The sequence below is a fragment of the Mya arenaria genome, chromosome 7 (assembly GCF_026914265.1).
Source record: "Mya arenaria isolate MELC-2E11 chromosome 7, ASM2691426v1".
Classification (NCBI taxonomy): domain Eukaryota; kingdom Metazoa; phylum Mollusca; class Bivalvia; order Myida; family Myidae; genus Mya; species Mya arenaria.
Genome location: NC_069128.1, coordinates 54,297,441 through 54,441,619, shown reverse-complemented (window position 1 = coordinate 54,441,619; position 144,179 = coordinate 54,297,441). Strand labels below are relative to the sequence as shown.

The 144,179-nt window shown below is 35.2% G+C and overlaps 8 protein-coding genes and 1 long non-coding RNA gene across 9 annotated transcripts in view; 3 read left to right on the top strand and 6 right to left on the bottom strand.

Annotated features, from left to right (window-relative positions):
• The window catches only part of LOC128241660 (uncharacterized), a 2,681-nt gene extending 518 nt beyond the window's left edge, over positions 1-2,163 (bottom strand). The window contains exons 1-4 of the mRNA XM_052958681.1: positions 2,046-2,163; positions 1,754-1,814; positions 1,009-1,194; positions 1-255 (exon numbers count right to left, since the gene is read on the bottom strand). The exon at positions 1-255 is cut by the window's left edge and continues 518 nt beyond it. Coding sequence (XP_052814641.1) covers positions 86-255; positions 1,009-1,194; positions 1,754-1,814; positions 2,046-2,057 — 429 coding nt within the window. The 5' untranslated portion in view covers positions 2,058-2,163 and the 3' untranslated portion in view covers positions 1-85. The remainder of the gene's footprint in view (positions 256-1,008; positions 1,195-1,753; positions 1,815-2,045) is intronic.
• A 5,821-nt stretch (positions 2,164-7,984) lies between these two features.
• Positions 7,985-10,868, bottom strand: LOC128240871 (uncharacterized). The gene is made up of 4 exons (XM_052957840.1): positions 10,793-10,868; positions 10,499-10,556; positions 9,824-10,009; positions 7,985-8,808 (listed from the first exon to the last, which is right to left on the bottom strand). Exons 1-4 carry the CDS (start codon positions 10,802-10,804, stop codon positions 8,639-8,641), a joined length of 426 nt encoding a protein of 141 aa, XP_052813800.1. The 5' UTR covers positions 10,805-10,868; the 3' UTR covers positions 7,985-8,638.
• Positions 10,869-36,535: 25,667 nt separating this feature from the next.
• On the top strand, positions 36,536-55,368 carry LOC128241256 (coadhesin-like). The gene is made up of 15 exons (XM_052958201.1): positions 36,536-36,578; positions 36,718-36,756; positions 37,134-37,213; positions 38,444-38,512; positions 42,155-42,287; positions 42,714-42,839; positions 43,623-43,790; positions 43,994-44,164; positions 46,997-47,170; positions 47,712-47,885; positions 48,383-48,524; positions 48,727-48,905; positions 51,377-51,521; positions 53,227-53,399; positions 55,280-55,368. Coding segments are annotated over exons 1-15 (1,818 nt in total). The 3' UTR covers positions 55,282-55,368.
• A 4,423-nt stretch (positions 55,369-59,791) lies between these two features.
• Positions 59,792-73,013, top strand: LOC128241429 (protein quiver-like). The gene is made up of 3 exons (XM_052958348.1): positions 59,792-59,947; positions 70,267-70,410; positions 72,486-73,013. Exons 1-3 carry the CDS (start codon positions 59,896-59,898, stop codon positions 72,668-72,670), a joined length of 381 nt encoding a protein of 126 aa, XP_052814308.1. The 5' UTR covers positions 59,792-59,895; the 3' UTR covers positions 72,671-73,013.
• A 3,106-nt stretch (positions 73,014-76,119) lies between these two features.
• Positions 76,120-76,881, bottom strand: LOC128241255 (spore coat assembly protein ExsA-like). The gene has a single exon (XM_052958200.1). It carries the CDS (start codon positions 76,879-76,881, stop codon positions 76,120-76,122), a length of 762 nt encoding a protein of 253 aa, XP_052814160.1.
• Positions 76,882-83,968: 7,087 nt separating this feature from the next.
• On the bottom strand, positions 83,969-88,568 carry LOC128241254 (uncharacterized). The gene is made up of 2 exons (XM_052958199.1): positions 88,558-88,568; positions 83,969-87,620 (listed from the first exon to the last, which is right to left on the bottom strand). Exons 1-2 carry the CDS (start codon positions 88,566-88,568, stop codon positions 83,969-83,971), a joined length of 3,663 nt encoding a protein of 1,220 aa, XP_052814159.1.
• Positions 88,569-96,775: 8,207 nt separating this feature from the next.
• On the bottom strand, positions 96,776-112,119 carry LOC128241528 (protein quiver-like). Its single transcript, XM_052958499.1, has 3 exons — positions 111,997-112,119; positions 100,366-100,509; positions 96,776-97,316 (listed from the first exon to the last, which is right to left on the bottom strand). Exons 1-3 carry the CDS (start codon positions 112,046-112,048, stop codon positions 97,132-97,134), a joined length of 381 nt encoding a protein of 126 aa, XP_052814459.1. The 5' UTR covers positions 112,049-112,119; the 3' UTR covers positions 96,776-97,131.
• LOC128241529 (uncharacterized) lies at positions 109,242-110,552 on the bottom strand. Its single transcript, XR_008262383.1, has 3 exons — positions 110,486-110,552; positions 109,714-109,841; positions 109,242-109,407 (listed from the first exon to the last, which is right to left on the bottom strand). It is a non-coding gene; the product is annotated as an uncharacterized LOC128241529 (long non-coding RNA).
• Positions 112,120-135,539: 23,420 nt separating the features above from the next.
• Positions 135,540-141,975, top strand: LOC128240122 (uncharacterized). Its single transcript, XM_052956631.1, has 3 exons — positions 135,540-135,673; positions 139,815-139,958; positions 140,541-141,975. The coding sequence occupies exons 1-3, from the start codon at positions 135,619-135,621 to the stop codon at positions 140,726-140,728; spliced, it is 387 nt and encodes a 128-aa protein (XP_052812591.1). The 5' UTR covers positions 135,540-135,618; the 3' UTR covers positions 140,729-141,975.
• The last annotated feature ends 2,204 nt before the right edge of the window (positions 141,976-144,179 follow it).

Sequence of the window (144,179 nt, the reverse complement as noted above, 5' to 3'; positions counted from 1 at the left end):
AGAGCTAAATACATAAAAGGTGCATATAATCATTTAAAAGGTGGCTTCCCAGTTTATTCGCAAAGTTTGATGGATTTCCTGATCTCTAAGGCCCGTTGTGGAGGCAGTTACATAGAGTGCTTCCTAGCATGAGTCCTGAAGCCTCACATTTGGCACAGCACACGGGGATAGTGTTGATATTTCCGGCATAGGAAGCGTTGGCCCCGGCCAGGCATGTGTCACATTGGGCGCCCTTCCAGCAGTCGCCCTTGATGTCTGAAGAAGGGAAAGTCAGGTTTGTTATTACAGGGAGAACCATGTTTGTCCATGTGTTAACATCTTAGCAAAAAGAAGCTAACGAGCATTGTTAATATTCATTCATATTTTCCCTGCATTCCTACCACTTAAAGTGACACTTGTATTCAGAATCAATACATCTGCATGTATAACAAGCATACATTTTAAGTGAAATATCTTTAACTAATTACTAAATAATGCATTTATGGAAAATAATAATTACTGATAACAAGATTGTAACCGTGTATTTAATAGCTGAAAACTAAAAATATTAAATGATATTATAAAATGATTGGTAAATGCTGAAAGATTTAATGTTATCTACTACCGTCTTACAAGGAAGAAATATCGTGTGTTCGCCACCTTTCTTTCAAAATAAACTCGGTATCCGTCATAAAAACCATTGTTTTCGACATTTAATCATCCGTTTTGGTATATTCAAACAACATTAATAACATTGATTGTGAATAATTGTTTTTGAGAGTAGGAGTGCATCTTTAATCATGCGGAAGTGATTGTGTGAGCTATAAATGCTGAGCAATAAGCGAGAAGAAATGTACGTGCTTGCGGCGCTACGTAGGATCAGTACCTTTACCCCATTCACTATTTCATTGACTGTAAACGATGATAAATATTGTCATATTACATACACATGAACTATTTGCAAAAACGGGACCAACAATGGTTGCCATAGAAATGGACATTAGACAGATAAAAACTGTTTGTCCTCACCTATAGGATTGTAACATTGACACCAAGGCCTCCCGTCGCTAGCCCGGTTCCCAGCTCGGCAGTACTTGCTGCACGTGGGTGAACACACCTTCAGGTCACGTGACCGACCAAGTGCGTCATTGACCTTCACGATCCAGAATTGACCTTCAGGACACGCATTACAGGCGCTTCCCGCCCTGCAGTTGGCTGTAATTAATATTTCACATATAATTATTTTTAAGAATTGTGTTGATAGTTGAAGAGACATTTCATAATAATTATATCCGTAGAACTTTTTCTGACATAAATGAATAGAAAGTGTTGATAAAAAATCCCCTTTCAATAACTTACATAACTGATTATGTAATTATCCTTTTTGTAATTTATTTAAGAACAAAGTGACAAAGGTAATTTGCCCCTTGAAACGCTACAGACAGTATAGTACATTTTGTGTACGAAAACAAAAAAGTGGATTTTGATTGCTGTCAACCGTTATCAAAACTCATCTTAAAATAACAACCGTGATTTAAAGGTAGACACGATGTGTCTGGGTTTCTCTATAGATTCGTTTTCAGGGGCGGTCCCAGGATTCAACGTTAGAGGGGCGTTAGTGAGGGGCGTAGCCTTTTCACTTGCGCCCCTCCCTCAGAACCGAAATTTATTTGGTTTAAAGTGTTTGCAGGGGGGTTGAGGACGCCCCCTGGATCCGCTAGTGGTTTAAGACTCTTGGGGAGAATGAAGGAGAAAGAGTATAAGTAGCTTGGACTTACATGCGCTCCTTCAGCACTGGTCCAGAGGTAAAACACGCACACAAAACAGCAGTAGATCTACAACACATTATAACAAAACATTGTTGTACAAATACTATTGTCAATTAGAATGTTCATATTTATCTGAAAACTACACTCGAAGAAAATGAGATGAACGCGTGTTACAAATGTTACAACTTCACTCTGTATCAAAAGATTTTAGTTACCTTATTTCACATGTCAAATTGCTTGCGCATATAGTATAATTGTATGTGCTAAATTACATTTTACACATAAAGTGCAACTTACTGCGATGTTCATTTTGTTTAAAGATTATCCTTAAGGAGATGATAGAATCGAAGATTAAAAATTTAACTGCTAATGATAATTCTTAATGGAAAGCGAACGTATTTATACTTTATTTTACAGGATAGGGAATGTTATTTCTAAGTAATAGGAAAATCCCCATTTATATAGCAGATGACTTTGGCGATAAACAAACACAGTTGTATTTCAAAATCCTTCCTAGATTATCAAAACCTCACTCGTATGATTTTTCAAGTTAGGTGATTCATCCCAAAAGTGTTTCAAAACAAGGTGATTTTAAACTTTAACGTTTTAATAACTTAAACTCCCAGTATGTATTAGTAATGTAAACTTATCCAAATGCATGTATACCCAAATGACTTATGTGAACCTTCTCGACATTTTAAACCATTACGATGATTTTTTTTATCGCCAAAACAAACATGCACATGACCGAAAGTACATTCTAAATTTAGCTCAAACAACATCACTTCGAATTAAGCATATCACGTGACTTTCTTAATGCCAAAATACTATATTTGCTTTTTACTGCTACTTTTCATATTTCAACTAAGAAGTGATTGGTTTAAATAAATATTTAAACCAAAATATCATACTTACAATGTTATTTTTATAAATTATTTTAATTTGAAGCTAAACTTTATTAATTTGAAGAAAAGTAAGGTAATAAGACAATAAGTAGTAACATTATTAATAGGCGATTTCGTACTAAACAATATAGATAATTTTTCAGTCTAAAATGATTGCATAATATTTATTTCAGAAACATGAGCTCATTTTTTTTCATGTGAAGTTTTATTTGAAAATGTTCAGTATTTAAGCTCCACCCCCGTTTCTACCTTAAGTTATTAGCATATAGTGAGTCAGTGGTCAAGTTAGTGTTACCGTTAGACATTCCTATGCATTTCATTATAATGAAGCATACCGTGAACCTCGGGATTTTATCAGAAATTATCGTAGCTACAAGATATCATAGCTATTTAAGCACTTTTACTTTCGTTCTCTGAATAATCTGATTCTAAGACGTCCTGGGATTTTAACGTTCAATTTATTAGATTACGAGCATGCGTTGAACAAAACAATACATTTATGTTAGATTGTGTGTACTGCTTCAAAGTACCTTTTAAATAACAATCTTGTTGACCAATATTTATGCGAAAAGCCACAGTAACAAGCCCAGTAGCAAAAGGTTTAAACATACACCCGGTTTAATGGCACTGGGTAAACGCCAAAGACATAAAACATAAAATCACAAACAAGAAACATGGAAGAACAGCACAAACCTCCACAAGCAGCACAGTTCATACATACTATATATAAAAAAACTAGGAATTTCAAGGATTGTTAGGTACCCCATTGGAACGGTCAGTAAAATGTGAATTTACTGGGGGTTTAAACCTTTTTAAGTGCTCAAACCTCACTCCTATCACAACAATCCTAAATAAAGATAAAATGCAAAAGGTAAATCTTATCAAAATATGCATTAACTTGAGGAAACTTAAAAATAAAACAAATAATAATAAACTTATAGGTAAACCCCAAATACTTCTATGATTAAAGATCCAAACTCTATCTGCAGACGGAGGAATACAAATCAGAGCACCTAATGCAAAAACTTTTCTAAGATACGATGCAGCCATTGTTTGAAACTTTGGACACCACACACATCATTGTACTAAAACTGGGAACAAATAAAGAAAACATTATTAAAAATAAAAGCGACATGTAGTTGCTAATACTTAAAAGAACAAAACATAGAAAGATGCACGAAGGTAAGTTTCTTTTTTATGCATTATTATCTTTGACTCATTTGATTTCAATGATCAAAACATTTAAAACCGTTTAGTAACATGTTTGTGTATGTTGAATGATATTTTGGTGTTTTTTAACTGGAGAATTTGAGACCACTTACATTTTAATTGAAAATTATAAAAGCTAATATTTCTTATCTGTATACAAATTATACGTTGTTTTTTATCATTGAAGTCAAATAAGCTAAATATGATTATGTATTAAGTTATAACGTTTCTTTTGTACTTATAACTATATTTTGAACCTTTTACATATATAAACAAGACTCATCAAAGTTTGTCAATACATCAACACAATTTATCAGCTATGAAATTAATGCATGACCAAAAAGTGCGGGGATTATTTTGTCTGCGTCTAATTTCAAAATCAGCCGCAGCGGTGTTTGCTTTTTAGACAAACAGTACGTCAAACCGCAGAGATTAAAACACACGAGTAATGTTTATCATGGGAAACAATAGTGCATTAAGTATAGACATGAAATAAATTCTTTGAAATGTTTACTTCCCTTACGTTAACGATATAAAGGTTATTTTGTTTATGTTATTTTTTTACAGTATTCACTGAGTTATTTATTGATATGTCATCGAATATCAGCATACTTTTTGAAGGTATACTTGTAGTCGTTCACCTCGCTTATGGTATGACCTTTTATAATGAACGGTCAATATAATTTCTGTATCGAATTAGAAGAGGCAGAATGTTTCAATATTCGAAAACATTTATTTCAGTTAATAAGCAGCCAGTCGCCGTTGATTAAATACGGTGAAGTGATATATATTAACAGTGAATGACCCAGTTAGAGGGTAGTTTACACACTATCATGTAAACCACTTTTGCGTCGCAAATGACCATTAATCTACAAACAATAAAAATAAAAGCACTGAAAGCAGTGAACGGGTGTAGGCGCGACAAGCATGGTTTTAATTTTTTTACAATTCTGTTCATAGGCAATAACAATGGAATCCATAAATCTTTCAGAGGCCCATTACTGTAAACGATAAGTGCCTGTCATAACCTAAGACAGATAATGTACATTGATGAATTGTGATACAATTAGCTAGTTTCAAAACATGGAGGTAAAAACTATATTACATTCAGTTACGGTCTATGGTAACTGAGTGCAAGTTACTCAAATAGGCAAAGTGTATATTCTTTTAATGGGACCAATGAGTCAATTGTAACGCTATATCTCCTCGTAAATTTTGAAGATAACTTTAGTTTAAGCTTATTTATTTTACAACGGTTGTGAATCATGCTTTTGCAACTTACATTAATCACTCTCGTTGGCACGATTTTGCGCGAGAGTGTGGTCTTGTGATGTGGGGAAAACCGGAGTACCTGGAGGAAACCCACTTGTCCGACTTAGTGACCACAAACCAAAACACACATGCGCCCAGGCTGGGAATCAAACCCAGGTCGCCTAGGTGAGAAGCGAGTGCACTTACTACTGCGCTAACCGGGCGATAACTTTGGTAAATTGGTTAAAAAAGGGCAAGTAATTCTTAATCATCATAATGTACGAACATGCTGTAAATTTGTGTACAACAATTTGAAAAATGCACACAGTTTTTCATCACAAATGTTCTCAATTATTTTATTTTAAACATTAAAAAGGGAAGTAAATTGATAAGTCATTCTTAATCGTCAGAACATTTGTCTACCTTTGTATATATCATTATTATTTTTTATAAAACTTTAAAACTAAATTCGGTTTTTGTTACTTTGTGTTACACAATGGACCAAACTATAACATGGTGACGTAAACATATCTCGTCGTTTCGCCTGGTGATAGCTGATTATTTAGGATAACATTGAAGCGTTGGCGTATATACTTTATCAGGTTAGTGGATGCAATTATTTGTGGAAGAATAATAAGTTTTCCGCCAAAATCGTCAGCAATGTATTCTAAGCCGATAATGTAATCATCGACAGTGACGTTTGATTTAAACAATATTTATTTAGATAAACAATACAAGATAAATATCTTTCAAACATTTAGCATTATCTCTGTGAAAAGGTGTTTGTTTGTCTGATATTGGATAATCTATTATGTCGGAAAATAGCTATCAGCTAGTGTTATTTATATTTATCATAACCGACTCTAAATAAAGATTATCTTATCTTGAATAAAATCCTAAACAATTAATTGTTTTATCTTATATTATTTTCTTATATTAGTGATGTTGATGATAGTTTTAGAAATGAAAGCTTTATGTTAACTAATATTTCATTTAAATAAAGAAACTTGTTGAATGTTGGTAAAGTAAATCTATAGGAATGGGTGAGTCGGTTCATGTGCACCAACAATATATTGAATCTACGTTAATCTACGTTATTCTATCTCCAAGAGTGATTTCGTGCGAGAGTACTCTTCACCTGTACATTAAAGTATTTAGACATAAATACGATAATTATTAAGCGCTCTCTGACGTCACGCTTTTCCCAGAAATCTCAGGTGATAGGTGGCGCTGTTTTTAGCGCCAATTTCATTACTTAGCGCCCCGCCAGCCAAGCGGTTATTGTTAATAGTTTAAATTTATTGTTTTCTTGACAAGTTTTTGACCGTGTATGCCACGATGGCATATTTTATACACTTACAGATGTCGAGGTAGATAACAATACACTAGCCGTGATGAATATGTATATTGACGCCAAAAGTTATATGCGCTTTAAAATTATTTGGTCAACGAAATTTCTGGTTTTACCAGGCACCTGCCAAGGGGACAAGATGTCACCATAATGTTCCCTTCTCTATATTGATGGCCTCATTTTAGAGGGTATTTTGCATTTGCTTTCATGGAATGTATGGTAAAGCGAATCAGAAGGATCGGTACGTAAGTGTATGTGCACCAACCAGATATACCATTTAACCGCATGAATTTCGTTATCTGAAATTTACTTAATGCCCAGAAGCGTAGCTAGGGCCTAAAACTTGTAAGCCCGATGATTCCATGTGAGTTAGGGGACTTTTATGTGGACATAAAACACATTCAAGTATATTTGCAATAATTGCATGTACAATAAAATTAAGCAAGTTTAAATCGACAACACCAAACTTACTTTGTTTAGATAAAACAAACTTTTGTGTTGTTCAAAGTGTTTGAGAAGTAAGTTTTTATTGATCTTTTGTTTTTTTAAATTTTGTCATTTTTCAAAAACGTTGTAGGCCCAGGCCTACAAGGCCTATATGTAACTACGCCACTGATGCCTCAATATATGTACATTATCAAAATGTCAACAACACCTGTGTCACACCTTCACACAAGTTTAATAAGAAACATATGGCGTATCAGTCGTGGCAAATGGCGGACAAGTGATGCCCCAGTAATTTATACACTTTGGTGGCAAATACCATGGAAAATCGATTCTTATTTCTCTGTTTTAATTAGAGATCTGAATAACCTCAGTAATGCATTGGAGAGCCATTTCTCCTACATTGATATTCAGAACAAACTATAAAGTTTCCGTAAGAGTAAGTAGAATATACTTGTTTGTCAATACAACAACTTCTAAACATGGTTGATGTCATGTGAAAATTAGTTTCAAGAAACTGAAACAAAGTGCAAAAAATGTAAGAATACTTAAACAATTTCTAACACGAACTACCGATGATTAATAACATGCAGATGCACATGGTACACAATATCAAGAAGTATGACACATTTATCATTGATTGGTTTTGCGTTTAAAGTCATGATAAACATTGCACACCGTATGATTAAATATTTTATCTAATTAATACAGAGTCGGAGTCGAAACTGATTTAGGCTTCAGTATTATGTTTGTTTTTCATATTGGATGGGAGTATTATTATTCTGCCGTATTCTAATATTGGTAGATCAGAAGTCAGGTGTTGATAAGAGGCTTTTCCTGTAGAAAAAACAAAACTTTTGAGCACTAAGCAAATAAATGTTTGTAAAGATACATCAGAATTTACCACGTTTGAATTGAAAACAAATGTATATAGCCTTCATCAACCTGTACATTAATCTTATGAATCATCTTAAACGCAACGTTATATTTTTGCAAGATCTTAAACTTCAGCCCAACTGGCATTCATTTTCTATATAAGTTTGGGAGTTTTGGGGTTTAGCGTTTTTCGACAAAGCCTGTTTCAAATATCTTTTAATGCAAATGCTAAATATTCAGATCATATCATGTTAGCGATAGTGGTGAAAAAAAGAATAAATACACAGTTTTTGCATCAAATCGTTTAATCACGGAATTGCTACAAAATGTTACAAAGATAACAAAACAGCAATGCTTGAACATCGAGAAAAAGAACATTTTAACAACATGTTATTGCATATACAATTTTTATCAATAAATACCTATATAATGGGTAATTGTATCAATAAAGGGTCACCCAAAACCAACGGTATTCTTACAATACTTGTGTATTATATTGCAAACAAGTTTCATGTTTGTTAAAGTCAAAGTGTGGATGGTTCTGAATATTAAGGATGCTGGATTTCAGATGTTTACAAGATGGTAACTCTCTAAAAAGCAACGCGAAGGTGCTGTATGTGTGCTTCATAAAAACATTCAACTATTACATGAGCGCTCATTCTATCCTGAATTTATTACACGATTTTTAAAAAAAATACTTTGAAAATTAATAATTTTCGTAATGAATGACCACATTTTTTATATAATTATTATTATTTTGTTGAATTACAGAGCTAAATACATAAAAAGTTCATGGACTCATCTAAAAGGTGGCTTCCCAGTTAATTCGCAAAGTTTGATGGATTTCCTGATCTCTAAGGCCCGTTGTGAAGGCAGTTACACAGATTGCTTCCTAGCATGAGTCCTGAAGCCTCACAATTGGCACAACACACGGGAATACTGTTGATGTTTCCGCCATAGGCAGCGTTGGCCCCGGCCAGGCATGTGTCACATTGAGCCCCCTTCCAGCAGTCACCCCTGATGTCTGAAAAAGGGGAAGTCAGGCTGGTAAATTTACATTTTACTGACTGTTCCAAGGCGGTTCCTAACAATCCTCAATACACATACCTAGTTTTTTATATAGTATAAATGCACTATGTTGTTGTTAGAGTTTTTTGCTGTTGTTTCATGTTTCTTGTTTGTGTTTTTGTCTTTGTCTTTATCTTCTATACCTTTGGCGTTTACCCTGTGCCATTAAACGGGGTTTATGTTTAAACTTTTGACTACTGTGATTGTTTCTGTAGATATTCACATAAGTATTGTTATTAAAGGGAGAATCATGTTTGTCTAGATGTTAACAACTTTGCAAAGAGAAGCTAACGAGTGTTGCTAATATTCATTCATATTTTTCCTGCCTTCCTACCACTTAAAGTGACACTTTTATTCAAAATCAATACATCTGCATGTATAACAAACATACCTTTTGAGTGATAAACTACTTACTTAATAATGCATTTATGGAAACTATTATTATAAATTACTGATAACAAGATTGTAACCGTGTATTTAATAGCTTAAAACTCAAAACCATTAAATGATATTTAATGATTGTTAATTGCTAAAAGTCTTACTGTTATCTAATACCCTCTTATTAGAAAGACTGTGTGTTCGTCACCGTTCTTTCAAAATAAACTCGGTATCCTCCATATGAACCATTGTTTTCGACATTTAACAATTGTTTTTGTTATATTCATACAACATTAATTACATGCATTGTGGTTGATTGTTTTTAAGAGTATTAGTGCATCTTTAATCATGCGGAAGTGATTGTGTGAGCTATAAATGCTGAGCAATAAGCGAGAAGAAAGGTATCAAAGTACGTGTCAGCGGCGCTACGTAGGATCAGGAATCTTGACCCCCTTCACTATTTCATTGACTATAAACGAAGATAAATGTTGTCATAATACATACACAACACACATGAAGTATTTGCAAACAAGAGACCAACAATGATTGCCATAGAAATGGACATTAGACAGATAAAATATCTTTGTTTTTACCAGCAGGATCGTAACATTGACACCAAGGCCTCCCGTCGCTAGCCCGGTTCCCGGCTCGGCAGTACTTGCTACATGTAGGTGAACACACCTTCAGGTCACGTGGCCGACCAAGTGCGTCATTGACCTTCACGGTCCAGTATTGACCTTCGGGACAAGCGTTACAGGCGCTTCCCACCCTGCAGTTGGCTGGAATTAATATTTCACATATGATTATTTTTTTAAAATTGTGTTGATAGTTGAAGAGACATTGCAGAATGTTTATATCCGTATTAATTATGAAATATATTATGAATTTTCCTTTTTTCTGGTAGAAGTGAAAATGAAGTTTTGAAAAAAGTCCCCTGTCAGTAAAATGACTCGGTTATTTCACAGTTATGTAATTGATTTTAGAACATATCTGCTCCTTGCATTTTTACAGTCATGACAGTACAATTCGTGCACGAAAAAAATGGTGGAATTTGATGTGTTGTTTCAACAGTTGAAATATTTGAGGAAACATTGCTATCATAAGTTATTTAATCTTATCATTTTAACAATAGGAAATTAGTAAAAACGAATAAAAGTTTTAAAATTTGATACTTTCAATATCTTTAAATTAAAACTGTGGCTAAATTCTAGCCATAGGTTTCCTGGGTTTCGCTAAGATTTGTTAAAGAAGAAGAAGCTTGGACTTACATGGCACTCCTTCGGCACTGGCCCAGAGGTAAAACACGCACACTAAGCTGCAGTAGATCTACAAAACATTATAACAAAACATTTTTGTACAAATACTATTATCAATTAGAATGTTCATATCTATCTGAAAACTACACTCGAAGAAATAAGATGAACGCGTGTTACAAATGTTACTTAATTCTGTATCAAAAGCGTTTGGTTACTTTAATTGACATGTCAAGGTGGATGCACAACTAATGTAATATTATGTGCTAAATTACGTAAATTACATTTTACACATTAAGTTCAACTTACTGCGATGTTCATTTTGTTTAAAGTATATCCTTAAGGAGATGATAAAATCGAGTGTTAACAATTTAATTGCTACTGATAATTCTTAAGTGAAAACGAACGTATTTATACTTTATTTTACAGGATAGGGAATGTTTTTTCTTAGTAATAGGAAAGTCCCCATTATACAGTAGATGACTTTTGCGATAAACAAACACAGTTGTATTTCAAAATCATTTCCAAGATTATCAAAACCTCGCTCGATTGATCTTTTAAGTTAGGTGCAGACGCATATGGCAATCCTGTAACAGTGGGTCAGTATATTTATCACAAAAGTATTTCAAAACAATGTGTTTTTAAACTTGAACGTTTTAATAATTTTAAGTCCCAGTATGTTTTAGTAATGTAAACTTGTCGAAATGTATGTATATCCAAATGACTTAATAATTGGTGAACCTTTTCGACATTTTTTTAACCTCCTTAACGATGAAAAAAATCATTTATCGCAATAAAAACATGCATACAAAACATTATTATTATTATTATTATTATTATTATTATTATTATTATTATTATTATTATCATTATTGTTATACCTCATTTATAAATCACTCTTTTCATAAAGAAATATACGTTCAAAAGTGCTTTACAATCCATATATACAAACACACAAAAATCAAACCTTTAAATTACAAATTAAGGGTGACTACACTCAACTTTCTATAATTATTTATTAAACTTACTTTCGGACAATAATGCATTAATAAAACAATACAAATTAAATTTAATTAAAAGCTAAATGAATAGATAATCGTTTTAAAAATGAATCTAAGTGAAATTGGTAATTAATAATAAAATACATTACAATCATATTAGCAAAATTACATAAAAAATGGTACACTATACATGTTTGAAATTATAAATTATCTGCACTCAATAAATGAGCATGATTTATACCAATTTATTATCATTTCACGCATATACATCATAATGTGTTAAATTACATTATACAGTATAACATAATGTGCAACTTACTGAGATATTCATTTTTCAAGTTTTTCCTTAAAGAGATGATGGAATCGAATGTTAACAATTTAATTGCTACTGATGATTCTTAGAGGGAAACGATCATATTTATACGTTATCTAACAGGATAGGGAATGCTTTTCTTAGTAATAGGAAAGTTCCCAATTTATACAGCAGATGACTTCTGCGATAAACAAACACAGATGTATTTCAAAACCCTTTCCAAGATTTGAAATCACACTCGTATTTTCCATGAAGTTACGTGCAGACGGCAGTCCATAAACAAGGGGCTTGTAGACTCATTCCAAAAGTATTACAAAACAATGTAATTTTAAGCTGGGGTTTTAATTACTTAAAGTACCAGTATGTTTTAAAAATGTAAACTTATCGAAATGAATGTATATCCAAATGACTTCTGTTAACCTTTTTGACATTTTTAACCTCCATGAAGATAAAAAAAAAACATATGTACAATGTTATTTTTAAAAATTATTTAAATTGAAAAACTAATTTAAATTAATTCAAAGAAAAAGAAGTCAATAAGACAATTAGTATTGCCATATTTAATAATGCAATTTTGCACTAAACAACATTGATATTTGTTTCATTCTAGAATGATGGCATCATATTTATGTTAGAAACCGGAAGCCATGTACTTTTTACAAAGAGTTATGCTCCAGCCATGTTTCTACCTTATTAGCATATATACACGGTGCATATCCATACCGGTACCCTCTTTGCAAAATCTACTGATCCGGTACCCTCTTTGCAAATGCACCGGTCATTCTCTGCTGAAAACAAATCGGCGTTGGAAAACAAGCCAGTAAATGTTCATTCAACTGATGAAAGGAGGTATGTCATGTGCAAAAGAAGTATACCACGGAACACTAGAATGTTATAGCTATGTATATTTTAGTAATGTGCCCATTTTTCAATTACTGCAACACTACAATAAGCTACACAATATCGATATGTCTTGCCTCGCCCACCGCCTCTGCAGGTTCTACGGGCTTAAATGAACCACTGGATTGATTATGTACACCCCATACATATTACACGTATTCATTTTTATATCATATTCATACAAATGGCAATTAATAGTCTGAAATATGTGGTAAATTCATAAAAACACCCTACTTTCGGTTTTGCAGCGGCACGGGATACCTCTTTGCTATTGATTTTTTATATCACAGGTACCCTCTCTCTCATTTTTTAAAGCACGGGTACCCTCGTAGCACTGTATCGAGTTATTTCGAATTTGTTTTTACTTTGTTAGGCCACACCAGATTAATAACTTGTTCATCGGATTTCCCGCACCTATTTCTTTAGAAAAGCAAAACAAAATATTTTTATTTTTTATCACTTGTGCCCGCACCATCTAAAAAAATAGTTATTTTCTTTTACGAGCGCTAATTTGTTTAGTAAAATGTAGATTTTTCCCTTAAAATATTTACTTCCTTCATGTTAACGATATAAGGGCTATTTTGTTCATGTTTCGTTATACAATATTCATTGAGTTGTTTATTGGTATGTCATCGAATATTTACAAACTTTTTGAAGGTATACTTGTTGTTGTTCACATCGCTTATGGTATGACCTTCTTTTATAATAAGCGGTCAATATAATTTCTGTATCAAATGAGAAGAAGCAAAATTTTCCAATATTTCAATACATTTCGGTTAATAGGCAGCCAGCCGCCATTGATTTCATACGGTGAAGTGGTAGATACAGATAGTGAATGACCGAGTAAGGGATTGATTACAAACTATCATGTAAACCACATATGCGTGGCAATAAACCTTATAGTTTTCAAAGTACTGGTTATAAAAAGTAAAAGCACTAAAAGCGTTGAAAGGCTGTAGGCGCGACAAGCATGGTTTTACTTTTTTACCATTCTGTTTACAGGCAATAAAATCGAATCCAATATTTTTTGAGTGGCCAAACCAACAGGCGGCAGTTGGGTTGACATGACCCACATTATGGCCACACCCCTCCTTAAAAAAATAGTCAACCTTGTTTTTTCGAAGTCAAAATTAATTGAAACATGATCATCTATCACAAAACACTAAATATCAACCATCAATTCCAAGAACAAATTACCAAAATTACTTATATTCTAATTAAATGTTGACTTGTTAAGACCTTGATGGTCTTAACAAGTCAACATTTAATTAGAATACGGATGATGGTGTTTTCGTAATCTCGTTAATAACTAATGTTTTAACCAATTGTCTTAAAACAACTTTCATTCTTCTCAGAATATAATAAAGTTGAAAATGTACAATTTTAATACGTTTCCATCAACAAAATGGATATTTTAAGACCCAAACTTCGAAAAAAAACTAGGAAGGCAATTCATAATCTCCATCGGGATCTGTGTTTTCAACAATATTTCGCTCGTTTCGAATCGTATTGAAAATTGTAATGCGGTATGGATATGAGTAAATGACAGACACGTACCATGGTATGAGATAAAGTAAAAAGAAGAGTACGAGAGATTAGAAAAGTAGAGAACTGACATGGCAAGATATTAGTGGTAGATGTCAGGTCTGTTCAAATTAGGCTGATGATGAGTTAAATCTGTTGGTCTGTTTGATATATGCTTAGGAACATTTTAATAGTTTGTTTGGTCATTACCCTTTTTCGAACCGAAGAGAAGGAGTCGATGTGTGATCGGCCTAGAGGTTCTTCCGCTTGCAAGATATTGTCCCAGGCGATATCAGCGTACTCGTGTGGTAAGGGTTGCATAAAATAATATAATGACCTTCGATCGAGCAGGAATTTGCGTGACCTCATTATATGTATTCTATTACAGGTATTTTGTGTGACGTACTAAATATGTTCATGCAAGGAGCAGGAACATGAACATGATACACTTGTTTATGAGTTAATTTCCTTTTTCTGTGTTTAACTCTTGAATGAAATGGATTGTTCATCTTTCGAGAGAAAAGAAGAGCCTCTGTTTTTGTATCATCTGCAATATTGGCGAAAAGGTGATTTCTTTCCTGAACAATGTCGTTTATATATACAATTAAAAGGAGCGGACCCAGAATAGAACTCCATCTGTTACAGATACAGTGTAAGATATAGTACCCGAAAATACACAACACGTTGTTTTCTTTCGCTATTATAATCATTAAGCCCTGGAAGCAATGCTCCTGAAATGCCACTTTTGCTTTGTAGTTTAAAAAGGAAACATGCGTGCCAAAACCGGTCAAAAGCTTTAAAAATGTCACAAAAGTGCCGTTTTAAGACCTCTTTGTAAATATTTTTACACACCTTCTAACTATTATCAATTAAGGTTACTTAAAGGTCATAATATCTGTGAATTCGCTCAGCGACAAAGCGTTCTATGCAGCACGAACAGACAATTTGAATAACACTCAATTAATCGTATCTGTTTGGTTATTTTACTTAAAGATGCACTCTTACTCCCAAATAAAATTTAACACAATTAATACAAATGTTTTAATATACCAAAAAGGATTAATAATCATCGAAAACAATGGTTCTTATGAAGGATACCGAGTTTAATTTGGAAGAAAGATTCAGAAAACACGGAATTGTTAGGAGATCAGCCTCAACCTAGTTTTACGCTTGTGACATGTACTTGACACAAATGTATGCAAAATCTATAACTCTACTCCGTTTCAACCTCTTGTGAACCGTGCTAACAAGCTCAGCTTGGCTCTCAGGTGACCGACTCAACTAACCCAGGTCACTAGGTTTTCGCTGGTGCGCACGCTCCGTAAAAATCGTATTATATTATATATAATATAATTCATTATTTATATTAACCATGAACCTAGCGGTGTTATTTCTCTAGTACAACGCGTTTTAATATTGTTCTGGTAATAGCAATGTAAGCGAGATAACACACAAACGTCACCCTACTTGCTCAATACAGTTGTCTGGGCTTTATAACTTTAATACGTATGTATGTTCTGTTAATAATGTAGGCCTTTATCAGTTGTATTAAAATAGAACGTTAGTAAAAATACTCATAAATGTTTAATTTATACAAGGCCACATACGTTCACCGGGGATGATTATATTTGATAATAAAGCTGATGTATATCTTCAATACTTTTTTAGTTTTTAAAGGCTTACGACAAATACGTTAACTCCTTATTGTAAGATGCCTATGTGCGTTTGCCATTTTAGGTAGACTACGTACGTTTGCCTCATGAAAATGCCAACGTGCGTTTGCCAAATTTGAAATACTTCAGAAAAAGCATTTCTGTACAAATTGCATCGCACAAAATATTCATAAAACAAATACAAACCATTATTAAGCAATTAAATGGAATACATTTGAAAACAATGAGGCTCTTTGTCCAAAGCTTTGACATTTAACACTAGCAACGCGCGTTTGCATTCCTGGACACTATTTGTATCGAAGTATTCTTGGAAACTATGCAAACATGAATGGGGACTAATACATCGATCGAAAGACAAAACAATGCATTCTTTTTTGCGCTATGTCACATTAACGAACTCACGCGTATAATAAAACTATCGATATGAAAATTACATGGATTGACGATCGATCGAGCCAAAATACTACTTGCGTTTGCATTTGTGGTCACGTGACTTTTTTGTTCATCCCCGGTGACAAAGTCGTTACACAATGATGACGATGTTAATGTACTTATTTTGTAAGATAAAGCGTATACTTTAAAACTGAGCGTATATTTTCTGAGTGTGGCTATTATGATTAACGCGTTGTGAAATGCATTGAAGACTTATTTCTATTATTTTATTTTATTCAAACAAAAATAAATTAATAATAATAATAATAATAATAATAATAATAATAATAATAATAATAATAATAATAATTATAATAATAATAATAATAATAATAATAATAATAATAATAATAATAATAATAATAATAACACTAAGTTATGTCTATGTTGAAATCATTGAATTATTACATTTTACTTTGTTATGAATGGTAACTTATGTAATATTTTCTACATTACTCTTTATACTCCATATTTTAACCATTTAACGAGGAGCTATAATGTCTTAATCGAAAAAAAAATATGTTCTGTCCGTTCGAAACTTGATGTTTATGTATGAAATAAAAAACATTTAACTACATTGTATCTCTATTTTATTGAACCCATTTCACATGCTGATATTATAACTAAACGACTAAATGACTGAACTAAACTAGCTAAAATGATACTTTAACTTTATATAATTAATTTTTGACTTTGTTCTATGATGCTTTGACTTTATATAATGATGTTGTAGCTTTATATAATGATGTTGTAGCTTTATATAATGATGTTGTAGCTTAACATAATGATGTTGTAGCTTTATATAATGATGTTGTAGCTTTACATAATGATGTTGTAGCTTTATATAATGATGTTGTAGCTTTATATAATGATGTTGTAGCTTTACATAATGATGTTGTAGCTTTACATAATGATGTTGTAGCTTTATATAATGATGTTGTAACTTTACATAATGATGTTGTAGCTTTACATAATGATTAGCTTTACATAATGATGTTGTAGCTTTATATAATGATGTTGTAGATTTACATAATGATTTTGTAGCTTCACATAATGATGTAGCTTTACATAATGATGTTGTAGCTTTATATAAGAATGTTGTAGCTTTATACAAGGATGTTGTGGCTTAACATAATGATGTTGTAGCTTTATATAATGATGTTGTATATAATGATGTTGTAGCTTTACATAATGATGTTGTAGCTTTACATAATGATGTTGTAGCTTTATATAATGATGTTGTAACTTTACATAATGATGTTGTAGCTTTACATAATGACTAGCTTTACATAATGATGTTGTAGCTTTATATAATGATGTTGTAGCTTTATATGAAGATGCTGTAGCTTTATATAATGATGTTGTAGCTTTACATAATGATGTTGTAGCTTTACATAAGGATGTTGTAGCTTTACATAATGATGTTGTAGCTTTATATAATGATGTTGTAACTTTACATAATGATGTTGTAGCTTTACATAATGACTAGCTTTACATAATGATGTTGTAGCTTTATATAATGATGTTGTAGCTTTATATGAAGATGTTGTAGCTTTATATAATGATGTTGTAGCTTTACATAATGATGTTGTAGCTTTACATAAGGATATTGTAGCTTTACAAAATGATGTTGTAGTTTCATATAATGATGTTGTAGCTTTACATAATATTGTTGTAGCTTTGTATAAGAATGTTGTAGCTTTATATAAGGATGTTGTGGCTAATATTGTTATAGCTTTACATAATGATGTTGTAGCTAAACATAATGATGTTGTAACTTTATATAATGATGTTGTAGCTTTATATAAGGATGTTGTAGCTTTACATAATGATGTTGTAGCTTTATATAAGAATGCTGTAGCTTTATGTAAGGATGTTGTAGCTTAACATAATGATGTTGTAGCTTTATATAAGAATGTTGTAGCTTTATATAAGGATGTTGTAGCTTAACATAATGATGTTGTAGCTTTGCATAATGATGTTGTAGGTTTACATAATGATGTTGTAGCTTTACATAATGATGTTGTAGCTTTATATAATGATGTTGTAGCTTTACATAATGATGTTGTAGCTTTATATAATGATGTTGTAGCTTTACATAATGATGTTGTAGCTTTATATAATGATGAGTTTTACATAATGATGTTGTAGCTTTATATAATGATGTTGTAGCTTTATATAATGATGTTGTAGCTTTACATAATGATGTTGTAGCTTTATATAATGATGTTGTAGCTTTACATAATGATGTTGTAGCATTATATAATGATGTATCTCAATGATATTTTAGTCTTATACAATTTCGCCTCAGCTTTATATAATGAGGTTTTAACTTTATGTGATAACGTGTGTGTATATAGTGAAAATTGAATATATCAGACAGCTAAGGCGACCCATAAAATGTTATTTTGCTTAAACATTTTCGTTGACATCTCGTTGTATTTCCTTCAGGCCAGTTTGATACATTATGACTAACAAATTAAAATCCCCAACAGATACATATGGAGTCAAAGTATTGAGAAATGAATATTATATCCGTTCTTTAACTCAAATTAGATTTAAATTGAGTCGATAAATCGACTGGACTTTATTTTTACTCTGGTTTTTATTTTGGTGTTCAAGATGCTCATCAAACTAGCCGATCTTGTACAGTGAAGGCTACCCACCCTGTGTCACAACAGTCTTAACCCAGTGAATCAATGTAAACTGCGGATATGAACGAGATCTTGCCCCAGTATTACGAAAATACTTAAGTCAAATCTCAATCTCAGTCTCAAATCATTTTTCCACATTACAGTATGACATTATTAAAAATTACTAATGTTTTACTATTTTTAAAAGCACATTCTCACATGCATTGTGTTGATTAACTTTAGTGTTCAATATTTAAAAAAAAAACAATATTTCTACAGCACAAAATGTTCTTTAGTAAAACTCAAAAATAATAAATTTAACTCAAGTACATTTTTTTTGCTCTCAAATATTTTTCTATAAAATATTGACCAAATTTTTAAATCAACATAATGAATGAGAGAATGCGATTTTGAAAAGGGTAAAACATTTACAATTTTGAATGATATGATGCTGTAATTTGATACTGAGATTGAGATTTGACTACGCTCACTCCGCCCATTCTTAATCATATAGAATTCTTTTCATATCAACTAACTATTACGTAGCCGATGAGTCCTCGCGCATTTATCAATACAATATTGCCTATTATCTTTCAATTAGTTTTGTGCAAATCAGCAGAAGTTTCATTCTTGTTATTCAATGTTTTAAATTCTTTTAAACTGAAAAACACATTTAAACTTTATCATTTTGCTGGTGAAAGGAGGTAGGGAACAATACTTCAATCCAAGAAATATTTTAGTTCATCTATATAAGTACTAAATTGTTAAAATTTACTATATGTTTTAAAGTTCATCACTGGTTAAACACTCTGTGCTATTAATTGCTAGTGAAAATCAATACATGTGGTTTAACGAAGTTTCAAAATGTATTGGAAATCGACATGATTTGCCGTTGGCCATTTACAAAATATAACCACTGTATGGCAAAGACAAGAATACATACTTTCACGTGAGTGAATAATATCAAATATCAAGTGAAAATAAACACACACACACACACACGCACACGCGCACGCGCACGCGCACACCCACACGCACACGCACACCCGCGCGTACACGCACACGCACACCCCCACCCGCACACCCGCACGCACACGCACGCACACGCACACACACACCCGCAATCACACGCACTCAAACGCACGCACGCAAGCACGCACCCACTAAACACACATGTTCATAACGATCCCTCTAAAAACCTGTTGTGTCCATAAATAGCCCCTACCTTGAATTCTGTATTTATATAAGTTTCAAAATTAATGTATTTAAGGGAGTAATCTTGATAAAGGGCTATGGGTACATTGATATACCTTACATACATGTGTCCCTTCTTTCTATACATAAAGTCGATCGGTCCTTTTTTCATTGTATTTTGATAAAAGTCCAGCTTTATGACGTCAGCGGTCAATATCATAGTTTTTGCCGGTCCGGACTTCGCCAAAAAGGCTATATGGACTGCTAGCGTAATACAAATGGTCAGTGCTGCTTCCTATTTTCACAACGGCAAACATTGTCGCAAGTTAACGTTATTAACTTTGTTCAATAAGACACACCTGAAGCGCTTGTATTTTATTGAATAATATAAAATGTTCGGTATAATATAGTAGAAATATTTACATACCATTTCGGGCCATATGGCATTATAAGGACCGGCCAGTCAGCCCCCGAAGGTGAATGGACCTAACGCCTCGGTCCATATACACTTTCGGGAGTTGACTGACCAGTCCTTATAAAGTCATATGACACTCAGTGGTGTGTAATATTTCTCAAATATATTTTTTTCCAACTTCCTGGCGTAAGTACATAGTATATTTGCGAAAATTAAATTTATTAAAGTGAGTTATCTTGATAAAAAGCCAATGGGCATATTAACATATATTTATATACAATTTACCAAATTCCTGACGAATGTACATAGTATATATACGTAAACAAATTCATCAAAGTAACATATAGCCAATGGGCATATTAATATTTAAATAAAGAGAGATTTATTTGCCAACTTCCTGACGTAACGCATACCTGTAAGTGTTAGTCGAGCCTGGACGGGCTTATAGAGAGTTACAATAGCTAATAATTAAGTGGCTACACTTCTGAGGCATGTTGACTAAATTTTTATTCAATTATCTTCTAAATTTAAACATTTTAATATGTTGTCTTATTGTTATTCAAACGTTCATTCAATTTAGGCATATACATATTTTTCTTATTTCTGTTTTCCATGTCGTTTTACTCTTTGGTGTCATGATCTTTAAGCAACATAAATATAATTCATTTTAACACTTTTCTAGTGCAGGATGGCTGCCGTATGGATTCTGCTGTGCTTTGTGTCGACTGCTATGGGTCACGATAAAATTTATCAAGGACGCCCGAAAGCGCCAATGAGTGAGTATCGACGTCTTTATTGTAAATTATGTTAATTTAGCAAATTACCTTATGTTTAATGTTTGATGATGACAACGTATTATTTTTACAATGTCAAATTTGCGTGTTTTTTTTAAAAAGTGAAATAAAAATGAAAAAAAACAAACGCCATGAAACTAATTGAATTCACAGACATGTTTTAGAATTCTTTTATATCAAACATAACAAATACAAATGAATGTGATAAACAGAAGCAATTAATAAACAATTAGTTATTTACTTTTAACAGTTTTATGGAACTCGAAAATTCCACATTAAATCCAGTAATTATTCGAATCGGATACTTGCAATGATAAAAACACGAGCAAAACAATCCTGCGAAATGCAATTCTTCAAGATTTTTTTTGAAGTAAATATATGTATATCATTTAATTATTTATCAGGTTCGGTACATTAAAAAACACCTACCATCCGCAATCTTTAGTTGTCCAGTTAGCGCAATGGTTAGCTTCTCGCTTCTCACCTAGGCGACTCCGGCTCGATTCCCGGCCGCGGTGCATGTTAATTTGTTTTTGTTTTTACCAAGCCTAACATGTGAGTTTTCTTCGGGTACTCAGGTTCCCCCCACAGCACAAGACCACACTCTCGCGTTACATCGTGCCAACGGTAGTGATGAATGTAACGGTGTTATGATTTGTTTAAACTTACCTCAATATGTGCGTTGAATGTTATTCATACGGTCATTGCAGCGTTAACCAACTATTTAATACGATATGGGACTGAACCAATATCATACATTTCATGTATATATATCACAATGTGTGTATACCACGTGATAAATTGCGCCATAAATGCTACGTCGGAAGGTAATATTTTGCTTCGAGTGAAGACTAAACAAAGATAACTTTCCTATTTATTCACCATTTTAAATGAAACATATCGCAGTTTCCGCCGCTTACGGAGCCCTGCCTTCGGTCTTTTACCAGATTTTGTTTGAGAGTGTAGTTTCTTAAAACACTTCGACAAACCTATTCACAATACGGCCGTCGGACGAAGCACTTTCAATACTTTATTTTGGAAACAGGTTTGTCGAAGTGTTTGATGAAACTAATCACCTCATCAAACTCCGGTAACAAAACGAAGGCGTGACACTTTGACTGCCCTTTGTTTCATTAAAATGATGTAGTAAAAGAAAAGTTATCTTTGATTTAAGTCTTCACTCGGGAAATATTTCCGTACAGTTCACTCAGAAACACATTTTTATTTGTTTTTCTATTTTAAATATGTTTAAATGAATATTTTGGGTTAAACAATATATATCTAGAAGGCTCTTTGATTTTTTTCTCATTTGTTTTTCTATAATCAATTACAAGTTTGATTAACATTATAGATTCCTTAGCTGCAAGCCTGTGTACCGGTCAGTTTGTATGTCGAGCCGGATTCTCAAACATTCCACCAGAATGTATTAACAAGCAAAAGGTCTGTGACGGAGTCCAGGACTGTGGAAACGGTGCAGATGAAATCGGATGTGGTGAGAGGTATTACAAAAATGGTTTAGGTTAAACCGGATATGGTGAAAGTAATTACAACATTGTGCGGGTAAAACCGGATATGCTGAGATATATTACAAAAATGGTGCAGGTTAAGCCGGATATGGTGAGAGTAATTACAACATGGTGAGGGTTAAACCGGATGTGGCGAGAGATAGTACGAAAAAGGTGCGTGTTAAACCGGATTTGGTGTGAGTAATTACAACATGGTGAGTGTTAAACCGGATGTGGCGAGAGATAGTACGAAAAAGGTGCGGGTTAAATCGGTTTTGGTGTGAGTAATTACAACATGGTGCGGGTAAAACCGGATGTGGTGAGAGATAGTAAGAAAAAGGTGCGGGTTAAACCGGATTTGGTGTGAGTAATTACAACATGGTGAGGGTGAAACCGGATGTGGCGAGAGATAGTACGAAAAAGGTGCGGGTTAAACCGGATTTGGTGTGAGTAATTACAACATGGTGCGGGTTAAACCGGATGTGGTGAGATATATTACAGGTGAAAACAGGTGTAGTACGATAAAGTATGACTGACGAGTCTTAATTTCATAATTTCTATGTACATATAGCCCCTGTATTTATCTCAACCTATTTTTCAGCCCCCAGATGTCCTTGTTCCGCTGGAGACTACCTGTGTGCTGACGATAAGACATGCATCCCCAAGAGGAAAGTGTGTGACGGTGAACAGCAGTGCCCGGAAGGGGATGATGAAAAAGACTGCTGTGAGTATCCAATATAATATTTCAGCTCCTTAAATAAAGCATATTGTCAGTATATACCTGGTTCAGACTTGTGCGAAAAATAAGGCATGGTCTTACAGCACAGCCATGTGACTTGTTCCCAGTAATTATGTTATAGAAGTTTTTCATGGCGGCGTTGCTTCTAACAACCTTCATTGAGTCGGTTAACCATTGCGACAGAGACAAATCGCCAAAATGCCAAAGCGTCTGTAACAACATTTTCATATGTAAATATGACCTCTTTCAAGTAATGACCTTCTTACTACGCTCGACATTGAACAGCAGTCCGTGGGTACGTCAAAATAGTGTGTCCAAAGAGACAAAAGTGCGCCAAAATCTTAAGCCGTAAGTCTTGGTGTTTTCCGAGCGAGTGTAATGTAGGTCAGATAATTCAGTGACCTTGGGTATATTCGAATATTTTTTCATGCATATTCTCAGAATGAGGACTGTTGGTACACCAACTAATATGACCGGGGACAAAAATTGTGCCATCTTCTTAATATACGATATCAACTCTAAAGCTTTATTACATAAATCTTCATATTTTCCAGTCAGCCAGTGCACGGTAGGCCAGATGATATGCCCAGGGACTGTCCTCGAAAGTGCGCAAACGTTTGCAACAACGTCACTGAGTGTGAAAGGAAAGAGGATGAACAAGACTGTGCTTATGAAAAAGGTATTTTGAGGGTGTACTTTAGTCATATGATAATTGCAACGTATTTACGTTTTGTTACGGGAGTATAATATGTTATATATACTTATAATTTGAAGATTCTTAAAAATACAATATTACTAAAGTGTGTAATCTTAAAAAAGCAGAGGTGTTTCTTTCATGTTTAGCCTTGAATCAACAACACGGCTACACTTGCATGCTATAATTCAGCATGATACAGTTTAACAATGATAAAAAGAAAATCTATATGCACAACCTTTTACCTCAAATATTATCATTGCACTTTTCATTACAGAAGCTGGCCCTTCACCGGAAGAAATAGAACAACGACTGCGAGATCTGATACGCCAAAGGTATTATAACGAGTTGGTACAAAGCTTAAACTATACGTAGAATTATGGCTTCACTGCTACGTCCATGAGCTCTGGTGTTTTAACTGATTTGTGGTTATATGCATAGCAGACTGGATGTCGCTTAACAACCTGACCCGTCGCACATGCCAACAATGCATCTTGGCCATTAAATTGGCACTATTTTCAGACAATGCATCTTGGCCATTAAATTGGCACTATTTTCAGACAATGCATCTTGGCCATTAAATTGGCACTATTTTCAGACAATGCATCTTGGCCATTAAATTGGCACTATTTTCAGACAATGCATCTTGGCCATTAAATTGACACTATTTTCAGATAATGCATCTTTTTGCTTTTATTAATTTACAAAGTATAACCTTATTATTGGTAAACTGATTGCTTGATTGATTCAAACAAAACTCCGAAACAATTAAGCAATGAAATGTTGAACAATTTACAGGTAACACTGGTATAATAATTCATGTTTCGTTTTAGCCGTAACGATCCACTTCTTATTAGTGAATTGGAAAGTGATGGTTGGCAGATGGTGTTTCGGGCAACGTCTGCAAATGGTAATCCAGCCCATCCAGCCTTTACAAACGGTAAATGACCTTTCTGCCTGTTAGACCAGAACAATACAGTCAATGTATTATATTTGGGTGCGTCACCGTTGTCGGTATCTTTGCCGAAGGTGACGTCTTTCAAACATTTTAACCTTTGGCCATGATTGAAAACCTTTACAAAATCAAAATATACTGTAAGAGTATTCAGTTTACCCCGTTTATGACATATAAGATATTATTTCGTTAGAGGGACCCCTTTTTAGTCGTTAGTCTGTGAAGGTTAATTATTGTGTACGAGAATAAAAAGACGAAAATATGTTTAAACGTTACTTATTTGTTTTGTTACAATAAACCAACAATGAACTAATATAGTTATATTTGCGACGCCATCCGTAGTAGTCTTAGTGTTAGTAACTGTTAGTTTTGTAGTCACTGTTAGTTTTGTTAGTACGTATAAATTTCGATGTTTTCAGGCCTAAAGAAATGCAAAAAGAGATCCCTGTTCGTCTGCCCGTTCCTTTTTATTTCCCGCTCTTGGATACATCTTCAGCAGCCACCGTAGGAGTAATTCGTCAGCTCCCGCCAATGAAAACGCTGCATTCGCAAATTTTCCCTCTTCTCAGCCAATCAAAAAGACGCGTCAAAAGTCTTCTACCTAGTGTCAGTCCCCGGTCTAAGAAATAGTTATAGGCCGAACATTATAGATATTGCTAAATTCGAAATGAAATATACTAAAACTGTTCTGCTATATTGATACATCAATATATAATCATATTGTAAATTAACCTTACATAATTTGCTGTGTTACTTCGCAAATCTCACCAACCAATATTTGGTAAACAAAGTTAAGATGGCGCCACATATACAAGTGATACAAAAGTTATTTTCCAATGGAATTATGACGTTACCAATGAGATAAGAATAGCATAAAATATACTCTTTCGTAAGTGACAATATATTTCATAGTGATATATGCATGAAATCTTCTTCAATGGTTATTTACATGCCAATGTCATATATTTCCGCGACCTGTCAAAACTGTCAAAAACTTGGCACAAAGAAATCTATAGATATCGTGGTAAATATGCAAGTATGGCTAAAGTTATTGTTTCCTCGTTATTGCCAATCCATGTCAGGAAGCAGTCCCAATCCCTCACATTATAATACTATTTCAGCGCAGTTTTATAGAATTGATTTTGAGATATACTGAATAGCTAACAGATAACTGTGAATTTGATAACATGTGTAACAAACAATGACTGCTTGGAGTTTCAACCTATGTTTATATAATTGCAATGGGCACGAAGCTGGCAAGTCCTACAACTCTGGCGGAACTTTTTTTTATGTGACATCCCTTAACCAACAGCGTCAACTGAACCCAATTGTTGTAGTGTTGGCATTATATTTTAATAAAATGGAAGAAGGGCCACCATATTGCATTGATACAAACAAATATGTTGGAATTTTTATTCCGAAATGTCAGGATGTTTGCGTGCCGACACGTATGTGCTTCATAGTCCTGACGAAGCCAATGAGGGGGTTTCGGAAAATATTAGTATACTATTTGTGCATGTGGTGTTTTTGTGTTCGTGAATCTAGTTCATTGTCTTTTTTGGCCCTTGTCGTGTGCCTCTAAATAGGGTTTAATTTGACTACTGTGCTTCTTCATATAGTTTCAATTTTGTTATTGACGAAGACAACGCATGTGAGTTGGACCATATAAGTGTCTGTTTTCCTATTGTCCTATACAACATTTACGTTATAACAGTGTTACTAGTTTAACGTAGACGACCATCCATAACAATGCGTGATATTGAAAAAAAGTTTTCAACGTGATGGCCTGAACAGAACAGAACAGAACAGAACAGAACAGAACAGAAAAGAACTTTTATTGGGCGTAAATATTAACATGCTCGTAGCCAAATGCATAGCACTATATATTTTCACGGCGGCAATATAAAACATTATTGTCATTAAGGATGTATGAGAAGAGCATAAATTCAAGAACAAATATAATTAAAGCTATTAGAATAAGAATAGGCAATAATTAATTTAATAAACGCTCTTATGCGCCATCTTGAACAATCCAGGTTGTTATTTAAAGGCATGTTGCTGCATGAACTAATCATTCGACTCTATTTTACAGGGGTACAAACGACTACGATTAAACCGATCGACATGGGCAGGTCTTACGACAGCCACTACAGACTAAGTCAGCTTGACACGGTTTGGAACAATGGTCTCGACGTCAATAAGGTTTTTTAACGATGTTGCTTTCATCTTGTTTTGAAATTTTATCCCTGACACGTCTTTCTCGATGTTTAATTTAGTCAACAGAGTGAGATGAAACAACCTCCTTGCAACAGTTAAATGCAGAAAAGTAAAATCAAATCTAAGTCATGTGAAAAACATGCAATCTTATCAATCTAACAATGATCGAACTAAATGCTTATAAGAGTGCCCATTATATTAAAAGAATCACGCAAAACTAAGAAAAAGTGGTTATCTATATTACATGTTTTTGGTGTACAGGTAAAAGTTGGCCTGTACAAGAACAACAAAGAAGTCGGTTATATAATCTTCAACGGGGTTGGCGGCGACTCCCTGAACTGGTTTGATGCATCAAATATCATGGAGTCAACATGGACAGACCTTACTCCCAATGCCCCATACAACTTCTTCTCTATCAATGGTGACCTGAAAGGAGGGGCCCTCAACAGGCGGTTCTTCATCAATCAGATGTATGGCGGCTGCGATGTTGACATCGGTCACCTAGTGATCATCGATGAATCAAAACCGAACGAATGTTGGATGGATAGACAGTCGAAAATTCCAATGATTCTCTTCTCGGAGAGCAACTCGAACACCTACTGGGAAGGCGGCTCGATTGGAACAGCTGACTACTTCGCATTGTTTGTTATGTAATTGCGACAGATCCTGCTCACATTCGGAACTCCTCGGCCATCTTTATCGAAGAAAAACTCGGATGTATGTCGGTACATCAGTTGAAGTAGTTCGTAAATTTTATCATGAATTAAATGTAGTGTTTTAAGAGTTGTATTTATTGATCTGCCGATGAAGCGTATTATTGCAAACATAATTAAGATTCCCAAGAGTTCAGCCATAAAGTTTAACTGCTAATTAAAATTACTACGCGAGCTACTTGCAGCGGACTTAAACGTTTTGAGTATGTAAATCGTTCAAATACATCCGAGGTTGTTCTCGATAAAAATGGCCGAGGAGTTCCGAGTGATCCCGCTCAAAGTAATTTCACGCATGAGTGTTTAACTGTATTAGTTAAGTACGAGTGAATAAACTTGCTTTGGGCGCAATGCAATTATCGTAATAAACAAACTACGCATGACATTCTTTGTTATTTATTGGGAGTAAACTTATGGTCGCAGAAATAACGCTCTTGAAATAACAAATCGTATATGAAAGTTCTTGTTATAGGGACTCAAATTGTAGTCAATGTAATTCAAATTTCGAAAACAGATACTGCAAAATTTATGAAAGTGTTGTTATAAAATGGCGACTTAAAACGCTTGTCAAGCGAGTGGCGGATCTGTGGTCTAGTGGTAACACACTTGACTATCAATCCAGTGGTCGCAAGTTCGATTCCCCGTCGCATCACTAAATCAAAGCGCTGAAAGAGCTGAAAGACTGTCGGTGATGTAACAGTGTTGTTATAAAATGGCGACTTAAAACGCTTGTCAAGCAAGTGGAGTATCTGTGGTCTAGTGGTAACACACTTGACTATCAATCAAGGGGTCGCAGGTTCCGATTCCCCGTCGCATCACTTCAAAAATACTAATCGTCTTCCGGGAGGGACGTTAAATTGGGGTCCCGTGTGACAGTGCTATATGCTGGTGCACGTTAAAGAACCAGGGTAGCTTTTACCAGGGTTACATTCTGTTTGTGCACTATGCTCCAAAAACCTAAAATAACTAACAATCTTTACGGAGCACTCGCCGAATGGGCAAGGCCCGAGTGCGAGTATAAATAAGCTTACACACCACCTTGTCAAGCAATACAAATCTCGTCACTAATCAAAACTGGTTATAAGCGGCAACGTTCCATTAAAAATAGGTATATAACGTTACGTTTTAAGTATCACGTATGATATCGAATCATTTTATAACATTGGCGTACAGAAAAAATAAATACGGGAATTGATATCTGCATACACTATGTACGTAAGGAAGCCTGCTTAATTGCATGAAACCATGAACCGTGTGAGGTCAACAAGGCCAACAGATCCCTTCAGAGAAAAGCACGATAGACCGTGATGGGGTCCACTGGTCTTTATATACAGTAAATTCACAATCCACACGGAGCCTGGGCTTTGCTAATTTGAATATTTCCAACCAAGTAAACATACGTACTATGAACGTACTTCCGTCTATATTGGAATGTTATACAATGAACGCACATTCGCCTACAGCGCACCGTTATGTACACTAATATACGGGACATCAGCGTGAACAGGAATGGCATAAACACGTATTCTCAGTGTTTGGAAGAGCATTAATTCTCGTACATTCAAGATATGGAGATGTATGGTGTATTGAGCAAAATATATTAATACTAGTCGTCAATCAATTGCAATCCACACAGAATGTGTAAATGTTGTTCATATCATATATACTGTCAAAGGAAACTCTAAACTACCTTAATTGATTACAGCCGTTAACACCATTAGGGAGTCACCGTTAGGGAGACATCGTTTGAGAGACAACGTTAGGAAGTCACCGTTAGGGAGTCACCGTTAGGGAGACATCGTTTGAGAGACAACGTTAAGAAGACAGAGTTAGGGAGTCACCGTTAGGGAAACATCGTAAGAGAGACAACGTTAGGAAGACAGAGTTAGGGAGTCCCTGTAAGGGAGTCACCGTTAGGAAGACAGAGTTAGGGAGACACCGTTAGGAAGAGACCGTTAGGGAGTCACCGATAGGGAGACACCGTTAGGAAGACACCGTTAGGAAGACACCGTTATGGAGAGACCGTTAGGGAGTCACCGTTAGAGAGACACCGTTAGAGAGACACCGTTAGGGAGACACCGTTAGAGAGAGACCGTAAAGGAGACACCGATAGGGGGACACCGATAGGGAGACACCGTTAGGAAGACACCGTTAGGAAGACACCGTTAGAGAGACACCGTTAGAGAGACACCGTTAGGGAGACACCGTTAGGGAAGACACCGTTAGGGAGAGACCGTTAGGGAGACACCGTTAGAGAGACACCGTTAGGGAGACACCGTTAGGGAGACACCGTTAGGGAGACACCGTTAAGGAGAGACCGTTAAGGAGAGACCGTTAGGGAGTCACCGTTAGGGAGAGACCGTTAAAGAGACACCGTTAGAGAGATACCATTAGAAAGATACCGTTAAGGAGACACCGTTGGGGAGACACCGTTATGGGGAGACACCGTTATGGAGAGACCGTTAGGGAGAGACCGTTAGGGAGAGACCTTTAGGGAGAGACCGTTATGGAGAGACCGTTATGGAGAGACCGTAAGGGAGAGACCGTTAGGGAGACACCGTTAGGGAGTCACCGTTAGGGAGACACCGTTAGGGAGACAGCGTTATGGAGAGACCGTTAGGGAGACACCGTTAGTGAGAGACCGTTAGGGAGACACCGTTATGGAGAGACTGTTATGGAGAGACCGTAAGGGAGAGACCGTTAGGGAAACACCGCTATGGAGAGACCGTTAGGGAGACATCGTTAGAGAGATAACGTTAAGAGAGACACCGTTTGAGAGATACCGCTAGAGAGATACCGTTAAGGAGACACCGTTGGGGAGACACCGTGATGGAGAGACCATTAGGGAGACACCGTTAGGGAGAGACCGTTATGGAGACACCGTTATGGAGAGACCGTAAGGGAGAGACCGTTAGGGAGACACCGCTATGGAGAGACCGTTAGGGAGACACCGTTAGCGAGATACCGTTAAAGAGACACCGTTAGGGAGACACCGTTAGAGACCGTTATGGAGACACCGTTAGGGAGACACCGATAGGGAGACACCGATAGGGAGACACCATTCGGGAGACACCGTTAAGGAGACACCGTTAGAGAGATACCGTTAGAGAGACACCGTAAGGGAGACACCGTAAGGGAGACACCGTTAGGGAGAGACCGTTAGGGAAGACACCGTTAGGGAGAGACCGTTAGGGTGAGACCGTTAGAGAGAAACCATTAGGGAGTCACCGTTAGGGAGACACCGTTAGGGAGAGACCGTTAGGGAGTCACCGTTAGGGAGAAACCGTTAGGGAGACACCGTTAAGGAGACACTGTTAGTGAGATGCCGTTAGAGAGACACCGTTAAGGATAGACGGTTGGGGAGATACCATTATGGAGAGACCGTTAGGGAGAGACCGTTAGGGCGACACCGTTAGGGAGAGACAGTTAGGGAGAGACCGTTGGGGAGACACCGTTAGCGAGATACCGTTAAAGAGACACCGTTAGGGAGACACCGTTAGAGACCGTTATGGAGACACCGTTAGGAAGACACCGATAGGGAGACACCGATAGGGAGACACCATTCGGGAGACACCGTTAAGGAGACACCGTTAGAGAGATACCGTTAGAGAGACACCGTAAGGGAGACACCGTTAGAGAGACACCGTTAGGGAGAGACCGTTAGGGAAGACACCGTTAGGGAGAGACCGTTAGGGTGAGACCGTTAGAGAGAAACCATTAGGGAGTCACCGTTATGGAGACACCGTTAGGGAGAGACCGTTAGGGAGTCACCGTTAGGGAGAAACCGTTAGGGAGACACCGTTAAGGAGACACTGTTAGTGAGATGCCGTTAGAGAGACACCGTTAAGGATAGACGGTTGGGGAGATACCATTATGGAGAGACCGTTAGGGAGAGATCGTTAGGGCGACACCGTTAGGGAGAGACAGTTAGGGAGAAACCGTTGGGGAGACACCGTTAGGGAGAGACCGTTAGAGAGACACCGTTAGGGAGTCACCGTTAGGGAGACACCGTTGGGGAGACACCGTTAGGGAGAGACCTTTAGGGTGTCACCGTTAGGGAGAGACCGTTAAAGAGACACCGTTAGAGAGTCACCGTTAGGGAGAGACCGTTAGAGAGATACCGTTAGGAAGAAACCGTAAGGGAGACACCGTTAAGGAGACACACTTAGAGAGATACCGTTAGAGAGACACCGTTAAGGAGACACCGTTGGGGAGATACCGTTAAAGAGACACCGTTAGGGAGACACCGTTAAGGAGACACCGTTAGGGAGAGACCGTTAGGGAGAGACCATTAGGGAGACACCGTTAGGGAGAGACCGTTAAATAGACACCGTTAGGGAGAGACCGTTAGGGAGTCACCGTTAGGGAGACACCATTAGGGAGACACCGTTAGAGAGAGAGACCGTTAGGGTGTCACCGTCAGGGAGAGACCGTTAAAGAGACACCGTTAGAGAGTCACCGTTAGGGAGAGACCGTTAGGGGGATACCGTTAGGGAGTCACCGTTAGGGAGTCACCGTTAGGAAGGCACCGTTAGTGAGAGACTGTTAGGGAGACACCGTTAGGGAGTCACCGTTAGGGAGACACCGTTAGTGATACACCGTTAGGGAGTCTCCGTTAGGGAGACACCGTTAGTGAGAAACCGTTAGGGAGAGACCGTTAGGGTGACACCATTAGTGAGAGACTGTTAGGGGGACACCGCTAAGAAGACACAGTTAGGGAGAAGCCGTTAGTGAGTCACCGTTAGAGAGACACCGTTAGGGAGACACCGTTAGACAGGCACCGTTAGGGAGAGACCGTTAGTGAGAGACCGTTAGGGAGAGACCGTTAGGGAGACACCGTTAGGGGGAGACCGTTAGTGATACACCGTTAGGGTGTCACCGTTAGGAAGACACAGTTAGGGAGACACCGTTAGGGAGTCACCGTTAGGGAGACACCTTAATCATGTTATATGAATCTTGGCAGTGTATAAATGAGTCGGATGCTTCAAAAGCAAATAAAAAAAAACGTATTCCTTTAGACCATTTCGTCCGCATGTCGTCTGGATCATTTTAGGTGCTCATTACAGCAATAGAATTAGTCGACCTCTGTATGGCGGAAATTTGCCGAAAGTGTGTATATTTTTAATCGGATTCCTGCTTCAATTTTGAATAAATGGTAAGATTGTTGTGTCATTTCGATGTAAAATGATTATTCTTTGTGCAAAACGCAGTGATATGCTTTGGATTGGAATATTAGTCCCCTCAAATTGACCAACGTGCATACTGTAGAGCGTGATAGTAATAGGTCTGAAAAATGACGTGTTTCAGCAAGTGCACTATTACATTAACAAAAAATTTCGAACCGGCTTTTAAGGCCGTTGGTGAAAATGCAAATATGTCATTATTATTTCTAACGAACAAATCCAAAGAGCATGAGTGCAATACACATACACAGGTCACTGCATGGTTTAACTATCAAGCGACAGCCTTTTGTCTTAAGCCTTTTGAGCGTTTGCAAGTTAAAGATTGTTGCCAATGATTCATTCGTTTTATTGTTTTGACTGAGATAATATGTTTGGGTTAATTCCATAGTGAAAGCGGACCGTTCAAAGGCGGTAAAACAAAATGAAAGTACATGTTTTTGTGAGTTGTATCGTTCCGTTTTAAGTATTTCTAAAGCAATGAGTCGTGGACATTATCCCTTAAATTCTCGTTCTCTGTTCCGCTTGGTGGTCGTACCAACCCTTGAATTAATAACTTGTGTCCGTTCAATGACTGCCTTAATTCTTTGTAAGATATTTGAATTTTGGGAACGGTGAAGTAAATAGGATTCATTTTTTGAATGGAATTTACATCTCAAGTGTCTAAACAGTACCCCTTCCTAATATATATATATTGTTGGGTGTTTTGACAACTATGAGGTTGAGATCCCACAGTGAACTCCCAATTCCTTTACCGTTCCATCGCAGTAGCTCCAACATTTGTTATTAATAAATATATGGCGATGCGTGTGTCTTTGTTGTTTTCTACTCTTGCGTGTCTCTGGTAAAGTGTCTGTTTAGTATTATAAGTGTGTTTTTTAAAGAGGATATTTGTCGAATCTTTGGCAACAGGGTTTGTTCTTGTTGTTTTCGTTGTAGTTAGAACTCCTTAGAGCCAATCTCATTAAAATCATATCGTGACGTCCACTTCTTTTCATTACGTTATGTACATAGCGTAACGTCGTTAAGCGTGTATTGGGGATCTGATTTTAATGAGATTGCCTTAGAGCAGTCTTAGTTTTAAGCTTTTCATTGTCGGTAATAAAAAAGGATGGTAGGACAAGTGTAAGCGGTTTTCTTTTTATATGAATTATAACGACATAAACAACGATACCGAGCCACTAGAAAATATATATAACTACATTTCAGTTTTTGTTATATCTTTATTAATTTTATATCTTTTTAAAAAAATCACAATGCCACAATATTATGCTAATTGCATTGAACAGTCTGAAGCAGTTTGTCTCAAAATTAAATAGTACTGTCAAATACGTTTGTGTTTTGTCTATCGAAACTATGATATATTCCTTAAATTACAACATTCCAATACGCCATACACACAAACACATAAAATGGCTACCAATAAGCACACTTATTGCAATATGACTATGCCAGTGATTGTGGACTTTGTATTGTATGCAAGTCTTTTCGACTGAGAAGTTTATTTTATATCCAAAGGTCAGTTATAATAGCCATGGGAGATTTCACATTGTAGCAGGTATTTGCTTCATGGTCTTATAACTGAACTTTCTTTAAAATAAACAACATTATCTCGTACAATTTCTTTCAGTTGTATTTAATACACAACTGTTTTAGTTCGCAATAAGTGCTTCTCTTCTTTATATTAGATATATGTATATAAAATATATTAAAATATATTTCTATTAGGCACGTCTTTTTAAATCACAGCAACCGGAAGATTAATAACCATTCGTATTCCTAAATGCTATTACGCAAACTCTTATCTGTTGCAAATATATAAATACAACGATCGTTTACAGCGATGCAGTAGGCAAGCGGAATAATTCAATACAATATATGGATATTTTGACAAGCTTATCTTTACTTAGAAGGACAATTAAAACAATCCCAGTAGCCGTATAAATCACCAATTATATCCTGTTTAAAGGTTCACGATCTTATTTAGTGTTATACGGCGTACCATGTGGAAAAACAAGTTCGTCATTGGAATAATTATAAGAAAAGGTTATAAAATGAAGCTCGAAAGGTTTTTGTTAATTTAAAGATTTTTTTATCCCATCCTTTTACCGGATGATTGTAAAATGGAAATATAATCCGTTTATTTTCTCCAATACTTATATGAAAAACTTCAGAAACAAGTACAGTAGTCGAAAGTTTAAACATAAATCCCGTTTAATGGCACAGTATCAACGCCAAAGACATAGAACAAAAACGAAACAATCACAAACCAGAAACATGGACACAACAGCAGCACAAAAACAACAACACAAAACTCAACAAACAATTTCACTGTTTCTTTTTTCTTCTTAATTCTAACTACCGAACTAAAAAAAATAATAATTATGCTCTGAACAGTGGCCTTACAACGATCACCTTTCATCACTAACATACCCGCTGTTGTCAAAACATGCCTGACCGCATACCGTTTTAGCGAGGGTGGTCAATCTATAGCTATTGTTCAGTAAAGGATTATGGTTCGCGAATGTTCTAGCAATTTCACGTTAATAATTACTTTTTATACGTCAATTAGTGTTAATAATCTGTGATATCATATTATCAGGCTCTTCTCATATATGTTAATAAAATGTAACCACCAGAAGTAAAGGCGATGAACTTGAATGTTTGTGCTTATAAACTATTGAATTGAATTGAATTGTTCATAAGTCTATATGAATACTAAATGCAATAATACAATGGTAACCACAGGGACAAGGAAGCCCAGTAGCCGAATAGTAAAAGATTAACAATTACAAGATCCAACAAAGTAAGTCAAATCACATAATGAGTGTCTCTGATTATAAGTTTTTGGCCCTAGTTAATTAATGAACAAATAATAAATAAAATCAACATGTACATAATTAAGTGTCAGTATTGCATTGTTGTTGTTGATTGCTATCGTATTATAAACAATAATGTTTTACGGCCATATTTGAATTTTGTTATAACTAAATAAAAGTTAATGTTAATACATTTTTACAACCCAATATTGTAAAGCCAAAGTGTAAAGACTTATGTAACATATGACCAAACTTGAACGCAATAATATGCACTAGTTCACTTTGGAATAAGTGTACTTGTCAGCTTGAGCCTGTCCTTAATTGCCTTATCAACACTGCGCAGTAAATTTAAAGATGTCAAAGATTTCATCAAAGGCGGTCATCAAGGCGTTATTTGGTATGTTAATTATTAGAAATTTAAGAATATATTGCTATAGTTTATTTCTTAATGATTTATAAACATGTTAAACGTTAAATGTACATTACACTTTGAGTTTCGATACAAGATATATGAATGAATGAATTTGTTTTTACAGCGCTCTGTTGCTTGCTGATCTTAAGTTGTAACAATGTTGGTAAGTAAAGCCTTTAATTACAGAGTCATGAGTTCAAATACTGACAATTATATTTTTATTAATAATCAATCAACAGAACGATATTATGTTCTTTATGCACCTTATATGCTTACATGACCTCTGGTAATTTCCTATCACATCAACAAGTGGTCATGGTTTCGATTACTACTAGGTTAACCTTCTCATGACCTCTAATAATGGATTGATGTACTGGTTTATTCCCATGACACGGACTTTAGCTTCATTTCAATTACCTTTTAGCTTTTGTCACGATAGAGCTTAAATAAATTAGAATAAGCTACATGTACAAACTATAACAACTGCACCCAATATAAATTATGACCTCATGTTATTTGAGACTTTGTTTTATATTTCAGATGCATTGGATTGTTTCAATTGCAATGGCATCACTGACATAAAAACCTGCCAAACAACACAAACATGTGCACCCAATCAGGTTATGCCCTTTGTACATTTTATATATATATAACTGTGTATATATATATATATATATATATATATATATATATATATATATATATATATATATATATATATATATATATATATATATATATATATATATATATACACAGTTATTTAGGCTGACCTTAGCACAAGGCATGATGGATCCAAGGGTTATTCTTGAAACATGCGAACGTTCTGACTTGTCATTTAAATTCTTAACTGTTCAAAATACAATATACAAGATATAATAATCTTTATTCAAAGTCGGGTGTTTGATCTTGAGTTATGTTTCGTCATGAATAGCAAATAGCAAATAGTTAAACTTGTTCCGATTCAGTAAACAACATGATTATTAGAAACAGTGACCTCACTATCACATTGATACTGTTACACATACAACTCAAACCTACAGTGTAATGAATCAAGTCATCTTCAACGAGTGAGTTCTGAGGCATTCAAATCATTGACGCGCTAGTTTTCTATTTGCATAAGTATAATATACATACGATGCAACTGGATACGATGAAAAAGGTACGGCTTGTCATAATTTACACATATCATCTTGTTAATATAAAGTTTGTTAGGTGTGTTAACGTTTGTTAAGACTGGTGTTGGACAAGTACAAGTTCGATTGCTAAATATCCATTTCGAATTCATGTTATAGGCCAACTATGCATTGCTATTTTAAAGGGACTGTACACCAGATTGGCACCAAAAACGTGGGTTTTTTTTGTAACGAATTTCAGTACAATTATTTAATAGAACGTGTGACGCTTTGATATAATAATTGTAAAAAAGTACCAAAATGTAAAACAAATTGTGTCGAAGACCGGGTTCGAACCCGTGTCGCCAAAATTGCAGTCTAGTGTTGTATCCACTGTGCTACGGAGTCTTACTCCAAACAAGCTATAATATAATATATAAGCTATATACCTAACTTGGTAATATCACGTGATAACATCGACTAAACAATCACGCATAAGGAACGAATTCTACTAGGTAGACTAACCCAGTAAACCTTTTTAATGGAAAAATACGAAACAACTGCTAAACTTAAATAAATTGTAAACTATGTGGTACTTCAGTTAGTAAGTTTCAATGCATTGTACACATTAATACCAATTTTATGTCAGTTTTCGACAATTTTCGTTTTTACTTGCAAATTGATCATCTGGTGCACAGTTGCTTTAATTGAAGTACTTATTTGCGATCATTTCAGGCATGTTATTATAGGAGAAGATCAACTGCTGGTGGAGATGTTATTGACATGGGCTGCATTGCACAGAACGTAATTAACATCTTTCTTGCGACATTTACTATAATACTACAACCCTCCCCTGACATGTGTATGCCTATGTGACTAATGATAAAATAATACCACTGATGATGGTCATCAGTGCAAACTACCAAAACAATAAACATCAATTTCTGCTTTTAACACTATTTGACATCACAGTAACAACAGGTCTTTGAACACATAAGATATATCCGATGCGTATGTAATTGTATTTGAGTCAATGAAGTTACTTAAGACATTTAATTGGCGTTTGATGTTCGCGTGCATTTTCAACAAGGGAGATAAACTGATCTTGTGGAATAATGTAAAAATTAATAGATTCATTGAAATTATTGATCAACAAAAAGTATCGTCTATCCACGAACGTCTCAAAACATGCTCCGAATCAAATATTTTTACTCCAAAAATAGCAGGTAACATTGTCGACTCATTAAATAATGTATTCAAAAATTCGTGTGAAAGTGCATTTGGTCTATGACTCTTACAAACTCCAATAGTTGTAATAAATTGAAAGATCATGAGCATAATATCGTGCCAAAGTGGTTTGGAACAAAATGTAAACAAGTACGCAGAGACTTTCATCGGGCTGAAAATATGTACAAACTTCGTAAAAATATACAGAAGAAAGAAATTCTAATAACTAAAAGCAAATTATTTAAATCAACGATGAATAAATTAAAAAAAAGATACAAACAAAAATATTAATAACTTACGAAACTTAAAAATCAAAGACCCGCGTAAATACTGGAAGTGTTTAATTAAAAAAATCTAAGTAAAAATGAAGCTAGCTTAGACGATTTGCACAATTTCTTTAAAGAAGTAAATTTTTCTCCAGATGTAGAAATAACTGATATAGAAAACGAACACAATAATGACATTAACGAAGAAATTAATGCAAGAATAACCGTCGAAGAGATTGAAAAAACAGTAAAAACACTCAAAAACAATAAGGCGTGTGGCATCGATCATGTTGAAAACGAGCATATAAAAAGTACGTTTAATATATTCAAGGATATATATGTAATTTTATTCAATTTAATCTTAGACAAAGGAGTTGTATCAGAGCGTTGAACAACCGGTGTTATTAACCCTATCTATAAAAATAAAGGCGATCCTAGCCGTCCGGAAAATTATAGACCGATTACATTATTAAGCTGCCTTGATAAATTGTTTATTTGTATGATAAATTATTAATACGCTGAATTCAATAACCTTATTGATGGCAGTCAAGCCGGTTTCGGAAAAGGATATTCAACGACGGACAACATGTTTATACTTAACAAGTTAATACAGTATTATTACAGAAAAAAGAAACTATTTTGTGCATTTATAGACTTAAGGCAAGCATTTGACACTGTATGGCGATAACACAATTATCATGTCAGAGACAGAAATAGGACTACAAAATGCTATTAACACATATTCCAATTATTGTGATCTATGGAAACTAACAGTCAATACCACAAAATCAAATATAGTTGTTTTTGGAAAAGGTCGACAACGGCCCTATGATTTTAAATTCAAAAATAACAACTTAAAGTAGTACGAATACAAGTATCTCGGGATTTATATTAGCAGAACCGGTTCATTTGCTAGCTGCAAAAACATATAGCTTCTCGGGCAACATGTGCAATGTATAGTCTAATAAAAAGCTCAGATCGCCTATCATTACCTGTTGATCTACGAATAGAACTCTTTGATAAAACAATTAAACCTATTTTGTTATATGGTGCAAAAATTTGGGGATTTGGTAACAATAGCTTACTGGAGAGGGTCCAACTTAAATACTTGAAATATGTTCTCAAATGAAAACGATCAACACCAAACTACATGGTCTATGGCAAAACAGGCATGAAACCTTTATCAATCGATAAAGAAGAAAGAAATATAGTTTTTGGGGAAAATTACAAACATCATTCAATAATACACAAAAAAATCTTTCATCACTGTTATATAAAGTTATTTATAACTTAGCACTTCCATTAGTTGACACAGTAACAAAGAAAAAATATCCCTGGATGTATTTCATTAAAACGATTTTCATCAATTGTGGCCTGAATAACCTATGGCTTAATCAAGAAGTAATAAATAGCAAGTGGTTAAAAACAATGTAAAGGAAAAGCTAATCGATTTATTTTTAAATGATTGGTTGTCGAATATGGAAAATACAAGCAGCAGTATATTTTATAAAAGTTTTAAAAAGGACTTTGGTTTTGAAAAGTATCTCACCAGATTTCCAAATAAACAGTTATTTTCATTCATCAAATTTAGAACAAGAAATCATAGAATGCCTTTTGAAATAGGCAATTGGCGTATAATACCACTAAACGAACAACAATGTACCGACTGCAATAACAAACTAGGAGACGAATTTCATTATTTGTTTGAATGTCAATACTAAGACGATGAATGAAAACAGTTTCTAAAACCTTACTTTTATAGACACCCCAATACATTTAAATTAAAAACTAATGAATACAGGTAATAAGCAAACACAGATAAATCTATATAGATTTGTTAATATTATTCTTTTCAAAATTAAGTAACTAAATGCAATAAAGTGAATTGATAGTTATATATAGTGAAGAGCTTGTAAATTTCCATTCATTATTTTGAGTTTTTGAATGTATGTATTACATATGTAAATATATGTACTGTAGTTATATGTTAATCATTGTCGATTTGCAGATTTCTCACGAACATATATGTATGTCATGTGCTGTAGTTTAAATTATTATAATTATGTAAAACATTAATATTGTCATATTGTCGTAATACGATGTTTGTAAGAAACAAGCTGTGATGTATTATTGAAATGTCTCATGTCAGAAAAACAAAATATGGAATTAAAAACCCTATGACTTCCTATCATTTTGTTTCGGATAGGTTTTCTCATTTATTAAGGTGTTTTCGTATGACTTTCTCTTCTCTTACAGTATTTCGATCGCAAAATTTGATTAAATATATCACTTTTCGAAACGCATGTTCAAAATAGGCACACAATTGTTACATAATCTTTTTCTTATGTACAAGTGATTCAAAGGTAATATTTCGACTATTGATACAACCTTATTCATTGTGATTTGGTATCATATGAATTGTAGTTAGAAATTTACAATGTATCTGCCGCCAAATATGTATATATGTTTTGTATATGACATCATTTGCCATGTTAATGGTATGAGTGAATAAACGGTGTTTGACTTGACTGTGCTGTTCTATGTTTCTTGTTTGTGAATTTGTGTTCTATGTCTTTGGCGTTTGCCCATTGCCATTAAACCGGGTTTATGTTTAAACTTTTTGCTACTGAGCATGTTTCTGTAGCTTCTTGCATATATATTGACTTTGACTGCTTGATTATGGGGTTGGGATGTAACAATGGTCTTTAATTGATTGCACTGAAGTCAAATGTTTGTTTGGCTGTCCTTCTTCATATGTTAATATGATCGCAATGAACTATTAACTGCACAACTCCTGTAGCAAAACAAAAAATAATGACAGCATTGCTTAGAGACAAAAAGGGTCAAGGTTAACATACACTTAAAAAGAAACAGAGAACACCACAACACAACACAGCACAAACATTATAGTAGCAATTGTCCCTATTTTTTCAGTTTAAACCTACTATTTCAGATGTGCACAGATGCGAGTTTACAAGGTGGAGCAGGCCTAATTGGTCGTGCACTTGACCTTCGACAGGCTCCAAGTTGTAATGAATGCTGTTCCATCAATCGATGTAACGACCAGCTGTGCACACATAGACAGGGTAAGTTGTTTGAAAATTGAAATATTCTATCAGCATGATTGTCATATTTTAAACGAGACAGCATTTTTTCTTTATATGTATAAATCAACTGATTTATTTTACAACGATTGTGAAGCAAGTTTTATATCATTATATTTATTACTATCATTTGCCAAGAGGTTACGCAATATTGCATTTGTTTGCTGTTGGAAAAACCGGAGTACCCGAAGGAAGCTTGGTTTCAAACAATCAAAATCGCTTAAATCGAACCCTGGTGGCCTTGATGGGAAACAAGTGCGTTTACCACTGCATTAACCCAATATCTTGTTGATTTTCTGAATGACATTGATTTTGATTGCACATCATGTTTAAAATCACTTACTTATGATACAGATATTCCAGAAAGTGCATTCTTATCTTTTCTAAACAAAATTGATTTTTTTTTAGCGTCTGAATGCATAGATGAGGAGACTGTTGACTGCGCAAAGATGAACTCACTCTTCCATATTTGTTCAGCTAATTACAAGCACGCATCTCAAGTTTGCCCTCGGTTTTGTGGACTATGTAATATTAGTAAGTAGATTTATTGTGTAATACCAATAAATAGCATGGTATTTATTACCAAACCACAAACAATACTTATACAGAACTCTGCTTTATTTCACAAATATAAGGCAATAGGCACATGCGTACACAAGCTGTAAAATATATATGTTTCATAGTCAATCGTCATACAAATATCAAGTTAAATAATTTAAGTGCTACTTTTCACAATGTATATGTTAATGATACAATACGTACATCGTTAAAGCATGAGGAAAATATAACTTTAGAACAAATGTTCATCTGTAGTACCTACAATAACTTTTATTCTCATATCTATAGCCTTTAGATATATACATCGCTAGTTATCTATTTTCATTGATATTTTCAAAGGCGAAAAATTCGACAGACGTGTTCAGATTTGGTCATATATTATAAATCTTATCTACTCCTTTAAACTATCAGTATAAATTTACATGCACTACCAAAATGATACTCATCTTCAAGTACATTACACACGGCATTTTTTTGTCTGTATGATGAAAAGCTAAGCTACTTTTTCTACTATTTACCTACCTCTAGTTGTAATTAGTGCATATACTCGGTAAAGCATTTCTACAAATAGGCAATTTAAATATCGTTAACGTAGGATTAACAAAAACTATAATTTCGGACCTTCGTACATTTTTGTTTAATCTACATATCTTCTTAAATATATTCACCTAGGTCTTCTGTTTATTTACACTTAACTAAATAGAAAACACGATTTGCTTAGACATACCCCATGTGAAAGTGCTTCATTATTCTCTTTAGCGGACGGAAACTGGTCCGATTGGACAGTCTGGTCAGCTTGCATCATCACGTGTGGAAATGCTACGCAAGCGAGGACCCGGACTTGCACCAACCCCGCACCATTTCACGGCAAAGACTGCGAAGGTGCACCCTCTGAACACAAAGTCTGTGTACGTGTTCCGTGTCCCAGTAAGTAACTCACATGTTAACTTACTGCTATTGGCCCATTTGAGGTGATTTCAGCGGTCTTCGAATGATGATGCGCCGGACGTGCACGATTGATATAACACACGTTAACAGTTAACACTTGTGTAAGAATATGATTGGGTTGACGCCATGACTTTGTTTTCGGAATTAATGAGTGACAATAAGATTCATATTATTTTAACTAGTCGATGGCGGTTGGACAAGTTGGTCTGTTTGGGGTCAATGCTCCGCCAGTTGCGGGGTGGGAATCCAGCAGCGAGATCGATTCTGTACCAACCCATCGCCAAGATGGTTCGGAAACCACTGCTTTGGGGAATCCAGAGATGATAGGATATGCATGCTTAAGGCATGCTCAAGTACGTACAGACAAATATTGTTATGTAACGATTAGATTGTTTAGTTCCCAGTACTTTCTTGGTTGATTTGTTGTAACTGGCTATTATTTATAGTTATCGTAAATCAACCAAGCAAGTATTTCCAACTGTAATGCTTAAACTTTAGTTAACCATTTAAATAATCGGGTTAAAAACAACGTGTTTAATTTACATGATTGCGCGTTTTAGGACAACAATCGATTACTGAATAAAACATGTTTTTTTAACCCGATTATTCAAATTGGTATGCTAATGTTTTAGCAATACAGTTGGCGGTAAGGTTTACAATTCGACAATATAGCTTAGTTAGTAGCGTTTCAAAATTATAATACAAGGGGTTTCATTGGCTGGAGCGCCACACTCGGTATATCTTTTTGTACAGGTCAAATATAATTATAAAAAAACAACAACATTTTGTCTTCTTACCTGTTGTTACATTTGTCAAAAACAGAAACACGGCAGTTGGTTCTTTTGCTTTATCTTGTGAGCATTAACATATGCTATATGGTTTTTCTTTATTTTGTGAGCAAATTCATATGCTATATGGTTTCTCTTTATTTTGTGAGCATATTCCTATGCTAGATGGATTCACTTTATTTTGTGAGCATTTACATATGCAAGATGGTTTTGTTTATTTTGTGAGCATTTACATATGCTACATGGATTCTCTTTATTTTGTGAGCATTTACATATGCTATATGGTTTCTCTTTATTTTGTGAACATATACAAATGTTAAATGGTTTCTCTTTATTCTGTAAACATACACATATGCTAGATGGATTGTCTTTATTTTGTGAACATACACATATGCTAGATGGATTGTCTTTATTTTGTGAACATATACAAATGCTATATGATTTCTCTTTATTTTGTGAGCATATACATTTGCTAGATGGTTTCTCTTTATTTTGTGAACATATACATTTGCTAGATGGTTTCTCTTTATTTTGTGAGCATATACATTTGCTAGATGGTTTCTCTTTATTCTGTGAACATAAACATTTTGCTAGATGGTTTCTCTTTATTTTGTGAACATATACATTTGCTAGATGGTTTCTCTTTATTTTGTGAACATATACATTTGCTAGATGGTTTCTCTTTATTTTGTGAACATATACATTTGCTAGATGGTTTCTCTTTATTTTGTGAACATAAACATTTGCTAGATGGTTTCTCTTTATTTTGTGAACATATACATTTGCTAGATGGTTTCTCTTTATTTTGTGAACAAATGCATTTGCTAGATGGTTTCTCTTAATTTTGTGAACATATACATTTGCTAGATGGTTTCTCTTTATTTTGTGAGCATATACATTTGCTAGATGGTTTCTCTTTATTTTGTGAACATATACATTTGCTAGATGGTTTCTCTTTATTTTGTGAACATATACATTTTCTAGATGGTTTCTCTTTATTTTGTGAACATATACATTTTCTAGATGGTTCTCTGTATTTTGTGAACATATACATTTGCTAGATGGTTTCTCTTTATTTTGTGAGCGTAAACATTTGCTCTATACATTTGCTAGATGGTTTCTCTTTATTTTGTGAGCATAAACATTTGCTAGATGGTTTCTCTTTATTTTGTGAACATAAACATTTGCTAGATGGTTTCTCTTTATTTTGTGAAAATATACATTTGCTAGATGGTTTCTCTTTATTTTGTGAGCATACACATTTGCTAGATGGTTTCTCTTTATTTTGTGAACATATACGTTTGCTAGATGGTTTCTCTTTATTTTGTGAGCATATACATTTGCTAGATGGTTTCTCTTTATTTTGTGAGCATATACATTTGCTAAATGGTTTCTCTTTATTTTGTGAGCATATACATTTGCTAGATGGATTGTCTTTATTTTGTGACCATATACATTTGCTAGATGGTTTGTCTTTATTTTGTGAACATATACATTTGCTAGATGGTTTCTCTTTATTTTGTGAGCATATACATTTGCTAGATGGTTTGTCTTTATTTTGTGAGCATATACATTTGCTAGATGGTTTCTCTTTATTTTGTGAGCATATACATTTGCTAGATGGTTTCTCTTTATTTTGTGAGCATATACATTTGCTAGATGGTTTCTCTTTATTTTGTGAGCATATACATTTGCTAGATGGATTGTCTTTATTTTGTGAACATATACATTTGCTAGATGGTTTCTCTTTATTTTGTGAGCTTATACATTTGCTAGATTGAACATATACATTTGCTAGATGGTTTCTTTTTATTTTGTGAGCATATACATTTGCTAGATGGATTGTCTTTATTTTGTGAACATATACATTTGCTAGATGGTTTCTCTTTATTTTGTGAGCATATACATTTGCTAGATGGATTGTCTTTATTTTGTGAACATATACATTTGCTAGATGGTTTCTCGAGATTGTCTAGAATGATATTTTTCCCACCCCAGATAAGTAGATCCAAATATTGAGCCTTGCTGCAAATCCTTATCTTGCTCACGGGCAAAAATAAAAAAGTACGCGTATGGAACTTCTTTGTTTTTAAAAATTAAAGGCATTACAACTTTACTATATTTTGTCAACTTAACGTGGAAGAAAAAGCATATACCATGGCCGCTCGTGTAAGATAGGTGCATCCCGACTTCCGCGCAGGATGTTCTGCGAAAATTGGTCAACCTTGTTTCCGCAAAGAAGCATACACTCGGGTCGGGATGTGCCTTTTTTACACTCTCGGCCATGGAGCATTCTTAATTATACTCAATTTCACAATTGTATTTTCCTTACTCAGTTCAAACAATAATACCTCATATTAATACCTTTATCTTTATATGACTTATACTAACCAAAAGACGGTGTATGGTCGGTTTGGAGTGGATGGAGCACATGTCCGGTGACATGTGGAGGTGGAATCAGTCATAGGGGAAGACAATGTAACCATCCGCCGCCTTCACCGTACGGGACCTACTGTACTGGAGACGCTGATCAAACTCAAATCTGCAACAATGCACCATGCGGTGTAGTCAGTAAGGAACTTATATTGAGCATTTCTTAGATAATGACTAAAGAATATGTGTATAATTTATCTGACAAGATGTTTAGTCACTGCCGTATTGATTCATTGAACTTGAAGAAAATAAGAAACATTCTGAAAAAGTTGTTTTGAAAGCACACTATATTCGGACTTTGGTCATTTCATGATACCTTCCGATTAAAAGCTTCGCATATGGTTTTGACATTTAAGCACACGTATTGATGTTTTCTGTGGAATGGTTATGTCTGTTATTCTCTTTTCATCTGTGTTTTTGTGCTAAAGTCCAAACATGTATTCCCAACATACCTGTCCTTTTGTCTGTCTTCTTTCAATAAGTTATTGCTAAACGAAAACCGTCTTGAAATAATTTGTTTCAAATAATCAATTTTGTATATTTCGTTTTGATTCTGGTGTGTTTTAATAAGCCGATAGATAATTGTTGTAGACTTCCCTATCGCTTCCTTTTTATGGTTTGAAAATGTGGGAACTCCTAAAATGTAACTCTTTAATATTTCATCAAAATGTATGTTAAGATGGCGGCTGGTCAAGATGGGGGAGTTGGGATACCTGCTCTGTAACATGTGGAGGTGGCGTTCAGAGAAGACACAGGTCCTGTACCAACCCGAGCCCTTCCACACTCGGACACTCATGCGCTGGCACAGACGAACAGACAAACATCTGCAACACTGGGTCATGCTACACACAAGGTATTTCGCTGTGTTAGATGGCCGATTTCATGTGGGCCAGTCTCTTTTTCTATCAATTTGATTTTGGCTTTAATAGTTTTCAACGCCTTTAAATAGGTAAAGTTAAGATAAACCCACGTGTATACACATATATTTGTTCTACTGATCTGATATAATTACTACGTGCTGGTGTAACTCTTATAGAAATGTTAAGCATATGTCGTGTAATATCTTTGTTTTCATGGTTCCATATATCAAACGTATGCGGATGGTAATGAGTACATGGGTAATTTATTTTGTTTGGTTTTTAAGGAGTATTTTCGAGTTTTTAAACATAATAGGAAGTTGTTTTTTTTTACGTTTTTTAAGGTGATCTAGTTCGACTGTTATAACTTTTCCTGTTTGAAGCAGTCATGACATTGTCTAGCCACCTTGATGTTCAAAAAATGGGCTTGTCGCTGTAGTTGTTATTGTATTAATGACAGTTTGAACATTCATAAACTGTTCGATATGTTTAGTACGATTGATCGGGACGTCAAACACAATGTACAACCAGGGAAGGGTTGAGATCTTCTACAACAACTCCTGGTGGACCGTCTGTGATGATAGTTTTGATGACAATGATGCTGGTGTAATCTGTGGAATGCTTGGATTTCCACGGTAACAATATTTATAATAAAAACATGATTATATAATATCGAATAACATAAACAGAAGAGCATAAATATAAAACATAACGGTAAGAATAAAATGACAAAATTGGTCTTCGGTATTAAATGACTTTTAAGAAAGTGTGGTCATCGAGAACAGGAATTTCAATCAAAATTATGATATTTTTTTAATTTGTAACACAACCATGTAGCAACGGTGGGGTAGCCAAAACGGAAGCGTACTTTGGGCAAGGCTCATCACAGGAACGGATTTTGTTTGACGAACTTGCCTGCCATGGCAACGAACAGTCTATTTTTCAATGCCACCACAACGGACTTGGTATTCATAACTGCGGACATGGTGAAGATGCCGGCGTCATCTGCACTACTAGTATGTTTAATTGCGTTTCTGCGTTTCACAGATAAACACTTTCAATTAATTAATGTATTAGATGACTTGGATAGATCTTTGTAAATTTCAAGTCTGCTTGTACAGTATAAGATACGGAGTTTTCCTGAATTTTCCTTGACGTTTTGTGACAGCCTGGTCAAACACAGACAGCGGCGTTAGCATTAGCAGGAGCAAAGTAGAATGATGTATTCTACTATCTCTGTGCTTATTCGTGTTCATGAAAAGAGAGATTCAAAAGGTAACGTATAATCCCAACTGCATTTTGAATGCGTATTTAAGAGAATACGTTCACGAACAAGAGGTGTTTTGTAATCTCGTGAATGTCTGTAAGATACTTCTGCTCTAAACTAGAAAATTATTGGTTGAATGGCCGGAAACTTCCTTGTATTGGCTCGAGTCTTCCAGAGCTCCTGATAGATCAGTTCAGTGTCCGACATAACGTAAATCTTTAGCTTCCAGATATTTCCTCCATGTTATTCGCTTCCGACTAAGGTGTCTCGGTTTGATTCCAAACTTGGGCGTATGTGAATTTGTTTTTGTTTCATATAAATGTGTTTTTCTTCTCCGTGTTTTCCCAACAACACATACCACATATTAGCGCAACATCGTGCAAACAAAAGTCACTTAGCATTTGTTTATACAACTTTCTTTACAACCATTATGAAAAAAATGAGAACTAGAAAAACACAGAGCTTAGATATAGAAATCAGCTAGAGTTTGTCTACTTAAATCGTTGAAAACTCCTCCTGTGACAGCCTTCTGGTTATCGATCTGATACGAAAATTAATGACTACACGATAAAACAAAAAAAGACGGTACAAACGTCATACAGGTTAATGACAACTTGATGAAATTCCTATATATTATATCATATGTAAGGTCCACCTGAGTACTTTACATTAAACAACCTAAGAAATAAAATTACGTTTCTTTTATGATATTATAATTGGTTGAACGTTACCATTATGCATTCAATAAAAATACACTCCCGCGTAGAAGAACAAACGCATTCGGTGGTTCAAATATAATCATAAAAAAGTAGATCAAGTAGATTCAACATGTTCAGCGTTTTTTTCTAAATCAAAAACCATTCAGCTTGAAAACCTATAGAGTTTGAAAATAGCCTGTGGTCTGAGAAGCTAAAACCACGCGTTGATTTACTACTATTTGTAAATGGAAACAAGTTATATGTTGATGCAAGCCATTAAAGACGTGGATAAATTGGTTCAAGTGTGAAATTATAATTTTTTTTAAATGTTATATATATGTAGGAAATTATTAGTTTAAACGTTCACATAAGTGAATGAAATTAGCAGGGGTATCATGAAATGCTAAAATCCGGTAAAACATTTATATTTAATTAAGAGAGCGCAATGTTGCTAGGACCATGTTTAAGATTAAAAGAACATGTAACCACAACCACCTGAAAAGCAGCCTTTACGTCATTCTGCATTAAATGTATGTGTGACAATGTAGGAGATATGTGGAAATTATCTATACAGTTTAAAGATGACTATTACAGTTGTCCGAGCATTGCTTTAAGCGCCAGACTTGTATCATATGTATCTTATCGTTAAAACTTTCCGGCAGGTATGCGCGTGAATATGAAACGATTTTCAAGCACAGTGTTTTCCCTTGCTAAAGGTGGAACAAACACTGCCTCTGACTAATGACCAATCTTTATAAAAAAAGGAAGCGAATAAGTTTGTTGTGTTTCTTTGTCTGGCTAACAAGTCTTTATAAAACGTTTTTCATATTGGTGATTTGTTTATTCATGTACGTCAAGCCAGTTCCTTTACAACATAGTTTAAAGAAACTTGCAAAATATGTACATGTATTATTGATCGCAATCATAAAAGTTACCCATAGACATTCGCCCTTTAAAAATCGTAAATATGTACCCATATAACAATAACAATAAAATGTATTACTGATTATTCACTTCCGAATTGGAGATTTTAGCCCTACATCTTATTATGATATTTGATATGCATCGCTGGCTGGCTTGGCGTATTGTATCAAGTTAAATTGTGTCATTACTCTGTCCTTGAGATCATAGTTTTTCTATACTGCTATATAATAATTGTACGAAACCAGAATGCATAGTGCGTAGATTTGTGGTATGAATCATTATATATAATTATATTTGACATTGTTTAGCCATTACAAAATGAGAACAAGTTGATACTTTATTTGTCTTGACAATTGATCCTCCTCCTGAGATAGTTTACATTGACCACTACTCGGTTGGACAGATACTAATTTCCTGCATGAGCGATTCAAGTTCCATAAAGCTAATACTACTAATACTATATGTAATAGCTTTGATTGTGGCAGCATATCACATTTGAATCCACATGTTAAGTGCATTTCTATTGCCTACATTAAGTCGTGATATATTGGATAAATTAACAGTATAAATTTCATTTATATATGATTAACCTTGCAAGATGGGAAAATTCGGCTGGCTGGCAGTGACTCCTACCATGAGGGTCGAATTGAGATCTTTTTCAACGGACGCTGGGGATCAGTCTGTGACGACGGCTTTGGTGCGGGAGATGCGCAGGTCGCGTGCCACATGCTTGGTTTTCAACGGTAAAATTTAAATGTTTCAAAAGATAAAAATGAAACTGCAACAAATGTGGCAGGTGTGGTGTTACGTGTTGGCTTTTTTATTTCATTTAAAAGCAGTATGTGCGAAACTTTTAGAACGGAAGAGGCGATGGTCGTATACATGCTTGGATTTCACATACTGAACTTGTATACCGTGTCTTCCAATAGATACTATATTCTTTACAAAAGCAATTATTTCAAACTAGAGCAAATGGCGTAAAACAGAAAATAAACTAAACTGAACTCCGTTCTTCATTCAGTTTACTTGACTTAAGAATGTGTGGAAAGGAATTTATAACCTTGAAACGATTTGACCCAGCGATTGAAAATATGGCTGTGCTTTATGGGGTTTATTTATACTCGCAATCGGGCAAGGCCCCTTTGGAGAATACCCCGATAAGAATGATACTCATATTGGGTTTTATAGCATACTGCATAGACATAATTCAACCCTGGTTAGAGCTACCCTAGTTTGTTTAAGTGCACCTTTGTTAAGCACTGTCACATGGGACCCCATAAAACATGCCTCTCGGAAAACGATTATTATTTTGAGCGATAAGGCAGAAAACCTGCGACCTCTGAAATATGCCGACGAGTTGCCGTATTTATTATGCTGTGGTCACGTGACCTTTTTTAAAGTTGTATAAACTGGAAGAACTGTTCCATTTTCCGATTGTTCACCTGCGTATGATGTTTTTTGTCCACAATTGGTTCTCATTGGTAAACAATCTGCTGTGGTCACGTGACCTTTTTTAAAGTTGTATAAACTGGAAGAACTGTTCCATTTTCCGATTGTTCACCTGCGTATGATGTTTTTTGTCCACAATTGGTTCTCATTGGTAAACAATCAATGAAACTTGGTTACAGAGCCTAAGTCAAATCTGATTCTCGGTCACGTCCGTTCAAAATGTAGTTCCAATCAAGGTCAATTCTTCTTGACAGCATTGAAGCCAAACTTTTGGCCAAGAAATACCAGCCATAGAAGTTAGACGCCAGGTAGTTCACATATATTATAAAAAGCTGAAATAAGGCTCGATCTATCAGTATGGAATACTAGAAAATGTAAAACTCCTCACAGTTTAGCCTCAGCTTTCCGTACCGTACGCACCGCCTCCACGCGTATGAAGTGATGATTATCAAAATCACGTGACGTTTTCTTTTATTTACGTTCGAAATATTTATTTTATTTTAATAAATTTTACACCCACAGTATTCAAACAAAATAACAATATATCATTATAACATGTTGCATTTTGTTTTTAAAAATCCAGCTATTTTAGAACTTGGCTCTGTTCTCAAGGGAGATCACTGCGTAGGAGATTGAGAACGTGTATATGAAACTATTCTTACTCGTAAGACCATAACTAGGCAATATTCGAACGTTTTCTGAAACATTGTTAGTGGAACATTAGTTATACAAGTTAAGTAACATGACAAGTGTATAAGGGTTGCCTTAGGTTTTTATGTTTGTGAATAGTTATTGTTTAGAAGGTATTTGCTTCCTTTGCTTTAAAGCTAAGAACATGCAACTCATTATTATCGGCTGGCAATGTAATGCACCTCCCGAAAAAAACAATTATTATATACATTGACTTGTCAATATAACTATTGATATTAATCGATGTAAACATTAGAAGGTATATAATTTAGTCTTAGAATGTTATTTAACATGCATTAAATGTCTTAGAACGGACGCAGTTGCAACGGATCGTTTTGGACCAGCTTCTTCCAGCGTTCCAATAGTCTTGGACGATGTTGTGTGCTCTGGGACGGAGTCATCACTTCTAGATTGTCGATATTCAACACATGGTGACGAGGACTGCAGCCATGGAGAAGACGTTGGAGTCATCTGTAAAATTTGTAAGATATTTAAAAATAGCCATTTCTCAAGCACATTTTGGTTACCTCACTTCCAAAGGTTGATGCTAAAAAATCCCATGTTTTCAGTAGCAACCTTGTTAGTATTTAATCTTGGTAATTTGATTACAAAGTTTGATTGCATAAAATGCCGATGTTACAATTTTTGTAGTAAAAAATTCTGTAAGTTCGGTATTTATACTTCTCTGTGAGGTGTCTAATCATTGCTTGATATTTTGAACGCATGATACAACATAATTTTCTCATTGGACTATCAATCGGCATTTTGCAGTTAGATGCGCTTTGCCGTTATGTTTTTAGTGGTTTAAAAATACCGAAACATAAAAAAATGCAGCTTCGGCATTTTGAAGTGAGGCCATCGACATACAGTTTGTGTCGTTAAAATCAGGTTACCCCTAAGTCTGGTGTCCCATATGCTCGTGTCCGCGTAAACTGTCTCCGTGTACGTGAAAACCGAACCAGTTAAATAGTTACACCTAATAGTTTCTACCTAAAACTGCTATTCTCCTTTTTCGTTTGCGGACATATAGAATATGGTCTCAGTTTTAAAATGCGAAAAGTGGATGATCGATACGGAGAGTGAACGTGGACAGCGCGCGCATGAAATATTGGCCTTACTTGTTTTGATCACATCGTTGATGTTTTGAATGTTTTGAAACGAAAAATATTTCTCAAAAGTTGCTAACGTTCAACAGTCTGCTAAAATGGCTACATTTAGATATTGCAATTTGGTCAAATGATTAATTGCCAAAATAGTGACAAAACTGCTACACCCCGGGTATGTCTGGTGATTGCAATTTTACAGACGAATAGTTTTTCTTTACATTTGATTTGCGTTGAGTTAAATCCACGTCAAGGAAAATGTCCAAGAACAACACATTTTGCGATAGAAGAGAAGGCGCGTTACGTCCCAGTTACTTGGTCAAAATTGCTTTGACCATATATAACATAAAGAAATTATAATTATTTAACTGAGCATTTGGAATCGCTAGGAAGGTTAAGTACCGATAAGCGATAAGACTGTCGATCTTCTATTCGAGACGTATGTGTCAGGACTACTTAGCCCTCGCATTCTGCTCGAGTCGATATAATTCCATAGGGTATGTTGATTGTTTCGTGCAATGTTGCTGGTTTATGTTTATATGTATATACATCTGCGAGATTGGCTATCGTCTTGTCCTGCATATCTGCCATTTGTCACATCCCCTATATTCTTAGTGCTCAAGTCATGTAAGGTTCTGATTAAGGAATATCTTTGTATAGGATAATATGCGGTAAATAGGATGTTTGGCTTTAAAGGGATTCGTTTATGTTTTAGCACCATTTTCTTCCCGGTTATGTACCTGAAACACATATAACTAATTTAGCATATGTGAACAGCTAGTTCGGTTTTGCTCTTGAGTCGTTCAAGGTCAAGGTAATTGTTATCGAAAATAGGAAAAAACGGGTTCCGCTCAATAACTTCAGTGAGAATGTTAAGATAGTTATGAAACTTGGTGTATAGATAGTTTATATCAACAGCTAGCTTGAGATTGTTTTGAGGGGATACGCTCGTTTGGGATTCATTCCATAGAATTCAAATTATGAAGGATAACTAAATGAACGATAACTAAAACATAACAGGATAAGGGCTCAACACACTCTTTTCGGTTTTGTACGAGTGGTATAGTATTCTTTTTTGAAGAGTCCAATTACCTATATAACGATATAATCTTGTATGGAAACCTCGATAAACTATTGCCTATTTTATAAACTCAAGCGAAAGTAAGTAATTTGGTTAATTTAAATTAGAAACTTATGCTTGTTACGCTTAAGAAGATGGGATATGGTCTGGTTTATTCTCTTTAAATGATATTTTTCAGGAACACCCGAAGTTGGATACGTCTACCCATGTATTGAATTTATTGAATTTGCTCTAATTCTCGACATAATTAAAGATTTTTAGAAATTGGCAATGCTTTATTTTTATAGCAGAATAACTAAATTGGTGAAAGGTAAGTGCTATATTTATGACAAAACAATTCTTGTAAAGTATATGTATGGAATTGGATATTAGAGATGCAATTGATATATAATTGAATATACAATTGAAACATAATCGAATTTGAGAATTTCATCTGACAACTGTTAATATAGATTATAATTTTTCTTTTTAGAAGAAATACACAGTGTTAACTGGATGGTCTTTCTAAAGTCCTGTTTGTAGTGCAGGTAGTTTTTTGCTTTTGAAAATTCTGCAGAATCTTCAGACACATTTTTAATTGTTTTGGCATGTAGCAGTTTGCAAATTAGCCTTCGCAAACTGCCGATCTTCTTCTTGATGTAAGGTCTGAAGAATTATCCATCAAAATATTACGTGTAACGTAATAACGTTTTAACTTTTATTGCAATACTGGTTGTGTGTTTCGACCAGTAGTTTGCGCACCTGCCAATTCCAAGGCGCCCCAGTTTGATTCCCGGCCTGGGCACGTGTTTGAGTTTGGTTTGTGTCACCAAGCCGGGCCAGTGAAAACTAAGCCAGAATGCACCTTGTGTTTAAACCAGTTGGTGGGCTGAATTATCCACTAAAAACCAATTACAAAACAGCACACATAACACCAATGCAATTCTCGTACTGAAAACCAATTTACAACATAACGCAAAATATCATGTTTGATTCGGTATAATTATATGGATAAAATATTCGGTATAATTATATGAACACAAAATTCGATATGTATGAATAAAGTATTCCGTTTATATCGATACAGTTTTAAAAATAACCAGTGTCTTTTAACGAGGAAAGTTTTTCAAATATTTCGATATTCAATTTTAAGAAATCCTCACCCGTATTTTATCGATGGGGAAAATATCGTAAAAAGAAACAAATTAATGACAATGTCTGAATTGTTATTGACAGGCATTATAAAAAATGTTGTATAAACACCAAAAGAAAACAGCAACAAAAATAAAACAACAATAACAACACCAATGAAAACAACAACAACAGCATGAACAAACACACTAAAAACAAAAAAAGCATCAAGAACGACAACAACAACAAAAACTTTAAGAACAACACAACGAATCTTGAAATCTTGGAGTTAAAAAAATGTGAAACATGATGCTGGATGCTTTGCATACACAATGTTTTATCATCTTATTTTAATTATGTTCATCCCAAAACGTTCAATAGATGGTTGTTGATAAGAATATGGGTAAACTCCCTTTATATAAAACTATAGAAATTAAAACATATATTTTTAAACATTTGTGAAACAAGTTATTGCAATATTATCGTATTTATCACTCTCGTTGGCACGACGTTACGCGAATGTGGTCTTGTGTCGTTGGGAAAACGTTTCCGGCATGTAACCAAAAACCAATCTCACATGCGCCCACGCCGGGATTCGAACCCGGGTCATGTAGAGGAGAAGATAGTGCACTAACCTCGGCCTAAACCGGACAACCACTTAATATAGTAATTGAAATTGTTCTTTTTTGCAGTAATTTCTCCATCGTTAAGTTACATATTGAACTTTATCAATTGTTAAGCTTCATTAATATTTTACATTAGCATTACTAGATGAGTGACACAGAAACATCATGTTTCTATTACCAATTTGAGGGCGGTCATGTAACTGAACTTTCATCATATAAGTGAAGGGTTTTGGCCATTTTACCGAACTGTATCGACCAAACTATTGTCAGTTGTATCTGTATATAACCTTTTGGGAAATGCTTGTTCAGGAGAAGGCATTATTGGAAGAATTCTTATTGAGCAATTTCTATAAAAAAACGTATAGATTGGCAACTGTTTATATCGGCGCAACACAGACATGACGGAGAATCGATTGATGACAATATCTGCTTTCGGCTTTTCATGAATGTTTAATATGGTGAATATGGCTCATCATGGATAAGTCGGGTAAAAAGGATAATCCCTATAGATGGTAAAATAATGGGAATTACAGGTCCAAGTCCAGCATCCAAATACTTACTGTATATAACAGCAGTGGCCAGTCTGTTTACTACAATCGCGAATTATTTGCGAATACACGCGGAGTTGATTCGCCCGTCTGTTTTCTTACGGCAAATACTCTTGTCACGCGGAAACTTACCCGTTAGCGAGTTATTCTAAAGTAGAATTTGTGGCGTTTTATCGAAAAATCTCGAGAATCATTCGCGGGTAGTTTTCTTTTGTTTGAATAATCCTCGGGGTTAGCTGGATTATTTGAATGATGTGCATTTAGATTCGTTCAAATTGGTTTCTTGTTCGCAGTACGTGATGACGCTCGACATCGACGTACAGACAAACGGCTACGTCATCAGACAGTGGTTAATGACCCCATGAACATTTATAAATCATAATGGTGGGCGCATTCTTCGCGATATTCTCATAAATGGTTCGTGTGACGTCTAGAATGTAAATGATGTACGGAAATAAATGAAATCATAACTAAGTAAATTTAAATTTTTTACTTTGTTTTATATACCATACATTAACTGCTTTCTTTCAAATTACATCTGTGGAATTACTAATCTTATGTGCAAATGAAATATATGATAATTCACTTTTAAGTCTATCATAAGTATTTGAAGAACAAATGCATACATTTTATATTTGCCTGAAAATATACATGAAAGCAATTAATGTGTGCTTTTCATGCTACTTGCAAATCATTTGAAACATAAAGACAATTAATGTTAATATACATTATAGTATTTCCGTTTAATAATATGGTTTAAAAAGCTTCGCTTTTATTTTAAATGACACTCTTACTCATAATCAGTAAAAACACAGGTATAAGAAACATAAATTTTGAATGATAAACCTTTAACCACTTCCTAATTAATGCATTTATGGAAAAAAAACCTTATTACTGAAAACAAGATCGTAACGTGAATTTAATAGCTGAAAACGCAATCATATTTATTGATTGGTGAGTGCTAAACTATTTACTGCGATTTTCTATTGACTCATAAGGTAGAAATACTTTAAACACTACTTATCAGCTGCCTATGTCTGATAATACACGCCTGGTAGACGCATGCCTTAAGAACAGTTGACGCCATTGTTCGAATGAGATGGACGACATCCGGTACACTATAATATTGTACATATCGAGATATGTTGCGTGATTTACTTCGTAATATATAATTGAATTTATGGTTAAATTTATTTAATATCGAAAATAATCTTTATTGAAACTAGTCGTCTTAATCATTACTTCGATAATCTTAAATCCGTGAATGCATCACAAATGGCAACACGCTGATTAATTTTGTATTAAAAAAAAAAACATTGCGTATTTTTTATTCTTTGCCATATTATAATTTGCACCAATATTTAGCAGAATAACATTAAATAAAACTTAAATCATTTTAATATAAGACTAAGGTCGACTAAGTATTAGTACAGGCCTCATACTTTAGAACTTGACTTAAGTGTTGAATGAGTTAAACCGGCCCAAAAATATGAACGCTCTGATCAAACGCCCCGTTTAGATTATATTAAATGCGACTGTTAAGTTGAAGGCAAGAGGTTGTATGAGTTATACTGGCCAGAGAATATGGAACCCTCTGGTCAAACGTCCCGTTAACATTATATTGAATGCGGCTGTTATACTGAAGGCAAGAGGTTGTATGATTTATACTGGGCAAAGAACATGGAACCCTCTGGTCAAACGTCCCGTTAACATTATATTGAATGCGGCTGTTATACTGAAGGCAAGAGGTTGTATGATTTATACTGGGCAAAGAACATGGAACCCTCTGGTCAAACGTCCCGTTAACATTATATTGAAGGCGACTGTTATACTGAAGGCAAGAGGTTGTATGATTTATACTGGGCAAAGAACATGGAACCCTCTGGTCAAACGTCCCGTTAACATTATATTGAAGGCGACTGTTATACTGAAGGCAAGAGGTTGTATGATTTATACTGGGCAAAGAAAATGGAACCCTCTGGTCAAACGCCCCGTTAACATTATATTGAAGGCGCCCGTTAAGTTAAAGGTAAAAGGTTATATGAGTTATACTGGCCAAAGAACATGGAACCCTCTGGTCAAACGCCCCGTTAACATTATATTGAAGGTGCCCGTTAAGTTAAAGGTAAAAGGTTATACTGGCCAAAGAACATGGAACCCTCCGTTAACATTATATTGAAGACGACAGTTATACTGAAGGCAATAGTTTTAATGAGTTATAACGGCCAATGCTCTGGTAAAACACTCGGACTACATAATATAGAATGTGACTGTTAACTTAAATGTATGATTTTTCATGCGTAATGTATGCAACTGCCTCTCATAAAATAAGCTGGCATATTTGGTTTTTTGAACCACATAAAATCAACAATGCATATACCAGTAAGTGTGCGTCTCTCGGCCGTGTAACATGCATACCTAATGGACCGATATGTTAGAGGCTAGAGACTGCGGTAGTGCTGCATTTTCTGGAGATAGCTTGTGCTGTGTGTTTGTAGTTTTTTGGCAGTATGGAAAAAGCAGGATTTTTGTGTTTCGGGGTTGTCGTTCTGATTTGTGCAGGTAATTAATTGTTATTTTGTAGTAAGCATGTTGATTTAAAAACACATTATTGTTTAAGCTGCATTTATGAGGGTAATAATTCTTATATTCATTGTATTTTTAATTTATTTAAATACAAGACAACATGCATAACTAATTGGGCCATTTGAAAACAAAACACGCTTATTCACATGAGTATGATGTGGAAATGTAAGTCGTGTGAATTTTAGTATGCTCTGTAAGACACAGTTATCTGGTAATTGGATTGTAGTTTTGGCCAGTTGAGCTTTCCGAATCAGACGACAAGGTCGCTAGGTAACCCCTTGGTCTTAGAATCATAGAAATGTTCTTGTACACTATGATGCACTAAGTAAACAATGATTCCACTTTGTTTGTTTTTTACACAAGTTTTTGTTTAATTTTAAACATCTCTTATAACTAACAAGTTATGAAGATTTGAAGATTTCGGATTGAAGTGTATGTACGGATACGAAATCAGATCTCAAAGATTAACTGTTGTCTTCTGTTTTAATGTCTGTTATTGCCAAACGCATTCACATGTTTGTGCAACAAATTCATTCAGAAATCGATTTGACTAGGTCTGAACAGGCTTAGCAGACAATATCGACCGAAATGTCAGCTCATTGCAAATCTCGTGTGGTGCAAAAAAGGGGTTCATGTAAAACTGCATTCCGTTATTGCTTCCGACAGAAATATGTAATAGATACAGTATAAGTTTTTCTTCAGAAGTGTCCTCTCAAAGACGTAAGAAGCCGTATTGCTATAAGGAACATCATTTGTGTCTGAGGCGAAGCGTATAATTAGTCTTCCCTCAAAACATCGAGAATTTATCTAGGCAAGTTAACACATGCATGTAAGGATATGAAAATTTATGGTGGGTGACCTCACAAGGCCATGGCCTGTAAACGCCAGCTCCACCACTTTACGGTGGTGAAAAGAAAAAGAGCTGTCGACACTTCCGTGGTGGAGCTGTGCCCTATGTTTACATGAACAAACGTGCCACCACTACTCGACAGCGCCACCACTAGGGCAACAGCGCCACCACTTTTATAAATATGTGCATTTTTCCTTTTTAAGAAGTGCTTATTAGTTGTGTTGTGTTCCGGCATAGGTACTATATATAACAGGTATGTTTGCATGTGTGAGATTGTCTTACGGGGTGTGTAAGTACCGAAATGTACTTGCTATGCAATCAGATCTCAAAAGTCTGATTCGGGAGAAAAGCTTCTGGCACCACAGTTTGCACAATATTGAAACGACATAGTATCCAGCCTACAGTAGAAGTGTTCTTACACGGTACCACATTCTCCAATTTTCGAAATATGTCCGTTAAATGAAATTATCAAATAAAATATAAGTCATACTCACGTTTGTTCATGTAAACATAGAGCACAGCTCCACCACGGAAGTGTCGACAGCTCTTTTTCTTTGCACCACCGTAAAGTGGTGGAGCTGGCGTTTACAGGTCGTGAAGGCGCAGGATCGTATCTCATTTCCGTCTGTGGAATAAAGTTATGAATGCTGAGAATGCCGGACGTTATTTAATAACAATTTGTGATGGAGGAAAACATAACGGTTTTGACTATCATTGACATGAATATTCTTCCTTATTATAAGGTATCTGATGGTGAATTTCGTTGTGCCATTTGCAGTAAGGTTAAACTTCCATGACTGGTGTCGCCATATAATTTTGGTATCAATTAAAAGTGTATGATTGACCGACTAAACATAAAATGTAAAATTAATGATGCATGGCTAAAATTGGTGAAAGGTGCATTTTTTTATAGTTTGCAGTGTTATTCTTTATTTCAGCTGAAAGCGTACGTGAAACGATTTGTTTACAATCGTTCAAGTCCAAAACAGGTTGTTTGTTATACTGTTGACGCTATTATGCTGACACATTCTTTTTCAAGGTCTAAAACAATTTTCGGTTCGGGTTACCCGACGCTACGAGATAAGCGCCGACCCTACCATTCTTACAGCCTATTGGTTGTGATTTTGTCTGCGTGTTTCTATATGAAGTTTTAAAAGCTTTATACCGATGTATAATAATACATTTACTGATTACTTTAACGGCATTACCAAATGGTAACAATAACGTCCTTACACTAATTCTAAAAAACAAAGGAAAAGGGTCTACGTACTATGCCTGATTGAGAACAAGATGTAACCCTTACCAGACATTGCTTCGTAGGCCTAGGTAAAATCCCTTTCAAATAATTGTGTACCCCAAAATCCACAATTTCACAGACTTTACATCGGATGCATTTTAGAAAAATTAACGCCACTTCCAAATGATTACAATAAACATAAAGCCTAATGAAAAGAAATACATAACCTACCTTATTTTAGATAAGAGGTAGTCCTAATCAAACACTATTATAGACCTATTTAAAAATAAAACTTTTCAAATCATTGGTGTCCCCAACCATCCAAAATTCACATACTTTACATCGGATAAATAAACAAAAATAAAGTACTTCGGTAGATAAATGTACGTACAATAGCAATCTTACTTTCAAACAATTGTTTAAATATACCATAAAGGATAAAAACATGTAAATAACAATCATGGTTCTTATGATATCCGAGATGAATTTGAGAGAGAGGTGCAGAAAACAAAGTATTCTATCCTATGCAACGATAATAAATCACTGTAAATATTTTAGCATTCACCAATCGATTAGTAATTTTGCGTTTTCAGCCATGAAATACATGGTTTAAAGCTTGTTATCAGAAATTAATATTTTTCGTAAATGCATTATTTAGTAAGTAGTTAAAGTCTTATCATTCAAAACTTAGGTTTATTTTGTGTATTTGATGCAACTAATCACCCAATGAAAGTCTGGTAATGCAACAAAGGCGGGGCTCTTTAAGTAGCAAAGACGGCACTTTGTTTCCTTTTTAAAATGGTGAAAAAAAGTTTTATTTGTTAAAATTCCTCTGAAAATGTTTCCCTTCGACGCAGCTTTTATGACGTCATTTATCACATGGTATACACACACTGAGTGCATGCATTTACCGCACTTAAGTGGCTGTGTGACTGCGTCGCATTCATGAAACCATTTATTTTGGTAAATACATATTTATAACCTTTGATGATATTTTAAAAGACCATTTAGCATATATTTTCCCAACGCTGCTCATCTATTTTTAGATGACATTTAATTTGTATGTGATATTATGTTGCAATAATAGACTATTATGAAAAGTTCAAAACGAGGTATTGTTTAGAAGAACATATCACAGCATATACTCAAGCAAGCTGAAAAGCTGTAGTAGTGTTTTTGAAATACGTTTGGCCTGGATTTACTAAATTATGATCAAATATTTATTTTCACAGCCAGTTGCTGTTTGGTGAGTGTACAAAGTATGTTATATATCTCGACATCATGATTGTCTGAACAAATATTGCTTAAATACAAATTTATGCCAGTCCCTTTAACGCTTTTAAAATACGGGGGCGTTGTCTACAGCATACAAATATGAAGCAGGGGCGGTTTCAGGAATAAAGTCAGAGATGACGTAACTAAGGGCTACACTTTTTGACATTCGCCCCTCCCTCAGAACCGAAATTCGAATGGTTTCCCGTGTGCGCATTAAGTCAAAAGTTAAAAATGTTATGTCGATCTGCCGATGTTAAATTCCGAGATACGGTTATAAAAGTTGTAATTTTACTATCTTTCCGACTATAAGAAAATGATGCATTCTGTGTGATTTCCATGATAAGAAGACGTAAATACAAATTATTTTGCAGTGGAAATCCATATGAACTAATGAAAGCTTTGGTGTCTATATTCTTCATAGAATGTCACTAATTTAGTATTCATTTTTTGGGGGGTTTATTTGCTTTTTAAGGAAAGCTAGATAGGCTTTCGTTCTTAGGGTTGACGCTAAATATAAAAACAATTTGATATGGCCTTAAAGTGGTATGGCCTCACGCCCTATTGCTACCGTGAATTGATTTAGACAGTTACACCGGTCAGCAGACACTTAAACCTCTTTGAAATGGGGAGATGGGTTAAATCAGATGTTAACAGCAGCTCAGATCGTTCGCTTGTTCTGAAGGCGGTGTTTTTTTTATTACTCATACTACAACAATTTTGTTATTTCCCCTCAACCCATTCTGCCGAATCCAGAATGTGCAGCAGACAGTGGCAGGCGCACTTCTTTACTAAAATGAAAGTTAATATTTTCAGAAATGGCGACCTATAATCTAAACAGCAGTTTTGACAAATTTTAGGAAATTCTAATCAGTGCTTCTATTATAAACTGTGATACACCTCCGATAGTGCACATTCATTGTACACATATATAATTGCCATTTCTTTGTTCTACGCTTGTGCATACTTCTCCCTCGGTCAATTGGGGATTCGCAAATGTTTCTAAAGGTAATGTACATACTAGTTTGTGACTGTCAAGTATTTCTTGAGGTAATGAACATAATAGTTGGGGACTGTCAAGTATTTCTTGAGGTAATGTACATAATATTTGGTGACTGTCAAGTGTTTCTAGAGGTAATGTACATAATAGTTCTGGAGTCTCAAGTGTTTCTAGAGGTAACCTACATAATATTTGGTGACTGTCAAGTGTTCCTTGAGGTAATGTACATAATAGTTGATGACTGTCAAGTGTTTCTTGAGGTAATGTACATAATAGTTGATGACTGTCAAGTGTTTCTTGAGGTAATGTACATAATAGTTGATGACTGTCAAGTGTTTTCAGAGGTAATGTACATAGTAGTTGGGGACTCTCAAGTGTTTCTTGAGGTAATGTACATACTACTTATGGACTGTCAGGAGTTTCTTGAGGTAATGTACATAATATTTGGGGACTCCCAAGTGTTTCTTGAGGTAATGTACATACTAGTTATGGACTGTCAAGTGTTTCTAGAGGTAATGTACATAATAGTTGGGGACTCTCAAGTGTTTCTTGAGGTAATGTACATACTACTTATGGACTGTTAAGAGTTTCTTGAGGTAATGTACATAATATTTGGGGGCTGTCAAGTGTTTCTTGAGGTAATGTACATAATAGTTGGGGACTTTCAAGTGTTTCTTGAGGTAATGTACATTCTAGTAGGGGAATTCCAATGGTTTCGTGAGGTAATATACATACTTATTATGGATTGTCAAGTGTTTCTTGAGTTAATGTATATAATATTTTGGGTCCGTCAAGTGTTTCTAAAGGGAAATGTACATTCTATTTGGAGACTGTCAAGTGTTTCTGGAGGTAATGCACATAATATTTGGGGACTGTCAAGTGTTTCTGGAGGTAATGCACATAATATTTGGAGACTGTCAAGTGTTTCTGGAGGTAATGCACATACTATTTGGGGACTGTCAAGTGTTTCCTGAGGTAATGTACATACCAGTTGGGGTCTGTCAAGTGTTTCTTGAGGTAATGTACATACTAGTTGGGGACTCTAGTAGGGGAATTACAATGGTTTCTTGAGGTGATGTACATACTAATTGGGGACTGTCAAGTGTTTCTCGAGTTAATGTACATAATATTTGGGATCCGTCAAGTGTTTCTAAAGGGAAATGTACATAATAGTTGTGGACTGTCAAGTGTTTCTTGAGGTGATGTACATTCTAGTTGGAGACTGTCTAGTGTTTCTGGAGGTAATGTACATACAAGTTGGGGACTGTCAAGTGTTTCTTGAGGTAATGTACATAATAGTTGTGGACTGTCAAGTGTTTCTTGAGGTGATGTACATTCTAGTTGGAGACTGTCAAGTGTTTCTTGAGGTAATGTACATACAAGTTGGGGACTGTCAAGTGTTTCTTGAGGTAATGTACATAATAGTTGGGGACTGTCAAGTGTTTCTCGAGGTAATGTACATACTAGTTGGGGACTGTCAAGTGTTTCTTGAGGTAATGTACATAATAGTTGGAGACTGTCAAGTGTTTCTGGAGGTAATGTACATAATAGTTGGGGACTGTCAAGTGTTTCTCGAGGTAATGTACATAATAGTTGGGGACTGTCAAGTGTTTCTCGAGGTAATGTACATAATATTTGGAGACTGTCAAGTGTTTCCTCAGGTAATGTACATACTAGTTGGGGACTGTCAAGTGTTTCTTGAGGAAATGTACATAATGCCTGGAGAATTTCAATTGTTTTGTGAGGTAATTTCTAAACTAGCTCGTGACTGTCAAGTGTTTCTCGAGGTAATGTACATAATAGTTGGGGGCTGTCAATTGTTTCGTGAGGTAATGTTCATAATAATTGGTGACTGGTAGGTGTTTCCTGAGGTAATGTACATAATATTTGGGGGCTGTCAAGTTGTTCCTGAGGTAATATACATAATAGTTGGGGATGGTTAGGTGTTTCTTGAGGTAATGTACATAATAGTTGGGGGCTGTCAAGTGTTTCTTGATGTAATGTACATAATATTTCGGGGCTGTCAAGTGTTTCTGGAGGTAATGTACATAAAAGTTGGGGACTGTCAAGTGTTTCGTGAGGTAATGTACAGATTAGATGGGGACTGTCAGTGTTTCTTGAGGAATTGTACATAATACTTAGAGAATTTCAATTGTTTCGTTAGGTAATTTACATAATAGTCTGGAACTGTCAAGTGTTTCTGGAGGTAATGTACATAATAGTTGGGAACTGTCAAGTGTTTCTGGAGGTAATGTACATAATAGTTGGGAACTGTCAAGTGTTTCTGGAGGTAATGTACATAATAGTTGGGAACTGTCAAGTGTTTCTGGAGGTAATGTACATAATAGTTGGGAACTGTCAAGTGTTTCTGGAGGTAATGTACATAATAGTTGGGAACTGTCAAGTGTTTCTCGAGGTAATGTACATAATAGTTGGGAACTGTCAAGTGTTTCCTGAGGTAATGTACATAATAGTTGGGAACTGTCAAGTGTTTCTCGAGGTAATGTACATAATAGTTGGGAACTGTCAAGTGTTTCTCGAGGTAATGTACATAATAGTTGGGAACTGTCAAGTGTTTCCTGAGGTAATGTACATAATAGTTGGGAACTGTCAAGTGTTTCTTGAGGTAATGTACATAATAGTTGGGGACTGTCAAGTGTTTCTGGAGGTAATGTACATAATAGTTGGGAACTGTCAAGTGTTTCCTCAGGTAATGTACATAATAGTTGGGAACTGTCAAGTGTTTCTGGAGGTAATGTACATAATAGTTGGGAACTGTCAAGTGTTTCCTGAGGTAATGTACATAATAGTTGGGAACTGTCAAGTGTTTCTGGAGGTAATGTACATAATAGTTGGGGACTGTCAAGTGTTTCTGGAGGTAGTGTACATAATAGTTGGGAACTGTCAAGTGTTTCCTGAGGTAATGTACATAATAGTTGGGAACTGTCAAGTGTTTCTGGAGGTAATGTACATAATAGTTGGGGACTGTCAAGTGTTTCTGGAGGTAATGTACATAATAGTTGGGAACTGTCAAGTGTTTCCTGAGGTAATGTACATAATAGTTGGGAACTGTCAAGTGTTTCTGGAGGTAATGTACATAATAGTTGGGGACTGTCAAGTGTTTCTGGAGGTAATGTACATAATAGTTGGGAACTGTCAAGTGTTTCCTGAGGTAATGTACATAATAGTTGGGAACTGTCAAGTGTTTCTCGAGGTAATGTACATAATAGTTGGGAACTGTCAAGTGTTTCTCGAGGTAATGTACATAATAGTTGGGAACTGTCAAGTGTTTCCTGAGGTAATGTACATAATAGTTGGGAACTGTCAAGTGTTTCTTGAGGTAATGTACATAATAGTTGGAGAATGTCAAGTGTTTCCTGAGGTAATGTACATAATATTTGGGAACTGTCAAGTGTTTCTCGAGGTTATGTACATAATAGTTGGGAACTGTCAAGTGTTTCTTGAGGTAATGTACATAATAGTTGATGACTGTCAAGTGTTTCTTGAGGTAATGTTCATAATAGTTGGGAACTGTCAAGTGTTTCTCGAGGTTATGTATATAATAGTTGGGGACTGTCAAGTGTTTCTCGAGGTTATGTATATAATAGTTGGGAACTGTCAAGTGTTTCTCGAGGTTATGTATATAATAGTTGGGAACTGTCAAGTGTTTCTCGAGGTTATGTATATAATAGTTGGGAACTGTCAAGTGTTTCTCGAGGTTATGTATATAATAGTTGGGAACTGTCAAGTGTTTCTCGAGGTTATGTATATATAATAGTTGGGAACTGTCAAGTGTTTCTCGAGGTTATGTATATAATAGTTGGGAACTGTCAAGTGTTTCTCGAGGTAATGTAAATAATAGTTGGGAACTGTCAAGTGTTTCCGAGGTTATGTACATAATAGTTGGGAACTGTCAAGTGTTTCTTGAGGTAATGTACATAATAGTTGGGAACTGTCAAGTGTTTCCGAGGTTATGTACATAATAGTTGGGGACTGTCAAGTGTTTCTTGAGGTAATGTACATAATAGTTGGGGACTGTTAAGTGTTTCTTGAGGTAATGTACATAATAGTTGGGGACTGTTAAGTGTTTCTTGAGGTAATGTACATAATAGTTGGGGACTGTTAAGTGTTTCTTGAGGTAATGTACATAATAGTTGGGGACTGTCAAGTGTTTCTTGAGGTAATGTACATAATAGTTGGGGACTGTTAAGTGTTTCTTGAGGTAATGTACATAATAGTTGGGAACTGTCAAGTGTTTCTTGAGGTAATGTACATAATAGTTGGGGACTGTTAAGTGTTTCTCGAGGTTATGTACATAATAGTTGGGGACTGTCAAGTGTTTCTCGAGGTTATGTATATAATAGTTGGGAACTGTCAAGTGTTTCTCGAGGTTATGTACATACAAGTTGGGGACTGTCAAGTGTTTCTTGAGGTGTTGTACATAATAGTTGGGGACTGTCAAGTGTTTCTGGAGGTAATGTACATACTAGTTGGGGACTGTCAAGTGTTTCCTGAGGTAAAGTACATAATAGTTGGGGACTGTCAAGTGTTTCTGGAGGTAATGTACATACTAGTTGGGGACAGTCAAGTGTTTCCTCAGGTAATGTACATAATAGTTGGGAACTGTCATGTGTTTCTCGAGGTTATGTACATAATAGTTGGGAACTGTCAAGTGTTTCCTGAGGTAATGTACATAATAGTTGGGAACTGTCAAGTGTTTCCTGAGGTAATGTACATAATAGTTGGGAACTGTCAAGTGTTTCTCGAGGTAATGTACATAATAGTTGGGAACTGTCAAGTGTTTCTCGAGGTAAAGTACATAATAGTTGGGAACTGTCAAGTGTTTCTGGAGGTAATGTACATAATAGTTGGGAACTGTCAAGTGTTTCTCGAGGTTATGTATATAATAGTTGGAACTGTCAAGTGTTTCTCGAGGTTATGTATATAATAGTTGGGAACTGTCAAGTGTTTCTCGAGGTTATGTACATAATATTTGGGAACTGTCAAGTGTTTCTCGAGGTTATGTACATAATAGTTGGGAACTGTCAAGTGTTTCTCGAGGTTATGTACATAATAGTTGGGAACTGTCAAGTGTTTCTCGAGGTAATGTACATAATAGTTGGGAACTGTCAAGTGTTTCTCGAGGTAATGTACATAATAGTTGGGAACTGTCAAGTGTTTCTCGAGGTTATGTACATAATAGTTGGGAACTGTCAAGTGTTTCCTGAGGTAATGTACATAATAGTTGGAGAATGTCAAGCGTTAGTTGAGGTAACCTACGTTGAGTTGTCTCAATTACCTTTGATTAATTTGTAAATCCATAAGTCATGGATAATAAACATTCTATCTCTACAGACCTTTCCGAGAATAAGAGCTGCAGGAAGTTATAAAGACATTACAACAGCTATATTACGAACCTCACATTTGATGTTAATATTAAAGATGCAACATCTGTGTATATTTTTTTGCAATTCAAACAGCCCTAGTTAATCGAAGTTTGCTGTCATTTTATAGATGAAAAGTACCTTAAAAATTGCAACAACATATTTAACGCATAGGTAAAGACATTTTATCAGACGATTTAACATAGTGTGCAAGTAAAATAACATAATTATTAAAGGTTACACCTATTAAAAAGACACGCAATACCGTTTATAAGTGAACTAAATATTGTTTGTCAGATATTAAACATTATCGACTAAACACAAAACAAAGTTGTTATGAAAGCATATATAGAAGAGAGAAATAATAACGTTACGATTTGCATAATTGAAATTTAAATATACATATGACATATAGTTCGTACACCAAATTTGAGTCTTCAAATCGGTGTTCATGAACGTAGTCTACGCAGAATAACCGAATTTACAGAAGCCTTTAAACGGTCATGGAAAACATTACATAATTTCAAATAATACAAACACGTTTTGTTTCAGGGACAACTCATGGAATTAAATGTTACAAGTGCAACTCTCTGACGGAGACCAACTGCAAAGATGACTTTAAGGCAGACGATATTACAGTGGAGAGTTCCTGTGCCCAGTGTATGAAGAGCAAGGCCACGGTCGGGGACAATCAGGGTATGTATCTAGATGATAAAACTTGTGAACAGCAAGGGAAACGTCGGGGTAAATCAGGGTATGTATCTAGAATATAAAACTTGTGAATAGCAAGGACAAGGGCGGGGACAATCAGGGTATGTATCTAGATTATAAAACTTTTAAACTGTAATGGCATGGCTGGGGACAAGCAGGGTATTATCTAGATTATAAAACTTGTGAACAACAATGGCATGGTTGGGGACAACCAGGGTAGTATCTAGATTATAAAACTTGTGAACAGCAATGGCATGGTTGGGGACAACCAGGGTATGTATCTAGATTATAAAACTTGTAAATAGCAATGATATGGTTGGAGAGAACCAGGGTATGTATCTAGATTATAAAACTTGTAAACAGCAATGGCATGGTTGGGGACAACCAGGGTATGTATCTAGATTATAAAACTTGTGAACAGCAATGGCATGGTTGGGGACAACCAGGGTATGTATCTAGATTATAAAACTTGTGAACAGCAATGGCATGGTTGGGGACAACCAGGGTATGTATCTAGATTATAAAACTTGTAAACAGCAATGATATGGTTGGAGAGAACCAGGGTATGTATCTAGATTATAAAAGTTGTAAACAGCAATGGCATGGTTGGGGACAACCAGGGTATGCATCTAGATTATAAAACTTGTGAACAGCAATGGCATGGTTGGGGACAACCAGGGTAGTATCTAGATTATAAAACTTGTGAACAGCAATGGCATGGTTGGGGACAACCAGGGTATGCATCTAGATTATAAAACTTGTGAACAGCAATGGCATGGTTGGGGACAACCAGGGTATGCATCTAGATTATAAAACTTGTGAACAACAATGGCATGGTTGGGGACAACCAGGGTATGTATCTAGATTATAAAACTTGTGAACAGCAATGGCAAGGTCGGGGAAAATCAGGGTATGTATCTAGATTATAAAACTTGTGAACAGCAATGGCATGGTTGGGGACAACCAGGGTATGTATCTAGATTATAAAACTTGTGAACAGCAATGGCATGGTTGGGGACAACCAGGGTAGTATCTAGATTATAAAACTTGTGAACAGCAATGGCAAGGTCGGGGACAACCAGGGTATGTATCTAGATTATAAAACTTGTGAACAGCAATGGCATGGTTGGGGACAACCAGGGTATGTATCTAGATTATAAAACTTGTGAACAGCAATGGCATGGTTGGGGACAACCAGGGTATGTATCTAGATTATAAAACTTGTGAACAGCAATGGCATGGTTGGGGACAACCAGGGTATGTATCTAGATTATAAAACTTGTGAACAGCAATGGCATGGTCGGGGACAACCAGGGTATGTATCTAGATTATAAAACTTGTGAACAGCAATGGCTTGGTTGGGGACAACCAGGGTATGTATCTAGATTATAAGACTTGTAAACAACACTGGCACGGTTGGGGACAACCAGGGAATATATCTAGATTATAAAACTTGTGAACAGCAAGGGCAAGATTGGGAACAACCAGGGTATTATCTAGATTATAAAACTTGTGAACAGCAATGGCAAGGTTGGGGACAACCAGGGTATATATCTAGATTATAAAACCTAAAACTTGTGAACTGTTTAGTACACAAGTGGAACTTTCTTCCCATATCTGAGGTCTGGGATCGTGAAGTACTAGAAATCATTGTTAAATCGCATGCAAACTGGTCAATCGAATACAAATTAATAGGAAATATATTTAGTGGTCAATAGCTTTAAAGGCATAGTTTAAGGAATGTTTGGCATGACCATCCCCTGCTGTACGTCTTCTGCTAATTACATTGTTGACACAGTAGGGGCAAATTTCCTGTATATTGGTTTATTGGCTTAGGGCCATTTCGGGTCCAATATTATAAAACCTCCAATACACATAATTGAGATCTGATAAGAAGGCACCAGCCAACTAGATTAAGATCAATATACAGAGGTTGTCTACTTTACACTGATTTGCGGGGGGGGGGTGGTGACTTATAGAAGGCTTTAACTAGGCCTTTAAGCAACTGTGCACATATCTGGGTATCATAAACTAATTAGTATACTATTTATCAATTTCAGTGGTAGAGCGATCGTGCAATCTAATAAATCTTGGAAAAGATGGTGATTGTCAAGAGAAGAGCAGTGGTGGTAATGAGGTGAACGTCTGCTTCTGTAACAGCGATAAGTGCAATGGAACGCCGCACATGCGTATTGCATTAGCCACAGTCGTCACTTCCGTTCTTATTGCCTTCCGCGTTCTTTAAATGCAATGTTTACTTTTTCATTTTATGTTGTGTATATAATCATATAAGTAATGCTTCAGAAATGGTATTGACTGATTTTCTATCACAGAAGGATATATTTAATACTCTGAAATGAAAGAGTTTTGCATAATATATGTTCTTTAATGTGTGTTCTTTGCAATACATTTAGTAATTTCATGCTGGAATTATGCAACATTTTATTGTGCCTTTTTGTTTAAGAAAATGTCGCACGACTATTCGAAATGGTAAGTTTTTTTTTTCAACTGGATACTTGTATAATTTATTAATTTTATACGTGTTTATTACTGTAAATATTGTACTTGATAAAAACATTTTAAACTGAGTTTGTTTTTCTTCAATTCAAAGTGATCCATCATTTTTGTTTATTTCCGAAATATTGCATTGCAGTGTATTTTAGGGAAAGGAATACAATCGAATGGAATGAGCGATACTATTCGATATTAAAAAGAAGACACCTTCGTTAAGATCAAGAATCAGCAACAAATTAAACAAAAACTAAATAATTATTTGTATAAGTCAGAATCACCAAAATGTTTATTAATTGGTCAATATTAATTTCATAACTTTTTTAACCATCCAAATCATTTAAATGTGAGAACATGTGTATAATATATCTAAGGTTTTTTTTTAAATTAGCTGGTTTAATATGTGAATATTGTCTTCGTTTAAAATCAATTCAGAAAAACTCTATGCCGAACACACTTAAACAGTAATAACAGAAACGAACAGACCTGACAGACAGTATATAGATATTTATGCATAAAAGCTACAGAAACAAGCATAGTAGCAATAGATTTTAACATAAACATAAACGCCTCGGGTGACATTCTGCTCTCGGGTTGACAAAATCATGTCACACATGCTGTCATATGATATTTATATAATACCACAGTAGACATTTAAGTCAAAGCATGTGAAAATGCAATATTACTACATTTGTAGTATAAATAGGTGGATTAATGGCGGCTTCACAACAGCTTTGGAATTTATCATTATACAAAACAATAATAATTCATTAGTTAGGGAAATGTTGTTAGTTCATTTAGTTATATAAATTGCTGTATTCACTTATTATCCCCCTCCGAAAAAAAAAACTAGTTCACTAGGTCAAATCTGAGAAAAATCTTTGAAACATACTAGAGGCATTATACATGGTAAAATATTCATGGAACTTAATCAGAATGTTTTCCCTGATCCACTCTGGGTCACATATGATCGAAAATTAGATCACTGGGTCAAATCTTAGAAAAATCTTGTCTGGAACCATATCATGGTAATAATTGGTCAAGTTATGTTCAAAATTAGTCATGATGTACCCTTTGATGAAATATGGATTACTTATAAAAGTGGTCACATGGGGTCAAAAACAAGGTTACTAGGTCAAATCTTAGAAAAATCTTTGGAACATACTAGAGGCATTATACATGGTCAAATATTCATAAAACTTAATCAGAATGTTTACCTTGATGAATTATTGGACTTATTTAAAACTGGGTCACATATGATCAAAAATTATGTCACTAGGTCAAATCTTAGAATTTTTTGCCCGGAATGGAAATGATTGGTCGGATTATGTTCAAACTTGGTCTTGATGAACCCCTTGATGAAATATGGACCGCTTGTAAAAGTTGGGCACATGGGGTGATTGGTCAGATTATGTTCAAACATAGTCTCAATGTTCTTTTGGGTTAAATTTCGACTACGTGTTAAAAGTGGGTCATATGGGTTAAAAAAAGGTCAATAGGTCAAATGGTTGTCCGGTTAGCGCAGTGGTTAGCGCTTCTCACCAAGGCGACCTGGGTTCGATTCCCGGCCTGGGCGCATGTGAGTTTGGTTAGTGGTCACCAAGCCGGACAAGTGGGCTTCTCCGGGTTCTCCGGTTTCCCCCACAACACAAGACCACACTCTCGCGCAACATCGTGCCAACGAGAGTGACTTAGTATAAGCTATCATAGCTTCCTTCACAATCGTTGTAAAATATATAATGTTTAAAGTTTAAAGTAATAGGTCAAATTTTAGAAAAAATATTAGGATCACACTATAGGCAATATAATATTCATGAAACCTAATCAGACTGTTTTCCTTGATTGTTGTTGAATAGTCCGAAACTGGGTCACATGGGGTCAGAAACCAGGTCAGTAGGTGAAATCTTTGAAAAATTGTGTCCCAAACCAAACATTGGTATTGAAAAGTCAGTTATGTTCAAATTTGGTCAGAATGTTTGTCTTAATAAAATCTTACAAGAGTTTTAAAATTGGTCACATGGGGTCAAAAACTAGGTCACTAGGTCATTTCTAACAGAAATTTTGGGAACACTCTAGAGGCAATACATCAGCTCTTGTTTCCATGAAACTTAATCAGAATGTTTGCCTCGATGAAATCTTGGAATAGTTTGAAAGTAGCAGGTCATGTGGGGTCAAAAATGAGGTCACTGGGTCAAATCTTACAGAAAATCTTATGGACACCCTAGAGGCTATAATTTTTGCAATATATCTGGACCAATCTTCATGAAATATGATCAGAATGTTTGCTGTGATGAAATCTTAGATAAGTCTGGAACTGGGTAACATGGAGTCATATACTAGGTTTCTTGTTCAATTCTAAATACTAATAAACAATTAAAATCAAACTCAAATTCATATATAATTATTTCACCAACAATTGATTTCCATTCCTTGACATAGCCAAATCAGGCGGGATCTATCAATTCAACGAATTGGCTTGTTTAAGTAATCAGATAAAGGAAACAAAACTTGAAAAGTTGACTTCTCTAAAACGGATTACGATTTTCGCATCCGATATAATGATATAATCCATCAAGAAGTGTTCAAAGTACAGTTGTGAATTATTTTGACATACAACTGCCGGGCGTTTGTCGGAATAAAGCCGCGCGTACATTTTTCACACAAGTGTGTCGATAAAACATTCATACTCAATAAGTGAACACTCATTACCAAATGTCATTTAACAACCTAGATTGCTCAAGTTCATGAATATCGTTAACTTTGATATATTGATTGAGTTCTGGAATATCGTAGACATTGATAGTTTGATCATGCTCTGGAATATCGTAAACATTGATATATTAAGTTATGGAATATCGTTTACACTGATGGATTGATCAAGTTCTGGAAAATCATAAACATTGATAGGTTTAACAAGCCCTGGTAAATCGTTGACATTTGTAGATTGATCAAGCTCTGGTAATTCGTTTACATTGATAGATTGATCAAGATCTGGTAAATCGTTAACAGTGATATATTGTTCAAGCTCTGGTAAATCGTTATCATTGATAGATTGATCAAGCTCTGGTAAATCATTAACATAGATAGATTGATCAAGCTCTGGTATATCTTTAACATTGATAGATTGATCAAGCTCTGGTATATCTTTAACATTGATAGATTGATCAAGCTCTGGTAAATCGTTTACATTGATAAATTTTCGTTCACATTGATAGATTGATCAAGCTCTGGTAATTCGTTCACATTGACAGATTGATCAAGCTCTGGTAATTCGTTCACATTGACAGATTGATCAAGCTCTGATAAATCGTTCACATTGATAGATTGATCAAGCTCTGATAAATCGTTTACATTGATAGATTGATCAAGCTCTGATAAATCGTTTACATTGATAGATTGATCAAGCTCTGGTAAATCGTTTACATTGATAGATTGATCAAGCTCTGGTAAATCGTTAACATTGATAAATTGATCAAGCTCTGGTAAATCGTTCACATTGATAGATTGATCAAGCTCTGGTAAATCGTTCACATTGACAGATTGATCAAGCTCTGGTAATTCGTTTACATTGATAGATTGATCAAGCTCTGGTAAATCGTTAACATTGATAGATTGATCAAGCTCTGGTAAATCGTTTACATTGATAGATTGATCAAGCTCTGGTAAATCGTTAACATTGATAAATTGATCAAGCTCTGGTAAATCGTTTACATTGATAGATTGATCAAGCTCTGGTAAATCGTTAACATTGATAAATTGATCAAGCTCTGGTAAATCGTTTACATTGATAGATTGATCAAGCTCTGGTAAATCGTTAACATTGATAAATTGATCAAGCTCTGGTAAATCGTTTACATTGACAGATTGATCAAGCTCTGGTAAATCGTTAACATTGACAGATTGATCAATGTCAACGATGATCAAGCTCTGGTAAATCGTTAACATTGACAGATTGATCAAGCTCTGGTAAATCGTTAACATTGACAGATTGATCAAGCTCTGGTAAATCGTTAACATTGACAGATTGATCAAACTCTGGTAAATCGTTTACACAGATAGATTGATCAAGCTCTGGTAAATCGTTAACATTGACAGATGATAAATGAAGTTCTGGGAAACGTGCATTGGATTGAAGAAAATCATTATTTTCACAAAAATACTCAAAATCCTGATTTTGACAATTAAACACATGTCTACCAACACTTTCGGAATATTCACGAAAAGTATCTAAGGTCATTTAACATGCATAGGATTTAATTTTATTCTTCAAATATTTCTGAAACCTTTTCGGTTGTTTTCGATTTAAGTTCTATATTTCTAAACGGTTCTTTACCTTTTACGTAAACGATATATGGGAAATATTTTGTTAAAATTTGACATGTATGTAATATGTCCAATATTAAAACACAGATCTCCTACAATTATTCATACATTTAGTAGCCCAAATGGCTGCACATTAGGGCAATGTGAAATTTATCAGCACAATCAGGGCAACCGCCATATTGAAGACAACTGAGAATAAAAAGAAATTTTTTCATACACTCACTGTACTGAATCACCTGATTAACCATGACATCACCTTCAAAATTGAATGATTAACAACCCTGCACTGAAAGAGATTTCTGCAACGACCCAATCATGCATTTGATCTGTTCCCATAGCCAGAAGCTTGTTCTTAGATGAGCGTAATAGATAAGACAAACATTTTAACAAGTTTCCATAGAGACGGACAGGTGCGCTCCCGGCATACCGCAGATATATTTTGTATAGTTTTACAGCATCGAACAGACAGAACAAACAATGCATAACAAATATCTATTTTACAAATGAAACTATCAACAGCAAAACGGTAGCCACAATTATTTGTAGAGGCAACGCATAATGAAACCGAGCGTCACAATACAACAAAATTACACAAATTACATATAAATTAAAAATATCGTTATCGGTTTACGTTCGGTAAATTGTCTTTGAACAGTTTGTGAAAAAGCGATACCGGTTTGTTGTAAACATGATACATGACAAAAGTTTCCATCTTGAGATTCGATTCTAAATACGGCCATATATCGCCTGTAGTCTTGTCTTGGTGTTTGTATAGATAGACACACATATGTCTATGCAATAGACCAGATACTAAGACCAGTATTTAATAAAATCACGTTTGAATGTAGGAACATGAACATAGACACGACCCGTATTCAAATAAATCGTGTTTGAAAGTAGGAGTATGTATGTATGTATGTATGTATGTATGTATGTATGTATGTATGTATGTATGTATGTATGTATGTATGTATGTATGTATGTATGTATGTATGTATGTATGTATGTATGTATGTATGTATGTATGTATGTATGTATGTATGTATGTATGTATGTATGTATGTATGTATGTATGTATGTATGTATGTATGTATGTATGTATGTATGTATGTATGTATGTATGTATGTATGTATGTATGTATGTATGTATGTATGTATGTATGTATGTATGTATGTATGTATGTATGTATGTATGTATGTATGTATGTATGTATGTATGTATGTATGTATGTATGTATGTATGTATGTATGTATGTATGTATGTATGTATGTATGTATGTATGTATGTATGTATGTATGTATGTATGTATGTATGTATGTATGTATGTATGTATGTATGTATGTATGTATGTATGTATGTATGTATGTATGTATGTATGTATGTATGTATGTATGTATGTATGTATGTATGTATGTATGTATGTATGTATGTATGTATGTATGTATGTATGTATGTATGTATGTATGTATGTATGTATGTATGTATGTATGTATGTATGTATGTATGTATGTATGTATGTATGTATGTATGTATGTATGTATGTATGTATGTATGTATGTATGTATGTATGTATGTATGTATGTATGTATGTATGTATGTATGTATGTATGTATGTATGTATGTATGTATGTATGTATGTATGTATGTATGTATGTATGTATGTATGTATGTATGTATATGTGTGTGTGTGTGTGTGTGTGTACGTGCGTGCGTGCGTGCGTGCGTGCGTGCGTTCAGACAATCTTGAAAACAACGATGTCAATTATATTATTATTATTATTATTATTATTATTAATATTATTATTTGCTTTTAACATTACAAATTCTTTCTTGCAGTTGTATCATTTGGTGTTTGGTCCCTTGAATGTGCTTGGTATTTTCTGGCATTCAACCTACGATTTTGTCATCATTTTACTTAAATCTTTCAAATCCTGCTTATAGTTTAGTATTATCGATCTCAATATAGTTGTTTTGAAAATACAGCCTACGTGCAATGTTCAAATATAAAGGAATCTCAGCTAAAACCAATGATATATAAAGCACCTTCATAGATTTGCCAATAACTCGATTTTAGATGCTTAATCTTATTGATTCTTGGTTAAGTTGTGCACAAATAAAAAGTGCAATTCTGTCAAATATAGTAACAGTTTTTTCGGTAATTCAATAAAACTATATAGTGACAAGTCCAGTAGTTAAAAAAGTCCATACAAATAAACCCTTTTTCAAGGCCCAGGCGACACTGAACGAGACACACACACACGCAACATCACCAGAAACAGACCACACATGCATAAAAATAGATTGATCAATAAACGATCATCCTCGGCACCCCAGCGTATCATAACCTGTATGATACCCTGGGCAAATTGGCTAGGGAAACTTCGTAAATCTTGAATACTCATAAGCATTTTTCGATCAATGAAGTAGCCGATTACAAAAAGGAAAGAATCTCCTTTTGTAAAGAGTTATCGGCATATTTAACAATATCCTGCCTTAAACGATTTGTAAGCCGTGATATAATTGGAATATTTCCGCACCGCAGGTGTGTCTCATGCGACCAATCAAGCTGTTGGATTTCGCCTTATTAATTATTCTTGAGAACGAGATTTTTACAGTTGATTTGCCCAGGGTATCATATAGGTTATTACACGCTTTGGTGCCAAGGATGTAATAGATATGACTTATGGCCATCTACCTGTCACGATAAGCGTTCCGTTTCAAGCCGTAACCATATTACATTGTTTTAAACACCATCCATGGCTGATACATACCAAATAGTCATGTGTGTTGACAAAGTTAGATATTGCGAGAAATATAGCGGGAGCTAACCATTTATGTCATACATGCTAGCACAAAGGAAGTAACCTCCCATCGCCGTCAAATAGTAGTCTGCTTTTGCCGTCCTGTAAGCAAAAAGGTAGTTACCTCCCGTCGCCTTCCTACAAGCACAAATGCCGTCCTCTATCTCGCCGTTTTAGCTGTTTTGTGAGAAAATAATATTTGTAAACAATTAAGTTTGTTAAATATATGATAAAATAAATCTGGAATAAGATTTTGGTAAAGGTATGCATGTATATATGATAAAGACCGAACATTGCTTCGTCATGCTTGGACAAGGAGTCCGTTCTTCTCTCATTGGACAGTTATATGTACTTGTAGGATGAACCATGTGAACCCAGAATATATTTAGACAATTCAGAACATTATAACCTTTAAATTTTAGAACGATTTAAAAATTTACAAGTGCAAACTAACCATCCACTTTCATATATCTTGACACTTTTTCTTGAATTAAGTAAATACAACTCAAATTATGAATTCATTCAGGTCAAATAAAAAGAAAATACAATATGGCTGTGGTGATGGCGTCCATCCTGGAATTTGGCGGCCATCTTGGACGAAATTGAGGTGGGTCCTGAGCTTTTTTTATCATAATATACGTATATATCATTAGGCAAAGTTTCAAAAGTTTAACCCAAAGTGCACAATTCTTTGAAATATTGTCACGATATGACTGGACTACTATCAAAACACGTAAATTTACATGAATATGACTGTTCCCAGACTGCCTTTGAACTGTTGTCAGTTTTTGGAGCAGAAGAAAATAAAATTGCATTTAAATCAAGCAAACACTATTATCTATTTGCGTGTAAATTTTTAACATATTAAAGCTGCACTCTCACAGATTGGCCATTTAACAACTTGTGTGTAAGGCAAACTGTGTGGGATGTTTTTGGTTTCTAACGATGACTGCATCGTATCTTTGAAAAGTATTTGCATTAGGTGCTCTGAATTGTTTCCCTCCGTCTGCAGATAGAGTTGGGATCTCTAATCATTCAAGTACTTGGGGTTTACCTTTTCGTTTTTTATTATTATTTGTTTTATTGATAAGTTTTCTCAAGTTAATGCATAAGTTAATGATAAGATTTACCTTTTGCGTTTTATCTTTATTAAGAATTGTTGGGATAAGAGTGAGGTTTGTGCACATAAACTGGTTTAAACCCCCAGTAAATTTACATTTTACTGACCGTTTAAAGGCGGTACCTAACAATTCTTGATAAACATACATTATTTATATATATATAGTATTTATGCACTATGTTGTTTGTAAAGTTTTGTGCTGTTCTATGTTTCTTGTTTGTGATTTTGTGTTCTATGTCTTTGGCGTTTGTCCAGTGCCACTAAACCGGGTTTCTGTTTAATCTTTTGCTACTGAGCATGTTTCTGTAGCTTTTTTCATATATATTGTTTATTTTATGTCTTGGAAAGAGCAAATTTTAGCGTAAATATCTTTAAACCAAGAATATAAGATTGCTGACAGAGCGTAGATTTTCATATTTCCGTTCGAAAATTAATGTTTTATGGCTTAACTCGTTACTGACTGTTTAAGAAAATTTCATAAACATCAATTTTTAAACTAAGATATAAAAATCTGCGATCTGATATTTTGTCAGCGGTCTTACTTTACTGGTTTCCATGGATTTTCGCAAACAATGGCTCGTTCCAAGACAAAAACAAATGTCGAAACGCTAAATCTGTGAGAGTGCAGCTTTAATCACAAATAAAACAATCAAGTTTCACATGTCAAATAAACATAACTCACACTGTTCTATAAAGGCTCTCACATAAAATTATGTCACCTAAGGCATTTATATACGAATCAATAATTAAAAAAGAGTGCTTTTTACTCAATACATTGTCTGTGAGCCACTTCAACGTCAAACAACTTGTTGGAATATCTGCTTACCAACATGTTCCGTAACTATGCACCGCCTGACGACGTAAAGCCGTTACGATTCTGCCACTATATAGTGGTCTCAAGCTTCACTACGTTAAACTTATTTCGACAAAACCGGTCCGGAAACGCTAGAAGCCTAATAAATAAGATTGTCCTGGAACATTTCCTTTATCCATCCTCCGGACTCATGAATGTTCATATTTCTGTTGGTACCATTTCCCTCGCACATACTATTCAATGACTGTCCGTTGCTCTGTTCGCTCTAATGACGTTGACGTTTCTACCCAAGCGACTCCTCCCATTGCTCGCATTTATAATTTTTTAAGCGATATATGCTTTAAAGGGACTGTACACCAGGTTGGCACCAAAATAATAATATTTTTCTGTAACGAATCTCAGGACAATTATTTAATAAAATGTGTTACGCTTTGATATCATAATTGTTAAAAAAGTACCAACCCGGTTCGAACCCGTGTCGCCAAAATAGCAGTCGTATCCACTGAGCTACGACGGCTTACCCGAATCGGTTGACATAATTAAGCTTTACACCTAACTGGGTAATATCACGTGATAACACCGACTAGCCAATCACGCATAAGGAATTAATTCTACTAGGTAGACATAACCAGTAATCTTTTTTACTAAACAAAATACGAAATGCTAAACTTAAATAAATTGTGAACTATGTGGTACTATATTTAGTAAGTTAATGACAGTTTTCAACATTTTTTTTTCTTCCGAATTGATCATCTGGTGCACAGTTGCATTAATCACTTTACTTGTAACATTGTACACTGTACATGTATATGGATGACGTAGTCCACAAAACGTAGCCCGAACTCGTACCCGTACAGGAAGTCTTTTACAACCTTTTTATTGCAAAGCATGTGCCATTCGGTGCTTCGCGGCCATTTTTTTATCGAAAATAACTCGGATGTATATGGACATTTTACATACTCAGAAAACGGTATGTCTGCTGCAAGAAGATCGCGTAGTAATTTTATTTAGCATTTTAAACTTTATTACTCATCTCTTGGGAATCTTAATTATTTTTGCAATAGTACACTTCATTGGCAATCAATTTAAAGTTAGATCAATAAAAACAAGATGATATAAAAAAATACGAACTACTTCTACTAATGTACCGGCATACATCCGAGGTTGTTTTTGATAAAAATGGCCGAGAAGTTCCGAATGAGCACGTGTAAGTCATCAAGAGAACAATTAACAGCACTTGAGTATTTTGATGAAGTCTGGCAGAGCTCCCAGAATCCCATTGTCAATGCAACATCTCCCCTATCCACTTGTGTATAATGTGAAGCTTCATAATGATGTGATCACCTATACATCCCTGGTGTTCACCATTCGGGAAATTACCCAAAGAGCCATATCAATAATGCAAACAATTGCAAGTGCCCCATATTGCTTTGATGTGGCTCAGTAACAGATGCTATTTCTAAGCTCATCTACGGTAAACGATGTTCTATTAAGTGTATTTCTGTTCCCTGGGACCCAACATTAGATTGTTCTCGTTTGTAATATGTGCATTATACCGAAAATGACATCACAGACACGCCTATCCGGGTTTAAACATTGTAAGATAGGCTCTGATCCGAGTAAAGATAAATTACAACAAAACATTCTGCATTAATTTACCTATAAGATATTGTAAGTCAATTTATTTTTATTTAAATAATCAGCAGTCACAAATCCTTTTAAGTGTTACAAAAGTTAGATGTGGCACAACGTTTTCGAATAAAGATCGTGGCCAATCGCACGATAAAATGACAAGAGGACTCATATAATTTTATAATCGTCAATGAAACAATAAAATGCCAAGTTTGATAAATAGCATTTCGAAAAGCATGAAACAAATGATAGAACTAAGAAAACTTCAACATAATTGACACCCTCGATAAAATGTCAGGCTTTGCTATACATCATCGCAAATGCCACGATCAATGACTGGCTTAAGTATGATAATCGCCAATGACACGACCAAATGACAGGCTGAAGGATACATAATCGCCAATGACACGATCAAATGACGGGCTTAAGTATACATAATCGCCAATGGCACGATCAAATGACAGGCTTAAGTATACATAATCGCCAATGACACGATCAAATGACGGGCTTAAGTATACATAATCGCCAATGGCACGATCAAATGACGGGCTTAAGTATACATAATCGCCAATGGCACGATCAAATGACGGGCTTAAGTATACATAATCGCCAATGGCACGATCAAATGACGGGCTTAAGTATACATAATCGCCAATGGCACGATCAAATGACGGGCTTAAGTATACATAATCGCCAATGACACGATCAAATGACGGGCTTAAGTATACATAATCGCCAATGACACGATCAAATGACGGGCTTAAGTATACATAATCGCCAATGACACGATCAAATGACGGGCTGAAGGATACATAATCGCCAATGACACGATCAAATGACGGGCTGAAGGATACATAATCGCCAATGACACGATCAAATGACGGGCTGAAGGATACATAATCGCCAATGACACGATCAAATGACGGGCTGAAGGATACATAATCGCCAATGGCACGATCAAATGACGGGCTGAAGGATACATAATCGCCAATGACACGATCAAATGACGGGCTTAAGTATACATAATCGCCAATGGCACGATCAAATGACGGGCTGAAGGATACATAATCGCCAATGACACGATCAAATGACGGGCTTAAGTATACATAATCGCCAATGGCACGATCAAATGACGGGCTGAAGGATACATAATCGCCAATGACACGATCAAATGACGGGCTTAAGTATACATAATCGCCAATGGCACGATCAAATGACGGGCTGAAGGATACATAATCGCCAATGGCACGATCAAATGACGGGCTTAAGTATACATAATCGCCAATGGCACGATCAAATGACGGGCTTAAGTATACATAATCGCCAATGGCACGATCAAATGACGGGCTTAAGTATACATAATCGCTAATGACACGATCAAATGACGGGCTTAAGTATACATAATCGCCAATGACACGATCAAATGACGGGCTTAAGTATACATAATCGCCAATGACACGATCAAATGACGGGCTGAAGGATACATAATCGCCAATGACACGATCAAATGACGGGCTGAAGGATACATAATCGCCAATGACACGATCAAATGACGGGCTGAAGGATACATAATCGCCAATGGCACGATCAAATGACGGGCTGAAGGATACATAATCGCCAATGGCACGATCAAATGACAGGCTTAAGTATACATAATCGCCAATGACACGATCAAATGACGGGCTTAAGTATACATAATCGCCAATGGCACGATCAAATGACAGGCTTAAGTATACATAATCGCCAATGGCACGACCAAATGACAGGCTTAAGTATACATAATCGCCAATGGCACGATCAAATAAATGACTAGAGTATACATAATCGCCAATGACACGATCAAATAACGGGCTTAAGTATACATAATCGCCAATGGCACGATCAAAAGACAGGCTTAAGTATACATAATCGCCAATGACACGATCAAATGACGGGCTTAAGTATACATAATCGCCAATGGCACGATCAAATGACAGGCTTAAGTATACATAATCGCCAATGGCACGACCAAATGACAGGCTTAAGTATACATAATCGCCAATGGCACGATCAAATAAATGACTAGAGTATACATAATCGCCAATGACACGATCAAATAACGGGCTTAAGTATACATAATCGCCAATGGCACGATCAAATGACAGGCTTAAGTATACATAATCGCCAATGGCACGATCAAATGACAGGCTTAAGTATACATAATCGCCAATGGCACGATCAAATGACGGGCTTAAGTATATATAATCGCCAATGGCACGATCAAATGACGGGCTTAAGTATACATAATCGCCAATGGCACGATCAAATGACGGGCTGAAGGATACATAATCGCCAATGACACGATCAAATGACGGGCTTAAGTATACATAATCGCCAATGACACGATCAAATGACGGGCTGAAGGATACATAATCGCCAATGACACGATCAAATGACGGGCTGAAGGATACATAATCGCCAATGACACGATCAAATGACGGGCTGAAGGATACATAATCGCCAATGACACGATCAAATGACGGGCTGAAGGATACATAATCGCCAATGACACGATCAAATGACGGGCTGAAGGATACATAATCGCCAATGGCACGATCAAATGACGGGCTGAAGGATACATAATCGCCAATGACACGATCAAATGACGGGCTTAAGTATACATAATCGCCAATGGCACGATCAAATGACGGGCTGAAGGATACATAATCGCCAATGACACGATCAAATGACGGGCTTAAGTATACATAATCGCCAATGGCACGATCAAATGACGGGCTGAAGGATACATAATCGCCAATGACACGATCAAATGACGGGCTTAAGTATACATAATCGCCAATGACACGATCAAATGACGGGCTGAAGGATACATAATCGCCAATGGCACGATCAAATGACGGGCTGAAGGATACATAATCGCCAATGACACGATCAAATGACGGGCTTAAGTATACATAATCGCCAATGGCACGATCAAATGACGGGCTGAAGGATACATAATCGCCAATGACACGATCAAATGACGGGCTTAAGTATACATAATCGCCAATGGCACGATCAAATGACGGGCTGAAGGATACATAATCGCCAATGGCACGATCAAATGACGGGCTTAAGTATACATAATCGCCAATGACACGATCAAATAACGGGCTTAAGTATACATAATCGCCAATGACACGATCAAATGACAGGCTGAAGGATACATAATCGCCAATGACACGATCAAATAACGGGCTTAAGTATACATAATCGCCAATGGCACGATCAAATGACGGGCTTAAGTATACATAATCGCCAATGGCACGATCAAATGACAGGCTGAAGGATACATAATCGCCAATGGCACGATCAAATGACAGGCTGAAGGATACATAATCGCCAATGACACGATCAAATGACAGGCTGAAAGATACATAATCGCCAATGACACGATCAAATAACGGGCTTAAGTATACATAATCGCCAATGGCACGATCAAATGACGGGCTTAAGTATACATAATCGCCAATGGCACGATCAAATGACAGGCTGAAGGATACATAATCGCCAATGACACGATCAAATAACGGGCTTAAGTATACATAATCGCCAATGGCACGATCAAATGACGGGCTGAAGTATACATAATCGCCAATGGCACGATCAAATGACAGGCTGAAGGATACATAATCGCCAATGACACGATCAAATGACAGGCTTAAGTATACATAATCGCCAATGGCACGATCAAATGACGGGCTGAAGGATACATAATCGCCAATGGCACGATCAAATGACAGGCTGAAGGATACATAATCGCCAATGGCACGATCAAATGACAGGCTGAAGGATACATAATCGCCAATGACACGATCAAATGACGGGCTTAAGTATACATAATCGCCAATGGCACGATCAAATGACAGGCTGAAGGATACATAATCGCCAATGGCACGCTCAAATGACGGGCTTAAGTATACATAATCGCCAATGGCACGATCAAATGACGGGCTTAAGTATACATAATTGCCAATGGCACGATCAAATGACAGGCTTTAGTATACATAATTGCCAATGGCACGATCAAATGACAGGCTTTAGTATACATAATTGCCAATGGCACGATCAAATAAATGACTTAAGTATACATAATCGCCAATGGCACGATCAAATGACAGGCTTTAGTATACATAATTGCCAATGGCACGATCAAATAAATGACTTAAGTATACATAATCGCCAATGACACGATCAAATAACGGGCTTAAGTATACATAATCGCCAATGGCACGATCAAATGACAGGCTGAAGGATACTTAATCGCCAATGACACGATCAAATAACGGGCTTAAGTATACATAATCGCCAATGGCACGATCAAATGACGGGCTTAAGTATACTTAATCGCCAATGACACGATCAAATGACGGGCTTAAGTATACATAATCGCCAATGACACGATCAAATGACGGGCTTTAAGTATACATAATCGTCAATGGCACGATCAAATGACAGGCTTAAGTATACTTAATCGCCAATGACACGATCAAATGACAGTCTTAAATATACAAAATCGGCAAATGGCACGATCAAATGACAAGCTTAAGTATACATCATTGCCAATGGCACGATCGAATGACAGGCTTTAATATACATCATCGCCAATGACACGATCAAATGACGGGCTTAAATATACATCATCGCCAATGACACGATCAAATGACAGGCTTGAGTATATATTATTGCCATTGGCACGATCAAATGTCAGGCTTAAGTATACATCATCGCCAATGGCACGATCAAATGACAGGCTTAAGTAAGCATAATCGCCAATGGCACGATCAAATGACAGGCTTAAGTATACATCATCGCCAATGGCACGATCGAATGACAGGCTTAAGTATACGTCATCGCCATTGGCACAATCGAATGACAGGCTTAAGTATACGTCATCGCCATTGGCACGATCAAATGACAGACTTAAGTAAGCATAATCGACAAATGGCACGATCAAATGACAGGCTTAAGTAAGCATAATCGACAAATGGCACGATCAAATGACAGGCTTAAGTAAGCATAATCGACAAATGGCACGATCAAATGACAGACTTAAGTAAGCATAATCGACAAATGGCACGATCAAATGACAGGCTTAAGTAAGCATAATCGACAAATGGCACGATCAAATGACAGGCTTAAGTAAGCATAATCGACAAATGGCACGATCAAATGACAGACTTAAGTAAGCATAATCGACAAATGGTACGATCAAATGACAGACTTAAGTAAGCATAATCGACAAATGGCACGATCAAATGACAGGCTTAAGTAAGCATAATCGACAAATGGCACGATCAAATGACAGGCTTAAGTAAGCATAATCGACAAATGGCACGATCAAATGACAGGCTTAAGTAAGCATTATCGACAAATGGCACGATCAAATGACAGGCTTAAGTAAGCATTATCGACAAATGGCACGATCAAATGACAGGCTTAAGTAAGCTTAATCGACAAATGGCACGATCAAATGACAGGCTTAAGTAAGCATAATTGACAAATGGCACGATCAAATGACAGGCTTAAGTAAGCATAATCGACAAATGGCACGATCAAATGATAGACATAAGTAAGCATAATCGACAAATGGCACGATCAAATGACAGGCTTAAGTAAGCATAATCAACAAATGGCACGATCAAATGACAGGCTTAAGTAAGCATAATCGACAAATGGCACGATCAAATGACAGACTTAAGTAAGCATAATCGACAAATGGCACGATCAAATGACAGGCTTAAGTAAGCATAATCGACAAATGACACGATCAAATGACAGGCTTAAGTAAGCATAATCGACAAATGACACGATCAAATGACAGACTTAAGTAAGCATAATCGACAAATGGCACGATCAAATGACAGACTTAAGTAAGCATAATCGACAAATGGCACGATCAAATGACAGACTTAAGTAAGCATAATCGACAAATGGCACGATCAAATGACAGGCTTAAGTAAGCATAATCGACAAATGACACGATCAAATGACAGGCTTAAGTAAGCATAATCGACAAATGGCACGATCAAATGACAGACTTAAGTAAGCATAATCGACAAATGGCACGATCAAATGACAGGCTTAAGTAAGCATAATCGACAAATAGCACGATCAAATGACAGACTTAAGTAAGCATAATCGATAAATGGCACGATCAAATGACAGGCTTAAGTAAATATAAACGACAAATGGCACGATCAAATGACAGGCTTAAGTAAGCATAATCGACAAATGGCACGATCAAATGACAGACTTAAGTAAGCATAATCGACAAATGGTACGATCAAATGACAGACTTAAGTAAGCATAATCGACAAATGGCACGATCAAATGACAGACTTAAGTAAGCATAATCGACAAAAAGCACGATCAAATGACAGGCTTAAGTAAGCATAATCGACAAATGGCACGATCAAATGACAGGCTTAAGTAAGCATAATCGACAAATGGCACGATCAAATGACAGACATAAGTAAGCATAATCGACAAATGGCACGATCAAATGACAGGCTTAAGTAAGCATAATCGACAAATGGCACGATCAAATGACAGGCTTAAGTAAGCATAATCGACAAATGGCACGATCAAATGACAGGCTTAAGTAAGCATAATCGACAAATGGCACGATCAAATGACAGGCTTAAGTAAGCATAATCGACAAATGGCACGATCAAATGACAGGCTTAAGTAAGCATAATCGACAAATGGCACGATCAAATGACAGACTTAAGTAGGCATAATCGACAAATGGCACGATCAAATGACAGACTTAAGTAAGCATAATCGACAAATGGCACGATCAAATGACAGGCTTAAGTAAGCATAATCGACAAATGACACGATCAAATGACAGACTTAAGTAAGCATAATCGACAAATGGCACGATCAAATGACAGACTTAAGTAAGCATAATCGACAAATGGCACGATCAAATGACAGGCTTAAGTAAGCATAATCGACAAATGACACGATCAAATGACAGACTTAAGTAAGCATAATCGACAAATGGCACGATCAAATGACAGACTTAAGTAAGCATAATCGACAAATGGCACGATCAAATGACAGGCTTAAGTAAGCATAATCGACAAATGGCACGATCAAATGACAGACTTAAGTAAGCATAATCGACAAATGGCACGATCAAATGACAGACTTAAGTAAGCATAATCGACAAATGGCACGATCAAATGACAGACTTAAGTAAGCATAATCGACAAATGGCACGATCAAATGACAGACTTAAGTAAGCATAATCGACAAATGGCACGATCAAATGACAGGCTTAAGTATACGTCATCGCCAATGGGACGATCAAATTAAATCTTGAGTACGCGTAATCACAATGTGCACGATCAAATAAAAAGCGTATTTGTTCATCAATTACCTTAACTCTCAGGAACATGCATCACTGATTGTTAACCCTTAAGCTGCTGATGGCGATTTTAAAGGCTTTTCAAACAGCTTGTCAATATATCCCCAAAGTTTTAAGTAAATTTAAATAAATTTAGAATAAACCAGACGACATTTTTGAGCAGACGACAATTTACCCAGCATGCAAAGTGTTAATATATATATTCAATATATGCTCAAGCAGTGCAGAAGGCAAGAGGGTTCTCGTGCCCCCAGGAACGCCATTTTGTTTGTTGCATGAAGTATAGGAATGATGACATCAGTTTCATTTTTGTTGATGTACCCAGAAAAAAAATATCTTATGTGCCCAGAAAAAAAATGACCAAAGATGTTTTTAATTCAAGATTGCTGCCAAGATGGCCACACGAATGTGAAAATAAGCATTTTATTTAATAATATGCTGCGTCTCAGTAACTCAAAGTGAAACATATACATTTACAAAAATGTTTTAAGGAATGAATTGCGGGGTTGATGTCATTATCGGGGTATGAACGCAATTGGGTTGGTCAATGTGTGTGGAGTCCGGTAATAAAACGATGGTTGGGCTCTTTAAGCGGCATAGACTGCCCTTTGTTTCATTTAAAATGGTATAGTAAAATAAAAGTTATCTTTGATTTAAGTCTTAATTTTAAGCAAAATATTGCCTTCAGACGTAGCATGTATGACGTAATTTATCACGTGGTATACACACATTGTATCAGGTTTACGACAAACCGTTAACGCTTATTCACCAACAGTTTAAAGACAATTTTCCGAACGGTAACAATCACGGTGGAGAACCCACGTGACTTATTTGGTACAGTGCACGGCAACAAATGTCAACAAGTCTCGATTCAGGTAAGGTTTTTAAACATAACTTTCTTAATATTTGGAGAATTCTTGTGAAATAAAGACCAAACACCCCGCATTTAAAAGATCTATCCACGGTAATAAAGAACTTTCTCTAATATCTTAAAGTTTTACTGAAAATCTTGACCAACTGATTTCTTAAGAGTTGAAATCTAAGGCAAAGTGCACGGCTTTTGACAAATCTGTCGGTTTACTTCATTTTAGCCGTAAATAATTCATACATTTTTCTTATTTTAAGCAAATTTTATGTATTTTAAAGTTTTCAGCGTGTATTGTTGAACTTCTTATAGTTATTTCAAAGGCGAAAATGAACTAAAACCAAATTGATAAAGTACACGGACATTTTAGGTTTGATAAAGTACACGGTCGTTTACAACCTTTTGTGTATATACTCATTAGTTCACTGACTGGTGCTCAAACGAGTTATTATTAATATATTTATTATTTCCTTTCTTCAAATTCATTATTGAACATTGCTTCATGTTTGAAAAGACGCATTGTAATGGAGTGGCAATGGACGAATGAACGCGTTTTAACAGTTAGACCGACGGAGTCGCCTAAATGATGGGCTCATTTTCATGAATCATGGAAACATGTGTTATCACACTAAAATTCAGTCCTGTATTTTAACAATATATTCGCGATTGACATATAAAGGGCCTGAAGTTTTTGTAAAGGGTGTTCCACTTCTTTTTCGTATCGTTTATGTAAAACGTGTTTGTATGCATCATACATGGTAAACATTAACACATAACTGCTTAAAAACTCATAATTTTGGCAATTTTGAGAAAGAAAAGTTTTCTTTTACTTTAAATGTCTTCGATTGCTAGCTCATTCGATATACTTATAATTTTGTGATATTTGTTTCATTTCAGAATATAAAGACTCCGACTTTATGCAAAGAATGCGGAATGGCATTTCAAAAAAACACAAAACATCTAGTAGACCACGACAGAAGGCGTTCTGGTCAATTGCCATCGTTTTTGCGGGAAAGTGTTTACACGGACACAAGTTAGATTTGGCTTTATCTTTTCGCAGAGAAATAAGAATATACTAACAGTTATACTTTTATTATGACACCCCTCGTGTGGAGGTTAAGATTTGCCGTCGTCTGACTGTGTTTTCAACGTTTTTTAGGGGTTGCGTTTTTCACATAATAATGTGGTCCGTGTTTTAGTGGACAGGGTCGTTTAGTTTTATGATGCTGATTACACGATCAAACACTCATTGCGTGGAAGTAAAATAGTGTTTTTTATAAATAATATTCAAGTTCTGACATTGCCAGCATTTCTCGCTAACTTGTGACAGTACATGTATTTTTTATAGGTGCCGCAATCACGGCGAGACAAAGTTGCACGTTTGCAAATATTGTGGCAAAACTGCTCTTGCAAGACTTGGAGATACACGAAAGACGCGAAAGCGGCCAATGGAAGCTAACCTGTGATGTGTTTGGGTTCAAATTGGGTGACACGACCAATCTCAGTGACCAAATTTCTACTAGACACAGGGGAATGACACGTCACAAATGTCTACAGTGTCGCTCAGCATTCAAGCTCAAATCTGGACTCAGCAGGCACGTTAAGGCGAATCTCACCTAATCAGGGCACTTTGAAAGATCACAATGGTCTTGTTAGAAGTGCATTCCAGTATGTTGCCGAGTTAAAATAACGTTTTGATGAATTTAACATTTTATTAAGATAAATAGCAAAACGTACTGTTACCAAATGGTGCTCTTTCAAAATCTTCGTTTGTCTTACAGTACTGAAAAAAATGCTGTGTAAAATTAGTTTGAAAATGGATTGAGCATAAAACATTTTCACAAGGTTTAGAGATGCATTGTTGTCATTTTTCCATTGATGTCCTATAAACTCTTAACTGCATGTATCTTATATAATTCAGCAAGCTTTGAAACACAATTATTTTGTAATCACATTTAAGCCTTTAGTCTAGAACATTCTAATGTTCCATGCTCAGCTCTAATCTAGATGTTCAAGTCTTAGTCCTAGCCTGTAAGTTGGTAATATAGTGTGCTCTCATTCCTCCTTGCTGTTTCCCATCTAACTCCGAGCCTCCATCTTAACAATCGAGTTCCTGTCTGTATTGTTCGAACGACCGCAGTTTTACTGATGTAGATCAGATAATATTTGTTCAGATTGAACCAAATAAAAGATTCAGCGTTACCTGAAAGGTATGAACAATATGCTCTAAATGTGGAAATATATATAACTAATTGTGATGTGCCTATTTTATTGTTTTATATCACATCAAAATAGGAACATTCATGAAATTTATAATCACCACAAACGGGCCGCTAACTACAGAGATGTTTTATTCGCCGTCAGTCCAGATTATAATTTATAAGTAAAACTATCTGATTTTTGAAGAAATGTATGTATGATTCTGTATTGATCTGCAAATTTAAAATTAATCGAACTTATAATGGCAGACTTTCTTATTGATACAACTTAAATAAAAACTAAACATTATACATTCTGACTTCGCGAATAGAAAATGCTTATATATCTATTAGTTTGTAAACCGCACTCTACTTTCAAACATAGCTAAAATGACCGTGTACTTTATCATCCTAAAATGTCCGTGTACTTTATCAATTTGGTTTTAGTTCGTTTTTACCTTTGAAATAACTAGATATTAAACAATACACGCTGAAAACTATAAAAATTTGCTTAAAATAAAAAAATGTATGAATTATTTACGGCTTACATTAAGTAAACCGATGGATATGTCAAAAGCCGTGTACTTTGCCTTAGAGTTCAACTCTGAGAAATCAGTTGGTCAAGATTTTTAGGAAAACTTTAGGATATTAGAGAAAGTTCTTTGTTACCGTAGATAGAGCTCTTAAATGCGGGGTTTATGGTCTTTATTTCACAAGAATTCTCCAAATATTAAGAAAGTTATCTTTAAAAACCTTACCTGAATCGAGACTTGTTGACATTTGTTGCCGTGCACTTTACTAAATAAGTCACGTGGGTTCTCCACCGTGACAATATTTTTGTGCGTTTTATATGTAATTTGTATAATATTACTGACCGTTCCAAGGCGATACCCAACAATCCTGGATAAACATACCTATTTTTAACATAGTACATATGCACTGTGTTGTATGTGGAGTTTTGTGCTGTTTTTCGATGTATCTTGTTTGTGATTTTTTGTTTTTATGTCTTTGGCGTTGACCCTGTGCCATTAAACGGGGTTTATGTTTAAACTTTTGGCTACTGAGCTTGTTTCTGTAGTTTTTCACATAAATATTCATTAGGCTTATGTCGTACCTTTACAAATAATTGTGGCTGCTGTTGCGTTATTGATACTTTCATTTGTACACTAAATGTGTGATATGCATTGCTCGTTCTGTCTGCTCGATGCTGTAAAGATAGATCTGATACGAGCTCATACAAAAATACATGGAGTATCCCGGGCGCTCACCTGTCCGTTACTATGGAAACTTGTTCGCCTTATCTAGTACGCTCATCTTAGAACTAGGTTTAGGCTGTGAACAAATTAAATGCATGCTTAGGTCGTTGCAGAAATCTCTTTCAATGCAGGGTTGTTACTCATTTAATTCAACTGAACTCAATATGACGGTTGACCCGAGTATTTAAATAGGTTTCACGTTGAACTTATATCACATTTGATAGGGGAGGTTTAGGAAACTTTAGCGTGGGATCCGTTAAAATCTATGAGTTTTGAACAAGCGAGTGTCTATACTGCCAAGGAAATATATGTTATACATGAATGCTGAGCCTCTGTACTCGGGGTTTATATCCCGACAAACGTTCAACAGTTGTATGTCAAAATAGTTTCCTTATGTACTCTGAAAAGAGTAGTCAACTGTGTATGCAATAGTTTTATTTTCTTTATCTCATTACTGTATCCAATATATCGTGCCTTAATTCAAGTAAGTGAAGGGATAGACAAACTGTATGAACTAACCACATTCCTCTAACGTTTTTACTATAATTGTTTCGTATATCGATAAATGGCAAACATGTTTAAACGTGTGTCCAAATGAAATATTGAGTTTTCACATGCTTTTACGCAAATGTAAACTGTGATGTAATATTAGGATATTGAGTTGAGTTGAATTCAAATATGTATGTCGTTAGTGCAAAAGTATTTCAAGTAAGTGAAAAGAAAAACTTTATGAACTAACCACATTCCCCTTACTTACTTACTATAATTGTTCCGTATAATGATAAATGCCAAACCTGTTGTGAAGCCGCCAATAATCTACCTGTTAATAGTTGTGTCCACATGTAGTTATGCCTTACTTAAATATAAATTGTGCTATAATAAAATAATATTTAGTTGAGTTCAATTCAAATACGTATGTCGTAAGTGCAAAAGTATTTCAAAGATAAAAATACCCGATTGTTATACTTGTAGATATGATGAAATGTATTGTTTCAATTCATGGAAATGCTTTTCGTCTGAAAATGTATCAATATGGTATCCGAGGCGAGCCACTTAAACGTATTCGTTATTTAACATGTACCTTAAGTAAAGTCATGAATAAAAACATGTTCTAACTATTCTGAGTACCTTCAAAATGCAGCTTGTATACGGCAAGGGAAGGTGATGTCCACTTTTCTATCTTTGTCAAAGATCTTAATTTTATTACAAAATGATATTGATTCAGGTTAACAAATAGATGAAAAAGTATTGATGATATTGTAGTTTAAAGATAAGTCCATTGTTGGGAAAACGCCCTCCAAAGTACAGAACCATGTTTAACGGTTGTATTCCTTTTTTTCTAAAATACATTTCAACGCAGTATTTCGGAGACAAACCAAAGTAATCAATCACTTGAATTAAAAACACAAAACTCAGTTTAGAATGTTTTTATCAAGTACAAGATTTCCATTATAAAGCAGCGTATAAAATGCATAAAATTAGATCCAGATGGGGAAAAAACAAAAATGCCTGATCATTTCAAATAGTATTAAGAAATGTTCTTTGAAAAGGCACAATAGAATGTTGCATAATTCCAGCATGATTTTGATTAATGTATTACAAAGAACACACATACATTACATAACATATAGTTTTGTAAAACTCGTTCACTTCAAAGTGTAATAAATATGGCGTTCTGGGATAGTAAATCAATCAATGGCAATACTATTTCTGAGGCACTACTAATAAATTATATACACAACATAAAACGAAAAGGTCAACATTGCATTTAAAGAACGCGGAAAGCAATAAGAACGGTAGTGACGACTGTGGCTAATGCAATGCGCATGTGCGGCGTTCCATTGCAATTATCGCTGTTACAGAAGCAGACGTTCTTCTCAGCACCATCACGGCTTTCCTCGTGACAATCACCATCATTACCGAGAGCCATCATACTGCACGTACGCATTACCACTGAAAAAAAATAAAATTAATAAATACTACACTAAATAAGTTTATGGTACATCGAGTATTATGTGCTCTGATGCTTAAGGCTGCAGACCACTAAATAGACTTCCTATTTATTCCTTAGTTGATTATCCAATTTGCATACGATTTAAGGGCCGGCAGCGATGCCAAAGTGGGTGGGGAAGGTCAAAAACCTTTTTTTTTTAATTTAGTTTTGAGGAACGATCGTTTTGGGAGTGAAACATATATTCTTGGCGACATGTTTTAGGGTAGTAAGATGTTAATCAAATTTTACAAAAAAATGTTTTTATCAGATTTTGGATCAAAAAGCATTTACATTATTTCGAAAAAGTTTGTCGAAATCTTTACTTCGTTTATATGTCAAAATTCTCCAGACAATTCAACAATGTCTTGAGAGTTCTTGATAATATGTTGTCAAATAAGAAAGTTATTCAGAAAAGTAATGAAAAGTAGTGTATGAAATTTTTTCCGGGTTACAATAATGCAAATATATTTTTTTGAATAGCTGCAATCAACACAAAGCCCCAAGATATTGTTGATTGGGCAGTTTCAATAAATTTGACTCACAAACATGTTCATTTTATATTAAGACATTTCCGGGAAAACGTAAATGTGTTTTGATTGGAAATCCTATAAAATATGATTTTGTAAAAAAAAATGCTCAACTCCTAATTACTGCTTTTTATGTTGCAACGGATATATGAAGCATGCTGGTTAAATATTGAACCTCAAAACTAAATAGAAACTGATTTCTTAAACATTTTAAATTTTGGTCCTTCAATCGACTTTTGCATCGCTGCCGGCCCTTAACACTGGTGGTTCACGATCCCTAACACCATATACGGAAAGAAATCTTAGCTCTACTTGTGTACTAAAATTATAGAACGTTAGAATAAAAGCTACGTTTCTTATATACAAAAATAAAAACAAAATGATTGAACGTAACCACCGTATATTTGAAAAATTGACAAAATTAGGTAAACACGACCATTGGTAAGGAATTTCACTAAAGTGAGCATGAATTTGAAATGTTTCTGTTAACAAAGACAGGTTCAAGATGACCTCCTATTATTACCGTTTTCATGTATGTATTTGGCTTCATCTACAATGAGCTGTTTCCCAAATCATTCGGGAAAAACTCGTCATTAAATATGGCAAGTATGATCCACGAGCTTTAAAGGTTAATCAATAGCGAAAAACACCACCATAACCACCATAACATGGCAAGACAGTCAAAGAGGAATATAATTTTGTGGACCTGTCAGAATTGCTTGGTAACGCTGGTCAGATTGGCTGGGTACCTCTGGTAAAACTTTGCTAGGTAACGCTGGTTGCACGGTGTTTTTAATTTCTTATTTTTAACAATTTTCATCTACTTTGACATTTACTCTGTATTTAAATGATAGCGAAATGTTGGTGGAATTTAGTCAATCATTCAACTTTTACAGTGTTCCATGTATCATTAATGCTCCATCAGATTTCTTTTGAAAATCACATCAAAATTTCATTACATTCTTTATTTTGTCCTCGCGCTATAATAATAGAATTTGTGTTACATACAGGACACATTAACAAAAAACAACAACAACAACAACATGCGAAAGTAAAATAATACTTACACAAGTTTTATATCAAGATACATACTCTGATTGTCTCCGACCTTGCCCTTGCTGTACACAAGTTTTATAATCTAGATACATACCCTGATTGTCCCCGACCTTGCCCTTGCTATACACAAGTTTTATAATCTAGATACATACCCTGATTGTCTACGACCTTGCCCTTGCTGTTCACAACTTTTATAATCTAGATACATACCCTGATTGTCCCCGACCTTGCCCTTGCTAAACACAAGTTTTATAATCTAGACACATACCCTGATTGTCCCCGACCTTGCCTTGCTGTACACAAGTTTTATAATCTAGATACATACCCTGATTGTCTCCGACCTTTGCCTTGCTGTACACAAGTTTTATAATCTAGATACATAACCTGATTGTCCCCATCCTTGCCCTTGCTGTTCACAAGTTTTATAATCTAGATACATATTCTGATATTCCACGAGTTTGCCATTGCTGTACACAAGTTTTATAATCTAGATACATACCCTGATTGTCCCCATCCTTGCCCTTGCTGTTCACAAGTTTTATAATCTAGATACATAACCTGATTGTCCCCATCCTTGCCCTTGCTGTTCACAAGTTTTATAATCTAGATACATATTCTGATATTCCACGAGTTTGCCATTGCTGTTCACAAGTTTTACAATCTAGATACATACCCTGATTGTCTCCGACCTTTGCCGTGCTGTACACAAGTTTTATAATCTAGATACATACCCTGATTGTCTCCGACCTTGCCCTTGCTGTACACAAGTTTTATAATCTAGATACATATTCTGATATTCCACGAGTTTGCCATTGCTGTACACAAGTTTTATAATCTAAATACATACCCTGATTGTCCCTGACCTTGCCCTTGCTGTTCACAAGTTTTATAAACTAGATAATACTCTGATATTCCACGACCTTGCCATTGCTGTACACAAGTTTTATAATCTAGATACATACCCTGATTGTCCCCAACCTTGCCCTTGCTGTACACAAGTTTTATAATCTAGATACATACCCTGACTGTCCCCGACCTTGCCCTTGATGTACACAAGTTTTATAATCTAGATACATACCCTGATTGTCTACGACCTTGCCCTTGCTGTACACAAGTTTTACAATCTAGATACATACCCTGATTGTCTACGACTTTGCCATTGCTGTACACAAGTTTTATAATCTAGATACATACCCTGATTGTCCCCGATCTTGCCCTTGCTGTACACAAGTTTTATAATCTAGATACATACCCTGATTGTCTACGATTTTGCCATTGCTGTACACAAGTTTTATAATCTAGATACATACCCTGATTGTCTACGACTTTGCCATTGCTGTACACAAGTTTTATAATCTAGATACATACCGTGATTGTCCCCGACCTTGCCCTTGCTAAACACAAGTTTTATAATCTAGATACATACCCTGATTGTCCCTGACCTTGCCCTTGCTCTTCATACACTGGGCACAGGAACTCTCCACCGTTATACCGGCATGATTAAAGTCATCTTCGCAGTTTGGCTCCATCAAAGAGTTGCATGTGTAACAGTCAATCCCGTGAGTTGTTCCTGAAACAAAACGTGTTTTTCCTTTGAAATTACGTTATGACATATAAATATTTTCTATGGGCGTTCAAAGGCTTGCACTGTATACTGAGTTATTCTGCGCAGTCAATGTTCATGATGACTTATTTTCAGACTCAATTATTTTGATACACGAAATATATGCAATATATATTTATCTTTAACTCATGCAAATCGTAACGATATTATTTCTTTCTTCTATTTTTGCTTTTTTGTAGACACTGTTTTCTGTTTGTCGATCATATTAAAGTTTTAACAAATAATGGTAAGTTCACTTATTAACCAAATTGTTATTTTATTTAAAGTTTGTAAACTAGTATTATACTTGCATACTATGTTAAAGTTTCTTTTTAAATGCGTTTGCTTATCTTATAAACTTGTATATTATGTAATGTGTTTTCATAAACTGCTATCTTATTTATCATTTAAGTTTCTTGTAAACTACGTTAACAAAATACATAATAGAAACACTACAAACACGACATATAGTGTATATGCGATAGTATTAAAGGTCACTTTATCCAACTATGTTAAATTGTTTGTTGCAATTTTGATTTAGGTTTAACACAGGCACACAGATGCACGTTCTAAGTTCACATATTGAACGGCCATTTCTTTGCTTTTCTCTCCTTTATCCTCCTTATTCTGCTCTTGAGCAAATTTGGGAATGTCATGTGTTTTGGGGGGCATTGTTTATATTAATTGGGGACTTCAAAACGGTCAGATTCAACCCTTAGTACAAAAACCTATCAAGCTATCCTTAACAAACAAACAAAACCCCTAAAATGAATACTAAATGAGTCACATTCTATGTAGAATATAGCCACCAGAACCTTCTTTAGTCCATATGAGTTTCCACTGCAAAATCATTTGTATTTAAGTGAGTTGATCATTGTAATCACACAGAAGGCACCATTTTCTGATAGTCGGAAACATGCTACAAGAAACCTAAAAATATTTGGCAAGATCACATCACATATTGTTGTTTTTTTCGATCGGGAAGCTTAAAAGTTATCCATTCGCGGGAGCTAAACATTAAAATGAGTTGATATGTCGTTCCAATATATTATTTAAACAGGTATCATCGTGTTAACATGATATAAATATCAAATTACATTGACGGTTATAGCAGATAATATTAACCCGAAAACGTTAATGTCATCCGAGGCGTTAGGCGGGGTTGCCACCTTCGAGGGTAAGCATTATATGTTATTATACAACATGTGACCTGGCTATGTTAATTTCTCATATACCCATCATGGACATTTTCAAACTGCCACACACTGACAGTACCGTGTTGACCAGTTTACATGATACTGTCACATAGAACGCGAGTCTGAAAATTGCATATCTGATTACCCAAGTCTAAGGTGGTAAGCGCTTATCAAAATGTGCTGTAAATCTTGTTACTTTCATTATTTGTTCCGTTCGGAGCTTCTCGGCAACTTTTATCGAAAAGAACATCGGATGTATGCCGGTACATCAGTAGACGTAGTTCGTATTTTTTTAAATTATTTCATTAATTAAGTGTAGTGTTTTAGCTTATATTCATTTAACTAACTTTAAATTGATTACCAGTGAAGAATACTATTGCAAACATAATTAAGATTGCCAAGAGTATAGTCATTAACTTCAGCTGCTTAATTTAATGACTACGCGATCTACTTGCAGCGGACTTATTTCTGAGTATTCAAACCGTCCATATACGGACGAAGTTGTTTTCGAGAAAATGGCCGAGGAGTTCCGAATGTATTCGTACAATTTTCGAACGTACATATGAAAAACTGCAATCTTATATTTTATCAGCAAGCTATTGTTAAAGAAATGATAACATAATGGAATCAACAAGATCATAATTAACAACTATAAGGTGATTATTTTCTCCGGCGCTTTTATAACGTTAGTTTTTTTTTAGTTTTTTTTTTGCGTCATCTATCACGGATTTTTAATCTAACGAATTAACTGATACATTCATAATGAAACCTTTACAATTAATGACACATTAAATAACAAGTTCGTTAAGCAGATCACAATCATTTTTTTTCACAAGGGAGAAAGTTTGGTCCAACAATTTATGCAAAAAGTCGACTATTGGAAATTATAAATGTCTATTTTTGACCCACGCGAGGGTAATAATAATTATATCACCCGAAGAAAAGACTTATGTCAAGGTTTGTATAGCGGCTAATGCCGTGCAATTGTAGACTGTTGATAACGTACCCATATTTGAAAAGCATAAAAAGGACTCGCTTACATTATTTAAGTAATAAACATTTTGTTCAGACAATCTTGATATCGAGATGTATGTACACTCACCAAACAGCATATGGCTTTGAACAAAGATGAACATAATGTGGTGAATCCAGGCTAAACGTATTTAAAGAAAGAGTACTACAGCTTTTCGGCTAAATTGAGCATATGCTGTCGTATTTTTATTACATTACCTCGTATTTGAACTTTTGATAATATTCTATCATTGCAACATAATATCACATAAAAATTGAATGTCATCTGAAAAATAGAAGCCAGTGTTGGTAATATGTATGCTTAATGGCTAAGTAATTGTCAAAGGTTATCACTATGTATTTACCGAAATAAATGGTTTCATGAATGCGACGCAGACACACAGCCATTTAAGTGCGGTAAATGCATGCAACATTTTCCGTCGAGTGAAGACTTTAAAGAAAGATAATTTTTATTTCTATTCACCATTTTAAATGAGACAAAGGGCAAGCCATTCCGCTTAAATAGTCAAGCCTTTATTGCATTACCAGATTTGAAAGGGTGGTTAGTTTCATCAAACCTTTCGACAGACCTGTTTCTAAAATAATGTTCTGACAGTTCTCCGTCAGACGGCCATTTTGTGGAGGAGGTTGGTTGAAGTGTTTTAAGAAACTAAACTCCAAATATATATCTAGGAAAATAACCGAAAAGCAGGTCTCTGTAAGCGGCTAAGGCTGCGCCATGTTTCATTTAAAATGGTGCAGAAACAGTGAAGTTATCATTGTTTAAAGTCTTCATTCGTAGGAAAATGTAAACAATCGACGTAGCAGTCAATAGTATTGCTCTGAAGTGTTAAAAATCGACGTAGCAGTCAATAGTATTGCTCTGAAGTGTTAAAAATCGACGTAGCAGTCAATAGTATTGCTCTGAAGTGAGCAGAGGCATTATCATAATCAACAATTTATTTTCTGTGTTTTCCAATAGGAAGTATTAAAGATTTAAACCGATAAAAACTGATATATTTACTGATCACTTTAACGCAATTTAAGAAATATAACACACCACTGTGGGTCATATGACATTATAAGGACCGGCCAGTCAGCCCCCGAATGTGTATATGGACCGAGGCTATCAATCTATGAAGTTCTATCGTAAGCTGTTTTGAACATGAAGAATTGCCAAGAAATCGTTTTACGTACGCTTTCAGCTAAAATTCAGAAAAAAACTGCAATATTTTATGTTTCATACATTTTAGCCGTTTATTATTTATTTAATATATTTGTTATCGATCAATTTTAAACTTTTAAATGAAAACCCAATGATATGGGGCACCAGTCATTTATGTCTTACTTTACTACCAATGACACAACGGAATGACACGCTTAATTCAACATCAGAAAGCTTAAAATAGTCATTTTGATAAAGGTTACCCAGGGCCAGTGTTAATTAACCCCTCTGTGATAATGATCTAAAGCAAGCCACAGAGTTATAATTACTGACTGCCCAGCTAGTATTAAATTTCTAACACATGTTTTTAAGAACCAAGCTGTACATCGTATTTTCCAGAACCGATTTAGTATAGTAAACACGTTCAGCACTGTCAGTGCTTTGATTATACATGTTATTCATTCATGACAAACTCCATGCGAATATACTGAAAGTGGTCAGTACAAGAAACATCTGGGAATACACACAGTAAATAGCCTAGCAGGATGACATGCTGAGTGGTGATTTATAGACTGGTTCAATTTTATGGACTGATAAGCCCTTTTCTCAAAATGAAGAGTTTGGGAGGCAATTTCCCTGGACTAGAAATAAACTTTAAGAAAAACAGCCATATTAATGGTATTAAATACTGTCAGTTTTCCTCCATAATCTTTTTTTTATTCTTAAGGACTTCCTAATGAAATCCAAGCATTCTCAACATTTTCAATTTAATCTACCGTCGGAAATAAGACGCAATTTTGCGCATTATGATATTAACCAAACACTGTTTTCGTATACGTCCCAGCATGTGTTAACTTGCCAAGATAAATTTATCTTGCAAACACATTGGCTGTCTTTACATATTCCTACATTCGCAGTGCTATCTTGATGTTTTGAGGAAAAACTAAAGATTCCGGCTTGAAGCAATACATGAATGCACAATTACGTTAACTCATTTTTGCATCTCATGAGATTTGCTATACGCTCCAAACTTCGGTCGATATTAATATTGTTTCCTGAACATGCTCAGGCCTAGTCGAACAGATGTGTGCATGGATTTCGTAAAAAAATCAAAGCGCGAATGCGCTAGAGGACTATCTGCGGGCAAATATGTGAGAGGTGCAAATTTTATTTGAACAATGGGAATCGGTGAAGGGCGCATATATAAATGTGAAAACTGTGCCGAGGGTCAAGAGCGCTTGTGCCCAGATTGGGCGAGGAAACAAACATATCTATGTCTATTTTATGGCGTTTTGTGTCATTTTGTCTATGTAAACGTCACTTCAATCGTCGCAATCCCCCATCCCCATGTATTTAATGTTACAATGCTTGCCCCTTTCAATCGTTTCTAAAGGGTTTTCGTTGCTTTGATTAGATATCATACGATAGGAAAGTATGATACATCATATATATCATTTCCTTTTATGAACATACACGTTTTGTTAAAGGAAAATCATTTGTTTACAAACAACTTCAGCAATAATTCCATTCAAAATTCACAGCTTATCACTTCAGTCGACGTATCCCCCAATCCCCATGTATTTAATGATATAATGCCTGCCCCTTTCAATCGCTTCTAAAGGTTTTTCGGTGCTTTGATTAGATATCACACGTAAGACCAGTTTTATGAACATACACGTTTTAATTGTTTAAGGAAAATGATTTGATTTTATGAACAACTTTAGCAATTATTCCTTTCAAAATGCAGAGCTTATAAGATGGTCGTTTTCCCGCGGTTTGGACAAACATGTGGTCAGTTAATGTATGTAGAAACTATGTTTAGAATAACGGTCAGTTAATGTAGTTGAAACTATTTTTAAATTATCTGAAATTGTCTGTTCTAAGAATGAGAATATGATTGTGCTTTTTCAAGTTTTATTGATAAATTCATGTTATTTATGTTTTATATAAGTATCGGTGTAGAAATAGTACTAGTGCTGTTATGAATGGTTCGCACTCTTTGGATGTTTTACAGGTTTAATCCGAACTACTTTGCTTCACCAAACGTATGCATAACTCACTGTCGTATCAGGGCATATGTGCTAATATAAATTTAAAGCCTTATGTCTAAAACTATGCCAAGAATACACCGGAACGAAGCTTTTATGCAAAAAAATGAAAACATCTTATAAGAAATAAAAACGCCTAAAATCATAGAATGACTAGTATTTTGTTATTGTATAGCAGGCAAATCATAGTATTTGAATCATTAGCAACGCGAAGCCTGAGATACAACTTTTTTGACACTCAGACATTCATTTTTGTTTCTTATCTCATAAAAGTAATATAAAAAATACACCCTTACAAATAAGCGTGCTTCAGGGTCACGTCAGGTTATAATAACAAACCATGCAGGCGATGGGACACTTGCGGTCGGTAATAATTTCTGGAACATCTTTGGCTAAACTCAGGGTGAATATCATTATGTTACCTCCCTACCAGAGCCTCCATTATTTTGACCCACATTAATCTGATAAATATAGCGATCTAAAAATATTTATAGTTATATTCTGCTAAAAATAAAACGCCGGAATACAGAAATACAGCGCCGAAATAGCCGAACAAGCAAGAACTCATACTCGGACTGGAAAACAACTAATCTATTTTTATGGTTCGACGTCATTCTGCTAAAGATAGAGCGCATTGAGACAAAAAATGGGTTAAAACGACATGAAAAGAAGTAGTTCTTTGGAGTTTGCGGTCTTAAGAATACCTGCGCGCATGCGCAGATAGTCTAAAAAGCGAATGCGTTTGCTATTAAAAGACATTAGAACAGAAAACAACGATTGCCATTTTGTATACTGGATGTCTATCCTTTATATTCTATTATAATTTGGAAAGGCAATATTATGCATCATACATTCGTATACATTAGCTGCAAGCAGTGGAGTAATACTGGTTAATACTTGGGTATGACCAAAGCTAGCCATAATGTGTATTGACCGGTCAATATTTACAATTAACCAATCAAATCAGTTATGTGTGCAAACTCACCAAAATAAATCCTTCGAAGACTTTACCCAAGTTGTATACGGCATGTTCTAAAACCTGGCCTAGCCTGGCCTGGCCCGCCTGACTCAGCATTTTGTTTCCGGCCAGACCATATTTTATACATTTTGAGAGTACAAGCCCTGAATATACTGGAACACAATGATATACCTTTATTAAAAAATGAAATTGCATGTTTAATGTAATGATTTTTTTCTGAGTTTTACTTAGATTAAAAAGTAGTTTAATTGAATACATTGGAACATTGTTAACACTTATCGGATAATTTTGTTTTTAATTAAGTGCACAGTTCTGGGTTTAAAAATCGAATCATTAAATCAAACTCAAGATTTACATACATACATATATATATATATATATATATATATATATATATATATATATATATATATATATATATATATATATATATATTTGTGATGATTTTTATGTTTTGTCTTTATTTAAGATGTCGAAAATCCATCTTACAGTTCATATAGTTGAACAAAAAGTTGTTCAAAACTACATTCATAGCTCAATTGAAAACCTGATTTTTGTATGAGAAAGTTAATTAATTATGTATTTAGTTAAACTACATCTAAATAAATCTCCGATTGTTTTCATACTCAAGCAGTTTTATTTTTAAATAAAGGTGTATCATGGTGTTCAGTATATTCAGAGCTTAAACTCTCATTATGTATATAATCTGGTCTGGCCTGGCCTGGCCCGACCTGGCTCGACACAAAATGCCGTCAGCAGGCAAGGCCAGGCCATGTTTTAGAACATGCCGTTTTATACAACATTTAAATTAAATCCTGACAATAACCTTTATTGATTATAATTCTATAAACAAGGTGTTGGAACATCTGGACCTGCAAGCGCTTATCAGCTAACGCATGGGTGGAAATGGGAGCAAAAAAATCCAAAAATAAATCAAGCCGCGTTGTTTACCTAGTGACTGATTACCACCCACGTTTAAAACTAAGGAACGCATGCCGGGTTCGGCCGCGACGAACCGGTGTGAATAACACAGGTAGCTCTGAGTCGGTAAAAAAACTGTATCAGGCGTGAGACCACAGTTATTTTTACTATATGTTTCATATAGACACTAACCTGGCTTTTGACTTTATACACACCCCAATTGAAAAACAAGGACATGGCATCTCTAGAACAATTCAAGACACAAAATATAATCACAAGAAAACACCATGTTAACCATTGACCCGACTGTCAAAATTGAGTTCAAATACATAACCCTTCCGCCAGGGAGTCAATCGGCTACAAACAACTAATTTTCAGACTTCCACAAGCTATGATTTTTCCAATATTTACATTGAAAACTATCAATTTCTGCAATAGAGTGTCAACTTCAGTCAAGTTCTCTGCAAAAAGAACATTTTTTGCTTCTTTTTCATTCAATTTTAATAAAATATTGATACTTGAACACAAGCACTCTTTGTTTCTGTATTCACATCCGGATCTTGGTCAACGGGGGGCAGATAACTGTGGTCTTGAGCCTATTTAAGCAACATTTTTTCAGAAACAGACTTCAAAACTCCTATAGTTCAGCTTCAGGCTATATGCAACACATACTGAAAGTTTGGCAATGATATATCAAACACTAAATGAATGAGACAAGTATTAGCACCTGTGGTATTTTCATAAAAAGCAGAAACAGCCATTTCCCTCAAATGTTAAGCCGCAAACCTTTGAAGAGCCATTATTTCCTTATGCATTGGAATAATTTGACCAAGTAAAGTTTTCCTTGTAGCTTTTAATGGTGTCTATAGAACAGCACCACAAAACTGGCCTGCCTACTCTTTTAAGATTTTTTCTAAGCAAAATAAGGTTTTTCCACTTCATCGGCTTAGTGTTTTATATAAAAAATGACATAGAGCCCAACTGAAATGCCTCAACTTGTCAAAATTTTGCTTTTCTGGTCCACTTATATACAAAGGTAACAGAACTGTTCAGTTTAACACAAGAAATTTAGTGATAATGTGTTAATAGACAGTCTAAACAACACTATATGCCAAATTGTTGGCTTCCGGGACAAATGGCGCAACAAAGGAAATGGCAAAAAACACACCAAAACTTAAAGATTCATGACAACTGCTAGTGTTTTCATGTATGAGGTGGCTACATGATGTAGAAAATGCAGAGATAGCATTATTATGCCCATTTTTAAAAAAAATTTACTTTAAGAATCTGTTTTGAAGGCTAGATTTGGCATTAAATTCAGAGTACAGCACTTCACTATTGTCTATAAGATGCTTATTTACACCTGATTTGCTATAAATCTCACTCATTGGAATCATTTACACACAAACAAGCACTACAGAGTTGACTAACATCTTCATTCTTCTGAAATATTGGATTCAGAGCTGCATCTCCTGGATTCAGATTGCAGGACTACCGCCTGGGGAAAAGGCCGCAGCTAACTGGAGCTTATTGGCACATCATGATCTGCAAGCAAGACACAAAAGCAATGTTTTACACAAACAAAACTATCTGCCACTACTGTTAAAGTTTGAAAAAGGCCTGTAAACACTCATTTGAGGCATACACAACCTTTAATATAGTCATAAATGTGATAAATATGCAGAAAAGTTCATGAATTCAAAGATTTTCAGGACAAATTTAATAGAATATATAGTCTTTTGGACATTTTGCAATCAGTTTTTAACAACTCAAAGGTAAACCTCATCTTATTGAGTACCCAGATACATTTTGCAAGCATTCAAACCAGACATGCTTAGAATTTCTTCTTACTTGGAGATGGTATTCCTTTCTTGAAAATCCTTGCCGAGAGCCGGTATGGAAAACCACAGAGACCACAGTTTTACCAGCACTGGTTCTTGTCCTTGAAAATTCCTCTGTGGCTACAGCAACCAGGCTCGCTATTAAAATAAGCAATAAATTAGGGTTTTTAAAACATTTATACTGTATTAAGGTTGTGTTTTTTAATGCATTAAGGGAAAAGGCTCTATTCTTTATGAAAGCTGCTCACTTTTTATTTATTTTGCCTTGAGAAATGTCAAGTTTTTCAATGAATAAATTGAATAAATGAATGAATTAATGAATATATATGAATGATTGATAGAATGAATTAATGAATTAATGAAAGGTGGCATTATTTCTTTAAAATTGGGATCTCATTGTGTTGCTGTGATTGTTAAAGTATATGTTTTCTTGTCCATAAGCTGAAAATCATATGCACACTAAATAAAACATCATTCTGCATCCTATGTGCAGTAAGTTTTGTTTAATTGCTTATAGAATTTGCAATTATTGTAATGTTTGCTTAAAAGAGCAAACAAAATGTGTGAATAGATGCACAATACAGACCAAAGACTGATACAAGTCAGCAGTTTCATTAGAAAATAATATTATTATTAAAGCCACACCAGAAATGATTGACAACATGAAAGAAATTCATTTAGGAATGGAACAAACAGTCTCAATGGGCTTTTATGACCAAACTGTCTCACTTTGTACTTCAGTTTGGATACCATTTTCTAATATATTATATTGAAGTACTTACAAATTACAGCATGTTGGCAAACACCAAGTACAGCTTGGCCTCTGGTGGGCAGCTTGGTGGGGGGGGGGGGGGGGTCTTCAACAGACAGTTCCTCCTGGGTCTGCTTCCTATGTTAAAAAAATCCCTCCATTTATACTTTGGAATTGAAAGTGAGGCTTTCATTCATTAGTTACCATCATTTGGAACTATTTCCAAACATTAAATTGAAAGTGAAAGTAGTTTTTTTTAAAAATGTCAAAAATATATAAGAAAATTATATATTATTAATTTATATTATGTAATATAAGATTTTCACATTTCATACTCAAACACCAATATTCTATGGCTAAGCACTGTCGACTGGCCAAATTTCAACCAGATAGCTGTATAAATTAAGAATTTATAACAATTTAAAATAGGCCACCCCTCCAAAAGCTTCCTCTATATCAGGCGTGAGACCACAGTTATTTTTACTATATGTTTCATATAGACACTAACCTGGCTTTTGACTTTATACACACCCCAATTGAAAAACAAGGACATGGCATCTCTAGAACAATTCAAGACACAAAATATAATCACAAGAAAACACCATGTTAACCATTGACCCGACTGTCAAAATTGAGTTCAAATACATAACCCTTCCGCCAGGGAGTCAATCGGCTACAAACAACTAATTTTCAGACTTCCACAAGCTATGATTTTTCCAATATTTACATTGAAAACTATCAATTTCTGCAATAGAGTGTCAACTTCAGTCAAGTTCTCTGCAAAAAGAACATTTTTTGCTTCTTTTTCATTCAATTTTAATAAAATATTGATACTTGAACACAAGCACTCTTTGTTTCTGTATTCACATCCGGATCTTGGTCAACGGGGGGCAGATAACTGTGGTCTTGAGCCATCATAGCCCATGTTGTAAAGAAAAAAAATGCACAACTACGACTAGTTTTTACTTGTTGAACTATTACATCTTGGAGATCCATTTGTTTTGCACTTGCATACCAAGCATATTATAATGTTCTTAAAAGAATCGTCGGGATTTTAGCTCATATTCGTACATACTTCTCAATCCTAAATCTTCAAATCTTCATACCTTGTTGGTAATCAGTGGTGTTTGAAATAACAAAACATTTTAAATGTTAAAAAATAAAGTGGAATATTTGTTTATTTTGTACAAAATCTTTTTTATGATTCTCAGACCAAGAGCACAAACTAGCGACTGAGTCGTTTGATTCAGAAAGCTCGACTGGCCGAAACTGCAATCTAAACACAATGTAACTGTTTCTTACAGAACATACTTAAATTCACATGTATTACATTTCCGCATGATAATCATGTGATTAGCTTGTTTTTTAAATGGCCCGATCAGTTTTGTATGTAGTCTTGTATTTTTATAAATTAAACAGACAAAGAATATAGCTAAAATGATAACTCTTATAAATGAAGCTCAAATAATATTATTTTCAATTACCTTATTTTTATCATATCAACATAACTGTGTATAGACAGGAAAAACCGAACAAAATTACCTGCACAAATCACGAGGATAACCCCAAAGCACAAAATGCCTGTGTTTTCCATGCTGCGAAATAATACGTACACACAACACAAGCTGACTCCAGAAAATGCAGAAAACTGTCTGGAGCCTCTGATATATCGGTTCATGTGGTAAATACGCCTGGGAGACGCACACTTATTGGTATTAGCGTGTTGATTTTTGGGGGTTTTGTTTTTTTGATTTTTTTGGTCTTCTATTTGTGTGTGATCTTTTTATTTTCACCGTACATTTTAGATTTATATGGTTCATCAAATAAATCATACCTGCTAATTTCATGAGAGGACGTTGCATGCATTACGCCTGAAAAATCCCACATCAAAGTTTACAGTTATACTTAATTTGGCAAGAGCATTCTGTGTTCTTGAGCACTCAATATAATGTAATTGGAACGAATGACCAGAGCGTTCGATGTTCCTGGGCTGGTAAAACTCATAGAACCTTTTGTCTACAACTTCACAGTCGCAGTCAATATAATGTTAACAGGGCGTTTGACCAGAGCGTTCCATGTTCCTGGGCTGGTAAAACTCATACAGCCTCTTGCTTCCAACTAAACAGTCGCAGTCAATATACTACTTACCAAGCGTTTGACCAGAGGGTTCCATGTTCTTGTGCCAGTATAACTCATCCAACATCCTGCCTTCAACTTCACAGTCGCATTCAATATAATGTTTACCAAACGTTTGACCAGAGGGTTCCATGTTCTCTAGCCAGTATAACTCATACAACATCTTGCATTCAACTTAACAATCGCAGTCAATATAATGGTAATGAGGCGTTTGACCAGAAGGTTCCATGTTCTTTGGCCGGTATAACTCATACAACCTGTTGCCTTCACAGTCGCAGTCAATATAATGTTATTCAAGCGTTTAACCAGAGGGTTCCATGCTCTTGGGCCAATATTACTCATACATCCTCTGGCCTTTAACTTAACAGTCGCATTTGATATAGTTTTTACCGAGTTAGGGTTAGTATAAATCATATAATACGTAAATCAAGTCCTGAAAAATAAGGACCTGTTTTATTAAAATCTTTGTCAATCTTTGTCGTAAAAAAAAATCTTATTTAAGGTTATTCTGCTACATATTGGTAAAAAACCCCACACAGTTCATGAAAATAAAAATACTTGTTGCCATTCGTGATGTATTCACGGATTGAAGATTTTTGAAGTTAAGATTGAGATATATAATTTCAATAAAGATTATTGTCGCTATTAACTAAATTTAACTATTATTTCAATTATTTATTACGAAGTTAATCATGCCACATATCTCGATATATACAACACCATAGCGTACACTTACTGTACCGGATATCGACCATCTTATTTGAACAATGACATCAGCTGCGCTTAGGTTATGCGTCTACCATGCGTGTATTAACAGATACAGACGGCTGATAAAACAGTGTCCTATATTTGCGATTTATTCTTTTGAGAATGACTATGAGCATTTTGATGGGCATAGCGTTGAACCGGTGAACTAGGTTACAGTAATAAACTTTTTTTTTCTCATCTATTTATGCGATCTTTTCCCAAAAGCATTAACTTTATCCTGGTCCGAGTAAGCATGCAGTTACATTATAACAATATACATTTTTAAACCGCTACAAATTACATGTCACAAGTGCATTTATGATATTATGTAATTGTGTCTTAATTATTTATATGACATTTGTTTGTGAGAAAAAATAAATGTCAAATATCTCTACACGGCTTTTTCGTTTCAATTATTTATTTCCCTACAAATTACATAATTATATATACTACAACAAAAAAGTGCAGTTAACAATATAATTGTTCAAATCCATTTTTCAATTGCATTTATAATATCATGTTTTAATTATTTATATACAGCATTTGTTTGTGAGCAGAAACTAAACGACAATTATCTCTTCATTACCAATTTTTATTCCTTGCAAATTATATACTATATAATATAGCATAGTAGCGCAGAATTCAATGGAATGCTACATCTCCATTGCTCCACAGTCGTCTATTACTTCCGTCCTTTCGTCCACGGTTCGTTCATCGGCATCCAAAAGAAGACAAAGTCACATAGTCGTATTACGAATTCCTAAAAAGCCCGGCCCTTTTAAACATTAACCCCAGTAGATCTACATTTTACTGACCGTTCTGGCATTACCTTACGTTTCTTGATAAACACCGCTAGTTATTTGTAAAACAAATATGCACTGTGCTATTTGTGGAGTTGTGTGCTGTTATTCCATGTTTCTGGTTTGGGATTATTTGTTTTTGTGTTCTATGTCATTGCCGTTGACCCTTTTGGATTTTTTTGTTTAACTTTTCGAGCACTGTGTTTGTTTCTGTAGTTTTTCATATAGATAATGAAATGAAAATTAACAATCTAAACTTCAAAAAGGAGGCGCTTGTACTCAAGAAAACGATGCAGGGCAGTGAATTGGAACAGTTTAAGATGCTCCTTTACTCCCAAGTAAAATTTACAACAATTGATATCATTGCTTTATATACCAAAACGGATGAATAAATGTCAAAAACAATGGTTTTCATTAAGGATATTGAATTTATGTTACATTTAAAAAAAAGGTGCGGAAAACATGGTATTTATACCTTATGAGCTATAGAAGATCGAAGTAAATCTTTAAACACTCACCAATTATTTAATATTTTTTGCGTTTTTAGCTAATAAATACTCTTTTACGATCTTGGTCTAAGTAATTATTTTTTCCATAAATGCATTTTTAGGAAGTTGTTAAAGGTTTATTACTCAAAATTTATGTTTGTTATACATGCGTATGTATTGATTTTGAATAAGACAATCACTTTAAACCAAAAAGATGTTTTTTAAACCATATTGTTTACCCGCTATTCTAACATGTATATTATAACTAATTGTCTTTATGTTTCTTTTCATATCAAATGATTTGCCAGTAGCATGAAAATTATATATGAATAGCTTTCATATATATATTTTCAAGACAAAAATATGAAACGTATGCATTTGTTCCTCAAACATTAATGATAGAATTAATGTATGGTATATAAAAACAAAGTGTACAATTTAAATTTAGTTAATGATAATTACATTTATGTACGTACATCATTTACATTCTAGACGTCACCCGAACCCATTTATCAGAATATCGCGAAGAGCGCGGCCACCATTATGAATTATAATTTAATGTTCATCTAGGTCCCTAACCAATCTCCGGCAACGTAGCCGTCTGCCTGCTAGGTCCCTAACCACTCTCCGACAACGTAGCCGTCTGCCTGCTAGGTCCCTAACCACTCTCCGGCAACGTAGCAGTCGGCCTGCTAGGTCCCTAACCACTCTCCGGCAACGTAGCCGTCTGCCTGCACGTCGACTTCGATCGTTGTCAAGTATTGCGAACAAGAAATCAATTTGAACGAATTTAGATGCACATCATTCAAATAATCCAGCTATACCCAAGAATTATTTAACAACAGAAAACTACTAGCGAATGATTCTCGAGTGTTTTTTCGATAAAAACGCCACAAATTCTACAGACGAATAACTCGCTAACGGGTAAGTTTCCTCGTGGCAGGATTATTTGACTGAAGAAGAAACGCACAGGCGAATAAACTCGATGTATTTTCGCGAATGATTCGCGATTGAAGTAAACAAACTGGCCATTACTTTTCTATACAGTAGGTATTTGGATTGCTGGATTTGAACCTGTAATTCCCATGATAGTATCTTATATAGGGATTATCCTTCTTATTTGATTTATCCATGATGATTCATATTCACAAAATCAAACATTCAGGAAAAACGGAAAGCAGATATTGTCATCAATCGATTCTCCGTCATGTCTGTGTTGCGCCGATATAGATAGTGGCCAAACTATTTGTTCTAATAGATTTGCTTAATTATTTTTTTCCAATAATGCCTTCTCCTAAACAAGCAAGTCCCAGCAGGTTATAAACAGATACAACTGATAGTTTGGTCGATACAGTTCGGTTGAATGGCCAAAACCCTTCAATTATATGATTAAAGTTCCGTTACAGGACCAAACTCAAATTGATAATAGAAACATGATGTTTCTGTGAGTGTAACTGAACTATAAAAGTTATTCTAATACATCAATTCAGCTTTATAAATTATAAAGTTCAACATGTAACTTATCATTGAAGTAATTACTGCAAAAAAGGTTGATTTCAATTTCTGTATTAAGCGGTTTTCTGGTTAAGGTAGAGGTTGGTTCAAACTTATTTATTTCATAAAATATACAAGTGACAACATGTATCCCATTCTAAATATTTAAGAATTTGTTCGAAAGCTAAAAGATCATCTTCTGAAGAAAGCAGTTCAATATACTAATGTGATTGTCTTCTAAGGATAAGTGCATTTATAATTAATACATCAAAATACATCATAAGGGCAGAGAATAGTGCACGTCATTCCCGGCGTGGGTGCATGTGAGTTTGGTTTGTGGTAACCAAGCCGGACAACTGGGTTTCTTCCGTGTACTCCGGTTTTCTCCACGACACAAGACTACACTCTCGTGTAACATGGCGCCAGCGAGAGTGATTAAAACGATAAATAAGTTTTAAGTATTTATTTTTATGTAAAGGTAGTATACAAATATTCTTATCAACAAAGAACTGTTGAACGTTTTTTGATTAACACTATTATCTAATTTGATGCTTAAACATTGAGTTTACAAAACGATCCAGCATCATGTTTCATATTTTAACTCCAAGATTTGTTGTTTTGTTATTGAAGTTTTTGTTGTTGTTGTTGTTGTTGTGTTTGTTGTTGTTGTGTTTGTCGTTGTTGTCTTCTTTTGCTGTTTATACAGCATTTATATAATATCTGTCAATAAAAATCAGAAATTGTCTTTAATGTGTCTCTCTTTTCGACATTTTTTTATCAATGATATTTTTTAAAAGTGAATATCAGAATATTCGAAAAACCTTGCTTGTTTAAAAGCCGCTGGTTATATTTTAAATTGTATCAATAAATACCGAATACTGTATACATATATACCGAATATTGTATACATATATACCGAATATTGTATACATATATACCGAATATTGTATACATATATACCGAATATTGTATCCATATATACCGAATATTGTATCCATATATACCGAATATTGTATCCATATATACCGAATATTGTGTCCATATATACTGAATATTGTATCCATATATACCGAATATTGTATCCATATATACCGAATATTGTATCCATATATATCCAATATTGTGTCCATATATACCGAATATTGTATCCATATATACCGAATATTGTATCCATATATACCGAATATTGTATCCATATATACCGAATATTGTATCCATATATACCGAATATTGTATCCATATATACCGAATAGTGTATCCATATATACCCAATATTGTGTCCATATATACCGAATATTGTATACAGATATACCGAATATTGTATCCATATATACCGAATAGTGTATACAGATATACCGAATATTGTATCCATATATACCGAATAGTGTATCCATATATACCGAATATTGTATCCATATATACCGAATAGTGTATCCATATATACCCAATATTGTGTCCATATATACCGAATATTGTATCCATATATATCCAATAGTGTGTCCATATATACCGAATATTGTATCCATATATACCGAATAGTGTATCCATATATACCGAATATTGTATACATATATACCGAATATTGTATCCATATATACCGAATATTGTATCCATATATACCGAATATTGTATACATATATACCGAATATTGTATACATATATACCGAATATTGTATACATATATACCGAATATTGTATCCATATATACCGAATATTGTGTCCATATATACTGAATATTGTATCCATATATACCGAATATTGTACCTATATATACCGCATATTGTATCCATATATACCGAATATTGTATCCATACATACTGAATAATATATACATATATACCGAATATTGTGTCCATACATACCGAATATTGTGTCCATATATACCGAATAACGTATACATATATACCCAATATTGTGTCCATACATACCGAATATTGTGTCCATATATACCCAATATTGTGTCCATACATACCAAATAACGTATACATATATACCCAATATTGTGTCCATACATACCGAATATTGTACCTATATATACCGCATATTGTATGCATATATACCGAATATTGTATCCATATATATCGAATATTGTGTCCATATTTACCGAATATTGTGTTTTTTTTATACCGAATATTGTATCCATGACCTAGTTTAAGCCTTCTTTAAGTGCCCGAACCAATCCGTATATAGTACACAGCTTCTGTGTTAATGATTTTTATCTTACTTACCTTGTGCTGCTTATCAGACATCCGATCTGAGTGTCCAGCTGTTAAGATATAAAGCTTTTATTATAGAAATGGACAATACATCTTGTCTTTTAGTTGTTGATGTTGTATTATTATTACATATGTAACAATATTAATGCCTTTGAATACGAATAAGAGTTAAGTTACATATAATAGCCCATAATATGATATGAAATCATAATATGATTTAACCAGGATGCTTCAAAATTCAAATATAACAATGGTGACTATGCGTTTAATATGAATTTTAATATTTATGTTATATAACTATTTAAAAACGTATCACTCTTTATTTGTTTATAACCTTTGTCCGATCGATTCAATTAATAAATACATTAGCTTTGCATATTGGTTATATGTATTAGTGAGATAATAAATTATCTACTTTAAAAGACCCTAAATGGCCCTGAGCCAATAAACAAATACACAGGAAATGGCCCCTAGTGTGACACCAGTGCAATAAACAGGAGATACACAGCAGTGGATTATCATGCCAAACATTCCTTCAACTAGGTCTTTAAGTTATGCGTCTACCAGGCGTGTATTATCAGATTTAGGCGGCTTGTAAAATAGTGTTCTATATTTGACATGAGTGCATTAATATTCAATTGGGAATGACATACTAGCATTTGATGGGCTTGACGTTGTAACTTGTGAACTTTGTTACAATAATACTTCCACAACTGTTTTTTCGAGATGCACTCCTATTCGATTTTTTTCCATAGAACATTAACTTGATCCTGGCCTGAGTAAGCAAGCAATTGCATTATGACACTATCCATTTTTATCTGGTACAAATGCATGTCAAAAGTGCATTGATGATATAATGTTATTGGTTTTTAATTATTTATATATGGCATTTGTTTGAGAGCAAAAATGTACCGTCAATAATCCCTACATTGCGTTTTGAGTATTGTGATTAGAAAACAGATACAAAAATGTGAAACTCTTTGATGATGAATGTTTTCTTTTTAAGATGAGAAGGAAAATGTCCGGTTGTCAAGGTAGTATAATATAAATACCATTTTTGGTTATTTCTAAGTTGGGTTAAGAGATAGACTGACTCGGGAGTATGATCAATTTGTTAACAAATATTATATAAAAATTCGTGCGTTAAATAATATACATTAACCAGGACATCTCCCTGCTGAAACCTTTGAGAACGCGTAGTGCATGTATTTCAATTATCTTCCTGCCTATGTCAATTGCCTCGTTATCTTAAGTTGTTGAACTCCACTAACGATGTGTATATACTTAGAATATTATAGCACTTAATACATATGGCTTTAGGTGGAGTATATATTCATTAGCATGCATACTAAATTATATTTACAGTTAAAGCGTTGATTTATTTGCGTGAACTCAAATCTGTTTTGCTTTTAATGCAGACTGGTTCCCGGGATATTCACATTTCTATGCTTTGGAAGTGATTTTTGACTGGAGACTAGATTTTGTCAAATATTCAAATCATTATCAGCAATTATGAAGGTTTGTGGGGTTTCATTTGTTTTAAATACTTGAACTGCAAGTCTGATATATTCACCACTAACTGGTATTCGATCAGTAGATAACTTTTCAGTGTGTTTGGTAATACAAATTGCCGGTTTCCAGTCTTGCTAATCGTATTCTGTCAGAATCGCCAATCTTCATTGACTATACATACTTTGCCTTCTCATCATACAACTTCTTATATTTCTGATCGTTTAACTTTTCATTTTATAGTGTGTATAGCGAATCTTAGCTGTCTACCTATTTAACAACATGGCGTAGCTCTGTATTCAAGTATACATATTAAACTATTTTAATTATAAGACAATGATTTTGACAGAATTCGTTAAACAACGCAAACATTTTTCTATGCTTATGTCGAATATGTCATTCGATTGTTTATGATATGGAATACTCTTTACAAGATCAAAATTCCAATCGTTTGCAAATTTCTTAAATTCGTGACTAGCAATCCATTGACTGTTTTTATTGTAACTGTACTACTCAGAGTTATGACCAGTGGATTGGAAAGATGATTAGGACAAAAAAACTTGTATTCATTTCTTCTGACTTCACTTGACAATGAAAAAGCAGGAAGTTTTCTCAATGCCTCTTGGTATTTGCATTTTGCTTATCTTCATTATAAGGGAGTTAACTCTAGTACCTGTTATCCCTTTTCGGTAATTCTACACTTGATTTCTTTTCTTTGGCGCTCACAATCATTATTAGAACTGTTAGAATTTAAGTCGCGGAAACGGTCGTCTAATATTTTTACCCTCCCTTCCGCCCTTTTTGTACTGTATAATTATTGTAATTTATATAATTTATTTGTAATTACATATATTGTATTTTATTCATGTTTTCCCGATTGAAGGGCGCTTTGGCAGCTATCATTCTGTATGATATGTGTATAATAAGTATGCAGCCTTTTTTTCGGCCAAAATAAAATAAATTTTCACATCATGTGTTTTAAATATTCCCGACATAATTAGAGGTTTTTCAAAGGCAATGAACTTTGAAACCTTTTCATAAAGTTTGTTTGGACATTTCAAACAATAATTTCAATTTCACTAAACCTTTTTTTCATTGATGATAATTTAATTCTATTTACTATCAATCCATATACATTTTAACAACCCGTTCAAACTAGATAATGTTTTCAAAAATAGCGGTGTCTAAAATTCCATAGCTACATGTAACGGAGATCCTTTATTTAATGCAGAGTAACTATTTGGCTGGAAGCTTTCCTTATGTACATGTTTTTTATTAAACTGAGATCCTTTGATCTAATTTGCTACAAGTCTTCCTTAGGTACATGACTACAATTATCGAAGATCCTTTAATGTAATGTAGAGTAACTATTTGCTACATGCCCTTTTAAGGTACCTGTCAACATTTATGGGAGATCCTTTCATGTATTGCAGAGAAATTATTTGGTGCCAGTCTTCCTAAGGTACCTGTCTACATTTATCGGAGATCCTTTAATGTATTGCAGAGTAACTATTTGCTGCCAGTCTTCCTAAGGAACCTGTATACATTTATCGGAGATCCTTTAAAGTAATGCAGAGTAACTATTTGCTACAAGCCTTTCTAAGGTACCTGTCTACGTTTATCGAATATTCTTTAATGTATTGCAGTGTAACTATTTGCTACACGCCTTTTTATGGTACATGTCTACATTTATCGAAGATCCTTTAATGTAATGCAGAGTAACTATTTGCTACATGTCCCCCATTGGTACCTTTGTACATTTATCGGAGATCGTTTAATGTAATGAAGAGTAACTATTTGCTACAAGCCTCCCTTAGGTACATGTCTTCATTTATCGGAGATCCTTTAATGTATTGCAGAGTGATTATTTGCTACAAGCCTCCCTTAGGTACATGTCTTAATTTATCGGAGATCCTTTAATGTAATGCAGAGTAACTATTTGCTACAAGACTCCCTTAGGTACCTGACTACATTTATCGAAGATCCTTTAATGTAATGCAGAGTAACTATTTGCTACAAGACTCCCTTAGGTACCTTTCTACATTTATCGGAGATCCTTTAATGTATTGCAGAGTAACTATTTGCTACAAGACTCCCTTAGGTACCTTTCTACATTTATCGGAGATCCTTTAATGTATTGCAGAGTAACTATTTGCTACAAGACTCCCTTAGGTACCTTTCTACATTTATCGAAGATCCTTTAATGTAATGCAGAGTAACTATTTGCTACAAGACTCCCTTAGGTACCTGACTACATTTATCGAAGATCCTTTAATGTAATGCAGAGTAACTATTTGCTACAAGACTCCCTTAGGTACCTTTCTACATTTATCGGAGATCCTTTAATGTATTGCAGAGTAACTATTTGCTACAAGACTCCCTTAGGTACCTTTCTACATTTATCGGAGATCCTTTAATGTATTGCAGAGTAACTATTTGCTACAAGACTCCCTTAGGTACCTTTCTACATTTATCGAAGATCCTTTAATGTAATGCAGAGTAACTATTTGCTACAAGACTCCCTTAGGTACATGACTACATTTATCGAAGATCCTTTAATGTAATGCAGAGTAACTATTTGCTACAAGACTCCCTTAGGTACATGACTACATTTATCGAAGATCCTTTAATGTAATGCAGAGTAACTATTTGCTACAAGCCTCCCTTAGGTACATGACTACATTTATCGAAGATCCTTTAATGTAATGCAGAGTAACTATTTGCTACAAGACTCCCTTAGGTACCTGTCTACATTTATCGGAGATCCTTTAATGTAATGCAGAGTAACTATTTGCGACAAGTCTCCCTTAGGTACATGTCTATATTTATCGGAGATCCTTTAATGTATTGCAGAGTAACTATTTGCGACAAGTCTCCCTTAGGTACATGTCTATATTTATCGGAGATTCTTTAATGTATTGCAGAGTAACTTTTTGCAATAAGCCTCCCTTAGGTACATGTCTACATTTATCAGAGATCCTTTAATGTATTGCAAAGTAACTATTTGCAACAATCCTCCCTTAGGTACATGTCTACATTGTTCGGAGATCCAATAATGTAATGCAGAGTAATTATTTGCTACAAATCTTCCTAAGGTACATGTCTATATTATGGGAGATCCTTTAATGTAATGCAGAGCAATTATTTGCTAAAAGCCTCGCTTGGGCACATGTCTACATTTATCGGATATCCTTTAATGTAATGCAGAGTAATTATTTGCTAAAAGCCTGCCTTTGGTACATTTCTACATTTATCGGAGATTCTTTAATGTAATGCAGAGTAACTATTTGCTACAAGCCTCCCTTAGGTACATGTCTACATTTATCGGATATCCTTTAATGTAATGCAGAGTAATTATTTGCTAAAAGCCTGCCTTTGGTACATTTCTACATTTATCGGAGATTCTTTAATGTAATGCAGAGTAACTATTTGCTACAAGCCTCCCTTAGGTACATGACTACATTTATTGGAGATCCTTTAATATATTGCAGAGTAACTATTTGCTACAAGCCTCCCTTAGGCACCTGTCTACATTTATCGCAGATCATTTAATGTAATGCAGAGTAACTTTTTGCTACAAGCCTCCCTTAGGTACATGTCTATATTGATCGCAGATCCTTTAATGTATTGCAGAGTAACTATTTGCTACAAGTCTTCCTAAGGCACATGTCTACATTTGTCGGAGATTCTTAAATGTAATGCAGAGTAACTATTTGCTACAAGCCTTCCTAAGGTACATGTTGATATTTATCGGAGATCCTTTAATGCAATGCAGAGTAACTATATGCTACAAGCCTCCCTTAGGTAAATGACTACATTTATCGGAGATCCTTTCATATATTTAAGAGTAACTATTTGCAACCATCCTTCCTACGGTACATGTCTACATTTATCGGAGATCCTTCCTTTAATGTAATGCAGAGTAATTATTTGCTAAACGCCTCACTTAGGTACATGTCTACATTTATCGGAGATCCTTTAATGTAATGTAGTGTAAATATCTGCTACAAGTCTCCCTTATGTACATGTCTATATTTATTGGAGATCCTTTAATGTATTGCAGAGTATCTATTTGCTACATGCCACACTTTGGTACATAACTACATTTATCGGAGATCCTTTAATGTAATGCAGAGTAACTATTTGCTACAAGCCTCCGTTAGGTACATGACTACATTTATCGGAGATCCTTTAATGTAATGCAGAGTAACTATTTGCTACAAGACTCCCTTAGGTACATAACTACATTTATCGGAGATCCTTAAATGTAATGCAGAGTAACTATTTGCTACAAGCCTCCCTTAGGTACATGTCTACATTTATCGGAGATCCTTAAATGTAATGTAGAGTAACTATTTGCTACAAGCCTCCATTAGGTACATTTCTACATTGATCGAAGATTCTTAAATATAATGCAGAGGAACTATTTGCTACAAGCCTCCCTTAGGTACATGTCTACATTTATCGAAGATTCTTTAATGTAATGCAGAGTAACTATTTGCTACAAGCCTCCCTTAGGTAACTGTCTACATTTATCGGAGATCCTTAAATGTAATGCAGAGTAACTATTTGCTACAAGCCTCCCTTAGGTACATGTCTACATTTATCGGAGATCCTTTAATGTAATGCAGAGTAACTATTTGCTACAAGTCTTCCTAAGGTACCTTTCTACATTTATCGGAGATCCTTAAATGTAATGCAGAGTAACTATTTGCTACAAGCCTCCCTTAGGTAACTGTCTACATTTATCGGAGATCCTTAAATGTAATGCAGAGTAACTATTTGCTACAAGCCTCCCTTAGGTACATGTCTACATTAATCGAAGATTCTTTAATGTATTGCAGAGTAACTATTTGCGACAAGCCTTCCTAAGGTACATGTTGATATTTATCGGAGATCCTTTAATGCAATGCAGAGTAACTATATGCTACAAGCCTCCATTAGGTACATGTGTACATTTATCGAAGGTGCTTTAATGTAATGCAGAGTAACTATTTGCTACAAGCCTCCATTAGGTACATGTCTACATTTATCGAAGGTGCTTTAATGTAATGCAGAGTAACTATTTGCTACAAGCCTCCCTTAGGTACATGTCTACATTTATCGAAGATTCATTAATGTATTGCAGAGTAACTATTTGCTACAAGCCTCCCTTAGGTACATGTCTACATTTGTCGGAGATTCTTTAATGTAATGCAGAGTAACTATTTGCTACAAGCCTCCCTTAGGTACATGTCTACATTTATCGAAGATTCTTTAATGTAATGCAGAGTAACTATTTGCTACAAGCCTCCCTTAGGTACATGTATATATATATCGGAGATCGTTTAATGTTATACAGAGTAACTGTTTGCTACATTTCTCCCTAAGGTACATGTCTACATTAATCGGAGATCGTTTAATATAATGCAGACTAATTATTTTCTACAAGTCTCCCTATGGTACCATAATACATTTATCGGAGATTCTTTAATGTAATGCAGAGTAACTATTTGCAACAAGCCTTCCTAACGTACATGTCTACATTTATCGGAAATCCTTTAATGTATTGCAGAGTAAATATTTGCAACAAGCATTCCTAAGGTACATGTCTATATTTATCGGGGATCTTTTAATGTATTGCAGAGTAATTATTTGCTACAAGTCTGCCTTTGGTACATGTGTAACCGGGTATACGATGTATATAGCGGCACTTATACTGTCTCGCTATGGAGCTAGCTTTTATAGCGACGCGGTAGAGTGTCCGCCTGCAGAGCGAGAGGTCGTGGGTTCGAACCCCGACAGGGGCACTTAGCAATTTGTGCAGTCTGTTACATTTGCAATACATTACATTGCAATAAAATCGCTAATGAACTACAAGTCGCTAAATTAATTTGACAACTCTGCTTCTGACACCGTAGTAGTTTAATATTTAGTTGTTAATTGTAGCTTATAGTTTATAAACCACCACTAGGTATCGTGTAGATAAATTTATTTAGCGACTTGTAGTTCATTAGCGATTTTATTGCAATTAAACTTAGCGTAATTTGCGATTTGCTTACTTTCGGTTTACATTGACATTTCAGTGATAGAATTAAATCGTTTATTCTTTGGATATACAATTCATTTATTTCAGGTTTTGTGAATTCATTACATAGCTTATTAATAGTTACAGTTATTGATTGATACTACAGATAATTTGATTTATTTTGAACGAAATAATATTTATTTATTCGACTTTGTGTATTGAATAGAAAATAAGATAGAAATTGCATTGTATTGACATTTGACAGTTGTATTTATTGATGCAAATTTCTTGGATTATACAATAGTGCTTTATTTTCAGGTTATTTGATATTGATTTTGGTTTTGATTTGAAACACTTATATCTGCATTTGGTTGAATTTGCTTTTATGAAACTACTTTGATGCTTGTTGTTTACATGAACACATAGTTTATACAGTGAATATTTATTTAATTTTACTGTCTGAAATAATTTATTTGAGATAGGTCGTCATTACTTTGTGTCATATTTGAAATTATTTTGGTGGATAACTGGATAGTACTAAGTCGTCTTTTATAATTACTTCAATTAATTTTTGAAACTTTGTTTATTTATTTATTTATTTTTGCTCGACATTACATATTTATATTTACACATTATACTTTGATACTTTACATACAAATTATTCGAGACCGTTGGAATATTTTGATTTGGACTTCTGAAGCTGTTGTGAATTTTGTGATTGTTGATTAGGCACATTCGTTAGAGAACATCTACGCTGATATTGATATACATTTTTTGAATATCTTACTTGTGTATTAATATATATATAGTGCACTACATGTAACGTTTTTGTTGATTAGTGGAATTAAATTGTGTTATGTTGGAATATTCCTGGTATATTCGTGATGATTTAAGTTGATGACACTTGTGAATTAAGTTGTTCAGTATCCAACACTTGACACAGTGATTAGTGTGCTGTGAGTGCAAACCATTTGGCATTTGAGTGAATTCGTTCATCATGATAGTGATATAAAATGCATACTAGCTGTGAATTGTGAGAGGATATAACATTTGTATTGTGGCTGAATTTGATTGAATTATTCATAGTGATGGCAACTCAAAGTGATAAAGCACTCCCTAAAGCGGAAGATGAGGAGACTAAACATAATGAGGCTTATGGAGGCGGACTCACTCATGAAGAACTTCAGATGGTTCAGCTCCTTCGGAGTATGAAATTAACAGCAGACATAACTGATCCTCATAAAGCGACAAAATTGATAGAGGCTATAGGTGGCTGTAAAGATGAACCAGTTCAAATTAAGAAAGCAGAAACTTTACCATCCACTTCCTATCCGAAGTTCAGCATCTTTTATGGTGAAGATGGAAAAGGAGAGGCTACATGGGACAGTTTCAAGTATGAAATAGAATGTGTGTTGAATGCCAGAAGCTACACTGATGATCAGATCATGTTTGGTATTCGGCGTTCAGCCAAAGGAGCAGCTGCTGACAAGATAAGGAGACTAGGCCAAGGAGTAACAGTAATGAAGGTTTTAGAGAAATTGGATAACTCCTATGGGATCGTAGATACTCGAGAGAGTATTATGAAGAGATTTTATACGTGCGATCAAAAACCTGCGGAGTCAGTAGAAGGATATGCATCCAGACTAGAGGATTTATTTGACAAGGCAGTTGAACTTGGTGGATTCAGAACATCAGATACACAAGTACTGAAAGAGGTGTTGCATTCTGGACTCAGGAAAGATCTTAAACAAATGTCCACATATCAGTGTGATAAGATTAAAGGATATGATCAATTTAGAAGAGAATTAAGGAAGATTGAAGCTGATATGAAAAGTTCTAGCCCGGAGAGAAAACCTTGCAGACCTGTGGTGAAAGAAGAAGACAGTGAGACAATCAAGCTCTTAAGACAGCTAACAGAAAGAATGGACCGAATAGAAAAGGGACAGCGTCAACAACAACAGGGACAACAACAACCCCATCTAATTCTGATGAATTGCGCTCGTTTATAGCTTTCGCTGGTTACTATCGTCGTTTTATAAAACATTTCAGCGACATAGTTCGGCCATTAAATGAGCTTCTACCTCCAACTACAACTAAGAAGGGGTCAAAGGCAACAAAACCGGAGTGGAAGTGGACAGACAAGGAACAGGCTGTGTTCGACCATTTGAAGGAATTGCTATCTTCTCCACCAATACTGGCTTACCCGAATTTTAACATGCCATTCGAACTTCACACAGATGCGTCTGGAAAAGCATTAGGTGCAGTGCTGTACCAAGTGCAAGATGGCCAAAAACGGGTAATTTCCTATGCCAGTAGGTCCTTAAACAAATCCGAACGGAACTATAGCGCCTTCAAATTGGAATTCTTGGCTCTTAAGTGGGCGGTGACTGAGAAGTTTAGTGACTACCTCGCCACGTTCCACTTCACTGTCTTGACAGATAATAACCCTCTTACTTATGTGTTAACTACTGCCAAGCTTGATGCAACTGGCCAACGATGGGCCTCTGCTCTAGGAGAGTATTCATTTGACATCAAGTATAGAGCTGGTTTGAAAAACCAAGATGCAGATGGAATGAGCCGATATCCTTATGAGAACATCACAGATACAGACAACACAGAAAGAGTAAAGATCAGTGATCCAACTGTAAAGGCTATATGCAATTTGATTTCAGTACCTTTTGTTGACACTCTTCCAATGAGCATGAATATTCTAGAGGCAACTGAAGACCTTGGCCAACCACTTGCACAGAAAGACATGCGTGAAATCAGAAGAGCCCAACGGAGTGATCCTCTCATTGAAAAATGGAGAATTGCTGTTATTGACAAGAGGTTGCCAAGAAAGCTTCTACATGGGAACGATCTGAATATGAAGAAACAGTTCAAGAACTTGAGCATCAAAAGAGGGATCCTGTTCAGAAATATTCATGACAACGGTGACAATGACATTGAACAACTTGTGATTCCTGAGTCATTCAGACATGAGATACTGACGGGCATTCATGATCTTTCTGGTCATCCAGGGCAAGAAAGAACAATGCGTCTGTTAAGGGAGAGGTTCTATTGGCCTGGAATGACATCAGATGTGAAAGACTGGATAAGTAAGTGCGATAGATGTATTAGAAGGCAGGGGAAGATTGACCGTGCACCGCTCGTGAATGTTAATACATCATATCCACTTGAACTTCTCTGTGTTGACTACCTTTCTCTAGAGCCATGCAAGGGTAACATCAGCAACATTTTGATAGTCACTGATCATTATACCAAGTTTGCCAAAGCTATCCCTACCAGAAACCAAACCGCCAAGACTACAGCAGAAGCACTCTACAATGAGTTCTTGGTCAATTTCGGGATTCCTACGAGGCTACATTCGGACCAGGGAGCCAACTTCGAAAGCCAGATTATTTCGGAACTGTGCCGCATTACAGGTATGAAGAAAAGCCATACCACACCTTACCACCCACAAGGAAATGCAGGGCCAGAGCGATTTAATCGAACACTTCTTGGAATGCTTGGAACTCTCGAAGAAGATCAAAAGGCTGATTGGAAACGATACATCAGTAGTCTAGTGTATGCCTATAATTGTACACCGCATGAAGCAACCCGAGTGTCCCCATTTGAGTTGCTCTTCGGAAGAAGGCCTATGTTACCAATCGATGTAATGTTTGAGCAGGCAAGAGAAGAGCCGGTCAGTAAAACTACAGATGAATACATGGAAGATCTCCAAGAAAGGATCGTGAAGGCACACGAGATTGTGAACCATCATACACAAAGGTCGAAAATGAAACAAAAGAAATACTACGACCGCAAGACAAAACCTGTTAGGATTAATGTTGGGGACAGAGTACTTGTAAAGAAGATGGCTTTTGATGGTAAACATAAAATCGCCGACCGGTTCGAAGAAGAACCTTATACAGTACTTGACCAACCAAGAAGGGACATTCCGGTTTTTAAGGTAAGAGCTGAGGGCTCTGAGCGTGAAAGGACACTTCATCGGAATCATTTACTCTTGATTGAGCATCATGAGAATGACGATGTGTTGGGTGAAGTTGTTGCAGAACAGAAAGATGAAGTAAGGGATGCATCCGAAAGGAAAGAACTAGTGAGTGAATTCACTGAAGGTGATAGTGAGACTGACGAAGAAGGTGATGGCTATACAGGACCTGTATGCCACCATGGGGACGCCCATGAACCAGACAGTAACGTCAGCCATGAGAATGACAGCGTAGCTACGGGTAGAGACGAAGCTGTAGATGATGTAAGTATCATTAGTGAAGTTGAGGATGTTAATGTTAACACTCTATTTTCAGATGATACGCATACAAGCGGAATAGAAGTCCCGGAAGATCCAGTTACACAAGCAGAAGATCCAGAAGAAGTGATCCATACAGATGATTCTGCAGAGGTGCTACCGACAGTAGACGAACCCGAAGACCAGTTAGCTGCCGAAGCTATTGGAGATGCTGTAGGTTCACCTGTTGTAGACAGACTAAGACCAGTACCTCAACCACGACGTTCAGAACGCATCCGCAAACCACCTACAAGATTTGACGAGTTCCACATGTATAGCAACCAACCAGTGGACCGCAGATTGCAGGCATTGGACACACTTATGCAGTCTGGCATTCTGAAAGATGTGGATAGTGAGATAGCGTATCAACTAATAGGTGCAATTATGAATAAATAAGTTGCAATGCTGCACTTTTTATTGTTTTAGTTTGATCTGTGTAATCATTGATTTTTTTATGCATTTTAATAGTGTTTTGTTAAAACTATGTGGGCATAGTTTTTGTCACAGGGGGAGGAACTAGGACTGTTTTAAATTTTTGATTTTTTTGGAAAAGCATTTTTTTTTTCACAAATCGCTAATGAATTGCTTGTGTATGTAGTTAAGAAACTTAAGTAGTCACATGTTAGAGAAAGCTATGTACTGTTGAAAGTTTATGTAGAATTACATGTATACTATACATATAAGTATACGTCAGTATAAGCAGATTGTCAGACCAGATACTGGACTACTTTTTTTTGTTTTTGTTTGTTTTTACGTGACGTAATGACGGGACGTCATTTCACATAGCGGGGGAGTATGTGACCGGACCGATAACTGTATATCGCCGTTTTGTCTTCATTTCATGCGGAACACCTTGGTTTCTTGATTATCGGCTTGGCATGTTTTCGAGGAGACAATTTCATTGGTCGACATATATGTTACAGCGATTGTGATTGGTTCAGGCATGGTTTGATTCAGTCAGTCACGAAGTTTTGGAGCGAAAACACTGCGTTGTTAGAAACCTGTTTCTACAGAGTTGTTCGCTTTTGCATAAGGTTTTGCAGAACATAACTTAACCAGCACCGGAAGCGTGAGATGTGAGGGTTTTCAGTACCACATATTGATTACATCTCTACATTTATTGAGTCTTGTTCTTCCTATTCGTACAATACCGTACCGTTATACATGTCTACATTTATCTTAGATGCTTTAATGTAATACAGAGTAATTATTGGCTACATGTCTTCCTAAGGTACCTGTCTACATTTACCTGAGAACCTTTAATACAATGCAGAGTAACTATTTGCTACAAGCCTCCATTACGTACATGTCTACATTTATCGGAGATCGTTTAATGTAATGCAGAGTAACTATTTGCTACAAGACTCCCTTAGGTACATGTCTACATTTATCGAAGGTTGTTTAATGTAATGAACAGTAACTATTTGCTACAAGCCTCCTTTAGGTACATGTCTACATTTATCGAAGATCCTTTAATGTTATGCAGAGTATCTATTTGCTACAAGCCTCACTTAGGTACATGTCTACATTTATCGAAGATTCTTTAATGTAATGCAGATTAACTATTTGCTACAAGCCTCACTTAAGTACATGTCTACATTTATCGAAGATTCTTTAATGTAATGCAGACTAACTATTTGCTACAAACCACCCTTAGGTCCATGTCTACATTTATCAGAGATCGTTTAATATTATACATAGTAACTGTTTGCTACAAGACTCCTTAAGGTACATATCTACATTTATCGGAGACCGTTTAATATAATGCAGACTATTTGTTTGCTACAAGTCTCCCTTTGGTACCTCTCTACATTTATCGGAGATCCTTTAATATAATGCAGAGTAATTATTGGCTACAAGTCTTCCTAAGGTTCATGTCTATATTTATCTTAGATCCTTTAATGTAATGCAGAGTAATTATTGGCAACAAGTCGTCCTAAGGTACATGTCTACATTGATCGGATAACCTTTAATGTAATGCAGAGTAACTATTTGCTACAATCCTCCATTAGGTACATGCCTACATTTATCGAAGATCCTTTAATGTAATGCAGAGTAACTGTTTGCTACAAGCCTCACATAGGTACATGTCTACATTTATCGAAGATTCTTTAATGTAATGCTGAGTAACTATTTGCTAAAAGCCTCCATTAGGTACATATCTACATTTAACGAAGGTTCTTTAATGTAATGCAGAGTAACTATTTGCTACAAGCCTCCATTAGGTACATGTCTACATTTATCGCAGATTCTTTAATGTAATGCAGAGTAACAATTTGCTACAAGCTTCCCTTAGGTACATGTCTACATTTATCGAAGATTCATTAATGTGTTGCAGAGTAACTATTTGCTACAAGCCTCCCTTAGATACATGTCTACATTTATCGAAGATTCTTTAATGTAATGCAGAGTAACTATTTGCTACAAGCCTCCCTTAGGTACATGTCCACATTTATCGAAGATTCTTTAATGCTATGCAGAGTAACTATTTGCTACAAGCCTCACTTAAGTACATGTCTACATTTATCGAAGATTCTTTAATGTAATGCAGAGTAACTATTTGCTAGAAGTGTTCCTAAGGTACCTTTCTACATTCATCGGAGATTCTTTAATGTAATGCAGAGTAACTATTTGCTACAAGCCTCCCTTAGGTACATGTCTACATATATCGGAGATCCTTTAATGTAATGCAGATTAACTATTTGCTACAAGCCTTCCCTTAGGTACATGTCTACATTTATCGGAGATCGTTTAATGTAATGCAGAGTAACTATTTGCTTCAAGTCTTCCTTAGGTACCTTTCTACATTTATCGGAGATCCTTTAATGTAATGCAGAGTAACAATTTGCTACAAGCTTCCAAAGGTGCATGTCTACATTTATCGGAGATTCTTTAATGTAAAGCAGAGTAACTATTTGCTACAAGCCTCCCTTAGGTACATGTCTACATTTATCGGAGATCGTTTAATGTATTGCGGATTAACTATTTGCTACAAATCTTCCTACGGTACATGTCTACATTTATCGGAGATCGTTTAATGTATTGCGGATTAACTATTTGCTACAAATCTTCCTACGGTACATGTCTACATTTATCGGAGATCGTTTAATGTAATGCAGAGTAACAATTTGCTACAAGCTTCCAAAGGTGCATGTCTACATTTATCGGAGATTCTTTAATGTAAAGCAGAGTAACTATTTGCTACAAGCCTCCCTTAGGTACATGTCTACATTTATCGGAGATCGTTTAATGTATTGCGGATTAACTATTTGCTACAAATCTTCCTAAGGTACATGTCTACATTTATCGGAGATCCTTTAATGTATTGCGGAGTAACTATTTGGTACAAATCTTCCTTAGGTACCTTTCTACATTTATCGGAGATTCTTTAATGTAATGCAGAGTAACTATTTGCTACAAGCCTTTTGAAGGTACCTGTCTACATTTATCGAAGATTCTTTAATGTAATGCAGAGTTCCTATTTGCTACATGCCTTACTTAGGTACATGTTTACATTAAATGGAGACCTTTTACTGTAATGCACTTTGTGTTGCTGCCTGGCTTCTCTAGGTGTATGTCTGTATTAATATCTTACTAAAGACATTTTGAAGGCTTAAAGCAAAAAAGGTACTGTGCATTGCAGTAATATATCATCGTCCAGTATAGGATTGCAGTTGTGTAGGTACTGTGCGTTACTTTAATGATGGTATAGCCGGTAGGGTAGGATTAGATTCTGAAATAGGAAGCTATACATTTGTTAATGCACTGGGCAGCAATACTGTTGATCTTGTTGGATGTAAAAGAGATATTTTTCCATATGTACACAGCTTTCAGGTATTTTCTTGACATAAACTAATGTTTTATACTAATATAACCGTTATTTTGGATATTTGAACGCTCCTGGTTTGTTTAAAGAAACAAAAGAAAATAAACATGGGGAATAAACAATCGGTACTTTTACTTCGCGAACAAATATATCGGGGGCTAAATTCAAGGGTCAAAACACGTAAATCAAAACTCATTTTGCGAACAAAATAAACCTTTATATCTCAATAAAGTCGTATGTCGAAAATAATGGGCAGTATTCGGCTGCATCGTAATAAACGATTTAAATCTTGAGTGCGAAATCCGGGATTTGCAAACAGAAACGGGAGGAGGTAACAGTATACTTACAAAGTCCGAATCTGTTAAAGTTTAGTGAGTTGATGACCTCTCAAAAAACACACTAATGTTTATAGAAATTTGGCGATGTATGTGTATGAAGCATTTGAAATACGAAAACCTCTTTATATGTTTTAGGAGTAGACAACATAAAGTCCTCTTTTTGCTGTTAATACACACTGTCTAGCGACTTATATCTTATCTGTATAACAAAGTACTTTTATCATGTCCAACATGTAAACTCAAGTGTGACTGAGTGGTCAGTTGTGTTGTGCCGGTACTCGTATTGTGTTGTCAACTGTCCTCATGGGTGATTAGTGTGTGTGTGTACAATAACTTGTTTTTAAACTATTTTATTCCATTAATATATTCTAAAAAATGCATAATTTATTTCCCGCTTTTATTATTAAAAATCTCTTTCGAGTCAGGTTTTGAGGTGAAAACATCTCTTAGATAACTATTTCATATTCCACTTCCCGGTAAGTTTATGTTTTACCGTACTTGTATTATTGGAAATGTATTGTAATTACATTATGAAAGTATCTTGTGATTGGTATATTGGACAATTATTAATACTTAATTATTTTATTGCAATATATTACATATACTATATTAAGGACTTATTAGTTGATTTTGTACATTTGAGGATTTGTTCAAACCTTTGGAGTCTAAACAATAACAAAGACGAATCTGAACCGTAGCCTTCGTTATCAATGCTAAGAGACGGGGCACGGGTAATACATATATTGTCTAATGTATTATGAACTAAAGAAACTGTACTCCGTACGATGAAATAGCGAAAAAAAAAATTGTCGAAAACTGACATAAACTTGGTATCGATATGTACAATGCATTGAAACTTACTAACTGAAGTAACACATAGTTAACAATTAATTTATTTTCGCAGTGTTTTCGTATTTTTCCATTAAAAAAGATTACTGGGTATGTCTACCTAGTCTAGTAGAATTCATTCCTTATGCGTGATTGGCTAGTCGATTTTATCACGTGATATTACCGAGTTAGGTGTATAGCTTAATTATATCACATGTGTAGAGTAGGTCTTCATAGCTCAGTGGATACAACGCTGGACTGCAATTTTGGCGATACCGGTTCGGAACCGGTCTTCCACCTTTTCTTTTTTTTACCAATCTGGGGTACAGTCCCTTTAAATAAACAAAACTGAAGTATAACCAATCGCCACGGACTGCGAGCTTGCTCTCATGCATGCCGTTATGTAAACACGCCCTCGGTGGTGAGGTTGTGCAGATTTGGTGTGCGCAGCATTTGAATAGTCGAGGGTTTACAGCAATCATTCAGTATGGACGCAATGAAATTAGTTTGCATTGTTTTTGTTTTGGTTGGATTTTTAGCAGGTAAAATTTACTTATTTCTATCTATATTTCGTATTTCTTTTTCCGAATGTGTTATTTCATTGTTTTACATTTTACTAAGTTATGTTGTGCGTGTAGATGCAATCCTTTTGCAAACATGCATCTGATAAACAATGAGATACAAGCAGCGTTTCAACGTATGTCCCCACGTCCTTCACACCCAAATTTCTCGAAACATCTTTAGGTTAATAGGCTTAAATACCTTTTTCACTATGTCAAATTACATACTCAAATTAGATTTTGATTATTGAATTTTTTTTTATTCTGATTATCATCATGATATTACCTATCTTAAGGATAAAAACTCATCAAGTAGTAAATATAACGTCAAAAATAGCGAGCTTAGCTTAATTCTGCCATAAGGGATTAAAGAAGTTTCGAGAAAATTGGTCACAGGTCAGTGTTTTATTTCCTGGCTTGTAGAACTGGCAATTCAGTTTTTTTGAGGGAAAAACACACACAAAACACATCAATAACCTTTTTGTATCTTGATTTATTTTGTCATTGTGGATATTAAAGTGACGGCAAATAAGCATCAATCAACGGGAATGACTAGTTAAATGAGTAGCTATTCCAGACGTTGCTTTTTAAAGTTTTGAACAAATTTATCAACCTAAAACCCACCAACATTTCAATAATTCAATAAAAAACACAGGGACAAGCCCAGTAGCCAAAAATAACCCCTATCTAAAGTTTGTATTATTTTTACCGCCGCATGGTGGTAATCTTCAGTGACCAAATATCGTGGTTATATAAAGTATTATACTGGTCAAATGATCAAATATGGAAGCAGATTATTCGCCTTTTAAAGTCAATGTCAGCAAGGGGTGTCATTTACTAAACGTCTTAAGTAATTTCATAACTCAAGTTGAATTTCTAAAAATTAAAATTTTCAAACTCACATTTAAAGAAATATAATACAATCAAAGAAATAAACTAAATGTACGCCCAGCATTAACATTAAAGTATGTGTATGCATATGTATACGTTAACTATAAATATAATATAGACGGAATCACATGGACACATTTCAATTCATTTGTCAACCGGTTTGGTTTCTTGCTAAGCGTCGCGAATATTAATTTATTCGCCTCAAGGTATGCATGAACTGAGCTATATTGTATTCGCCCTGATGAACATAAACCCTATCCTAAATTACCTTGGTGAAGATGCAGCAAGATATACATGGTATGAGCTTTTCGCTCTGATGACCACGAACCTGGCGTTTCATTTCACAATCTGCTGTATATTATATAATTATGTTCATGTGTTTTTCTGTTCTATTACGATAACGCCTCATGATTTGATTTCAATTGCTATCCTTAAAGATTCACTCTTACTCCAAAAACAGATTTACCACAATTAAAAGAATTGTTTTGATATACCAAAAAGAATGAACAAATGTCGAAAACAAATGGTTCTTATGAAGGATACTGAGTTTTACATGAAAGAAAGGTGCAGAAAACATGGTATTTCTACCTTATAAGACTGAAGTAGATCACTATATATCTTTCAGCACTCAGCAATCTTTTTTGTGTTTTCACCTGTTAAACACACAGTTACAGTCTTGTTTTTAACAAATTAATATTTTTTATTAATTAATGCATTCTTTAGTTAGTAGCTCAAGGTGTATCGCTCAAATTGTATGTGTGTATGTATTGATTTTGAATAAGGGTGTCACTTTAACTGTTATTGTTTGTAGTAAAATTGGACTACGACGCCTTAAAAAAAACTCATTTTTGTAAAATTGTACAGCCGTAGTATTTTTTACTTAAATTATATGTGTGTAATACATGTGTACTGATTTTAACAGTTATCGTTTGCAGTAAAATTGAACTGCCTGACTACTGTGGAAAGAAAAATACTTTTTTTATAAAGTTAAATTCCTACGACGCCTCATAAAAACCTCTTTTATATTGTTTTCCTTAACATTTCTGTGAACTTGTACAGCCGTAGTATTGTGGAAAGCAACTATATCATTTATAGAGATCTACATAGAAACATTATAAGCCGGGACTTCATTTATTTTCCATTTACCGAGACAGATAAAAGAAATTTAATGAAATTGATAAATGGCAACATAAACGAGGTTTATCCTTCAGCGGTCCTTGTTTGGTTTTAGCTTTTAAATATATGCAAATTATTGATCGTAAAGATAATAACATTATGTGAACGCATTATGTGTGCAGAATCCTACGCGCACTGATGCTTTTAAATACGTCGAATGGTTAAGGTTTATGAGACTGTTTTTTCATTTTCAAATTACCATAACTAACAATCCATTTTGTTTTGATGATAGAAACAATTTCATACATTACGCACACATAACAAAGAGATCAAAGACATAGGATGAATATATCACACCGTCAAATAAGCGCTTGTGGATATACTTCTTCATATAATGATTAGATTTTGTTTGTCAGCGTACAGCGGCTCGACGGTTTGAATTTGATGAAATAATATTTGAAAAAAACACACGTTTTTTTATAATATAATAACACAGCTATATTTTAGTGGGCACAATGATTTGTATTAATGAATAAAGGGAACGAACTACTGGTAAAAACTGCCTATTGAATGCCTTTTATTTACCGACTGCAAAAAAACAATGAGTTGACAAAACTATAACTTTCTTTTGAAGTATGTTCACTTTACCTGTAAAACATAATCAATCGTATTGAAATGATGCCAAATGTTTCTACAGTGTTTTCAAAGTCTTTGAAACTTTGGTTTTTATTCATAAATGTGCAAAGTCCTGCATTCAATACAGGATACACAAGCAGATCAAATAAACAACAAATGAACAGTAGAAATGGCTAGACATAATTAACGGTATGCTAAAAAAAGAGAAAAACGTTTAGTTTAGTTAAAAACAATTTAGTAACATTATTAAAAGAGATAAAATTATCATAACATGTTGAATCTTTAGAAGTCCGATATGATCTTGATAGTTTGGGACCATTATAGCCTTTTTTTAGTTCCTTTGGCGCCTCTAAAATGAATTTTAATTTTCGTGAATATATATTTTTTTCATTTTTTTTTCAATTCAATCAATAGCTGATTGTTTTAAAATTAGCCAAACAGCAGTGCTTGCTGAACCACCAACGAAAGTAAATGTACTGCCCTTAAGAAATACGCAATCCAACTTGACAAAACAAAATTTAGAGCTTTATCAAGACTAATTTGGCGCATACCTAAAAAATCGTCCAAGGAGAAATATGGAAGAAAATGAGTGTTAAATTACCTCCAAATGCGACATTTCAGACTAGACATTGTTCAAATTTTGTTGGGGAAGCTAAGCAAAACAACCCTGCCAACACTTTAAGCTAAAGAAATTTCGTTTCTGAGGGAGAGACGAAAGTCAAAAGGTTACGCCCCTAATTTACGCCCCATCTAACGTTGGAACCTTGATACTCCCCTGAAATTCCAACTCAAAGCATACGTTAAATTATTCAGTTTGCATTTTAACACTGTCCTTCTCCACTCCTTAATCCCTTTGAAATAAAATCAACATATAATGGTCACCAGTCACCCCGCACTCATTCATACAGTCGAACCCCGTTGGCCCCAACTCCCAGCGATCGGCAAAAATACCTCAAGTCTCAGAAAATTCGAGCCAAGCTGGAATGTTTAACTTCAGTACATAGAAATCGGTCCTTAACATCTAGTTTGAGCCAACGAGGAATTCGAGCCAAGCGAATTCGAGCCAACGGAGTTCGACCCAAATACACTGGATATCCTGACATAAACTTGAGTGTAAAACTAATGTGGTTAATTGTCGAGTAATGGACATCAGTATAACCATTAGTGGTGAACATTTGTGCACACATCACAGCCAAAATACCCCCACCCCTAAAACCCTAAAATCTTCCAAGTTTACTTTTTATTTAAATATAGGAGAAGAAAAGAAATAGGGTACGCTAAAAATGCATCATTTCTGGCTAGAATTTGTTAAAATTGCCAACACTTTCAGCTAAATAATTTCGTTACTGTGGGAGGGGCGCAAGTCAAAGGGCTATGCCCCTCAGCTACGCCTCCTCTGGCGTCGAATCACTTTTATACTGAACAAGTATAACAACTGTATATTTTGAATGGTTCACATGTCTAAAGCATTTCATTTCAGGCGTTTCCGATGCCATCAAATGCTACGAGTGTGATTCCATAAAGTCACCAAATTGCAAAGATGAATTCAAAAAAAAAGGCATCCCGGTTAAAGAAAACTGCCTAGAATGCATGAAAACGAAGTCATCGAAGGACGGACTCCAGAGTAAGAAGCTAGACATTCATTGGTTGCAACCGACATATTTATATGTCAACATCCGGTGTTTTACGGAATGCTGTTAGGGCCATCGCTTGTGAATGTGTTGATCTAAAACGCGAAGTCACGAAACTACGATAATGAAAACGCGAAATCACGAAACTACGATGATAAATACGCGAAGTCACGAAACTACGATGAAGAAAACGCGAAATCACGAAACTACGATGATGACAACGCGACAGTACGAGTATCGCGTTTCAGATGAACACATTCACAGACGATGACCCTAACGGCATTCCGTAGTGTTAATGCAAATTAATTGTAAATTTCCCGACAGTTCACACGTATAAAACACAGTAAAACAATATTTACTTCTTAAAAACATGCGTAATTTTCAACAACATACCCTATAACGTCATATTTTATAACTTGAAATAATTTAGATAACACAAAGAAAGAAAGAAACTTGACCGACAAATAAACACGAAATAGCAATAACTTCGGATAAATGGTGTTCGGGATTGCTGTGTTTAAATGTAAACGAGATTGCATATGTCATTAACAAAACTGAACGTCCTATATTTTCAGTCCTATCGAGAACATGCAATCTAAACAAACTCGGGACAACGGACGAATGCAAGCAAGAAAAGACGAATGGCGCCGAAGTGAACATGTGCACGTGTTACAAGGATGGATGTAACGGAACACCCCGCGTGACCATCCCGTTCATCTCCTTGCTAACAGGCGTGCTGGTCGCTCTTAAACTAATGCATTGATTGTTTGACAGACAATGTTTATATGTTCATCAATCAGTAAGGCATGGACGGGTAGAAGATTCTGACCGGGCAACCGATTGTTAATTACCAACCCATACCCGGGTGCCCTTACATATATTTCACGCCGCAGCGTATCCGAGATATATTATAGTAAATACAATGTATTATCCCTTATTTAAAGCAACGCTAAGTTACAATGCCATCTGAAACAAAACAAAAACAGTTAGCAAATATTTTGATCGTTTCTGAAATCATTTGACCTCAGTCACAAAAGTGAAATAGCTCAAACAATTATAGATTACAACAAGCAGCAGATGAAAAATAGACGAAAAATCAAATCGAAACACAATCTAGTAGATTGTGTTGCCTTATTGGTTGGGTACCGCGTACTTAAATTATATCCGGGTACCGTCAAACATAAACGACCAACAGTACTCGTCCATACCCTTTCAAACACGTTCTATATTAATTTCATTTCATAGAGGATAATTGTTTGTTGATATATTGCACTATGTTACACTGAGTGATCACCAACAGTTATATTTCACTAGTGGCTGCTGTTGAAATATTATATTTCTCTAGTGGTTATTTGAAAAAGAGATTGTGTTCTTACACTGAAACAAACAATTTAATCGATTTATTTTATACTTACGATTCATTTACATGTACACATAATTCATATTTTATTTGAGAATTGCGCCAAATTGTAGCCGTCTGACTTCACATAGGAAATGACTTCATTGATTATCATCACAGCACTGAGTGCGTTTATGACTGTTTTTACATAGCAATGGGGTCAAATCAAACAACAGTGTAATTATTTGTAGATAATGTATTAAATGGGGTGTTTTAACAGGATATACTTCATTGTTACTTTGCAATAAACAATAGAAATGTATGAAGTGAAAAATAGTGTCCTTAAATGTTTTGTTTACCCCTTGTCAACCTATTTACAGGATAATGCAATTTGCTAATTACGCTTACTATTACTTGTTTTGTATAACTTGCTTTGAAGTATTTAGACAAAGTGGAGAATGCTTGTTAATATATATTGTACAGCAATTCAGACAAATGACGAACACAAACGACGAAATGTGTATGTCGCCGTTTCTTTCCTATTTGTCATACTTCATTTTTGTATGTTTGTGCACTTGCCATAATATGTAATCATATTTAATATCATGTTATAAATGTTCCAATTGAAATCTATATACAATGCTTTTTCATTAAACAATAAAATAATGTTATACTTTGTTTTGAATAAACATGAGTGCGGCTTATTTTCGCCCTGCTATTTGGCGCATTTCGCATTGTTGAAGTTTTCGCCCCGACACTTGGCGCATTTCTTATTGTGGACGTTATCGCCCCGCAGCTTAGTGCATTTCGCATTGTTGAAGTTTTCGCACCGCCACTTGGCGCATTTCGCATTGTTGACGTTTTTGCCCCGCCACTTGGCGCATTTCGCATTGTCGAAGTTTTCGCCCGCCACTTGGCGCATTTCGCATTGTTTTAGTTTTCGCCCCGCAACATGGCGCATTTCGCACTGTTGAAGTTTTCGCCCCGCCACTTGGCGCATTTCGAATTGTCGAAGTCGCCCCGCCACTTGGCGCATTTCGCACTGTTTAAGTTTTCGCCCCGCCACTTGGCGCATGTCGCATTGTTGAAGTTTTTGCCCCTTCACTTGGCGCATTTCGCACTGTTGAAGTTTTCGCCCCGCCACTTGGTGCATGTCGCATTGTTGAAGTTTTCGCCCCGCAACTTGGCGCATTTCGAATTGTCGAAGTCGCCCCGCCACTTGGCGCATTTGCATTGTCGAAGTTTTCGCCGCGCCACTTGGCGCATTTCGCATTGTTGAAGTTTTCGCACCGCAATTTGCGTTACTTCGTAGGGGCAAAAGAGAAAAATGCGATTAGTTTGCTTCAAAAATGTTAACACGAATTGGCAAACAATTAGCCAACAAATTAAAATAAAATGGTCTGAATCAAGACATAAAGCCTATATACTGAGAATAGCTCAATTTGCTAGATATATGAAACTCAAATGTATGATGCCTTGAATTGTCAAATGAGCTAGTATGTGGTCGATAAACCATCATTTTACATAATTCAAAAAATACACGCAACATTCATGTCGCCTTAAATCTGTATCAGATGAGTTTACTCGTTTAAAAAGCACGGAATGGTTTTCCCGTTTAAAAATAGCGTGGAATATTTTCTTGCGAACACCTTGCTATCCACGTGATCGTTTTACACACTAACACGTCAATAGGTCTTAGCCAACTCGCTGTCAATTTAAGCTCAAAAAATTCCATCGATCAATTTAATAACCGATCTCATTAGTATGTCGGGCTTTGTGTCTACGTTGTTTCGCAGCAGTTTTCTGCTTACTTGCCATCCGTCCTTCAGGGAAGGCATGGAGTGGGTAGTGTCAGCATGTGAAAGTCACGTGATGAGTGTTGGTAAATGTACCGACGCTATCCTTAAAACTAACTGGGTAGACGACTGGAGTTGATTTTGAATTAGAAACATACGAAAACACTGCGACAGTAATATGTGTCGTAAGCGTTAGTATTCACCACTAAAGAAGAGTCAATGCGTTGTACACAAAGATTTTAGTTCTATGTTAGTTTTTGACATTTTTCACTTCTTTTCTTGGTGTTGTATCATCTGGTGTCTAGTCCCATTAAAATCAGTTGTTCTAAGGCACATTGTTTTTTTCCCTTCCGTATAATTTGTTTAACACTGATGATAAACATAGAATAAGTTTTGAGTGGTACTCACATTAATAGCGTTAGCCTAAACCTATTTATTGAGCCGATTGTTCAAAACTTTATCAAAGTTAACAACATGGTTAACAGCATCGTTTTTATCTTTTAAACCTGGTTTGTTGGCGATGTGCTCACAAATTTAAATATAAACAAGCATAGCTAAAATATTTGTCTCAAAATTTTGCTAGAAATACTACAGACCACAGGTCTGAGCAGTAAAGCTTTAAGAGTTAACAACAATGACATAAACAACGTTGTTAAATTTAACAAAGTTCAGAATAACTGACTCTTTGTTACTGCTCTCAATCTAGTTCAATTAAAAAGTTAGTAAAGTCAATAATACGTTATATATTCATACTCTTTTTAAACACAACGATTAGTGTGCTTATGTTTCACTTACAATTCCGGCCCTAATTTCTCGAATCATCTTAAGTTCCTTAAAACATAACTAATCTAAGCACACTTTATTTGTTTTTCAATATTTAGCATAATATTTAATTCAGAGTTTTTATACTTTAGATAGGAATATTCTTTATGATAATCACAATAAACCGGTTTTCATTTTACAAAATTCATTTTAAGTATATATTTTGGCTAATTGAAATAAGCTACTCAAGCAGGTTTAGATTAAAGAAATTCGAGAAATTGGGGCCAGAAAAATAACAGTGGACAAACTTTGTAAGC

Excerpts from the sequence above, each read along its gene's own strand:
- LOC128240871 (XM_052957840.1), bottom strand. Across the intron at positions 10,010-10,498 it reads CAGTGCCGAAGGAGTGCCAT|CCAACTGCAGGGTGGGAAGC; the intron begins GTAAGTCCAAGC and ends TATTAATTCCAG. Across the intron at positions 8,809-9,823 it reads TCAATGTTACGATCCTGCTG|ACATCAGGGGTGACTGCTGG; the intron begins GTAAAAACAAAG and ends CCCCTTTTTCAG.
- LOC128241256 (XM_052958201.1), top strand. The coding sequence starts at position 36,536 with ATGTCAAAGATTTCATCAAAGGCGGTCATCAAGGCGTTATTTG. Across the intron at positions 38,513-42,154 it reads TGGGCTGCATTGCACAGAAC|ATGTGCACAGATGCGAGTTT; the intron begins GTAATTAACATC and ends CTACTATTTCAG. Across the intron at positions 48,906-51,376 it reads CGGCGTCATCTGCACTACTA|ATGGGAAAATTCGGCTGGCT; the intron begins GTATGTTTAATT and ends TAACCTTGCAAG.
- LOC128241429 (XM_052958348.1), top strand. The coding sequence starts at position 59,896 with ATGGAAAAAGCAGGATTTTTGTGTTTCGGGGTTGTCGTTCTGATTTGT. Across the intron at positions 59,948-70,266 it reads TGTCGTTCTGATTTGTGCAG|GGACAACTCATGGAATTAAA; the intron begins GTAATTAATTGT and ends GTTTTGTTTCAG. Across the intron at positions 70,411-72,485 it reads CACGGTCGGGGACAATCAGG|TGGTAGAGCGATCGTGCAAT; the intron begins GTATGTATCTAG and ends TATCAATTTCAG.
- LOC128241255 (XM_052958200.1), bottom strand. The coding sequence starts at position 76,881 with ATGTTAACGATTTACCAGAGCTTGATCATCGTTGACATTGATCAATCT.
- LOC128241528 (XM_052958499.1), bottom strand. The coding sequence starts at position 112,048 with ATGGAAAACACAGGCATTTTGTGCTTTGGGGTTATCCTCGTGATTTGT. Across the intron at positions 100,510-111,996 it reads TATCCTCGTGATTTGTGCAG|GAACAACTCACGGGATTGAC; the intron begins GTAATTTTGTTC and ends GTTTTGTTTCAG. Across the intron at positions 97,317-100,365 it reads CAAGGTCAGGGACAATCAGG|TGGTAATGCGTACGTGCAGT; the intron begins GTATGTATCTAG and ends ATTTTTTTTCAG.
- LOC128240122 (XM_052956631.1), top strand. The coding sequence starts at position 135,619 with ATGGACGCAATGAAATTAGTTTGCATTGTTTTTGTTTTGGTTGGATTT. Across the intron at positions 135,674-139,814 it reads TTTGGTTGGATTTTTAGCAG|GCGTTTCCGATGCCATCAAA; the intron begins GTAAAATTTACT and ends ATTTCATTTCAG. Across the intron at positions 139,959-140,540 it reads ATCGAAGGACGGACTCCAGA|TCCTATCGAGAACATGCAAT; the intron begins GTAAGAAGCTAG and ends CTATATTTTCAG.